At 42.7% G+C, this 121896-nt stretch overlaps 2 protein-coding genes across 2 annotated transcripts; both read right to left on the minus strand.

The window, feature by feature from the left end:
• Window positions 1–12706: 12706 nt before the first annotated feature.
• On the minus strand, window positions 12707–26352 carry LOC120054672 (mitotic spindle positioning). Its single transcript, XM_039002199.1, has 5 exons — window positions 26148–26352; window positions 20141–22583; window positions 13857–14113; window positions 13585–13623; window positions 12707–13478 (listed from the first exon to the last, which is right to left on the minus strand). The coding sequence occupies exons 2-5, from the start codon at window positions 22440–22442 to the stop codon at window positions 13389–13391; spliced, it is 2688 nt and encodes an 895-aa protein (XP_038858127.1). The 5' UTR covers window positions 22443–22583; window positions 26148–26352; the 3' UTR covers window positions 12707–13388.
• A 5036-nt stretch (window positions 26353–31388) lies between these two features.
• On the minus strand, window positions 31389–100119 carry palm1a (paralemmin 1a). The gene is made up of 7 exons (XM_039001838.1): window positions 100038–100119; window positions 62800–62845; window positions 59810–59890; window positions 48690–48811; window positions 44623–44731; window positions 42933–42954; window positions 31389–34333 (listed from the first exon to the last, which is right to left on the minus strand). Exons 1-7 carry the CDS (start codon window positions 100040–100042, stop codon window positions 33729–33731), a joined length of 990 nt encoding a protein of 329 aa, XP_038857766.1. The 5' UTR covers window positions 100043–100119; the 3' UTR covers window positions 31389–33728.
• Window positions 100120–121896: the final 21777 nt, after the last annotated feature.

A 121896-nucleotide genomic window follows, 5' to 3' on the forward strand; every position in this document is an offset into this window, starting at 1 on the left:
TATCATGTGAAAAGGGTGTGTTCAGCCAGCCACATGTTGGCAGATCATATAATTCTAATTATTTCATACAGAAAAATGTAATGTCATCTGTTTTTCTTTTATCAAATCATTAGCAATTCTATTTTTGTTTTCCTAAATTGAGTTTTCTGTATATCAATAATGTGGTGTGGCTACTTTATCACTTACTATCATTTGATTAGCAACAGGCTACTCGCATGATATCATTAGCCAATGGCCGGACAAAGTAAGTGGAACCGAGCTCACATTGTCATATGGAAGAGTGTGAAACGGCAGCATGTTTTTTGGTACTAGCTATAAGTCTGAGCAAAAATGATTGAAAGTGGATTGCATGACACTGATCACTTATTTGGAGAGCTATTTCACACTAGTGGAGTTAAGTAATATCTCATACTAATCTTAACTTTTGACAATCCATCATGTCTGTATTTGTGTGCACCATATATCACAACATTCGATATATCAGATTCTGGACTCAATGCATTGGTTTGGATATTGTGTGTCTCTTACACCCGCTGCTGTTCCTAACATGACTTGGCTTTGTTCTCAAAGCTGTGTCCCAGAATGTCTACTACCACCTATTGATTCTCCCTCGTCTCAATATTTTGAAAGCCATGTTCAGTGGTGTATTTGGCTCATTGGAATCAATAGAAATGATGCGCTTGAAGAAAGAAAATCTAAAGAATGGTCCTGTGTTTCTCTGTTTCCATCCCTGCCCCATTATAATAAAACTAGGTGAATGAGAAACCTCTTGTCGAAATCTGAGGTGCTCCTGCGCTTCAGTCACAATTTAAAAGTGACCGTAGCACTTTGCATGGACATAAGTGTTCATATCTGTAAATCACGCCGCAATATAACTAAACCCATTGAGATTAATATGTTCTATTAGTCTTTGGCAACCAAATTGAACAGCACATTTTGGGAGATGGTATATCGTTTCTTTAAAGCCTTTATATTTCAGTTTTTGGTGCTATATTTTTAATACTTATACACCCCTCTTTTCCCTTGCACCTATACATGTATGTTTGTCTATTTCCATAATATGTTGGTGGTTCACACATCACTTGCAAGTGTCTGGAATTCACCCAGGAAATGCTTTGAGTGTCTGTAAAAATGTCATTAGACTGTTTCAGCGGTGTCAAGTGAGTGTGGTGGTTAGATGAATAATGACAGGGTGGATTGATTCACTATTGAAACACAAATGTTTGTTTTTTCTCTTTTTCAATACATGTACCCCTTTTATAAATGTGTGTGCTTAATTGACGTTGTTTCCCTGACTTTCAACTTTCAAGATTAGAACCTGTGAACTTGGGGTGGCAGGTAGCCTAGTGGTTAGAGCAAGCTGACAAGGTAAAAATCTGTCGTTCTGCCCCTGAACAAGGCAGTTAGCCCACGCCGTCATTGAAAATAAGAATTTTGTTCTTAACTGACTTGCCTAGTTAAATAAAGGTCATATAAAAAAAACTGTGACCCTGTGACCTTCTGATCCCTTTCCCAGTGCCTAGTCCACTGCGTCAGTAGGGGTAGGGCACCAGTCCTTTTTTCAGCAGATTAGAAATGTGATTAGTTGTCGGAAAACAACCTGTATTGGGATTCGAACTGGCGACCTAGTTTGTCATAACCTGTATTTAATGCCCTCCATCCACCACCAACCTGCCTTTTTCTTCTCTTTTTTTTTTACTCTCACCTGTGAACTCCACCCACTGACCTGTCGCTCTGCCCACTGAGCTTTCATCCAACCAATCACGTTCGTTCTGCCAGTGCCCTGGAGGCGGAGCTGCCATCAGAACACGGAGGACAGTATAAGGACTGACTGTTTCTACAGTTGGAGCTCTAATCCATCTAGCCACATTTAGTTGTCATGTCGGGACAACAAATGTTGATAACTAGTGTTTTAGCTAACCCTTTTCCTAACCTTAACTTAATTCTACTAACCTGCTGCGTTAGTTCTAACATGCTACGTAAAGTCACGTCTGTCCATAGCTGAACTCCATCTATCTAGCCACAACTGTAGAAACCATCAGTCCCAACAAACCATCAGTATCACCACACCGGGATTCAATCCGATCGTGGGATATAGGCTTTGTGGCTTTTAAATGATATGTTCCCGCATTCGCGAGATCACTGTAAACACTGCATTTGTCGCCTCAATCTGAATTTACCTTTTTAAAGGGTCAGTCAGCAGTTGAAACAATAGCAAAGCAGGCGCCCCGCCACTGTTTTGGTAAAAAGCTGAGGGATAGGGTTGGAGAATATCATTACTTTCAACTGCATAGACAGAGCTATGGATGCGAGAACTTACTGTCCACGATCACCAACAATGATGAGACAGCCTATAGGGAGGAGGTCAGAGACCTGGCAGTGTGGTGCCAGGACAACAACCTCTCCCTCAGTGTGAGCAAGACAAAGGAGCTAATCGTGGACTACAGGAGGAGGGCCAAACAGGCCCTCGTTAACATTGACAGGGCTGTAGTGGAGCGGGTCGAGAGTTTCAAGTTCCTTGGTGTCCACATCACCAACAAACTATCATGGTCCAAACACACCAAAGGCAGTTGACTGAAAAGATTTGGCATGGGTCCCTGGATCCTCAAAAAGTTAAACAGCTGCACCATCAAGGGCATCCTGACCGGTTGCATCGCCGCCTGGTATGGCAACTGCTCGGCATCATACCGTAAGGTGTAACAGTATAACTTTAGTACATCCCCTCGCCCCGACACGGGCGCGAACCAGGGACCCTCTGCACACATCAACAACTGACACCCACGAAGCGTCGTTACCCATCGCTCCACAAAAGCCGCGGCCCTTGCAGAGCAAGGGGAAACACTACTTCTAGATTTCAGAGCAAGTGACGTAACTGATTGAAACGCTATTAGCACGTACCCGCTAACTAGCTAGCCATTTCTTATCTGTTACAAAGGCACTACAGAGAGTAGTGCGTACGGCCCCGTACATCACTGGGGACAAGCTTCCTGCCGTCCAAGACCTATATACTAGGCGTGTCAGAAGAATGCCTCAAAAATTGTCAGACTCCAGTCACCCAAATCATAGACTGTTCTCTCTGCTACCACATGGCAAGTGGTACCGGAGTGCCAAGTCTAGGACCAAAAGGTTCCTCACCAGCTTCTACTCCCAAGCCATAAGAATGCTGAACAATTGATCAAATGGCAACCTGGACTATTTACATTGACCCCCCCCCCCCCCCCCCCCTTTATTTTTTAAACTGCCGCTACTCTCTGTTTATTATCTATGCATAGTCACGTTACCCCTACCTACATGTACAAATTACCTCGACTAACCTGTACCCCCGCACATTGACTTGGTACCTCCTCCAGGAGAGCTACTGGGTGTGCAGGCTTTTGTTCCAGCCCCTGTCTTAACAAGTTCTAAAAAAATCAGCTGCTCAACAGGACATTTATAAGCAGACTCGGGTGTGTTTAAGGGCTGAATCAAAAGTCTGCACCCTCCAGTATCCAACTAGTGTTTTATACAGTAGCCTAACAGTGCAGTATAACCCCCCCCCCCCCCCCCCCACGAAGTAGAATAAGTGCCTTGTGCAGGAGATGGTGCATGAAATCAGAGCGCATTGTCCCTGTGTTAATAATTTTTCACGTATACACCAATTATCGGTCATGGAAATTGAGTTAAAAGTAATTGAGAAGTCATGAAATTCCGTCTGTCAAAAATGTGTATGAACCCTGATCTATATACGGTCTTTACTCATTCCAGAGAAAGTAATGCATCTGCATCCAGAGGTGGAGGTGAAGACCTTGAGGGAGGCTAGCTACCAGAGAAAAACCATCAAATTAAAGAACTGCTTGGCAGGGGAAAAACACATGAATAATAATACTGTTAAGGCCTTTATTCAATCAGATCTGCTTCAAGCCGTGTAAAAGCCCATTTATGCTTGCTCTGGCAATGTGGTCCGGAGGCGCCGTATGGATGTTGTTACGAAATTGTGGAGGCTCTGGAGACTGGCGCAGGCGAAATAAAGCTCTACCGCATCGCTGTGCGCCTCCCAAATTTGATAACAATGCGAAGGGCTCCACATTGCCATAATTGGTTGAACGGTAGGTGGGGCAGTACGTCCTGTATAAACACAAACTCACTTTCTTGACAACTTCTTTCACAACAGCTCTGCGAAGTGCAAGATGTATGAATGCCCTGACTTCTGCAGAGGCCTGCATCACAGTAAATGCTATTTGGCCAATACAGACGCCAGAATGACCGTAAATCATAAACCGTAAATTCATAGAAAATAAAGTGACTTGACTTGAAATTATCTGGCCAGTTTTTGTAACGTTTTGTAACGTTCGGGTCTCCAGTGGATTACTCTCCATGAAGCCAGAGACGGTATCGCACTTGCAAAAAAAATTATAAAACGGTATAGTGAAACACACTCGGCCCTCTGATTTGGACCAGCAAACTGAAACAACACAGGTCAAGTGAGCTAGCAGTGAGAACGTTTTGGGAGGTTGCAAGTGTGAATCCGAATGGGGGAAACAAGTCATACATATTTTAATTGGCTACATATAGCCTATTTTTTTTTTTTAAATGTTTATACCTTTGCTTAATCGTTCTGGTCACTAGATGTTGTTTTTTTTATCTGTGCTTCAGAACCAAAAAGTTGTAAGTCTTGACTGTTGACCAATGTCCAGTCATCAGCATTGGAACTCAAAAGTGGGCGCACATACCCAGATTAGTGACCAGGTAGCGCTTGTTTAATTTTCTCTGGTTTTGCCTGGCAAAAACATAGTTGCCTACCTACTTTAATAATATTCATATAAAATACCATGCAAACTGCTACGGACGCATCTTCGCCTCTGGGTAAAAGCATCTGCTAAATGACTGTACATGACAGTAAGCTACCTGGTGATTTCATTAATAATGTTCACATTTCAGATAGGCATAGTTTGGGTGGGTTATACACCTCAGTGGTAGTACTGCTTATGTCTAAAGAGAGCTGTAACATCGCACTACCTTCAATACATGGGATGAAGATGTAACATATTCTCGTGAATTGATTACGATATTTGTGAGGAAGAAAAAGACTAAAGACAGATCGTGCTTTCCATCTGATCCTGCAACCGCTGCTGCATAGGCCTAAAGGTAGGCCGTATGATCCTATGAGCGTGTCGTATTATGTACGTTAAGCCGACACTCCATCTAGTATGATATGTTACATTTGGTATGGTTATATAAGACTTGGTTACTTAAGGCAAAAATGAAAGTAGGGTGGGTGGTTGCGAGTTCCAATCTCATCACAGACAACTTTAGTATTTTAGCTAATTAGCAACTTTTCAACTTAGCATGTTAGCTAACCCTTCCCATTAACCCTAACCTTAACCCTTTTAGCCAACCCTTCCCATTAACCCTAACCTTAATCCTTTTAGCTAACCCTTTCGCTCACCCTAACCCTAACCTTAACCCCTAGCCTAGCTAACGTTAGCCAGCTAACTAATGTTAGCCACCTAGCAAGAATTTGTAACATATTCTAGGTTTTGCAAATTCGTAACATATCATACGAAATGTAATTCATAACATATGAAATGGGTGACGGACATCCACAAGTTAATACATACCATACCAAATGTAACATATCATACTATCATGTCTCAGATTTACATACAGAATACGAAATGCTCTGATACCAGGTTGGAAGGCATCATGGCAAAGTAACAAACCCCTCTTGACTTCAACCTGTTGCGCAATGGTGTATGGAAGTTGTATGTTACCGTTCATTTAGCTGATTTTTGGATCCAAAATATTGACTCATAGAGGGCTGTGTTATGCCAAATCTTCCAACAGAGTAAGATCAGCCATCTCTCATCTGTCTTTATAGTATTTCAACAATGGTTTTACTTTCAAACGTACCTCTAATTTAACAAATTACTGTACGTTACTTTATATGGATTATTATAACAAATGCAGTGGTGTTGAAATTATATAGCATGTCAAGATATGTTGTATTTCCATTGTGAATTCATGCAATGAAATCGAAACATTATTAAATTATTGCTTTCACATTTAACATACTGTATATTTTCCCCATTCAACGTTTGACAAACAGTTCCCTTATTCCACCACTTTGCACTGTGTGTACGCATGGTCAAGGCTGTGGGTACATTTTTGAACACTCTCAAGCCAACGAGTCTCACACTTTGCGTGGAAATGATCCCACGCATGGTTTACGCACAGATTTGTGCATACACATGATTGATAAATGAGGCCCCAGGTGTGCACCTTGCCAGCTGCAATCGCTGCCAAGGTGATTCCAGCATGTATTGACTTAGCTGGTTGAATACGTATCTAATCAAGATATATTTGTGTTTTATTTACCACTCTAACACTACATAGTTTTTCGTGTAGATCATTAACAAAGCATTAATTCAATCCATCAAAATCCCACTTTGTAACAACAAAATGTGGAAAAAGTCCAGGGGTGTGAATTCTTTCTGAAGGCATTGTATAATAGGCCATTGTATATATGCCATTTAGCGGACACTTTTATCCAAAGCGACTGGCGTATTAGTAAAGCATAATTTCAGGTGAAGCAAAAAAGTCCATACCAGCATTGGCCAACCTTGCTTCACTGACCCCTGATCTACTGGGTGAGCAGATTTATATTCCAGCCCAGTAATAGAACACTATCAATTGAATCAGGTGTGTTAGTGCTGGACTGGAACAGAAGCCAGCAGACCTCCAGGAGCAGGGTTGGCCTGATCCAGTTGTAATAGGGTTATACATTGTGCAATGTTTAACTTTATAAACTGGATAGTTCGAGCCCTGAATGCTGATTGGCTGAAAGCCATGGTATATCAGACCGTATACCAAGGGTATGACAAAACATGTATTTTTACTGCTGTAATTATGTTGGTAACCAGTTTATAATAGCAATAAGGCACCTCGAGGGTTTGTGATTATATTGGCCATATACCACACCCCTCGGGCCTTATTGCTCAAGTATACAACATCTGTTAATAGGTACACATAACCAGTGGTATACAATAGTCTCTTGGGACATTCATTGGGACCTCTTCATCTGCGGACAGGCTTTCACAGCTCTCCGTATCTGAAGGCATAAAACATCACAGAATTAGACAGCACTGAATATTATGTTGCTATTGTCTCTGTCCTAAAAGTTTTCCTTACTAGGGTCTGGAACTGACAGCTGGAGCTTCAGTCCTTTCACCCCCTTCCATGGCTGTTATCTACACATACATTTGGAGCTTGTGTTTTTAATTTACAATGATAAAAAAATTAAGATAGCTAATACGTTAGCTAGCTGATGATATTTGATTTACTTAGCTATACAGTAAAGTTAGCTAGCTAGTTAGCAGCTCATACATGTAGCTGGTTATGTAATGTTATAATTTGATAATCTAGCAAGGCAGGCTAGCTAACTCAGGGTTTACCAAACTCACCCGGTGCAAGTTTTGGTTTTTGCCCTAGTGCTACACAACTGATTCAAATAACCAACTCATTATTTTAATCACCTGTATAGTGCTAGGGCAAAAAAACTAAAACGCAAAACCAGGACCAATGTGGTTAGGGTTAGAATCACATTTTAAGACGAGATTGTAGAAATAAGCGGCCTTCTGACTTTGTGGATGTGGTAACTAGTAATTACCTAGAATTAGCTTGTCCCGAGTTACTGCCCCGATGACACAGACTGCTTCATCAACAACAGTAATGTGAAAAGTTGTATGAAAAAATACCCGGTTTGATAAACTAGTAGTTTAATTACCCAGCCAAGCAGATACAAACAGTAGAGTCATTTTGGTTGTGAAGTGCATTATCAAAAGTCTTTGTCCTTTATAACAAAATGCAATTTACCACTTGGCTGTCAATTGTTTTCACCCTGTCACAGGGCCTCTGTCATTACCACCTCATAAGATGAGGAAGCACATTTTTTAGGAGGATTGCCTGCTGCAGTTGTTCAAGAGTTGTCCAGTTTGCAGCTGAACATGCAACATAGAGAAGAACAGCAAGGGGATCCTCAACATCACGCAGATATGCCCTCGCTGTGATCATGATGGGTTACCAAGAGCTGACATACCCTGCCATGCCCATCAATGGGGCGCTGGCAAAGGCCTTACTTCCAGCCTCACCTTTTGCCTGCTCACCAACGGTTGGCAATGGGGAGACCAGAATTAGGTAGGTTTAGTCTGACCTGTTCAAACTTCAACATACCTGTTCCTTCAGAAAGTATTCACACCCCTTGATTTCTTTCCACATTTTGTGTTACAGAATTAATTTAAAAGTGATTAAATGGAGATTTTTTTGCCAATGGCCTGCCTACACACAATACCCCATAATGTCAAAGTGGAATTATGTTTTTAGATTTTTTTTTACAAATCACTTTAAATGAAAAGCTGAAATGCCTTGGGTCAATAAGGGTTCAACCCATTTGTTGTTGCAAGCCTAAATAAGTTCAGGAGTAAAAATGTAACAAGTCACATAAGTTGCATGGACTCACTCGGTGTGCAATAATAGTGTTTAACATGATTTTTGAATGACTACCTCATCTCTGTATTCCAAACATTTGAATTATCTATAAGGTCCCTCAGTCGAGCAGGGAATTTCAAACACAGATTCAACCACAAAGACCAGGGACGTTTTCCAATGCCTTGGAAGAAGGGCATCTATTGGTAGATGGGTGAAAAAAAAAAAAAAAAAAACAGACATTGAATATCCCTTTGAGCATGGTGAAGTTAATTACACTTTTTTGGATGGTGCATCAATACACTCAGTCATACAATACACCCAGCTAACTTAGTTACCGGAGAGAAAGGAAACCTCTCAGAGATTTGACCATGAGGCCAATGGTGACTAAAACAGTTAGAGATTAATGGATGTGATAAACTGAGGATCAACAACATTGTAGTTACTGCACAATACGGACCTAATTTAGTTGACAGAGTGAAAGGATTATGTAAATTATGGATTTCTGTATTTTATTTTCAAAAAACTAACATTTCAAAAAACATGTTTTCACTTTGTCATTATGGGTTATTGTGTGTAGATGGGTGAGAAAAAAAATATTTAATACATTTTGAATTCAGACTGCAACACAACAAAATGTGGAATAAGTCACATGAATACTTTCTGAAGGCACTGTATGCATGTCAGATATTGCCTATACTAACTGCCATTGGTAATAGAACAGTGACTGTTTATGTGTTCACAGATGCATCTATGGAGCCAGCACTTGAAGACTTGCAGACTGACAGACAGGCAGTGGTGGGAAAAGTACTCAATATTCATACTTGAGTATAAGTAAAGATAACTTAATAGAAAAGGCACCCAGTAAAATACTACTTCAGTAAAAGTCTAAAAGTATCTAGTTTTACATGTACTTAAGTAGAGTGGTGGAAAAAGTACTAAATTGTCATACTTGGATAAAAGTACAAAGTAAAAGTACATGCTATACATTAAATTCCTTATAATAAGCAAACCATAAGGCATGCTTTTCTTGTTTTTTAAATTATGGACTGATCGGCACACTCCAACACTCCGACATAATTTACAAACACAGTATTTGTGTTTAGTGAGTCTGCCAGATCAGAGGCAGCAGGGATGACAACGTGTTATATTGATAGGTGTGTGAATCAGACCATATTACCGTCCTACCTGAGAATTCATAATGTTAAGAGTACTTTTGGGTGTCAGAGAAAATGTATGGGCGTAAAAGGTCAATATTTTGTTTAGGAATGTAGTGGAGTAAAAGTAGTCAAATATAAATAGTAAAGTGCAGATACCCCCAAAAGCTACTTTAAAGTATTTTTACCTAAGTACTTTACACCACTGCAGATGGGCTTGATACTGAGGTCTCTAAATGGAGAGAGACCTGGCACTCTGGATAACATTTTCCTTGGTTAATTTTTACTTGAATTGTCTTCTATTATTGAATTGAACGGTATCAGTCAATATGGGGTTGAAGAAACCCTGTGTATTCGGCACCAGGATCAGGAAACTCATGTTGTATACAGGACACCAGAAGCATTTGTGGTCATACGCACATCCTTAAAAACATAGGTGCTGGGAATACTAGAAAAGAGCAAGAAGGGCCGCACAATGTTGAAGCTCTCAATTTACCGCTTTATTGACAACGTCAGCAATGACACATCCAAGGAACACCCACATCAAACCACACCCCCAAGCCAAATCACATTTGGCTTCTCTCATGGCCACCAGCATTTGAGGAGCAAGCCAAAAACCAATGCCAAATCAGCAGGTGCAGTTGCCCTTTAAATACACTACATGACCAAAGTATGTGGACACCTGCTCATCAAACATCTCATTCTAAAATCATGGGCATTAATATGGAGTTGGTCCCCCCTTTGCTGCTATAAAAGCATCCACTCTTCTGGGAAGGCTTTCCACTAGATGTTGGAAAATTGCTGCGGGGACTTGCCTCCTTTCAGACACGAGCATTAGTGAGGTCGGGCACTGATGTTGGGCAATTAGGCCTGGCTCGCAGTAGGCGTTCCAATTCATCCCAAAGGTGTTCAATCAGGTTGAGTTCAGGGCTCTGTGCAAGCCAGTCAAGTTCTTCCACACCGTTCTCGAAAAACCATTTCTGTATGGACCTCGCTTTGTGTACGGGGTCATTGTGCTCCCGAGAAGCGCAGCTGTCTAAGGCACTGCATCTCAGTGCTAAAGGCGTCACTACAGACACCCTGGTTCGTATCCAGGCTGTATCACAACTTGACTAGTTAAATAAGAAAATTAAAATTGTCATGCTGAAACAGGAAAGGGCCTTCTCCAAACTGTTGCCACATAGATGGAAGCAAAGAAATGTCTAGAATGTCATTGTATGACATAATGTTAAGATTTCCCTTCACTGGAACTAAGGGGCCTAGCCCGAACCATGAAAAACAGCCCCAGACCATTATTCCTCCTCCACCAAATTTTACATTTGGCACTACGCATTCCGGCAGGTAGCGTTCTCCTAGCATCCACCAAACCTAGATTAGTCCTTTAGAATGCCAGATGGTAAAGTATGATTGATTTGTCACTCCAGAAAACGTTTCCACTGCTCCATAGTCCAATTGCGGCGACCTTTACACCAATCCAGCAGATGCTTGGCATTGCTCACGATGATCTTAGGCTTGTGTGCGGTTGCTTGGCCATTGAAACCCATTTCATGAAGCTCCCGACTAACAGTTCTTGTGCTGACATTGCTTCCAGAGGCAGTTTGTAACTCGGTAGTGAGTGTTGCAACTGAGGACATACTATTTTTACTCTATGCACTCGGCGATCCCGTTCTGTGAGCTTATGTGGCCTACCACTTCACAGCTGAGCCGTTGTTGCCCCTAGACGTTTCCACTTCACAATAACAGCACTTACAGTTGACCGGGGCAGCTCTAGCAGGTCAGAAATTTTACTAACTGACTTGTCGGAGAGGTGACATCATTGACGATGCCACGTTGAAAGTCACTAAGCTCATCAGTACGGGCCATTCTACTGCCAATGTTTGTCTATGGAGATTTCATGGCTGTGTAGTCGATTGTATACACCTGTCAGCTATGTGTGGCTGAAATAGTCACTAATTTTAAGGGCTGTCCACATACTTATGGTCATACTTTTTTAGTTTCAACATTATAGTTAAACACTCAAATCCCCTACAATCAGTTCAAGTGTCTGCCCAGGAGATGGCAATGTCTTGCTCCATTTGAATCAGTTTGACATTATCTTATTCATCTAGAATGCATCTGATTTGACGTCGCAGCTCATTTAAGCAGTGTATCCCACCTCTACCACAATGTAGCAGAGTTGAATCTCTTATCGCATCTACATTCCCTGGGCTATTCTCAGCAGTAAGTCATACCATAGTCTATAGTCTATACCAGATATTGTCATGTTGCAAACAGTCCGGTTTAGAGTATGATTAAACTTGTCATTTAACTTAAATTGTAATGTAACAGACCCTCTTATCCAGAGCAATTAAGGTTGCTCAAGGGCACGTCACCAGATTCTTTCACCTAGTCTGCTTGAAGATTCAAACCAGTGACCTTTCGGTTACTGGCCCAAGGCTCTTCACTGCTAGGCTACATTCATATAACCAGTGGTGGGTACTTTTTCCAATTGTCATACTTGAGTAAAGGTAAGGATACCTTAATAGAAAATGACAAGTAAAAGTCATCCAGTAAAATCCTACTTGAGTAAAAGTATTTGGTTTTAAATATACTTAAGTATCAAAAGTAAAAGTATAAATCATTTCAAATTCCTTATATTAAGCAAACATCACCATTTTCTTGTTTTTTAATTTACGGACAGTTAGGACACGCTCCAACACTCAGACATCATTTACAAACGAAGCATGTGTTTGGTGAGTCAGCCAGATCAGAGGCAGTAGGGAGGACCAGGAGATGTTCTCTTGCCAAGTGTATGAATTCTACCATTTTCCTGTCCTGCTAAGAAAAATGTAACAAGTACTTTTGTGTTTCAGGGAAAATGTATGGAGTAAAAAGTACATTTTCTTCAGGAATGTAGTAAAAGTTGCCAAAATTATAAATAGTAAACTACAATTTCCCCAAAAAACTACTTTACTAGTACTTACATATTTTTATAACACATTACCTAAGAAAGGCAATAATTACATAAGAACCTGGCGGGTTCAAGTCTTACACAAATTTCTGCTCTCACAGCACATACAAGTCAAATTAAGAACACAAACATACTGGTATCAGCTGTAGCTAACTCTTTATTAGATATTATTTCATATTAAATTAGACAAAAGTCAACATGTCTTGAAGACTGTACTGCAAGTGCTTCATTGGACTGGATATTGGTTTGGAAATGTTTACTTTATTAAATACATAATGGATATCCGATGGTTTCTTGCTTGTTTTTGCTTTGCAAAGCACAACTGACAAGACGATAATAGCTCCCTCACTCATTTTCTATGCAGCGTTTTGAGGGCAGATGGGCCTGATCAAAGCTACCTAGCAGTGACTGCCAGACTTAAAAATAACTCATACACCGTATTCATCCCAAAACAAGGCAATGCATTCTAAGCAGGCGCAGAACTCCTCTTAAATTCCATTTCCATTCCACTTCCATTCCATTTCCATTCCATTTTCTGCCTCAGCTAAAACCTGTCTTGTCTTTATTACATATATTTTTCAGTTCACCTTCCTCTTATAAATCGTGGAAGGGTACCTGCTCTAGTCGGGGCAATGCTCAGGTGGCAGATGATGGACGGGGGGTTATCACAAAGTGGACCAATCATTAGTTCAGCCAGTTATTGTGTAGACGGAGTATATTCATATGTGCTGAGATGGGACAACTTCCCTAAAATGCCTGTTGTTCATCTCCTCTTCTCCTTTCCACCCTCTCTCACCCTCCAGTGGAGAAGGCTGGTGGACTCATTGGCTGTCCTCCTTGGTGTAGTCGCCAGCCTCCCAGCGCAGTGCCCGCTTGTTTTTGTGCCTGGTGACGCGGGTTGCCTCCAAGACCTGCAATGGAAGAAATAGCATCAACATCATATTGGACCTGTGATAAAGGCCTTCTCTGAGACAAATGATTCAATGGATATCAGCAGAGAGAAGAGCAACCACTTACTTCATTGTTCACATCGTCAGTAGGCTGAATTCCTGCATACTAGAGGTAACAGAAAAGTCAAATTTAACAACTAGCACACTATCATTGTAGGATATAAAACCTATGAATTGAGAAGTCTCACAAGATGTACATGGTTTCGCCAACACTATCAATACTCTTTTGCAGGCATATTGCATTGCTGTATTTCTTTCCAAACTATGCCTAAATGTCTTATGTCTATAATGAATTTACAATGTATGTAGACAGCATCAATAACTAGAGTCTTTCCTCACAGCATTCTCTTCCAACTTCAGTTTGATTCTCCTCTCCTCAAAGTCCTCTAGCAGGGTTTCGGTCAGGCCCTTTTGCGTGGGGGTCCCAGGGGAGCCACCCATCTCTACCCACGGGCTAGCAGGCAACAGGGGAGTAACCCTGCTCACCACAGGGGAGGTGGGCCGTGGGTAGCCCCATGGCTGGGCAGTGACTATGGAAAAGGAGGGAAGACGGGCAGTGGGACGAATGGAGGTGGAAAAGCGAGATGCGCTGTCCGCTTTATCGGGGGGAAGAAATAGAGAAACATTGAGTTAACACAATTACTAGCATGTATGTGTTAAGAGTACATTCGAAATGTAAGTTGAATGCAACATGAACTACAGTGCCTTCAGAAAGTACACCCCTTGACTTTTTCCACGTTGTGTTACAGCCTGAATTTAAAAAGGATTAAATTGAGATTGTTTTACTGGCCTACACACACAACCTCGTAATGTCGAAGTGGAATTGTTATTTTTAATACGGTGCAAATTCATCTCACACACTACCAGTCAAAAGTTTGTACACACCTACTCATTCAAGAGTTTCTTTATTTTTACTATTTTCTACATTGAAGAATAGTTAAGACATAACTATGAAATAACACATATGGAATCATGTAATAACCCCAAAAAATGTATCTAAATATATTGGAGATTCTTCAAAGTAGCCACACTTTGCCTTGATGACAGCTTTGCCCACTCTTGGCATTCTCAACCAGCTTCATGAGGTAGTCACCTGGAATGCATTTCAATTAACAGGTGTGTCATGTTAAAAGTTACATTTGTGGAATTTCTTTCCTTCTTAATGCGTTTGAGCCAATCAGTTGTGTTGTGACAAGGTAGGGGTGGTATACAGAAGAAACCCCTATTTGGTAAAAGACCAAGTTCATATTATGGCAAGAACAGCTCAAATAAGCAAAGAGAAAAGACACTCCATCATTACTTTAAGACATGGTCATCTCAGATTGACTGACCATCTGAAGGGGAGAGTTTTGGCCAGAGTTCCAGTTAAATACATTTATGAGGATCTCGGATTTGTCCCAGTTAATCTTATATCCTGATATACTCTCAAGGTCCTAAATGATATCCTAACCGCCATCGATAAGAAACAATATTGTGCAGCCGTATTCATTGACCTGGCCAAGGCTTTCGACTCTGTCAATCACCACATCCTCATCGGCAGACTCGATAGCCTTGGTTTCTCAAATGATTGCCTCGCCTGGTTCACCAACTACTTCTCTGATAGAGTTCAGTGTGTCAAATCGGAGGGCCTGTTGTCCGGGCCTCTGGCAGTCTCTATGGGGGTGCCACAGGGTTCAATTCTTGGACCTACTCTCTGTATACATCAATGATGTCGCTCTTGCTGCTGGTGAGTCTCTGATCCACCTCTACGCAGACAACACCATTCTGTATACTTCTGGCCCTTCTTTGGACACTGTTAACAACCCTCCAGACGAGCTTCAATGCCATACAACTCTCCTTCCGTGGCCTCCAATTGCTCTTAAATACAAGTAAAACTAAATGCATGCTCTTCAACCGATTGCTGCCTGCACCTGCCCGCCCGTCCAACATCACTAATCTGGACGGTTCTGACTTAGAATGTGGACAACTACAAATACCTAGGTGTCTGGTTAGACTATAAACCTCTCCTTCCAGACTCACATCAAACATCTCCAATCCAAAGTTAAATCTAGAATTGGCTTCCTATTTCGCAACAAAGCATCCGTCACTCATGCTGCCAAACATACCCTTGTAAAACTGACCATCCTACCGATCCTCGACGATGTCATTTACAAAATAGCCTCCAATACCCTACTCAATAAATTGGATGCAGTCGATCACAGTGCCATCCGTTTTGTCACCAAAGCCCCATATACTACCCACCACTGCGACCTGTACGCTCTCATTGGCTGGCCCTCGCTTCATACTCGTCGCCAAACCCACTGGCTCCAGGTCATCTACAAGACCCTGCTAGGTAAAGTCCCCCCTTATCTCAGCTCGCTGGTCACCATAGCAGCACCCACCTGTAGCAGGCATATCTCTGGTCACCCCCAAAACCAATTCTTCCTTTGGCCGCCTCTCCTTCCAGTTCTCTGCTGCCAATGACTGGAATGAACTACAAAAATCTCGGAAACACTTCTCCCTCACTAGTTTTAAGCACCAGCTGTCAGAGCAGCTCACAGATTACTGCACCTGTACATAGCCCATCTAGAATTTAGCCCAAACAACTACCTCTCCCCCTACTGTATTTATTTATTTAGCTCCTTTCCACCCCATTATTTCTCTCTACTTTGCACATTCTTCCACTGCAAATCTACCATTCCAGTGTTTTACTTGCTATATTGTATTTACTTCGCCACCATGGCCTTTCTTTTGCCTTTACATCCCTTCTCACCTCATTTGCTCACATTGTATATAGACTTATTTTTCTACTGTATGTTTGTTTTACTCCATGTGTAACTCTGTGTTGTTGTATGTGTCGAACTGCTTTGCTTTATCTTGGCCAGGTCGCAATTGTAAATGAGAACTTGTTCTCAACTTGCCTACCTGGTTAAATAAAAGGTGAAATAAAAAATAAAAATAAATATAATGCTGAATGTTGATTGTCGAGAACACGTGTTCTAATGATTGATTGTGTTCTTGTACGAACATCAGAATATCAGTGTAAAGACTTATTTTGCGAATCGGATGCCTACAACTGAACTGAATTATCAAGGCTTGTGGTGAGCTAGAGAAAAGTTTAAACCATTTGCATATAGATGTACTAAAACCGAATTCCTCGAGTGCAGAGTTCAGGAAGGTCATATTGACTCTGTTCGTGAAGCGAGATGCATGATGTCAAAGAGGCGCCTGTTGACTGGAGTGTCAGACTTTCATAAAACCCGTTTGATCAGAATGTATTCTTTTGGGAAGAATAGTTTCTAATCTGTTGGCTTTGCAAATTATTTTTAAACCCATTTATTTTTTGACTAGCTGAAATGTCTTGTGTCAATAAGTATTCAATCCCTTTGTTATGGCAAGCCCAACCAAGTCCAGGAGTAAAAATGTGATTAGCAAGTTGCATGGACTCACTGCGTTACATCATTGTTTTTATGACTACCTCATCTCTGTAACCCACACAAACAATGATCTGTAATGTCCCTCAGTCGAGCATTGAATTTCAAACAGATTCAACTACAAAGACCAGGGAGGGGTTTCAATGACTCGCAAAAAGGGCACCTATTGGTAGATGGTAAAAAAAAATGAAAGAAGCAGGGATTTCACCAAGAGGCTAATGGGGACTTTAAAACAGACTAATGTCTGTGATAGGAGAAAACAGAGGATGGATCAAGGAAGCCTGTACAGAATACAAATATTCCAAAACATGCATCCTGTTTGCAACAAGTCAGAAAGCAATTAACTTTTTATCCTGAATACAAAGTGTTAATGTATGTTTTTTGGGGCAAATCCAATGCAACACATTACTGAGCACAACTCTCCATATTTTCATGCATAGTGGTGGCTGCATCATGTTATGGGTATGCTTGTAATTGTTAAGGACAAAAAAGAAACTGAATGGAACTAAGCACAGGCAAAATCCGAAAGAAACCTGGTTCTGTCTGCATTCCACTAGACACTGGGAGATGAATTCACCTTTCAGCTGGACAACACCATAAAACACAAGCCCAAATCTACACTGGAGTTGCTTACCAAGAAGACAGTGAATTTTCCTCAGTGGCCGAGTTACAGTTTTGACTTAAATCTACTTGAAAATCTATGGCAAGACCTGAAAATGGTTGTCTAGCAACCAATTTGACAGAGCTTGAAGAATTTTGAAAATAATAAAAAAATGTTGCACAATCCAGGTGTGGAAGCTCTTAGAGACTTACCCAGAAAGACTCGCAGCTGTAAATCGGTGCAAAATTGCTTCTACAAAGTATTGACTAAGGGGGTGAATACTTATGTAAATTAGATATTTCTGTATTTCATTTTTTTGCAAAAATATCTAAAAACATGTTTTCATTTTGGCATGTAGAGGAGTGTGCAAATACAGCCTGAATTCCAAGTAGATTAAATGTAACAAAATGTGGAATAAGTCAAGAGGTATGAACACTTTCTGAAGGCACTGTACATAATGATAGCCAAATTGTAGTCATACCATTTTACAAACTTGACCATATGAAAATGGACACTGGTAGACATCTTGCCGTAACACTAGTTTTAAAAATGCTCGGTGCAGTCAAAACAGTTTTTCCTGTGTTTTGTACAACAGCTGATGAAACTACACTACATGACCAAAAGTATGTGGACCCCTGCTCGTCAAACATCTCATTCCAAAATCATGGGCAATAATATGTAGTTGGCCTCTACTCTTCTGAGAAGGCTTTCCACTACAATTTGGAACATTGCTGCGGGGGCTTGCTTCCATTCAGCCACAAGAGCATTAGTGAGGTCCGGCACTAATGTTGGATGATTAGGCCTGGCTCGCAGTCACCGCTCCAATTCATCCCAAAGGTGTTTGATGGGGTTAAGGTCAGGGTTCTGTGCAGGCCAGTCAAGTTCTTCCACAACGATCTTGAGAAACAATTTCTGTACGGACCTCACTTTGCGCAAGGGGTCACTGTCATTCTGAAACAGGGCCTTCCCCAAACAGTTGCAAGCACAGAATCGTCTAGAACGGGTGGGCAATTCCAGTCCGAGGGCCTGAATGGTGTCACAGTTTTGCCCCAGCTAACACACCTGACTCCAATAATCATCTAATCATGAGCTTAAGTTTAGAATGCAATTTGATTAAATCAGTTGTTTTTGCTAGGGATGGAGAAGTGTAACACCAATCAGGCCCTCGGGGACAGGAGTTTCCCATCCCTGGTCTAGAATGTAATTGTATGCTGTAGCGTTAAGATTTGCCGTCACTGGAACTAAAGGGCCTAGCCCAAACCATGAAAAACAGCCCCAGACCATTATTCCTCTTCTACCAAACTTTACAGTTGGCAGTATGCATTCAGGTAGGTAGTGTTCTCCTCTTATCCGTCATACCTAGATTAGTCTGTCGGCCTGCCAGATGGTGAGCGTGACTCATCACTTCAGAGAACACATTTCCACTGCTCAATAGCAGCGAGCTTTACACCACTCCAGCCGACGCTTGGCATTGTGCATGGTGATCTTAGACTTGCGTGCGGCTGCTTGGCCATGTAAACCCATTTCATGAAGCTCTCGACGAACAGTTCTTGTGCTGACGTTGCTTCCAGAGGCAGTTTGGAACTCGGTCGTGAGTGTTGCATGCAGTCCTAGCTAAATTGTTGCTTGAGACAGTTTTGCTAAAATGCTATTTTTGACATTTTTTATGGAAAACTATTACAGTAAGGTGCTGTTTGATATTGAGATAAAAACAGCTGCATTGGCCCTTTAATGTGACTGGATGTAGAACAATCTTAAGGTCCAGTGCAGCCATTTTTTATCTCAAAATCAAATAAATTCTGGGTAATAATTTAGTACCTTACTGTGATTATTTTCAATTAAAATTGTCAAAAAGAAACAGAAATTGCTTCTTCGCTAAGAACAATCTCAGGCAATTTTGCTAGGACTGTCTGGGAGTGGTCTGAGTGGGGAGGGGAAAGATGAAACTAGCTCTTACTGGCAGAGAGGTTTGGAACTCTTTCTTATTGGTCTATTAACTAATTTTCCGTCTAGTGATGTCACCAGGCAGGTCAATACTCCATCCCACTAAAACAGGCAGGAATTTCAGGCGGTCTTTTCAAACATCTCTTACACTAAAAGAGCATTATCATAATTTTTACAATATTATTCTAACCTCAATGTGGAAATATGTATAAAACACAGGTCAAGCATGTTTTTAACGCACTGGGCCTTGAACCACAATTTCAGTGCATCAGGAAAAGCAGCAATAGAGGAAGAAATTATTCAATTATTCACTGTTCTGTTTTTCTGACTTATTTTAGCCTTTTTGATGCAAAGTAATAGCCTTTGTGTCAATGATTAATCATGGCTGGTAACACAACATTGGTTCCTCTGCCCATATATGACCAAAGTTCAGATTCTAATTAAGTTTGTCATGTCTTCTAGTCTAAGAAAGCCAGCAGTAAACAAGAAAAACAAATTCCACTTAAAGCTAGAATTGTGAGGACATTTGACAATTGGTGCATGTAGACATTTGCTTAAATCAAGCCAAAAACAAGTATAAGATATTGCCATCATGAATAATTCCTCTTATGTAGTCTTGTAATTGTATAGATGTGTGTATGGATAAATGGACTGAACCATCCTACCTAGCATTGATACTGGAGTGATAGATGAGTAGGACCATCTGGCCAAGCCCGTCTGCTCTACTGGAAGTGAAGGGCTCTCAGAGAAGACAGACTCTTCCTGTTCCACAATGACTCTTCGCAGGCTTTGCGATTGACATGTGTCTTTAGCGTCTCGTTCTATACAGTCCAATTTTCCTTCCATAGAGGCAGACAGGCTACTGGATTCCCGCAGTTCCCGGAGCTCCTGCTCACGTTTCAGATCCTGCTCAATCTCCTTCTGGATAATATCTGGAGCGTTTGGTCTTCGATGTCGCAGGCCGCCAGAATCCAGGTGCGCCCTCCAGGTTGGAATAGGCTTATCACTCGGTTCAGACATCTGCACTGCAAAAGCAGTGGGTGTAGGTGAGGATGACGAAGAGAAGGCTTCTTTAGTCAAGGAGCCTCTGGCTGGAACTGGCTTCTTTCTTTCCACTAACCACGATGGGTAATTTACTATTTCACTAGTACTTGTCTTCACCACCACTGTGACTTGAGCGCTTTCTGCCTCACTGGTCTCATTGCCTTTCAACATGATCCTCTCCTCTGGGAAGCTGCTTGGCGGTACTCTATTGAGGTCTTGGGACTCTGAACTCCAGCCTTTGCTGGTGGCATTGACGCTTGGAGTGGCGCTCATGCTGCCGATGTACAACTCGGTCTCTTCTGAGTGCCGGTGAGGGCAGCAAGGGGAAGGGTAGCCTTCCGTATCTGAGCTGCTACTCCTCACAATGACCCTGGGTGATGACCAAGCCCTTTTCATTGTCTCGACCTCGGCTCCAGATTGGTCTCTAAGCTCAAAGATTTTTCTCCGATCCTCCAGTTCCTGAGGAGTTCCCCAGTCATACAGACCCGGGACTCTCCCCTGGTGCAGCAGGTCTTCCTCCCTCTGGCTGTCCTTTTTGATCTCGCGCTGGATGAAGAAGCTCACCCGGTTCTTCTTATTTGCCTTAACAGGTATCAGTGGCGGTGTAGGCTGGGAGAGCAGAGACTTGACCTCCACCATCTCTTGGACGTCGGTGTGCTTGATGCCACGCAATCGCCGAAGACTCTCTTCTCTCTCCTGAGCGATACGAATCTCCCTCTCTATGGGCGTCTCTCTGTAACCACTTGCCGATTGGGTGCCCTTGCTTTCTGGCTGAGGGTTGTCATTGGACGTGCTTCCGTCACTTGTGTAGCCAACACTTGTGTCACCCGATAGATCCTCCAGTCCAGAGTCAAGGTCGTCAAACAGCCTACTCTGCCTCTTGGTTACCCTCTCCTCTGTGCGGTACACCTTTCTGCCAGCGACATTTTCCCCTTTGTCCTGACGTCTCACTGGGGTCAGACTTTGGTTAAACCATTCCGCAGAGTGGTAGTCTTTTTTCTCGCTCCTTGGTGATAGCAAGCTGTCTTCTGACTGCCACAGTCTTCTTTGTGGTTTTAGAGAGCTGGGACTCTGCAGGAATGGGTTGATCCTCGACTGTTCCATCTTTAGGAACTGCTCCCGTGCTGCGCTGAAGTTGATCTGTTCGTTGTCGATGGTGCATGGCTCAGCTGCTGGTGTGGACTCAGATTTGATGCTGCTGCTTGGCCCATAGCACAAGCTGAACCCTTCGAGCAACTTGTTGGGTGATTTGCTGAGATCCAGGGTTTCGAGTGCACTCCACTGCTCCCTGAATGTGGCAATCTTTTTGGGGGCTTGACTTTGGATGATCTCCTGCCTAAGCTGCTTCTCCTCCTCCTCCTCCGCCTTCAATTGGGCACCGTTGGTGTTCACCTGGTAGCGGGAGTCCTCGTCCTCCTCGAACAGAGTCCCTGGCTTCTTCCCACCGGCATATGTCTGCAGTTTGAAGCTGCTTTCCTCTTTCAGGGTCGCCAACTTGGCTTGTCTCTCTGGGGACACCATCCAGGCTTCGTTCATCTCCGCCTCGGGGCTCACCGGATCATCCACAAAGGAGTAGAAGCCACGTTGGGAGCCCGTGCTCCCTGCACTGCTAGGGCTACTGGGTTGCCAGTCTTCGCTGGTGTTGCCGCAATCTTCCTCTGACACCGCCACCTGCCTGGCCTGCACCACCACATCCCGGGACACCTTCTGCTGGGTGGATACGATAACTGTGGACTGGGTGCGGGTCACGGAGATGCTGTCAAAACTGAAAGCCGAAGAGTTGCCATTCCGGTTGTAGAGCCAGCTCCCGTCCAGGCTAAAGGGCTCATCGGTGGTGGGGCTGAGCATGGTGCGAAGGTCTACTGCCAGCTCCAGTTTGGGTGACATGGGCTGAAGCACCCACTTTCTGGGTGTGCTTTCCATGGTTCCTTGGAATGTGGTGTCTTCCTGTGTAGACGGTGAGATTTCTGCGGCAGGAAGCTGGTGAGATTTCAACACTATCTGGTCTCCCTCCTCCTGGGTCAACACATCCTGGGAATCATCAGGTGCAGCAACTGAGAGTCTCTGCAACCAATAAAAAATAAATAAAAAAATAGGCCAACACTTAAGCAATATAATAATTAAGAAAGATTAAATGGTCAAGTGGCAACTGGAACATTATAACCAATCAAACAAGCCCTCCACTGTCCAAATACTTCTAACAAATTACAATTCAATATTTTATTGAAGACACTGAGTTGCTACATCTTTGCATACAGTGACCACGTCACAGATATTACAGAATACGGCTTGTGCCACCAAAATGAAATTAGTTGCATAACACTTCAGGGGTTTATGGTTTACAGGAATCTGTTTTACAAGGGAAATAATAAAAAAAAGTTGTGCAAGACAGGATGCTGAGATTTGCTTTGGAATGCCAATATAAAAGTTGCCAATAACATTTATAGCTTAAATGTAATACCTACTTCCGCATGAGAACGAGAGACCATGTTTGCAGTAAACCTAGCTGATCAGGAAAGACACGAGAACTCAAACTGGGAAAATGTAGAGCAAACCAATGTGTGAGATGGTCTAAAAAGATGAAGATAGTTGCCTTCTAGACCGACGCAAACAAGGAATGTTAAACTGGCATGCAAGTGAATTACACACAAGGTTCAATCATCAGTCAGACCTCTATTTATTGCAAACTTTGAAGTTTCTGTATGGAGGATTATCAGATCCATTGCTGTGAGACTGTATGAAGATCCATAAATACTGTCTGTTCCCGTCTTAGCCAAGACATTCCGATTCATAATATTGTACATGGATTGGTATTTATCGGCACAACTCATACAGTCACTGAACAAAAATATAAATGCAACGTGAAACAATGAACGATTTTACTGGGTTACAGTTCATATGAGGATATTAGTCAATTGTAGAATATTCATTAGGCCCTAATCAATGATTTCACATGAGAATACAGATGCAGGTCACAGACCTTTAAATGTTTTATTTTTATTTTTTATAAGTCTCACAATCTGCCTCAGGATTTAGTCACGGTATTTCTGTGCATTTAAATTGCAATCAGTAAAATGGTGTTCGTTGTCTGAAGCTTATTACTGAGTTACAGTTAATATAAGGAAATCAGTAAATTGAAATAAATTCATTAGGCCCTAATCTATGGATTTCGTGACTGGGAATACAGATATGCATCTGTTGGTCACAGATGCTTTAAAAAAAAGGTAGCAGTGTGGATTAGAAAACCAGTCAGTATCTGGTGACCACAATTTGCCTCATGCGGCGCGACACATCTCCTTCGCATAGAGTTGATCAGGCTGTTGATTGTGGCCTGAGGAATGTTGTCCCACTTCTCTTCAATGGCTGTGTGAAGTTGGTGGATATTGGCGGGAACTGGAACACGCTGTCGTACACGTGTTGGACATAATGCCAAATTCTCTAAAACAATGTAAGGAGGCAGCTTATGGTAGAGAAAGTAACATTAAATTATCTGGCAACAGCTCTGGTGGACATTCCTGCAGTCAGCATGCCAATTTCACGCTCCTTTAAAATATTTTTGCGTTGTGTGACAAAACTGCACATTTTAGAATGGCCTTTTATTGTCCCGAGCACAACATGCACCGATGTAATGGTCATGCCATTTGATCTGCCAAACTTCTCAGGTAGATGGATTATCTTGGCAAAGGGAAATGCTCACTAACAGGGATGTAAACACATTTTGTGTGTGTATGGAACATTTCTGGGATCTTTTATTTCAGCTCATGAAACATGGTTCCAACCCTTTACATGTTGCGTTTATATTTTTGTTCAGTGTAGTTATTATCAACCGTTATCAATTTATTCAAGCAATGGATTAATCTTAACCATGCAGCCATGTACCTAGAGCAGGGCTCTCCAACCCTGCTGCTGGAGAACTACCATCCTGTAGGTTTAGCATCGGATTCTAATAATTAGCTGGTTGACAAAATGAATCTGGTTTGTTACAACTGGGGTTGGAGGGAAAATCTACAGGAGGGGTAGCTCTCCAGGAACAGGTTTGGAGAACCCTGACCAGGAGTGTGCAGCTACAATTCCTTTTCAAAGTGCCTAGTTATCAGAAGATATATGAAGAACCATAATGAGGGAGAGAGAGGAATGTGTTCACTCCTTTCTCACACAACTCATCTGGAGGCGGGAGTACTGACACTAGAGCAGGATATTAGATACTCTTGGCCAATGAAAACAGATAAGTTCCTCTTCACTCAACTGATGTGGAACTAACTACACTGGAGGCTGGGTGCAATGGCGGGTTGACTTGTCAATCATTTTAATATGCCACACAAAGTATTTAAAGGAAAATATTGCATGGCAACTAGCAGTATCACTTAGAATCTCTATAGCATAACATGCTCACTGCTATTCGAGCATGTTGGCTAATGAGTAAAACCTATAGCCCCTGGAAGCTTCCACTCCATTCAACATTGTAATTTAAATTGACATCGACAAAACAATCCTGCATTTCACGATTGTCATTGTAACCCTGCTGACACAGAATTATTAAACTAATCATGACAGATGCACAACACTGGACAAATGGACCGGAGTGAACCCAGTCCTAACCTTCCCTGAGATGCCAAGACTTTTGGCTGACCTCAGAATAAGCTCTTCAGCAAATATACATACATTTTGGGTTAAAAAGTAACGCACTATCCCAAGAGTTCTAAGGCAGCCTGCAGTGTGTGTATGTGCGCATGTGACCACTTGTGTGACAGTGGACTGTGTACCCCTGATAAGCTCTTTTCAGCGCCACTTTCTGGAATTGGCTCCTCTGCCCTTTGCTCATTGGCTGAGAGAGAAGAGGAGTGATCGGTGGGGGACAGGAGATACACAAGTCTCCTCACCCCCACTAATTTATTACCTCACACTGGTGTGTGTACGAAACACTCACTAGTTCCTGTCAGTAAAGTGCCTATTGTGGCATGGATCAACTAAGGCCAAGTTGCATGTAGCAACTAGTTTGATGGGTCGTCCCCATCAAACTTCAGACTTATTCAAGGCTAATATATATACTCATTGACTGTCTGAAATAAATGCCCAAATACATGTTGTCATACCCTACAGCTTATGTCTGTCGACCATACAGATTTCAAACCAGTTTTCATGTCTTGAAAGGACAACCATGCCAACTGCTCATTAAAGCTCTAATTTAAAAAAAAGGACATTTTGCAAATAAACAATGTGATGGTGTTCCCGTGGGTACAGGATGTGTAGCTACAGAGACCAGGGTGTACAATGTCCTCCTCAAATAGGGTAGGCTGTAGCATTTGGAGAAACATGGAGAACAGCCACTACTTGATAAACACAAAAAAAGTGTATAGGGAAATAGACTTACATTAGGCTTACTTCCCCCAGTCAATGCACATGGGTTTAATTTGACAAACTTTTGAAAAGAAGTAGAGGTCATTACTCAGTAATGTAGACAGTGTGACGAGATGGCACATCCAACCATAGTGTCTTCTAAGCTAATGCACCTGCTCACCCAACTGAAGTGCTTACAATTCATAGATAATGTAAGTATCGATAATGCCATTGAAATGCATTTGGATCAAAAGTACAGTTAATTTGGGAAAATGAAGTAATTAACCCTACCTTAATTAGTATACCGCAAACAAGACACAAGTTTGTTGTCTTGCGTCTCCTGCTCTCTCTGTCTTTTGAGCACCCTACAGCACAGGCAAAGTTCAGCCGATATCATGTCAGTTATTGAAGCCACACCCTCTTACCGAACAGGGAAAAGTGCACGAGACTGACAAACCGCTATAACAAGGTAGGGAGAGAAGAGAAACCCATTCACATCGCCAAGGCAAATCAAACAAGATGACCCAGATTAAAAATGACCTGTGGTCCAAACTGAAGTCCGTAATTAGTTGATTATTTGTAACCGGTCAGTGAGTGCTGGGCTGAAACAAAAACCTGCTCACCCAGTAACCCTCCAGGACTGGAGTCGGAGAGCCCTGAACTAAGGGAATGAGTTGGCTAATTTCCTGGTGATCATTTTGTGTCCCAGTACAGAAGCTTGCTTCCTTCTCCTTTCCTTCATGACCACTGACATGACTTGATAAACTGTTATGGGAACATATCCATTCCCTTTACCCATCATTGGTCTCATAAGGAAACAAAAACAGAAAAGAACACGGTTTAAAAGTGCTGAGGCATCATCGGTATGTTGCCTGTGAACTGTTAAAGAAGAATCTTCCTTTGGGGTTGAAGTTCACCTGAGAGGATGTCACTGCTACAGCTAGTCCAGTGGAAGAGCTTGAGTCATCATGGCCAAAATGTTCATTACTTAGAAATGCAGAAACATGTTTTTATATATATATATATTTTTACATCAAATTAAGCATAATGATTATGGCTCTAGATTGCAAGAAAAAGCTGTTTCAGGTGTTTTTCAACCCCCCAGCCATCCTCACATACTGTGTCCTCAGATTTTTGGGGTGCATGACACTCCTGATAGAGGGCATTCCATTTAAGAGGGCATTCGCTTTGAGAAATGGGAAGGTTCACACTGAACATAGCTTTACTGCGCTCTAGTGACTACCTTGTACATGTACACCAGACTATTTCAAATCAACTTTGTCACTCTGAATAAAGACTTGAAGGGGTCATGACAAACATAATATGGATCTCAGTTTAGCTTACTAATGCAAAGGAATGTTTGTGATTGTACATCTACTTCACACCACTATGGTCTTACATCTAGGAAATCAAATGCATGACAGATGAAACATCAGACATTAAAATGGGTACTATTGAGATGTATTTGTCCAAAATTACATTTAAATCAATGAACGCCATAGTTATTTTATTTTTCTCCCAATAACATGGAAACCATGGGAAGAATCTAGGCTGCAATGGCTGTGGTACAAACCTTAACAATGCAGATCCAACTGTGTGGAATGTTGATTGTTGGTAAATGTGGAGGGAGGGAGGGAGGGGGGGTGTAGAATGTCAAAGCAAAACAAATTGTTAGCCTGCAATCAGGATCCCTTTAACATTGTTGTAACTACCCCTGTCATTATGTGTTTTTGCAGTAAGGATTGTCTTACCTTGGTCTCATGCTCCATGCTGTTACACAGCACCTGCCAAGGAGGAGTGTACTTGAACATCCTGCAGTGTGAGTGTATGTCTGTCTGTGTAAGAGAGCACTTGTGTGTGTTACAGCGTGTTGGTGAATGTGTTCAGGCAGCTCTCTGTGTGACAGGATTCAAGGCTAGGTGCAGGGGGGGCAATCAAGATCAACTCAGGCCAGGTGTGCTCATTCTGAGACGAGAGAGGGAGGGAGGTAGAAGAGTCAACAATGGGAAAGACAGTACATTGAATTTGAATTCAAAGTTTTGGGGTAAGACAGAACATGACTTATCAATAAAACATTGATTAAACTAACATTTTGGTGAACCTTCCAGTTGTTTTTTTGATTGATTAGTCCTCATGTTTTTTTTCATCTGGCAATTAAAAATGACTGTACACGTTCCACAAATATCCATATTTGAGTACACAAGGAATATTTCTGGTGCCGAACCATAATATTTGTCTTAGATTTTTGGTCAGTAGCTTAATCAAAGACCCCCCTCGCCCCATTCCTTAACTCACCTCTCGGTTCTAGACTTGCCCTCCTAGATGTCTGGGTTCTCCAGCAGGTGTTCTGCCGTCTGGATCTACACCCCCTCGTATCCCCTACTGTGTTAAGCCTAACAGCTGGGTCTCCGGACTCCGCTGGTGTTTTGGTCTGGGGTTTGGCCCTGACCAGACCCCTCCCTGTTACCCCCCCACCCCTCCCCCCAACTGTATCTGTCACTCGCCCCTCTCCATCCTCCCCCCAACACCCTGTCCATCAAAGCTGCTAGTCCAGAGATATTGACCGGTTGTGGTGGGGGAGAGGGTGAAAAGGGAGTGAGAGGGTAAGGGGGGTGTCCAGAACACAAAGCGTTGGGTAGCGTGACTGCTCCCATGTCTGTTGCTGAGGGCAGGGGAATTGCAATGGAATGCTGCTGACCATCACAAAGTGCCGGACAAAAGAGGAGCCATCTGTGCACACGCGCACACAGTCCCGCCTCTACCAACAGTGACTGTGTAGCCAGGTGACTGTGTCGATGACAATGGCCGTGACAATGGTGCAGCAGGTCTTAGATTAGCAGTGTAAAAACATTGCATTGTGGTGCATAAGTGGGCAGGACCTTTGTTCATAGGAAAGGACTGTGAGGATTTCACAATGCCGGCCTTTGAGATCGATGCAAACCTCAAGGGGGATTTCAACTTAGTCTAAGAACCAAAGCTAAAGACACACACACACAGTCACGTACACCCGCACACACTTTCACGAATTTGTACTGACTGAATGAAAACATTTTTCAAGATGGAGGGAGGGAACACAAAAACAAAACGGAGACCGGGAGAGACCTTTGAAGCACATCACATTTTTATTTGTCTTTTCAAACACTTTCCTCTACAGCACTTTCCAATTTGTAAGAAAGCAGACCTTCACAACTAACAAAGCAATACGAAAGCAGCAGTTTGTGGGCACTCACTCTATTACCTGGGCCCTCCACTGACTGACTGCCATGAGCGCAGAGTCACTGGGGAAGGGACAGGGATCTATGAGTCTACACTAGAGGATGAGAGAGCGACAGACATTTTGTTTTGCACAAAGACATTTATATGTAGATATTTATATATGCATTTACCAAAAATATGCCTGGCCGGGGGCCAGACTACAAGGCATTGGGGGTGTGTAGAGAGAGAGAAAGTCAGAACTGGAATGTAAATATTGATAAGAACCAACAGGGGGTGCTGCTGCAGAGTCATCAATCAATCAAATGTATTTATAAAGCCCTTTTTACATCAGCCGATGTCACAAAGTGCTATACAGAAACCCAGCCTGAAACCCCAAACAGCAAGCAATGCACCATGGTGCAGGCAGTGCAGAGTGGGAGGAGCTGGGGTTGCCAGGGGAGACAAGCCTCACTGCCGCTGCACCAAGCTCACCAAGAGGGAGGGGCCAAAGAAGGAAGGGTATTCAACAGGAGCTCGAGGTAAAAGTTACCCTTCACCACAGATCTAGGATCGGATTACCCTTTACCCCTATCCTAACATTAGACATTAGGGATAGAAAAATATTTGACCCTGCATTTGACTCCCGCTACTGCTCAGTGAGGGCACTTCGAGTGGAGGTGTCCATGCGTTACCCCTGATAAGAATGGCATTGGCATTCATTACCCTTCATAAGAATGACATTGACATTTGTTTACCTTGAAGGTCAAAGTTGATGAAGCAAAATGTTCAGCGCCAATAGAGCAAATACGTTTAACAGTGTCATCTTGTTTCCCGAAAGTAATTATTTCCTCTATCGTCATATTAGTGTCACCATATTTCATTGTAAAGTGGATGGACAGATTTGATTTCGTTAAGGTCACCAATGTTCTCTCTGACTCTAATAGTATGGGCGAATAGTTAGACCAGGGACGCCATGGGTTTCAGTTCGATCAACCTAAGTGCATTTGTACGGTTCATGTTTTTCCATTTTGAGATGAATGTTGCAAATGTTTTCCGAAAAGAAAAACATTTAAAACAACACAGTTTCTGCTTCAAATATTCTTGGAATGTAACCAATGAATCACTTCCTCGTTGAGGTGTCTAGCAAATGACTCGTTGCTACTGTTTCCTATTGCAAATAGAAATATCTGTGATTTTCTTAAAGCACAAGTTGCAGAAAATAATATCGAACATAATATCTCAACTTCAGCAGTCAGATATGACAGTATCAATGATTTAGCACCACAGAAACACACCACCCACATTTAGCCATTCCAACATGTCATGTGCAACCAAGTTGGCAGTGCCAACATATGAAATCATTTTCCCCACCTTTAATATTGAAATGAACCAACCTAACCTATGCCAACCAACAGCCACTGAGCCACATGTACTGTATATGTAGTGAGGTGTTAGCTAGAAAGTATTTCAGAAGTAAAAAGGCATTATCATATAAACACATACAAAGGAAGGGATGGGCCATGGTTCAATGCTTGGCCCTTTAGATAATTGTTTTGTGTAATATACTGATGAACTAAAAGCCTCTTATCTGCTGCAGTAGCTAGTCCTATATGCTATACCTAGATGGTGATTCGTTAGCATGGGAGTTCTTGCATAGGTTTAGATCCAGCGGTGTGGGAATATGACTTGACGAGGACTGGTCTTCAGTGATGCCTGAGCGGATCGGAGGCAGTGTTTGTCGGGACACCTTCCAGACCAACACCCCATACTGACAGTCCTATAGAGTAACGCACATTTCTGTACCCTCGTCATGACCAGCGCCCACTCACAGAGACAAAGAGCAGTCTACAGAGTCAGGCCATGTCACGTGGCCTAACTGTACACTGAGTCAGCGTTTTCTGCTCCTTCCTCCTTGCTGGATGCTGAGCAGCATATTGGAGAACGTGTCGGCATATCAATGATTGCCCTGCCCATTTGAACGTGCAGGAGGGGGTGGGATTGAAGGGGATTGGCAAAATACATTATTTCATGATATATTTTACATTATGAAATTAATAGATATTCCATTTTTTCTACAATGCACTGGATTCACCAGCATTATTCTGACAAGGCTTATCAGACCTTGTTATCAGATTTATTTTGATCTATGTTCATCCTGTTTTGAACCCTCACAAAGACTTTTATTTATCCTTTCTTTAACTAGGCAAGTCAGTTAAGAACAAATTCTCATTTACAATGACGGACTACCCCGGGGACATTGTGCACCACCCTATGGGACTCCAAATCACGGCCAGGATGTGATACAGCCTGGATTCGAACCAGGGACTGTAGTGATGCCCTCTTGCACAGAGATGCAGTGCCTTTAACCGCTGCGCCACTCGGGAGCCCAATGACATGCACCGTTAAAATAACCTATAGAGCTCTATAAATATCAATGGATAGGTACAAATGCACATGGAACAATATTAAACGAGGATTAGGCAAACATTACGCAAGGTCGGTCAACCTCTTGCTGGAGAGTGCTCACATCTTTGACTCACTTCAAGATAACGCAGACCATCCACTATTTAGCCATCTTTGAAAACAAAATGTTTGTTTTATTCCGCATGCGAATAGTACATGGACCACGTTTACATATGATCGTGTCAGTGCGTCGGTTGAAAAGATCTGGCTCCTAGCTTGACCAATTCAACTCACCACTGGAAAAATACACTGGACAATCATAACATGACCCTCAGCTCAGCTGGAAATTTGGCTCCAAGATGGCAAAAATAAGTAAGAAGTATGATATTCTATAGCTACAGGCACTCATAACGCAGCAAAAATGCACACAAAAGTAAAATACAGCTGTTCAATTTTAGCTACACCGCAAAAAAAATGATCTGTGAGGAAAATAAAACAATTATTGCAACATTGAATTTGGAGCGAAATTTGCCGCTCCCTGTGGAAAAGGATTCTGTCAACTTCTCGGACTGTAAAAATGTTGAAATTCCATGCTTTTTGCCTCAGGTCTAGCATGTTGATAGATAGATAAACTGAATGAAAAGTAGGCCTACTTCAACTTTTGTTTGGTTTTGTTTCCCGTAAATGACAACAAAACCAGGGCCTAACAGTAGAGTTATAACAGGAAACCAAATACTCTTAAAGTGAAGCTCTTCCCACACCAACTCTTGAGGGCGACATACAATATGACCCCCAACCCCCTCCAAATGGCACTCATCCTAAAAGTCTGAATGGAGCAACTTCTTACAGTATTTGCAACACAGTTTAGTATATGCACTGCTGTGCCAAGGTTGAAAACAACAGACTATGCTCTATGCACCAATTCCACAGTAGTTGATATCCAGCTGAAAATCTTTGGGACGTTGGAAGGGCCTGTCCAGGCCGACCATCATATCAAAACACAGTTGTTGGTAGGTCATCACATCAGGAGCCAGAGCTTGGATTATGTCATTGAGTTAAATGAAAAATAGTTAATACTGTTATCACCAAAGGCAGCAGTAAGCAACATGATTTATTTTAAAGGGGTAGTTGTATTCTGGGTAATGTAGTTAAGTGTGGGTGAACCACACAAACGTCAAGGCTTACACAGGGGCATTCATTTCATCAGTCTCAAGCTTCGGTATGAAAGACCTTCACGCATGTTATTCAATTCATTACTAGTGTTGTCGAACTAGTGTAGTTGATTTGGGCGCAGGAAAATGACAAAAAAATAAGCTAGTATTGTTTTTTCTTCCAGAAAGAAAAGAGGTGATGGGGATTGTGGGTAGTGTAGTGTAGGATGATATAAGGACCAATGAGGCCATTGTAATCCAACACACACACATTCAAACACACATCCATGCATGCTCATACACACACGCGCGGATATCCATACACACAGTACAATGATGTCATCAATATCACGTCTCATTGCATGTCACTTCCAAATAGCAGTGTGGTTTGTGTCTGTCTCAGAAATTCCAAAGTCACTTTTCTTTTTTTTTCTTTCTGGAAAAAAAAATCCAAGAGAATTCTCTAACAGCTTTATCAGTCATAAATATTTCCCCATGTTTTTATCTAAAATGCACTAGCAGAGGACAGAAAGCACAATGTATAACATGCTTCTTCTGTCAGGGCTTTTTCAAAAAATAAAAAAGTCAAATAAATATATCTTTAAAATAAAGAATTTATATATATATAGATATATAGAGAGATATATATGTCCTTCATACAGAAAGTTAAGATTACAAAACTCATGACGGTGTATTAGAGATGTCATAAAAAAAAGCTTGTGGGTGTGTGAACGTGTGAACGAACCAGTTCCTCTGTCTTTCTCTCCCTCTATCTTTCCTTTTCTATCTCCTCTCTCCCTCAGAAACCTCAAAGTGTGAAAACGCAGGGATGGCTCGCCTTTGGCACCATCCATTTTAGTCAAAACCCAAAATAATACAAAAGTTAAAAGAATGAAAGGAGAAAAATGAAATGAAATATATAAAACAGAGATGAAAATGAAGTTGGGAAACAACAGCCGGCTATCAAAAGATACAGAACATTTATGCCTTTTTTTGTCGGGAGGGGGGCTAACGGGAAAGGGGTGAGTTTTTGTTGGTTTTCTTCACGTTATGGTTGTTGTTGGTTTGTCATTTCTCCTTGAAAAGTCAAGTCCCGGGGGGAATGCAGCCACACAACTGTGGCTCACATGATGGTGCAGCACTTGCAGGGCTGCTTTTCCTTATTGTTGAGCTCAGTGGCGCCCCCCTCTGGCTCGCCCCCCTTCTCCCCCACGGGGGCCTTCTCCTGGGGGGTCTTAACGGGGTCGGCGGCGTTGCCGTTGGGCGGGGGCGACTGCTCTTCCTTGGTGCCTCCCTCGGTGACGGTAACAGTGGCGGGGTTGGGCCCCACCGTCACATTCTTGCCCTCGCCATCCTCGATGACCACCAGCTGGGCCTTGACGGTGCCCTCCAGGCCCAGCACCTTGTTGGTTTCCGCCTCATCCTCCACGCTTTGGTAGCCCATGAACACCATGGTGACGGGGTTCTCAGCACTGGCCTCCACCTCGCCTCCACCTGGCTGGGGACTGGCGCCGCCCGCCTTGGCCTCCATGCCAGTGATCTCCTTCTGTGGTGTCATCTGCTGCTCCGCGGCTAACTCAGCATCGGTGGGGACGACGGGGGCAGTGGAGGTGGCGCCAGCGGTGGTGGCGTCGCTCATCATGGACTCGTCGGCTTTGTGGATGAGCTCGTCCACCTCATTGGCGCTGAGCTGGTGGACCCCGTTCTCCCCGTTCACCTCGTGTACCACTACGAGAGAGAAAGAGACAGAGAGAGAGCGAGAGAGACAGATGTGTCATTGACAGAAGAGAACCAGAGCATTCCTCATGAGAGCATGAAGAACTAGGCCCTGTTCAAATTCTTAAAAAATGCATCCTTCCTTGAAGCAATCATGAATGATCTGATACAACTGGACTGACCAAAGCAATGTCATGGACCTATGGCTTCCACCTGGCTCCTATACAATTGTTTTAGATCCTCGAGAAACAAGGAGAGGGAGGCTATTTAACGCGATACCTTTTTCCCACAAACCTCCACTCATAGAACAATGACGTGCTCTGAAGCTGACCAGTGATGGCAGTCACAGTCAAGTCACAGGGAAGGAAGCAGGGGAGCGAGAAAAGCAGACAAGGAGTGCAAGGAGAGGAGAGCAGCTGAAAGAGAGCAGGGGGAAACAAAGCGAATGCCACAGCTGCTGCATCACGAGCCCAGTGCTTGTTGTCTGTGTCAGGGAGCAAAACAGGTGCTACAGGGAGACCAAAAGGACAATTTCAAATGAATTCTGAATGTACTGACTGTGTTTTGCGCCAATACATAATAGCCCAAGTTCACGTTCACAAATTGAACTATTGAAGTAGAATTATTGGTTTAAAACCAGGTCTATAAATAGGGTTGGATTTTTTGGTTACCCTGCAACACTGTGTCATGCTATACTTAACTATTAATTTTACTTCACGAGAAGTGGTAATATCAAGGTAATAATATCTAGCGTCAATAAGTGGATTCAAGGCAATCATATGAGACAGAGTATAATCTTATATATGCCAGTGAAAATGCATTATCAAGTTTACTGAGCCACACTATGTTTGTCTTTCAATGGCTATGATCAGACAAGCAATGGCTGTAATAACGATCATTTCAGGTAGACTTATCTCAGATCATATATTACAACATACTTTTTTTCCTTCTGATATTACTATTATACAGTGCCTTCCGAAAGTATTCATGCCCCTTAACTTATTCCACACTTTGTTGTGTTACAGCCTGAATTCAAAATGGATTACAGTTCCTCTCTCACCCATTTACACACAATACCCCATAATGACTAAGTGAAAACATGTTTTTAGAAAGGTTTGCAAATGTATTTAAAAAAATGAAATACAAAAATATCTAATTTACATAAGTATTAACACCAATACTTTGTAGAAGCACCTTTGGCTGCAATTACAGCTGTGAGTATTTCTGGGTAAGTCACTAAGAGCTTTCCAAACCTGGGTTGTGCAACATTTACCCATTATTATTTTTTAAATTCTTCAAGCTCTGTCAAATTGGTTATTGATCATTGCTAGACAACCATTTTCAGGTTTTGCCATAGATTTTCAAATATAATTAATCTCCCGTGTCTGTTGGAATGCAGACTGAACCAGGTTTATCTCTAGGATTTTGCCTGTACTTAGCTCCATTCCGTTTCTTTTTATCCTGAAAAACTCCCCAGTCCTTAACGATTACAAGCATGCCTATAACATGATGCAGCCACCATTATGCTTGAAAATATGGAGAGTGGTACTCAGTAATGTGTTGTATTGGATTTGCCCCAAACATAACATTTTGTATTCCGGACAAACCTCTACGGGATCGGTGTCCCTAAACCGGGACAGTTGTTGCTCAATATGCGATAATGTGATTAGAATGACGTTGTAAACAACATAGACATGTCTTATACGGGCAGAAAGCTTAAATTCTTGTTCATCTAACTGCAGTGTCCAATTTACAGTAGCGATTACAGCAAAAAAATACCATGCTATTGTTTGAGGATAGTGCACAACAACAAAACACTTTTATCACGGCAACTGGTTTGATACATTCACCTCTGAAGGTAAATAATGTACGTACATTCAGTCATCTTGATCTGATTTGTCATCCTGAGGGATCCCAGAGATAAAATGTAGCATAGTTTTGTTTGATAAAATACATTTTTATATTCAAATGTAGGAACTGGGTTCTACAGTTTGACCCCTCTGCTGTCTTTGGCTCCACACCCACCCCCCTGGCCATCTAGATGTGTGAAGGTTAGTGTATTTTCTGTAGGGAAGCTAATGATCCATCATGTATAACATTCCTGGGAGTCATTGTAAATAAGACTTTGTTCTTAACTGACTTGCCTAGTTAAATAAAGGTTCATTAAAAAAATAAAATGTACTTGAAAATGTATCAATTGACCAATTCGGCACATTTGGGCAAACTCCTGGCAAATAAAATATTGTGTAGTGATGTAATGCTTCACTGGATCAGTATTAAACTGTCCACACACACTGCTGCCATCTTGTGGACAACATCTAAATTACACCTAGAATCCTATCTCAATGTATGGCTATTCTCTTGCATTTCAAAGAAAAAACACATATTTTACCAGAATGTGTTATATTAGCATATATTAATTTCACATTTCCACAAACTTCAAAGTGTTTCCTTTCAAATGGTATCAAGAATATGAATATCCTTGCTTCAGGTCCCGAGCTACAGGCAGTTAGATTTGGGTATGTAATTTTAGGTTAAAAAAGGGTCCGATCCTTTGTCACATTTTTTGCAGTAATACTTTTTTAGTGCCTTGTTGCAAACATGATGCATGTATTCTGTACAGACTTCCTTCTTTTCACTCTGTTAGTTAGGTTAGTATTGTGGAGTAACTACAATTTTGTTGATCCATCCTCATATTTATCCTATCACAGCAATTAAACTCTGTATTGTGTTTTAAAGTCACTATTGGCCTCATGGTGAAATCCCTGAGAGGTTTCCTTCCTCTCTGGCAACTGAGTTAGGAAGGACGCCTGTATCTTGTATTGACTGGGTGTATTGATACACCATCTAAAGTGAAATTAATAACTTCACCATTCTCAAAATTCACTGCTCTACTGACGGACCTCTACTGACGGACCAGATAATTGTATGTGTGGGGTACAGAGATGAGGTTGTCATTCAGAAATCATGGTAAACACTATTATTGCACACAGAGTCCATGCAACTTATTATGTGATTTGTTAAGCACATTTTTACTCTTGAACATATTTAGGCTTTCCATAACAAAAGGGTTGAATACTTATTGACTCAAGACATTTCAGCTTTCCAATTTGATTAATTTGTAAACATTTCAAAAAACATGACATTCTGGGGTATTGTTTGTAGGCCAGTGACAATTTAATCCATTTTAAATTCAGGCTGTAACACAACAAAATGTGGGAAAAGTCAATGGGTGTGAATAGTTTCTGAAGGCACTGTACATGTATTCATGTTAATAAAACCATAACACATATCTTAGCTCTCATCATAATTGTTAACACTTCTCATAACGCATGTTTTAGCTAAGTGTTTCGTTTTGCTGTTGAAATCACGTCGGGAAATCACCTTTCTGGTAATCCTCATACACCTTGACCCCTTGCCCAGAGAGGTTAATGGGCAGTAGGGTGTTGGTGGACAACACCTTAGTCTCGCCCGTGACATTGTCCCTCTCAACGGTGATTTCTACTGAGTACATTGCTGGGTGCATGGGGTGTCAACAAGAGGAGATGTTAGGGGCCTGCAGAGGTGTTCTCTCTCTCTCTCTCTCTCTCTCTCTCTCTCTCTCTCTCTCTCTCTCTCTCTCTCTCTCTCTCTCTCTCTCTCTCTCTCTCTCTCTCTCTCTCTCTCTCTCTCTCTCTCTCTCTCTCTCTCTCTCTCTCTCTCTCTCTCTCTCTCTCTCTCTCTCTCTCTCTCTCTCTCTCTCATACCACACATCCATGGAACACAGGAATTCTCTCACTTTCTCTCTTTCGCACCACAACGCCCTTTCGCACGCCATATTATCTCTCCCTCAACAAGACTAGAGACATACCAGTTCCACTCAACCATATTTCACAATTATAAATAACCATGTAGTCTCTCCGCAATACACATGTATAATAATACCAGCCAAAACCAGACAACCACTCGAAACAACCATATTCCACCAACAAATACACCACTTAGTTACAGCGACTATACGCAAACTCAATCTTATGAAGAAGACGGTCAACTTTGATTCAGGACATTCCTTTGACTGCATATCTGGGCAAGTGAAATGACTGTGTGGCTGTTAAGGAAGCATGTCTTTGGAGAACGGTCCATAACTTGGCTACATACACTATAACTAAGGTAAACTCGAACATTTGTCATCGGCAGGCCTACACTATGCGAGTCTAACGCTACCGTGTTGACGGATAGAGAAATGGTACTTTTTAGCGGAGCTGTGTTGCCTTGGCAACGTCGCATCGTCTGATGAAGACTATATATAGTGTATCCCCACACAACAGATGTACTGTGAGAACAGGATACTCAGTATATCATCCTGGCTAACTCTATACAAACATACCACTCTTCTTGTTTTAACACCTTTAGCCACAAACCACAGTGAATATCCACAAGAGTGAAAGTCCACAAGAACAGACCAATACGCAGACAGACAGACAGACTCACATCGACTCATACAAACACATTCCCATACAGGCAAACACACGGAGACAGACAGTTGATAGCTGTGAAGATTAGGACAGAAGACAAATGTTAGGGGGAAAAACACAGTACAGAAACACGACACAATGTTAGTGACGACAAATAGAGGACATGAAATATACCACAGCACTTCAGAGAGTGCGACATGTTCAATGGCATTTGCATTGCTTTTGTGTTCTCCTAAAGGTGTCACGAAAGCATAGTACATAGCAATGATGAAATACCCGAGTGGTCCGTCATTAAAATAGTTCCTCCCACATGACTCAACATTGTTTCACCTTCCCTCCCACACATTCATATAGTGCGTCAAAGTACACTCACACCAGTAAAACAGGAACTGCACTACATCCTATTACACAGCATGGAACTGGTAGATGTATACCCCGCATAAAAGTCAGCTTCTATTCATCCCCCATAACAGTCCTATCAACTTATCTAGCTTCTAGATATCTATAGTACATCTATAACTTGTTTATGCACAGGGTATAGTAACCATACTGTGTTACTTTCTTAGTTTCTAGTTACTTAGCTCCTATCCGATGGTGATATTACACCAAAAATGTTACCAAAAACGATCATATCCAGGAAAGCGTTGGCAATGAGAATTTTTGGTCTTGATGAAACCAAACATGAAGTATTCGCTCTGCTCAGCAAGGGTCCTCTAGATAAGATGTATGAGGACCGGAGCTCAAGAGGTAAAACTAATTAGTCACTCGCCCCATCTCCTTCTCCCCTCTCGCTATCTCAATCACTGTGGAGAATAGCCCTTCAGTGGAGTCCCTCACTCTCCTTCCAGAGCTGTGAGGCTGATGAAAGCACATGTTTGATTAAAAGGGACAGAGGCCCACGTGTGAGGAGGAGGAAGGTGGAGACCCCGTGATACTGCTGAAAAGACCCCTTGCTGAGGAGATGAAGTCGTCCCAAGATGTTTCTAACTGCTTGTGTTTACAATACGCTGAGCTACACTGAGGTATTGTATATGACAGTGGGGTAAATGACCAACTATTTAGGTATCCTTTAGCTGTCATTCAATGAAAGCTCCATTCAAAGGAAGATTCGATAATGTGTTAGATTAGACATTGTGACATGGCTGACAACACGCTTGAGGAGCTACTGCCGGGCCAATCAAATTGGTTGTGTTTACATAATGAGATCCACTGAGGAGTTACATATTGAATTTATAGATTTTACATTTATTATATGTCTAATCCAGTTACCCAGGATGCTAATGCCAGTAGCTGATGCCAGAGTGGGTGAACAGGATACAACAAAAATTACGATTTTTGTTAGGGGTTAATATTAGATTTTCTTATACTGTAATACCTATTAATACCTATTGAATATTTGTTCATGACTGAGTAATGAATAACCAAGTGTTATATATTTGAAAAATGATAAAAGTAAGTAAATTATATCAAATAAACTAACATCAAATATAGTACTCAGCCGTCTATGTAAAGAGGCAAGCGGAGACAGAGTTTATGATTGAAAAAAGAAGAAAAAAAAAAGAGGCAAAGAGTAGAATTTGTCTCTCTACAGTGTGTCTCAGTCTGTGAGCTACAGGGTTCCCGAGACTCACCTGCTCTCGTCATATCTGAGGCACCTCCGGACATGTCCAGACGAGGGCTGTTGGGCACTTTGAGCACTTCCTTGACCTCTACAAGCAGTCAAGGAAGTGGGGTGAGAATGACAGAGAGAGAGAGAGAAAGAGACAAACACAGAGGAGCTGGCCAGGTTTCGGCAAAGACAGATAGCGATAGAAGACTCCAATAGAATCTTATTGAGACTTCTTCCATTTTGGACAAACTTGGACTCTATTGCATGTCTTTTTTATATATAGACTCAGCAAAAAAAGAAACGTCCTCTCACTGTCAACTGCGTTTATTTTCAGCAAACTCAACGTGTAAATATTTGTATGAAAATAACAAGATTCAACAACTGAGACAAAATCAAAAGTCACAGTCAGTATCTGGTGTGACCACCAGCTGCATTAGGTACTGCAGTGCATCTCCTCCTCATGGACTGCACCAGATTTGCCAGTTCTTGCTGTGAGATGTTACCCCACTCTTCCACCAAGGCACCGGCATGTTCCTGGACATTTCTGGGGGGAATGGCCCTCACCCGCCGATCCAACGGGTCCCAGATGTGCTCAATGGGATTGAGATCCGGGCTCTTCGCTGGCCATGGCAGAACATTGACATTCCTGTCTTGCAGGAAATCACGCACAGAACGAGCAGTATGGCTGGTGGCATTCTCATGCTGGAGGGTCATGTCAGGAAGCCTGCAGGAAGGGTACCACATGAGGGAGGAGGATGTCTTCCCTGTAACACAGCGTTGAGATTGCCTGCAATGACAACAAGCTCAGTCCGATGATGCTGTGACACACCGCCCCAGACCATGACGGACCCTCCACCTCCAAATCGATCCCGCTCCAGAGTACGGGCCTCGGTGTAACGCTCATTCCTTCGACGATAAATGCGAACCCGACCATCACCCCTGGTGAGACAAAACCGCGACTCGTCAGTGAAGAGCACTTTTTGTCCTGTCTGGTCCAGCGACGGTGGGTTTGTGCCCATAGGCGACGTTGTTGCCAGTGATGTCTGGTGAGGACCTGCCTTACAACAGGCCTACAAGCCCTCAGTCCAGCCTCTCTCAGCCTATTGCGGACAGTCTGAGCACTGATGGAGGGATTGTGCGTTTCTGGTGTAACTCGGGCAGTTGTTGTTGCCATCCTGTACCTGTCCTGCAGGTGTGATGTTCGGATGTACCGATCCTGTGCAGGTGTTGTTACACGTGGTCTGCCACTGCGAGGATGATCAGCTGTCCGTCCTGTCTCCCTGTAGCGCTGTCTTAGGCGTCTCACAGTACGGACATTGCAATTTATTGCCCTGGCCACATCTGCAGTCCTCCTTGCAGGACGTTCACCCAGATGAGGTGTTGGTGTTTTTCAGAGTCAGTAGAAAGGACCCTTTAGTGTCCTACGTTTTCATAACTGTGACCTTAATTGCCTACCTGTAAGCTGTTAGTGTCTTAACGACCGTTCCACAGGTGCATGTTCATTAATTGTTTATGGTTCTTTGAACAAGCATGGGAAACAGTATTTAAACCCTTTAAAATGAAGATCTGTGAAGTTATTTGGATTTTTACGAATTATCTTTGAAAGACAGGGTCCTGAAAAAGGGACGTTTCTTTTTTTGCTGAGTTCATATTAAAAAAATGTTTTACTTTAACCTTTTTTTCGTGATATCCAATTGGTAGTTACAGTCTTGTCCCATCGCTGCAACTCCCCTACAGATTCGGGAGAAGCGAAGGTCGAGAGCCATGCGTCCTCCAAAACACGACCCTGCCAAGCCGCACTGCTTCTTCACACACTGCTTGCTTAACCCGGAAGCCAGCCGCACCAATGTGTCGGCGGAAACACCGTCCAGCTGGCGACCGAAGTCTGCTTGCAGGCTTCCCAGCCCGCCACAAGGGGTCGCTAGAGCGCCGATGGGACAAGGAAATCCCAACCGGCCAAACTCTCCCCTAACCCGGACAATTATACACTGCCTCATGTGACACAGCCTGGGATCGAACCCGGGTCTGTAGTGACGCCTTAGACTGCTGCGCAACTCGGGAGACTCTATTGCATGTCTAATTGTACAGATGCAACTTACATGATTCATTATAATCAGTCAATAATGTATCAATTGCCTATCAATCAATTACTATATTCCTGAATGAAACAGGAGTGGGTACATTGAATATCTACGTTTGTTTTACAATGAGAGGAATAACATCACTTTAATATGCTTAGCATGACAAACTCTAAAGAGTGGAAAAAATGGAGGCAAAACATTTGTCTAAGATGTCTCTCTACAGGGTACCGAGACTCACCTGCTCTCATCCTATCTGAGGCACCTCCAAACATTTCCAGATGAGGGCTGGTGTGCACTTTGACTACTTCCTTGACCTCTGTAACTTCCTTGACCTCTATAAGCGGTCAAGGAAGTGGGGTGAAAAAGAGAGAGGGAGGGAGAGAGAAAGAGCGACAAACACAGAACACATGTAAAAGAGGAGAAAGAAGAGAGGGATGAGGAAGAATATCTGACTGAAGATGTATTACCTTGCACAGTGCCTGCCGGAACCTGTGAGAGAGGGAGAGAGAGAAAGAGAGAAAACAGTATTTTAACCCAGTGGTGGAAAAAGTACCTAACTGTCATACTTGAGTAAAATTAAAGATACCTTCATAGAAAATTACTCAAGAAAAAGTTAAAGTCACCGAGTAAAATTGTACTTTAGTAAAAGTCTAAAAGTATTTGGTTTAAAATGTACTTAAGTACCAAAAGTATAATACAATTTAATTATATTAAGCAAACCAGATGGCACAATTTTCTTGTGTTTTTTTTAATTTATGGATAGCAAGGGACACTACAACACTCAGACATCATTTACAAACAAAGCATGTGTGTTTAGTGAGTCTGCCAGATCAGAGGCAGTAGGGATGACCAGGGATGTTCGGTTGATACGTGTGTGAATTTGACTATTTTCTTGTCCCGCTAAGCATTCAAAATGTAACAAGTACTTTTGGGTGTTTTGGGTATGGAGTAAAAAGTACAATATTTTCTTAAGGAATGTAGTGAAGTAAAAGTAGTCAAAAACATAAATAGTTAAGTACAGATACCTCCAAAAAACGACTTAAGTAGTACTTTAAAGTATTTTTACTTAAGTACTTTACACCACTGTTTTAACCCATGTATCATACAGCATTAAACTCAGGAAATTCAGTGTCAAACCCATCAAATACATTACCACCACACACGTATAGTGGGGAGGGTCTATTTCTGCGATATGAATCATCGGGATTATTGTATCAATGCAGCTGCACAATCGAAAGGCATCCATTTCTAAAAATACTATAACAGATTGAGTGAAACGGTTCTACTGACAACCCACAGATATGAGGCAATAGATTTGTTTCCTGAAGAGACACTCTTATTCAAAAGCATGGCTACATAACGAATGAGCATTATGTCACATACAGTATTTAACATATTTCATTGAAAACCTAGTTTGAGGGAAGGAACATACAATATTTATTTTTATGCCACAAAAAACATGGATGACAAGGAAGCAAGACAAATTATTGAGGTAGAAACAGACGCCACATTAAATAAGCACTTTCCCTTTGAATAAAGCGGTGCCAGGCTGGATAGGTTGAGGAAGTGGATATTAACTTGTGGAGGAAAGAGCAAAAAGGGACAACGAGTTTAAGAGGGAAAAACGAAGAGACAGAGCATCTTTTCTAGACGTTGCTATGAAACCCGTATGTTAAAAGCTGCCCAGTGTGTGCTGTCAATATGAACTTCCCCTTTGGCCTGTCAACAACTGTTCCCCATACACTGCTTGTCAGACCCAGTGTGACTCTCCGGGCCCATCCGGACCGTCACTAATGATATCACTGATGGCATAATATTGAGATGTCATTTGCTCAAGTGGAGATGCCACTGTCAGTTTATCACAAGGGCAGTTACTGTACACAGGGCTTTTTCGCTTTCCGATGTGCCCCAAGGCTTGCTTCGGCCTCCTAAACCTCTCCCCTCCCTTCTGATTCCTCCATCTCCTATTCCCCCTACTTCAAACGTTCCCCCCCCAACACACACACACACACACACACACATGCACGCACGCACGCACACACACTCCCCACTCCTGTCTCTAACAGTGTGTGTGTGTGTGTGTGTGTGTGTGTGTGTGTCCGGTGGACCTGCTGTGTCCAGCTGCCCTCGGAGGGGTAGGAGGCGAGGGAGACTCACTTTGTTGTCTGCTGTCTTGGCTTCCTCCTTCGTTGCTGCGTCTGTCAGGCTCTCTTTGGTAGAGGTCGCCGACACGCCCGTCTCCAGCACCTCCAGTTCCTGCTCCATTCTGCAGAACAGAGAGAGATGTTATCAGTCACACACACAGACATGGTCAATGACACACAAACAGTGTGAGAATGCTTGGCAAGTCGTGCACATCATGCATTCATGAGCCGCAGTGTTCCAAAGCAGTTTTGGATTTCTGTCTTGTCTATTTAAAATGTTTGTTATTTTTGGCAACAGTGCTCATCCATTGGGAAGGTAATTTTACAGATTTTACAGATGCACTTATTTTTTTGTCTAAAATAAATGAGCTGAGTGCATAAGGAGTTGTTCAAAATCAAAGAAAAACATTAGCAACTCCCCCCCCCCCCCCCCTTAAACTATTTCTTTAAGTGTCCTGGTATTGTTCAATACCAATACAAATCTCACTATGGCCTATCTAACAGAATTAAGCGCCTATTTGGGAAATGGACAAAAGCTTCTCCTTAGCTTTCTTCAATTCCGCATTTTCCCTAGCTCCGGCAATTGTTCACTTGCGTTGCTCATTGGGTGCTGTGCCAGTTTAGTGCCAATGTTGCCCCAGTCTGAGCCCCAACAGCCAGGAGGAATTTAATTAGCGAATTGGATTGCCAGGGGAAGAAGATTGATGACCCTGTTTTGCTATGAGTGAGAAAGAAAATGGTTGGAGCGAGAAGGGAGGGGTGGTGGTGGAAGGCTGGTCTGTTCTTGGCTACTGGGTCTCCTTTCTGTACCCGAGCCGACAAGGTGAAAAATCTGTCGATGTGCTCCAGGGTTGCTGTTGAATGATACACCCTCGCTGTGACCACGCTCTCTGAGGGTGTCTCAGGGAGAAGGGATATGCAAAAAACACATTCCCAGTATTACTACACACATGTGTGAAATAGGAAAAATAAACAGGAAAAGCAGGAAATGTGAATATTATGTGGATTATAATTAATGGACATTTTTTTGTATGGGGTTGATACATTTAAAATTCGAATACACTACAAGTTTGCATTTCCTGCTATGCAGGAAAATTGTCATCAACAACATAGTGATCAAATTAAGATCCTACATCTGTACTCCTTTCGAGCTAAGAGTTAAACTTATTAAACATTTTCTAAGAAGCATTGCAAACGATCTCACTGATAGCAAATATGCTGGGCCACATTGCCAGTGAGCTGGCATGCCAAAATTATATTGAGAGAATAGAATATCAAGATTTTATCTGTTTTTATAAATTAAGAGCAGATTTTACCTAGTTAAAGACTGGTTAAATAAAGACATATAATGAATCCAGAAACATATATAGGTAGTAGGTACCAGTGGAGGCTCCTCAGAGGAGGAAGGGGAGGACCCTCCTACTCAGTAAATAGATATTTTTTTATATAGTGAAACATTTGAAAAAGTATTATCTTTAAATAAATTATACTAAATATATTAATTTACGTCACCATATAATTGATTAAAACTCACTGTTTTGCAATGGTCTACAGTAGCCTCAGCAGCACTCTGTAGGGTAGCACCATGGTGCAGCCGGAGGACAGCTAGCTTCCGTCCTCCTCTGGGTACATTGACTTCAATACAAAACCTAGGAGGCTCATGGTTCTCACCCCCTTCCATAGACATACTCAGTAATTATGACAACTTACGGAGGACGTCCTCCAACCTATCAGAGCTCTTGCAGCATGTACTGACATGTTGTTCACCCAATCAAAGGATTAGAGAATTAATCTACTACTGAAAGCATAAGCTACAGCTAGCTAGCTAGCACTGCAGTGTATAAAATGTTGTGAGTAGTTGACTCAAAGACAAAGAAAGACAATAGTTGAACAGAGAGAGATAGTTATATTTGTTAGTTTTTTTTATTTTTACTTTTACTTTCTCTTAGCTACCGAATGCAGCTAGCTAGTTAGCCTACTTAAACACCCGGCTCAAACAGAGAGGGATGCTATGTTAGCTAGCTGGCTATGGCTATCCAACACTGGATTCCCTTCCAAGTCGTGGTTTTATTAATTTATTGCCACCGGGGCCCACTGGTGTAACTGCTAAACTGCATTCTGACTAAACACTGAACTGCATGTTTGTAGCGGGTTTCCTAACATGTTAGTTCTATTAGCTATGTTGACTATGACTACGGAATGAAATGGGGATAAACATACCTGAATTTGTCCAATAGAAACTCTCATTTGCAACTGTTGGACTAATGATTACAGCCTAGATCACCTAGATGCAGACAAGAGTGTGCAAGGCGGAATTGAATGTGTCACTGTCTGTCCCCTTGATTACTCAACATTTCTCGACCTGTGCACTTACACTACCGGTCAAAAGTTTTAGAACACCTACTGATTCAAGGGTTTTTCTTTATTTGTACTATTTTCTACATTGTAGAAAAATAGTGAAGACATCAAAACTATGAAATAACACATATGGAATCATGTCGTAACCAAAAAAGTGTTAAACAAATCAAAATAAATGTTATATTTGAGATTCTTCAAATAGCCAACCTTTGCCTTGATAACAGCTTTGTACACTCTTGGCATTCTCTCAACCAGCTTCACCTGGAATGCTTTTCAAACAGTATTGAAGGCGTTCCCACATATGCTAAGCACTTGTTGGCAGCTTTTCCTTCATTCTTCGGTCCGACTCATTCCAAACCATCTCAATTTGGTTGAGGTCGGGGATTGTGGAGGCCAGGTCATCTGATGCATCATTTCCATCACTCTCCATCTTGGTAAAATAGCCCTTACACAGCCTGGTGGTGTGTTGGGTCATTGTCCTGTTGAAAAACAAATGATTGTCCCACTAAGCTAGATGGGATGGCGTATCGCTGCAGAATGCTGTGGTAGCCATGCTGGTGCCTTGAATTCGATAAATAAATCACAGACAGAGTCACCAGCAAAGCACCTCCACACCATAACACCTCCTCCTCCATGGTTTACGGTGGGAAATACACATGCGGAGATCATCCGTTCACCCACAGCGCATCTCACAAAGACACAGCGGTTGGAACCAAAAAATCAAAAAATTGGACTCCAGACCAAAGGACAAATTTCACCAGTCTGATGTCCATCGTTCGTGTTTCTTTTCCCAAGCAAGTCTCCTCTTCTTATTGGTGTCCTTTAGTAGTGGTTTCTTTGCAGCAATTCAACCATGAAGGCCTGATTCATGCAGTCTCCTCTGAACAGTTGATGTTGAGATGTGTCTGTTATCTGAACTCTGTTAAGCATTTATTTGGGCTGCAATTTCTGAGACTGGTAACTAAAATGAACTTATCCTCTGCAGCAGAGGTAATTCTGGATCTTCCTTTACTATGGCGGTCCTCATGAGAGCCAGTTTCATCATAGCGCTTGATGGTTTTTGCGACTGCACTTGAAGAAACTTTCAAAGTTCTTGAAATATTGTATTGACTGACCTTCATGTTGTAAAGTAATGATGGAATGTCGTTTTTCTTTGATTGAGCTGTTCTTGCCATAATATGGACTTGGTATTTTACCAAATAGGGCTATCTTCTGTATACCACCCCTACCTTGTCACAACACAACTGATTGGCTCAAACGCATTAAGAAAGAAAGAAATTCCAAATGAACTTTTAACACCTGTGAATTTAAATGCATTCCAGGGGACTTCCTCATGAAGCTGGTTGAGAGAATGCCAAGAGTGTGCAAAGCTGTCATCAAGGCAAAGGGTGGCTATTTGAAGAATCTCAAATATAAAACACTTTTTTGGTTATTACATGATTCCATATGTGTTATTTCATAGTTTGATATCTTCACTATTATTCTACAATGTAGGTTGTAGCAACCTCATGATGGGTACAGGGAAAATTCGAGTAACATGTAGTAGCCTAAACCTATCAATGTTACATTGAGCTGGGTGAAGGGAATATGAATGACAGTCATCCAATATGCTATCATAGAAACAAGGCTGTGCTCATAAAAAAAAAAAATCATCCTCCCTCATCTTAATCATCACAGAGAGCAACTGGTAGGTACACCAGTGTTCCAGGGTTGTAGACGTACCTAATGATGTTCTCCTCCATCCCCTTGAGCTTGGCCTCGTCCTCCGCAAGCTGTTTCTTGGCCTCGTCCTGCTCCGAGCCAGCAGCTCCATCCAGCAGCCATCTTTCCCTCAGGGACTTTTGCTGGACAGGACAGAAGAACATAGGAACATCAATTACTGATTATTCACCCCCCTTTGATTTCATCACATTTTGTTGCTTGACAAAGTGGGATTGAAATGGATTTAGTTGTGATTTTTTTATTGATCTACACTAAATACTACATAATGTCAAAGTGAAAAGAAAATTCTACAAATGTTAACACATTTATCAAAATTAAATAACTCAAATAGTTGTTGCAAAAGTATTCACACCTTTTGTTTAGTCAAGACTAAATTAGTTCAGGGGTAACATTTGGCTTGACAAATCACATAATAAGTTACATGGACTTAGTGTGAAATAATAGGGGTTGACATGATTTTTGAATTACCCCTTCCTCTGTCCCCCATACATACAACTTTTGTATGGTCACTCAGTCAAGCTGCATCATGGTATGGGTGTGCTTGACAAAGACAGAGCTTGAAGAATTTTGAAAAGAATAATGGGCAAATATTGCACAATCCAGGTGTGCAAAGCTCTTAAGACTTACCCAAGAAGACCCACAGCTGTAATCACTCACAAATGTGTTTCTAACATGTATTGACTCAGGTGGGTGATTACTTATCTAATCAAAGTATATACGTTTTTTTTCCATAATTTTTGTTATAGAATTTTTTCCCACTTTGACATTACAGAGTAATTACAGAGTAAAGAAAATCACAATTATATTTATTTCAATCCCACTTTGTAATGCAGATGTAAAATAATGAAACAAAAAGTTTATCATTTTTAGATAAAACTATACTAAATATATTCACGTCACCAAATACCTGATAAAAACATTGTTTTGCAATGAAGGTCTACAGTAATCTCAACAGTGCCCTCTAGGGTAGCGCCATGGTGTAGCCGGAGGACAGGTATTTTCTGTCCACCTCAGGCTACATTAACTTCAATACAAAACCTTGGAGGCGAGTGATCCTCACCCCTTCCATAGACCGACATGGTGTCACGAATCCCGCTTCCTGAGTCTGTTTTTGCCTGTGTTCTGTCCTGGAGTGTTTTTTCCGGTGTCCTGGAACGCACCCTGTCTGGTTGCCGGGCGACGTAGCTAGTTGGAGGATCTCTGAATACCCGCACCTGTATCCCATCAGCTATCTGCACACCTGGTCCTGATCATCACCCCTCCACTTCATAAGCGCTGACCTGACATCCATTCCCTGCCGGATCGTTAGCCATGAACATCATTCACCCGGAACACTCATCCCATCCCTACCTGGTCGTCGGTGACTTCAGTTACTTCCTTGGATCTGCCTATTCAATCCCATCAACTCACCTCCGCTGCCCGCTCCGCCACTTGGATTTTTCTATCACTACATTTAAACTTGTAAATAAATACTCACCTTCGTCTTACTCTCCTTGTCCTGGTCTGCTTCTGGGTTCTACTTTAGAAAACCGTGACAGAACGATCCGGCCAGGAATGAACCCAGCGGACCTGGACTCCGTTCGCCATGCCATTACCCATCAGGGGAAGATATTGGGACAACACAGCACGGCGCTACAGGAGATAGCGATTTCAGTCCAGAACTTCTCTGCTAGCTTGACGAGTATCCAGGATCAGCTCAGTTTGCCGGCGGATTCTCCACCACCTGTTTCACCCCTCTCACCTGCCGCTTCTGGAGCGGTTTCCTTCCGTGAGCCCAAGGTACCGACGCCTGATAAATACGAAGGGGATTTGGGAAGATGCCGTTCATTTCTTATGCAGTGTGGTTTAGTGTTTGATCTGCAGCCCCACTCTTACGCCACAGACAAGGCTAGGATAGCTTTTGTTATTGAACTGCTGCGTGGTAGAGCTTTGGAATGGGCTTCAGCTGTTTGGGAACAACAGGACACCTGCATGGCGTCATACCAGGAGTTCACGGCAGAGATGAGAAAGCTTTTTGACCATCCAGTCCGAGGTAAGGACGCAGCTAAGCGGTTGTTCTCTCTTCGCCAAGGAGCTCGTCACGTGGCAGACTTTATGATTGAGTTCCGGACATTGGCTGTGGAGAGTGGGTGGAATGAGGAGGCACTACAAGCGGCTTTTTACCAGGGGTTGTCGGAGCAACTCAAGGATGAGCTGATCTCCTATCCGGAGCCTTGTGACCTGGACAGTTTGGTCGCATTATCTATTAGGGTGGATAACAGAGTTCGAGAGAGAAGGAGGGAGAAGCAGTGGGTCCGGTCCAATCAATCAGCTACTCGGTTACCATTCGGGTCAGGAGGTGGACCCGAAGGTGTTAATCATGTTTCCTCACACGGGATTAGTGGAGGAGTCCTGCCGCCAGATCCTGAACCTATGCAAGTGGGGCGGCACGGGTTAACTAAGGACGAGCGCCAACGTAGACGTGAGACCAACAGCTGCCTCTACTGTGGTAGCTCGGGACATTACATCTCCGGTTGTCCTCAGCGCCCGTTAAACTGCTCGGCTCGTTAAGTTTGGGAGGTTTGTTAGCGAGCCAGTTTCAACCTCTCCGGAGCCCTGTCAGACCTCGTTTTCCTGCTACCCTCATAAATAAGAATCAGAGTTTAGCGATTAACGCTTTCATCGATTCAGGTGCCGATGACAGCTTCATTGATGCCGACTTAGTGGAACAGCTGGGGCTTTCCAAGGAGCAATTACCGGAAGCCATTGAAGCAACCACTCTGAACGGCAGTAGTCTGGCACGGATCACTATGAGGACTGAACCGGTTAAGATGTTGTTGTCGGGGAATCATTCAGAGTTTATTTCTTTTTTCATTTTGCCTTACCCCCATGTTCCTCTGGTTCTTGGATACCCCTGGCTAAGAGAACACAATCCCTCGTTCGATTGGGTGACTGGAAAGGTAACTAGTTGGAGCATTGAGTGCCATGCTAACTGCCTCAGGACTGCCTGTTCTCATGCTGTCCCCAGTCGGGTCAGTGAGTCTGCTCCTCCTGATTTGTCCCTGGTTCCTGAAACATATCACGAGTTGGGTGAGGTGTTCAGTAAGCAGAAGGCTCAGTCACTTCCTCCCCACCGACCTTATGATTGTGCGATTAATCTGTTCCCTGGAGCTGCTTTTCCCAAGGGACGGTTATACAGTATCTCTCGACCTGAGCGGGAAGCCCTGGAGACCTACATAAAGGAGTCTCTTGCTGCAGGTCTCATTTCGTCCCTCGTCATCACCCCTGGGAGCTGGATTTTTTTTTGTGAGTAAGAAGGATGGCTCTCTTCGACCGTGTATTGATTATCGGGGGTTGAATGATATTACGGTCAAGAACAAGTACCCCCTGCCCTTGATGAGCTCCGCTTTCGACTCTTTACAGGGTGCTACTGTGTTTACGAAGCTTGATCTACGCAATGCGTATCATCTGGTTCGGATCAAAGAGGGGGACGAGTGGTTGACTGGGTTCAATACACCTATGGGACATTTCGAGTACCAGGTGATGCCGTTTGGACTTTCCAACGCTCCAGCAGTGTTCCAAAGTTTGGTGAATGACGTGCTGAGGGATATGATCGGTCTGTTTGTGTTCGTTTACCTGGATGACATCCTTATTTTCTCCAAGGAGCTTTCCAGCCACATCCAGCATGTTAAGCAGGTCCTGCAGCGGTTATTGGAGAACCGTCTGTTTCTTTATTACAGATAGAAATACAGACAGGAAGCACCCCATCCCCTCCGCATTTGACCTTGTGGGGACTAACAAAATTTCCCCACAAGTATAGTTAAATACGTCCACACTGTCACGCCCTGACCTTAGAGAGCCTTTTTTATTCTCTATTTGGTTAGGTCAGGGTGTGACTTGGGTGGGCAAATCTATGTTTCTATTTCTTTGTTGGCCTAGTATGGTTCCCAATCAGAGGCAGCTGTTTATCGTTGTCTCTGATTGGGGATCATACTTAGGCAGCCCTTTTTCCCACCTTAGATTGTGGGATCTTGTCTATGTCTAGTTGCCTGCGAGCACTACATAGCTTCACGTTTCGTTGCACTTTGTTATTTTTTGTTTGTGAGTTTCATCGGAATAAAACACGTGGAACTCTATGCACGCTGCGGCTTGGTCTACTCTAACGACGGATGTGACACACACACACACGCGCGCACGCACACACGCACACACACACACTTATTCAAACTGTAGACGGGATTCATATCATCCATTAATACTCTGTATGTTAATTTCCAACTTATTTCAAATGTAACGTGAATGTAAATTCATTGCCATGAATAGCATCCACTTAAGAATGGGCTGAAATCAGCTCTATGCAGCATGATGGATTTGCATAATTTCTGCCCTTGGCAGGGGACTGGTCTGGAACCCAATCTCTTTCAAAAGCAGGAAAATGTGGGTAAAGGCTATTTTTGCAGCAATGAAAGAGTCTCATGCCACGCTAGTGTATCCAGCATAGAATAATATCACTATTCATGAATTCAACCCCAGGCAGGAAAAATCCATCTAACCCAACTATCTCATGACCCGACCATCTTACTCTTATCAATAAGCTGGTTTGTCTCTCTCTCTCTCTCTCTCCCTCCCTTTCTCTGAGAAAAAACATGATGTATTTACAGTACCAGTCAAAAGTTTGGACACACCTACTCATTCCAGGGTTTTTCATTTATTTTTACTATTTTCTACATTGTAGAATAATAGTGAAGACATCAAAACTATGAAATAACACATATAGAATCATGTAGTAGCCAAAGAAGTGTTAAACAAATCAAAATATATTTTATATTTGAGATTCTTCAAAGTAGCCACCCTTTGCCTTGATGACAGCTTTGCACACTCTTGGCATTCACTCAACCAGCTTCATGAGGTAGTCACCTGGAATGCATTTCATTTAACAGGTGTGCCTTGTTAAAAGTACATTTGTGGAATTTCTTTCCTTCTTAATGCGTTTGAGCCAATCAGTTGTGTTGTGACAAGCTACGAGTGATATACAGAAGATAGCCCTATTCGGTAAAAGACCAAGTCCATATTATGGGAAGAACAGCTCAAATAAGCAAAGAGAAACAACAGTCCATCATTACTTTAAGACATGAAGGTCAATCAATACGGAACATTTCAAGAACTTTGAAAGTTTCTTTAAGTGCAGTCGCAAAAACCATCAAGCGCTATGATCAAACTGGCTCTCATGAGGACCGCCACAGGAAAGGAAGACCCAGAGTTACCTCTGCTGCAGAGGACAAGTTCGTTAGAGTTACCAGCCTCAGAAATTGCAGCCCAAATAAATGCTTCACAGAGTTCAAGTAACAGACACATCTCAACATCAATTGTTCAGAGGAGACTGTGTGAATCAGGCCTTCATGGTCAAATTGCTTCAAAGAAACCACTACTAAAGGACAACAATAAGAAGAATAGACTTGCTTGGGCCAAGAAACACGAGCAATGGACATTAAGCCGGTGAAAATCTGTCCTTTGGTCTGATGAGTCCAAATTTGAGATTTTCGGTTCCAACTGTCTTGTCTTTGTGAGACGCAGAGTAGGTGAACGGACGATCTCCGCATGTGTGGTTCCCTCCGGGAAGCATGGAGGAGGAGGTGTGATGGTGTGAGGGTGCTTTGCTAGTGACACTGTCAGTGATTTATTTAGAATTCCAGGCACACTGAACCAGCATGGCTACCACAGCATTCTGTAGCGATACGCCATCCCATCTGGTTTGCGCTTAGTGGGACTATCATTTGTTTTTCACCAGGACAATGACTCAACACACCTCCAGGCTGTGTAAGGGCTATTTGACAAAGAATGAGAGTGATGGAGTGCTGCATCAGATGACCTGGCCTCCACAATCACCCGACCTCAACCCAATTGGGATGGTTTGGGATGAGTCAGACCACAGAGTGAAGGAAAAGCAGACAACAAGTGCTCAGCATATGTGCAAACCCCTTCAAGAATGTTGGAAAAGCATACCAGGTGAAGCTGGTTGAGATAATTGTAAAGCTGTCATCAAGGCAAAGGGTGGCTACTTTGAAGAATCTAAAATCTAAAATATATTTTGATTTGTTTAACACTTTTGGTTACTACATGACTACAAGGCGATCTGTTTCACAATCCTCTCTACTCTACCGCTCTCCCCCCTCTCGCCTTCCCTCCTTTCTCCTCTCCCCTGTGTATGCTCTCCCTGCCTCTCCCCTGGTGGGCTCTATGATTGGGTGACATCATCACCTGTTCACGCCCTTCCACACACACACACGCATGCATGCACACACACACCGTCGCCCCGTCGGAAGCAAGAGGACAAAGCCACAGCAGCTCCCACACATGTACCCTGTGTTTGATCCATTGTTCTGGGGGAGCACAATGCCCCATAAATAAACACACACGTATATGTGCATACGCGTATATGTGCAAACACACACACACACACACACACACACACACACACACACACACACACACACACACACACACACACACACACACACACACACACACACACACACACACACACACACAACATGCATACTTACAGGCACACACACACATACGGTACACACACTCTCACACCAACTGGGCATTTCGCTCATTTGTAAAAGATCAGGGGCACAGAACTAGCCACAGCAGTTAGCGTCACATCATTATATTTTACTGCAAAATAACATGATCAGACAAGCAATGTTATATAATAATAGCTACTCAATATCCTTTTCATATTTCTAAACGGACTCTACTGGGAAATATAATAAAGCAGGAGGAAACGACATTTGCAGAATAATTATAACAATAACAGACAAGCTGCATATTGTGGCGCTGAGTCCCAAACGGACATCCTTTACTGTTCTACTACCTCCTGTGACCATCATACACTCTTAGAAAAAAAGGGTTCCAAAATGGTTCTTCGGCTGTCGACATAGGAGAACCCTTTTTGGTTCCGGGTAAAACCCTTTTTGGTTCCAGGTAGAACCATGTTGGGTTCCATGTAGAACCCTCTGTGTATAGGGTTGTACATGGAACCAAAAAGGGTTCTACATGGAACCAACAAGGGTTCTTCAAAGGTTTCTCTTATGGGGACAGCCGAAGAACCCTTTAAGGTTCTAGGTAGCACCTTTTTTTCTAAGAGTGTAGCTGGGGCCATTTCTATTTTGATTACTCAACTCAGGAAATGTACTGAAATTCAATTAAGAAATCTAAATAACCTTTATAGACAATAACAGCACAATACCAATTCACAAGTTGGATTGCAGTACATTTCCTGGATTGATTGTGTTGTGAGGGCATTAACCTATCGCAGCCCTGTTGTCCACCCCAAGGACCAATAGCCTATAATATCTACATTCCTGCACCAATCAAAAATAAACAGAAATAAAACAACAATGTCTGCTGAGTGACAGTGAGGTGAAAAAGCTGAATGCAACTGGTCTGTATTCACCCACCATTCAGCTTCCTGCCTCTCCCTCTCCCCTCTGTTTCTATTTCTACATTTGTTTCTCTCTCTCTCATCTCTGTTTCTCTTTCTCTCTCTTTCTATCCCCTACCCATTCTCTCCCTCTCATCTCGCTCTCCCTCTTTCTCTTTTTATATCACCTACCCCCATCTCTTTCTCTCTCTCTCTCTACCTCCCGCTCTCTCTCCCTCTCTCTCCCTCTTTCTCTCTCTCTGTTCAGTGTGTCTGCTGACTGGACAGTTGAGCTCCATGGAAACTGCTAATGAGTCCAGTATTTGGATCTTATCTCCCTCTGGCTGGCCGGCTCTCTCTCTGCTTGCATTGGGCTAGCTGTATTAGCTGCCTCACCGATAACTATGGATGTGTCCCAAAAGGCACCCTATTCCCTATAAAGTGCACTACTTTTGACCAGAGCGCTACTGTATGTGCCCTGGTCAAAAGTAGTGCACTATATGTAGGGAATATGTTGTCATTTGGGGCACAACCTATGTGGAGACCTGATCACTATCTATTGATCCTCAATCCATCCATGGACCAACAGAGGAAATAGAAGAGTAACAGAATCCAATATGGAGATTGCACTTATAAACATTTTATTATATTTACTAGTGCAATTTTACTCTTGTTGTTTTCAAAAAGTGAGTCATAATTGAAGTGAAGGGTAATTGAAAATCGATTAAAGCTTGTTTTAGAGGCCACAAGTATTAGAAACTGAATAAAGGCAAAAAGCCATGCAACCAAAAACAGCAACGCCAAATTCACTTTCCACAATACAAGAATGCAGCTAGCTGAAAGTAAATCAGGGCAAGACAATGCACTGCATACTTAGCAGGGGAAGTGTGTTTTTTTCTTGCCCCAAAACAGGATGTCTTTCAAAGCCAAACTTTTTAGTTTTTTTTTCAGAGGGATTCTTCTTCTTTTGCTGTCTGAGCATAGGGCCTCCTCTGTCCAGCCATGTGCTTTCAGGACCCTTGAACACACACACACACACACACACACACACACACACACACACACACACACACACACACACACACACACACACACACACACACACACACACACACACACACACACACACACACACACACACACACACACACACACCCTTTACTGATGTCCAGCGCAGGAGTTCAATTCTACCAGCCCCAGCCAAGTCCTTCTAGATCCCTGCTGTGCTCATTCCATAGAGAGGCCCCTCTACTCCTCTAGACTTTAGGAGTTGGTGCCCAGTTCCTTGCACAACCACTGCCAAGCCTTACTGGCACGGTTAACTACCCCCCTAAAAACTGATTTGTCAATGCAGCACTCATAAATAAACTTTATATTAAAAGGAAAGGGTGTAGGAAACCATCATACTCAAGCCACCATACCACTCCTTGGAAATTGTGGGAAGGATTTTGGTTTCTCATTGGTTCTGGAAACGAAGCCATCATTTTCCTGTCCGGTAAAACTGAATGTTTTTAAACGTTCTGGGAACGGAAGTGAACATTTTGCCTGTTCTGGGAACTTTTTAGGTTGCAGGGAGGTTCTGAGAATGTTTTACTATGGTTCCCTGAAAGTTTTCCTGGGAGGTTTTATTAACGTTATGAGAACTGACATTTTACGTTATTTGAAGGTAATTAAAATGGCAAAATAGCGCTCTGAAAACATTCTCTAAATGCTGTAAATGTTTTGAATGAAATGTAAAGGTTATTTGGAGTTTTTTTTATAACTTCCTTAAAACTTTTACTGAATGTTTTAATAACACTGCTAGCTTAGTTTAACTGTTAACACCAAGCACAGATAGGACACATGGAAATTCATTTACTTAGACATTAATCATGCAAACACATGTCTTTTTTTTTTATTGTGGCACAGCGTCAGTGGTCTTCTGTTCTCTATCCATGGAAGTTGTCCACTGGGCCACCAGGATGGGGTTTGCATGCTATGATTTTTAACTCATACAAAGCTGTTTATTTTAGACTGTTTCGCGTTGTTGGTTGTAGGTGCGCTTGACTCAGCAGCCCTAGCAAAGTGTTCCAATGTTGAACCATTTAATGTGTCTGAAGGTAGTACTCTGCCTACCCGGCAGGCCCAGAGTGCAAATCAAGTGCACCTACAGTATATGCCTACCGCTGGCGAATCAGATAGCTCAGATCACCGTGTCTACACAGTTTCCCCGAGCCATAGACTGTAGAAATAATCCTCGAACGCACATCAAAGTTGATACTGTGAGATTTCAAAACTTTTAAAACCATGACTAGAGAAACACGGTCAACGAATACAGCAAAGAGCTGCTGTTTTTATAAGTGAGTTCATGTTTAAGTTGTTATTCAGCACTGTCAACACTTTTATAAGCCATAAAATGCCCGTTCTCCCTACGTCCACTCACACTACAATCAGCACTGCAGCTGCAATGAATGAGTAGAGCAAAGTGGGCTGATAAGTTTGAGTTGTTATTATTAGTGGCTTGTGTCTTTTTCAATATCGTGGAATATTTCCCTTTCGCTGGTCATAGGAGTAACAGCATGAATTGGTGCATGGGGCAGAAATAATGCAGTGCGACTTCAGTTTCGCCATCAGCTGGAAGACTGTGTCCCCTTTTCTCAGCGGAGGGAGGGAGAGAAGAGGGACGGTGAGTCGGGTGAGAGGCAGCCTCACCGCTGCTCCCTCCCCTCAGACTGACCATCAGATGCATGCCATCAGTTCCCTCCACCAAATTATCTATTACCAGCGTAATCATATACCTATTTTTATATATATACTTTCTAAATGGTCTGAGAATAACAACACTGGCAGGGCAATTCAAGCATAGCCAATATGCAGTGATAATGTATTGGGCCTATAGCCTACTGCACAAGCCTCATTGCTACATAACTGTTTTTAATTGGTTAATGTTGCATAGGGTTATGTTTTTTAAGTTGCGGTAGATCTCGGCTTGCATTTTGACTCGGAAAGTAATCTTGACTCAGAAAAAGTCGGTGACCACTGAGATAGAGGATAGAGAGAGTTTTTTTGAGAATGAGAATGGAATTGTTTTTAAATAACATTCTTAGAACTTTCTTTGAATGTCACTATTGTTTTCTTGTGTTTTTTTTGGAAAGCTTTCTTAATAATCTGAGAACATGACTTTAAATAGAACCATGAGGAAACCTGTAGGAAACGTTATGCTGAAGTACTGAAACGTCCAAAGAAGAACGCTGTTTCTTAATATTTCTCTGAACTATTTGAGAACATTCCCAGTGTCAAACCAGTTGAAGAACGTTCATAGAACATTACCAAAAATGGAATTAAATGTAACCATGTTTGAACTTTTTTTTGTCAAGTTCCTTAAATATGCTGAGAATGTTCCAAAACTATCCTGCACCATTCCCAGATAGTTGTGGGAAGGTTGTATGCAAAACAACCATAGGACAACCACACACAAATGTCTGAGATGAAAGTGATATAAGAGATAGCGATTCGGACGGCTAAGACATTTTCCAAATTCTCTGAGGGGTTGCCGTGACAACGTTGGCACTACTGCACTCTTCAAAGTGAAAAATACTTGTACTTTCCAACACTCCTGCACCCAATCCTGTTGTACTGTGAAACCAAAATAACTGTACCCAACAGCTGGATGCTCAGTGTCCCATCCACCCCTCAGTGTTCCCCCAGTGTCCCATCCTGTCCCCCTTCTTACCTTGAGGTGAGAGAGCTGTCTCCTGTCATCTTCCAGCTGCCTCTTCTTATTCTCAATCTCTGTCTGTCTCTTCCTCTTCTCCTGTTGAAGCATAGGAAAAACACAGTCAGTATGTGGGGAGAAGAGATGAAATGCAAACCAACAGTAAATGTTGGTTTGAAGGTTCCTAAGTTGTAGCAAAGTGCTAGCAACAACATGATGGTGAGTTTGATTCCTGCATGGGCCAAATATACAGAGATAAGCTTCACCAGGCCATTTCCCCCTACTAAGTACAGAGGAAACCATATACACTCTCCTCTTAAAGAGCTCTTAACTGCAACAATTACAGACTTTGGCATGTGCTATGTCATTGACTATTAAGCTTGGGGCCCTGGGTCTGAACCCCGCCCTGTGCAACTGCGTCCTGGACTTCCTGAAGGGCCATCCCCTGGTGGTGAAGGTAGGAAACAACATCTCCACTTCGCTGATCCTCAACACAGGGGCCCCACAAGGGTGCGTGCTCAGCCCCCTCCTGTACTACCTGTTCACTCATGACTGTATGGCCACGCACGCCTCCAACTCAATCATCAAGTTTGCTGACGACACAACAGTAGTAGGCCTGATTACCAACAATGACGAGAGAGCCTACAGGGAGGAGGTGAGGGCCCTGGCGGAGTGGTGCCAGGAAAAGAACCTCTCCCTCAACAAAACAAAGAAGCTGATCGTGGACTTTAGGAAACAGCAGAGGGAGCACGCCCCTATCCACATCGACGGGACCGCAGCGGAGAAAGTTCCCTCAGTGTACACATCACTGACAGTGATGAGCCCCTCCTTCAAGGGGGCTTGTCATTTGGATATTTACTAGGCTGAACTTCGTATTACGCTAATAAGATGTCTAATCTAAATCAACATGTGCTCTATGTTGAGAATAGAGAAGGTTTTATAGAAATGGTTGATTTGAGGTTATAGGAACACATGGCGTGACTTTAACTTTAACCTCTCTTATGCCCTAACACGACTTGTACTTCATATTCAACCTCGCAAAAATCGATGCACGCACATGAACACATGCATGCAAACACACACACAGACACACAGGGATGCACGCGCACACAGACACAATGGGCCGTGCATTTCTCATTGTGACAGGGTATTATTTTTTAAAGGTCTGGTCATACTGGGCATGACTTCCTCCCTGCCCTGCCTCTCAGAGACGCCAGCTCCACAGAAATACAATACACAACCCTGCCAACTAGAGTCCAATCCGAGAGAATCCACTCGCCCCTAAACTCAGGCCTTTGTCGGGGCATAGTGGTAGGGGCTAGGGGTTGATTTGGGATTGTTCTCTTTCTATGCTGTAAATAGCAATCACCCCAGTCGGCTGAGGGCATGCCACGTCCCTCTGTTTATCAAGGAAAAAGGTTCACCTCACTATCTGTGGCCCTATGAGAAGACCTGCAGATCACACACACACACACACACACACACACACACACACACACACACACACACACACACACACACACACACACACACACACACACACACACACACACACACACACACACACACACTGTCGCCTGGCTCCAACATGGTACATGGGAGAGAGAGTATATCTGCCACATCAGCACAAGCTTCATCTGAAAGCAGTGGACCGTGGTGAAGAGGAGAGAATGATATGACCTGTCCCAACAATAGAAGGGGAAACCAAGGGCACAAGGAAGATGGCTGGCCCGGTGGCGCAGTTGGTTAAAGCACATAGCTCACAACACTACAGCTGTGGGTTTGATTCCCACGTGGGAAGAATAACTGTATTAAGTTGCCTTAGACTTTATCATTATTATGGAAGGGAGTGGTGTGAAATGTATTGGAAGTGAGTGTTATTAGCGTTGACACTCGTGTTATTTACAGTGCCCATTTAAACTGTGCAGTCTGCAACACTGGCCTCGGCTAAGTCTTTCTGTACGTTTTGCTCATGCAGCATTATTGAAAAGGGACAGAATGAAATTGAAAGACTGAGAGGAGACTGAGAGGAGAGACAAATTGAGAGGGAGATGGAGAAATAGAGAGGTACGGCAGAGAAAAGAAATGAGACAAAATCTTTAAAGATCGATTGATGTGTGTGTGTGTGTGTGTGTGTGTGTGTGTGTGTGTGTGTGTGTGTGTGTGTGTGTGTGTGTGTGTGTGTGTGTGTGTGTGTGTGTGCGTGCTGATCGATTGGTGCATTAGAGGCTGCATTACCCCTCTCTGTGGCTTACTAAAACCAAAAGACCAAAGAACAAAATGGAGGGAAGTTTGAGTGTATGTGTGATAGGGTTGTGTGTGATAGGGTGTGTGTGTGTGTGTGTGTGTGTGTGTGTGTGTGTGTGTGTGTGTGTGTGTGTGTGTGTGTGTGTGTGTGTGTGTGTGTGTGTGTGTGTGTGTGTGTGTGTGTGTGTGCGTGCGTGCAATAAAGATATAGAAAGAGAGGAAGGAGAGAGAGAGTAGAGAGGGGAGAGAGTAGAGAGAGGGGAGAGAGAGGGAGTCAAGAGAGGGGAGAGAGTAGAGAGAGGGAAGAGAGAGAGAGTCGAGAGGGGAGAGAGAGAGAGTCAAGAGAGGGGAGAGAGTAGAGAGAGGGGAGAGGGAGAGAGTCGAGAGAGGGGAGAGAGAGAGAGTAGAGAGAGAGAGTTGGGGGTGTCTTCGGAGGAAGACGCTAAAAGCCATGGGCTTATGGATCAAAAGGTTTTATTTCTCCTTCCCAGTCGGTTGGCATTAATGATTAAAGCCACTAAAGAGGATACGCTGGTGGAACGCTTCGAGACGGAAATTAAAGTGGAGCAGGAAATCTCCCGTCAAATCCATCAAACCAAAACCAGTCCATCTACTACTGTATATAAACATATTAATTGCAATCGTTTCGCTGCTCGGTAATGTCGGAGTGCGCTGTGTACATTATACTGTATAGTAAGTGTTTTGGCCATGAGAGTGTAACGGTTGTGAACCACATATGGCAGGAGGATCTCATCACTTACCGCTATAGCCTGGAGTCTCTCCTGCTGTGACAGCCCCTCAGACATCCTGCCAGAGAGAAAGAGAAAGAGAGAGGGGGGGTAAGAGAGGTAGGGAGCGGGGAAGAAAGGGAGGGAGGGAGGGGCAGAGAGAGAGAGAGCTAGTTAACTTGTTCAACAAGAAACCCACAAAACAATTGGCCGTGAAGACATCATTCTAAGAAATAGCCAGCCTTACAGGTTTGTGGTCTTGGATACCATGGGTCTCTTCGCATTTAAAACATAATGAGATGTATGGGAAAGGCCAGGTTGCATTCCTTCCACCGCTGGTTACCTTAATTACAAACTATTAACTTAATTTCACAAACAGGCATGAACAAACATCGCCCACCCACTCCTTCTCTCGCCGTCGAATTCAGACACACACGAGGTAACCCAATGTTGCAAAAGCATTCGTTCAGCTGAATACCAGACAGTAATACCTAATACATCGAAAGAAGAAGGAAATCATGATACACACACTGCAGAAAGGATAGGGAGGAGGTATTTGGGATATATTCTTTTTTTCACTGCACGTGACGAATAAAATGTGAAACTTGAAACGCGCGCACACACACATACACAGAGAGAGCGAGTGAGAAAGAGAGAGAGAGAGAAATCTGGATTTCATCCTCCCGTCCCATTGACAGTTGTAATATCTAATTCCTGCCTGTCAAGCATTTTACTAAAGAGGAAACATATGTATGCTTTCATACCTGAGGAATTCAGAGCATGTGCAGATCAGCTTTCCTACACACATTCTTTCCTGGATAAACTCCTAGTCATACTGTATATGCAATAGTGTATGTGTATGGTTAATTGCTGGACTATAGCTGAATTAGGTCCGTTCAATTAGTTCACATCATTACAAATACTGTAGCAAAGAAAGTATCACCTCGTGCAGAGGACTCAATAGGTGGAATGAAGCCCAAAAAATGACGACCACACAAATCGCTGATTCATTGGCAACAGCACGACTTATCACAACCCACACAAGTTCTTTGACTTAAGAAAAACAGAAAATATATGACCAACACCTTAAAGAAAGTATTGACTTATAAAATAGATACCAGGGATAATTCTGTAGAACGTCCACCTCACACTTTCTCATTTTGATATCTTTGTGGGGAAATAAGGGTGCACGTGAACAGTCACCAATCACCACACGAGGTAATTCCATTTATCTTATGAAACAGGAAGATAGAAATTGTAACAAGGGTCATTGAACAAAGAAAATATTGATGTCGGGCGATAATATGCTGCAGGCCTATTGTTGACAATGTTTCTCAAGCGCATGCCTGGCTAATTGATTCCAGATATTCAGGCCACAAAAATGTGCGGCCACATATTCACACAGTCAAACACAATAAAACACATTAACACACAGTGAATGTCATATGGTCCCACTTTACATGAAGTGCCCAAAAAACCTACGTACAGTATTTACCTGGTACTGTAGCTACATATGTAGATAGGTATAGTGTAATTACAGTGTAAGTAGGCTACAACTGTTGTCAGGTTTGCAGTTTGTGTTATTAGACACATTTGAATCCTTATACGCATTATATTTGTAACTAAACTCAAATTAATGGTGGCCAAGTCTACCCTTACATCAGAACAATTGTTAAAGATTGCCAAACCATACAGTGTTTATATCACACCAGGGCCATTTCATCAGAGCTAGTCAGGATTGGTCCTCTCTCTGGCCAGTTTGAGTTTGGCCCTGGATTCATTTGGCTCCTCCAGGTTCCAGAGGATTGATCTGCCATGCCTACTGTGCAGCAGCCCTTGTCTCTACGCTCCAGTTCTCATCTCTGATAGGTCTGTGTAAGAATGCCAGAAGGACAGCCTCTCCTTGACCTTTCAACCCCAGAGAATGTATAACAAAAGGACAATCTAGCCTCAAGCAGCAATGGCCAGTAGCTTAGTGGTAGTTTAGTAGAATAGGCAAGGACCAAGTTGAGTGAGTGCACTACTCAAGAACCCTCGTCTAAAAGAACAATCGACAACAGTAGCAATGCATTGTCACTCTGGGTTTCGTGTGCTAGCCAAGATGTCCGACACCGTAATGACATAATTAGATAAATAACAGTAAGACAAGTTGAGCGTGAAATAGGGCAAGAGACAAACTGAGGCTCAAGCTGGCTCAATATCAGATTTTTTCACGCTAGTTTTTTTTTTAGGGGGAGGGTGAAAATGTATGAATTCTTTCCTGGAGGAGCCTGCAGGGGAACAGTGTCAAGAGAGAGAGAGCATCCAGCGAGAACGCAGGATGCAAGGCTGCCAATGTTTCCCCTCGCTTTCTCCACAGGCAGGTTGCAAAATCCCCCCGAAAAACGGATAGACTTCCAATACCAAAATATGGCATCAAGCTGCACACAGTGTCTCTCTCTCTCTACAACAGGGACAGTGACTCTCTCTCTCTCTACAACAGGGACAGTGTCTCTCTCTCTCTCTACAACAGGGACAGTGTCTCTCTCTCTCTCTACAACAGGGACAGTGACTCTTCATGTGCACTTACAATGCCTCACACGGCGTAATGACTGACCGCACGTCTCCTGGAAGGTCACAAGACAGACAGCCCGTCTGAAAAGCCTCAGAGCTCTGTATCAGAGCATGCTCCGATGGGAGAAGAGAGGGAGAGGAGAGGTATGCATCCCACCCAGACACCACCACCACTACCAGCACCCCTTGTACCATTCCATCCCAGACTGGGAGTGTGCTGGTCGGGAACGGCCCCCCTCTGATAGCCCCGTTTGAAAGATGAGACACACGGCATGCCATGAGGGAACACAGGAATGCCTGGCCTGCGCTACAGCCCTACCCCGCCGGCCCCAACAACCCCTGCCACCCCAACATGTGTTTCCCATCCCCCAGGACCCCCCCCCCCTATATAACACACACCACCTGTAAAAATATCATGCGTTTTTTCGGGGCTCCTAAGTGAAATATATTTGGCTGCTTGGCTTACAGTGGAGAATGGTGTGAGAAGCTGAGGGGGTAAGCAGAGAAAGTGGAGACCGGTGGTTATAATTCACAACTAGGGCCTCAAGGTGAAACAGCAGAACTCAGCCTAGGACCATGTCTACCAGACATTTTCATTCGCGTAGACACTATGTCTCGCACGCAGAATGCTATTAACGTGGCTCATCTTCAATGCTATGCTAGGCTAATGCTAATGCTATGTGTGGCTGTGACTGCTGGGTCCGAGTATGCAGAATTCAGCAGAGCTGCATCATGTATGGGCTATTGTCTGGGGGAAATGCCTGCTTGCTGCTGTGTGCCCAGTCAGCAGCTTTTGGCTGACAGGTCGGAGAGAGAGGGACAGGGCAGGACAAAGCCATGTGCTGGCCACCATCGCTGCTGACTAATCTGAATGCTACCTATAGCACCCTCTAGGACACTGCATAGACGATGCTAGCATACACAGCGACACATGCTTTATGCCTCAGCCCCAGCCACAGCTAGGCCAAATCCAAATCTGTATAAGTAAAGGCTATCTACCAATAAGTAAAGGCTATCCACCAATAAGTAAATGCTATCTAAATGGCGCCGGAGCAGAAGGCAGACATTTTATGTGCCCCCAACCGATTGTGTTTTTTTGTTCGTAACTTATTTTTTTACAAATTTTGTACATGATGTTGCCGCTACCGTTTCTTATGACCGAAAATAACTTCTAGACATCAGGACTGCAATTACTCACCAAGGACTAGCAGAATCCTTTTTCTTCTTTCACGACTCTGACGAGCCCGAGGCAGAGGATATACGGCTCCCTCGGGAACAGGCTCCGAGCCCCGTGATCTGCGTGAAGAGGAGGCCGAGAAAGAGAGGCCGGAGAGCGGGCTGCCTGCTGAGAATTCGAAGGCGATCTAATAAACCCCCACTTCCCTCAATTCTGCTAGCAAATGTGCAATCTTTGGACAATAAAATCGACGAGTTACGAAAAGATTAAACTACCAATGGGACATTAAAAACTGTAACATCTTCTGCTTATGGCTGAACGACGACAACATCAACATAAAGCTGGCTGGTTATATGATGTACCGGCAGGATAGAACAGCGGGACAGGACAGGACAGGACATTTTTGTATTTTTGTAAACAACAGCTGGTGCACGATATCTAAGGAAGTCTCAAGCTATTGCTCACCTGAGGTAGAGTTTCTCATGATAAGCTGTAGACCACACTATCTACCTAGAGAGTTTTCATCTGTATTCTTTGTAGCTGTTTACATAACACCACAGTCAGAGGCTGGCACTAAGCAGTGAATGAGCATTGAATGAGCTGTATTCCGCCATAAGCAAACAAGAAAACACTCACCCAGAGGCGGCACTCCTAATAGCCGGGAACTTTAAAATCAGTTTTATTACATTTCTATCAGCATGTTAAATGTGCAACCAGAGGGAAAATAACTCTGGACCACCTACACTCCATACACAGAGACTCATACAAAGCTCTCCCTCGCCCTCCATTTGGCAAATCTGACCATAATTCCATCCTCCTGATTACTGCTTACAAGCAAAAATTAAAGCAGGAAACACCAGTTACTAGATCAATAAAAAAGTGGTCAGATGAAGCAGATGCTAAGCTACAGGACTGCTTTGCTAGCACAGACTGGAATATGTTCCAGGATTCCTCCAATGGCACTGAGGAGTACACCACATCTGTCATTGGCTTCATCAATAAGTGCATCAATGATGTCATCCCCACAGTGACCGTACATACATACCCCAACCAGAAGCCATGGATTACAGGCAGCATCCGTTTTCAAGGAGTGGGACTCTAACCCGGAAGCTTATAAGAAATCCCGCTATGCCCGCCGACGAACCATCAAACAGGCAAAGCATCAATACAGGACTAAGATTGAGTCGTACTACACCGCTCCGACGCTCGTCGGATGTGGCAGGGCTTGCAAACCATTACAGACCCCAAAGGGAAGCACAGCCGAGAGCTGCCCAGTGACACCAGCCTACCAGACGAGCTAAACTACTTCTATGCTCGCTTTGAGGCAAATAACACTGAAACACGCATGAGAGCACCAGCTGTACCGGAAGACTGTGTGATCACACTCTCCACAGCCAATGTGAGAAAGACCTTTAGACAGGTCAACATTCACAAGGCTGCAGGGCCAGGCGGATTACCAGGACATGTACTGCGAGCATGCGCTGACCAACTGGCAAGTGTCTTCACTGACATTTTCAACGTCTCCCTGTCCGAGTCTGTTATACCAACATGTTTTAAGCAGACCACCATAGTGCCTGTGCCCAATAACACTAAGGTAACCTGCCTAAATGGCTATCGACCCGTAGCACTCATGTCTGTAGCCATGAAGTGTTTTGAAAGGCTGGTCATGGCTCATATCAACACCATCATCCCAGAAACCCTAGATCCACTCCAATTTGCACACCGCCCAAACAGATCCACAGATGATGCAGTCTCTATTGCACTCCACACTGCCCTTTCCCACCTGGACAAAAGGAACACCTATGTGAAAATGCTATTCATTGACTACAGCGCACCGTTGAACATCATAGTGCCCCTCAAGGCTCATCACTAAGCTAAGGACCCTGGGACTAAACACCTCCCTCTGCAACTGGATCCTGGACTTCCTGACTAGCCACCCCAGGTGGTAAGGGAAGGTAACAACATATCCGCCACGCTGATCCTCAACACAGGGGCCCCTCAGGGGTGCGTGCTCAGTCCCCTCCTGTACTCCCTGTTCACTCATGGCTGCATGGCCAGGCACGACTCCATCACCATCATTAAATTTGCCGATGACATAACAGTGGTAGGCCTGATCACCGACAACAATGAGACAGCATATAGAGAGGAGGTCAGAGACCTGGCCGTGTGGTGCCAGGACAACAACCTCTCCCTCAACGTGATCAAGACAAAGGAGATGATTGTGGACTGCAGGAAAAGGAGGACCGAGCACGCCCCCATTCTCATCGACGGGGCTGCAGTGGAGCAGGTTGAGAGCTTCAAGTTCCTTGGTGTCCACATCACCAACAAACTAACATGATCCAAGCACAAAAAGACAGTCGTGAAGCGGGCACGACAAAACCTGTTCCCCCTCAGGAGACTGAAAATATTTGGCATGGGTCCTCAGATCCTCAAAAGGTTCTACAGCTGCACCATCGAGAGCATCCTGACTGGTTGCATCACTGTCTGATATGGCAACTGCTCAGACTCTGACCGCAAGGCACTACAGAGGGTAGTGCGAACGGCCCAGTACATCACTGGGGCCAAGCTTCCTGCCATCCAGGACCTCTATACCAGGCGGTGTCAGAGGAAGGCCATAAAAATTGTCAAAGACTCCAGCCACCCTAGTCATAGACTGTTCTCTCTGCTACTGCACAGCAAGCGGTACCGGAGCGCCAAGTCTAGGTCCAAGAGGCTTCTAAACAGCTTCTACCCCCGAGCCATAAGACTCCTGAACATCTAGTCAAATGGCTACCCCCAGACTATTTGCATTGCCCCCCCCCCCCCCCCCCCCCCCCCTCAACTCTACCTACATGTATATACTACCTCAAATAACCGGTGCCCCTGTACATTGACTCTGTACCGGCACCCCCCTGTATATATTATTTTTTACTGTTGCTCTTTAACTACTTGTTATTTTTTCTATTATTCTTATCCGTATTTTTTTTAAACTGCACTGTTGGTTAGGGGCTCGTAAGTAAGCATTTCACTCTAAGGTCTACACCTGTTGTATTCGGCGCATGTGACTAATGAAATTTGATTTGATATCCACCAATAAGTAATGGCTATTCACCAATAAGTAAAGGCTATCTACCAATAAGTAAAGGCTATCCACCAATAAGTAAAGGTTATCTACCAATAAGTAAAGGCTATTCACCAATAAGCAAAGGCTATCTACCAATAAGTAAAGGCTATCTACCAATAAGTAAAGGCTATCCACCAATAAGTAAAGGCTATTTACCAATAAGTAAAGGCTATCTACCAATAAGTAAAGGCTATCTACCAATAAGTAAAGGCTATTCACCAATAAGCAAAGGTTATCTACCAATAAGTAAAGGCTATCTACCAATAAGTAAAGGCTATCCACCAAAAAGTAAAGGCTATCTACCAATAAGTAAAGGCTATCTACCAATAAGTAAAGGCTATCTACCAATAAGTAAAGGCTATCTACCAATAAGTAAAGGCTATTCACCAATAAGTATAAGCTATCCACCAATCTGTACAGGCTATCTACCAATAAGTAAAGGCTATCCACCAATAAGCAAAGGCTATCTACCAATAAGTAAAGGCTATCTACCAATAAGTAAAGGCTATCTACCAATAAGTAAAGGCTATCTACCAATAAGTAAAGGCTATTCACCAATAAGTAAAGGCTATTCACCAATAAGTAAAGGCTATCTACCAATAAGTAAAGGCTATCTACCAATAAGTAAAGGCTATCTACCAATAAGTAAAGGCTATCTACCAATAAGTAAAGGCTATCTACCAATAAGCAAAGGCTATTCACCAATAAGCAAAGGCTATCTACCAATAAGTAAAGGCTATTCACCAATAGGTAAAGGCTATCTACCAATAAGTAAAGGCTATCTACCAATAAGTAAAGGCTATCTACCAATACGTATAAGCTATCCACCAATCTGTACAGGCTATGCTCAGAGGTTTGATGGAAGCTGTTTGAGTGGCAAAATCAGGAGATGAACTAATCAATCTGTGCAGAAACATTCAGAGGGTTACTAGTGGGTCAAAGAGCAGTAGTGAATCTATTCTGCAAATTAACAATCTAGCCAGGATTTTGTTTAGTTTTTTCAGCTGCAGTACTGAGTCAGTGCATGCTTTGAATGTTCGGGATTGTCCAAAATGAAGATCATACGTCCCGGAGCATTCCCAAGCTAATTCTCTCACTGTCACGTGTGCATTTTAATGAAGCACAAACAACGGCAGGAGGGTTTGGTCAGGCCTCAAAGAAGAGATTGTTCCCCTTCCACAGAAACTGCGTCGTAATCATGAAAAATGGCCCCTTATAAATATTTCATAAATGCGTAAATTGTTACGCTGCACAATATTAGCCCTTGAAGCTTTTTGTCATTAGAGATAGGATAATAAATGTATCAATATGGGGCCAGACAAAATAGCCGTGGTAAATCTCGGTGCGAATGTTAAGACTTCCAGCATCAACACATTGGGCTCTAATGCCTGGGAGTATTGCAGAGTACTGGCCCACTTCACTCATGAATACTAACCATAAACTGGCACACCATGCCCTTTTTATTACACATTTTTATTTCATTTAAATATTTATATTTTTTTGTTGAACATTTCATTGGAAGTGAATCTGAGGTGTGCTGTGACCTGGTGGTCAGAGAGGACTCTGAGGGTTTGAACAGTGAGCTGGGTGATCAAATGGGTCTAGCCCAACACACAGCTCTGGTATAAGATAGGAGGTGGTGTGTGTTTCTGTGTGTCTGTGTCTGTGTCTGTGTCTGTGTGTGTGTGCTTGTGTGTGTGTGTGTGTGTGTGTGTGTGTGTGTGTGTGTGTGTGTGTGTGTGTGTGTGTGTGTGTGTGTGTGTGTGTGTGTGTGTGTGAGTAATGTACATGTTTTACACACAGATCTCATATTACTGTGTTGATTCATTTTTGTAATATATTTTTAAATATTGATGTCACAAATGTATCATTTGTACAGTGCTTTATAATATATATATATATTTGTTACACTTGACTATGTCAAACCTAGCAGTACTACTTCGTCAGGGCAGGGACTCTACAAGTTGTCAAAAGCGTTTCACAGGGATGTTGGCCCATGTTGACTCCAATGCCTCCCACAGTTGTGTCAAGTTGTCTGCATGACCTTTGGGTGGTGGACCATTGATATACACAAGAAACTGTTGAGGGTGAAAAACCCAGCAGCGTTGCAGTTCTTGACACACTCGCCTTACACCTACTACCATACCCCGTTTAAAGGCACTTAAATATTTTGTCTTTCCCATTCACCCTCTGAATGGCACACATACACAATCCATGTCTCATTTGTCTCAGGGCTTAAAAATCCTTCTTTATTAAATCTGTCTCCTCCACTTCATCTAAACTGACTGAAGTAGATTTAACAGGTAACATCAATAAGGGATCATAGCTTTCACCTGGATTCACCTGGTCAGTCAATGTCATAGAAAGAGCAAGTGCGGTAGTGTTGCCTGTGTGTTGTTGTATTATTATTGTTTATGCTTAGGCCAATGCTATCATCCTCCATGCCATCTCCTCTCTTGCCCCTGGAAGTTTGGCATTCCAGGATGCATTGCACATCCCGGAATTCTACTCCTTGGGAAAACTGCAGGCTTTTCAAGGATTCCAATTTCTCTCGGAATCAGTGATGCCACACTAAGTAGGATGTACTCGAGTCTAGTCTTGGTGAGGGCAAGGACAATGACACAGTTCTGAGTGCGGGAAACTAAAAAAAGTATGTGAAATATGTCAGCTCAGCTTGATTAGATTAGGCAGGTAAAAGTTTCAAAGGAAATGGGGAAATTAGTGTGGTCAGGGGATTTGGAGTGAGCTTGGTGCTTATTCTGACTGCGTCATAATAACAATTCGGAAACCAACGCATAAACCAAACAGTTCCCTCAACAAAATATGACAGAAAGATGAAGTAACTGTTAGAGTAAATGTAGAATTAGTTCAGAGGAACCCAGGCTCACTAGCAATGTAATAATACACAGTGATCTAGCCATGAAGCCTGCTACTATTTTCCACTTTTATCTGAATTCAGAGATGGAATAACTATAATTATTTTTCCTTTTGACATTTCCTTTGTCGCTTTTGAATTGAGCCCATTTCACACTGATCACCATTCCTCTGACACAATATATCTTTACTTATAAAAAAAATAGCTCATTGAGAATATGGAATCTGAGACATCTATTCTGTATTCCCCAAAAAATGACATCAGACACACAAATGAACTGCAGCAGATGTTTTTCCTCTCAGGCGGAGAGAATGTCTAGATGGGCCAGCTTATTTTACTCTCCTCCTGTTACCACTGTTACAGATGTAGGATCTTAATTTGACGCTGTTTGCTACAGCAGAAAAACAATCCTGCAGCAACAGGTCATTTTTATTATTATGTGGATTATAATTAATGGACATTTTTGTAGGGATTGAAAGAAAAAAAATGTAAGGGAAAATCAAGCCTTTTAAAACCTCAAATACACTACATGTTTTACATTTCCTGCATAAGATCCTACATCTGTAGGTCATTTCATGCTCTTCACTTCTAGGCCATACACTCTTAAAAAAAGGGTTCCAAAAGGCTTCTTTGCGGAGGGATAGGGTTCTACCAAGAACCATTTTCATCTAAGAACCCTTTTTGGATAACAAGGGTTCTTTGTAAGACAAATCGTTCAACCTAGAACCTTAAATGTCCAAATAACCTTTTTTGGAAGAAAGGGTTATTTGACGATTCTTTGGAAGGTAAGAAGGATTCTTTGGAACCCTTTTGAATCTGAATAAGCTTTTTATTGTACTTTTTAAAATATTTTTTTTGAGTGACTAAGCATTAGTGTTTACCTCATTGTTCAAACTTTAACATCAGGAGTTCGGGTAATCAGATAAGTTTTAAAAGATAGGTGTGAGAATGTTTTAAACTGTAGCTACATGTACAGTTTAAGTCAGAAATTTACATACACCTTAGCCAAATACATTTAAACTCAGTTTTTCACAAATCCTGACATTTAATCCTAGTAAAAATTCCCTGTCTTAAGTCAGTTAGGATCACCACTTTATTTTAAGAATGTGAAATGTCAGAATAATAGAGATTTATTTCAGCTTTTATTTCTTTCATCACATTCCCAGTGGGTCAGAAGTTTACAGACACTTAATTAGTATTTGGTAGCATTGCCTTTAAATTGTTTAAATTGGGTCAAACGTTTTGTGACGCCTTCCTCAAGCTTCCCACAATAAGTTGGGTGAATTTTGGCCCATTCCTCCTGACAGAGCTGGTGTAACTGAGTCAGGTTTGTAGGCCTCCATGCTCGCACACACTTAAAGTACTGCCAAAAAATGTTCTATAGGATTGAGGTCAGGGCTTTGTGATGGCCACTCAAATACCTTGACTTTGTTGTCCTTAAGACATTTTGCCACAACTTTGGAAGTATGCTTGGGGTCATTGTCCATTTGGAAGACCCATTTGCAACCAAGCTTTATCTTCCTGACTGATGTCTTGAGATGTTGCTTCAATATATCCACATAATGTCCCTCCTGCAGCAAAGCACCCCCACAACATGATACTGCCACCCCCGTGCTTCACGGTTGGGATGGTGTTCAAATCAAATCAAATCAAGTTAATTTTATATAGCCCTTCGTACATCAGCTACTATCTCGAAGTGCTGTACAGAAACCCAGCCTAAAACCCCAAACAGCAAGCAATGCAGGTGTAGAAGCACGGTGGCTAGGAAAAACTCCCTAGAAAGGCCAAAACCTAGGAAGAAACCTAGAGAGGAACCAGGCTATGAGGGGTGGCCAGTCCTCTTCTGGCTGTGCCGGGTGGAGATTATAACAGAACATGGCCAAGATGTTCAAAATGTTCATAAGTGACAAGCATGGTCAAATAATAATCAGGAATAAATGTCAGTTGGCTTTTCATAGCCGATCATTAAGAGTTGAAAACAGCAGGTCTGGGACAGGTAGGGGTTCCATAACCGCAGGCAGAACAGATAGTAGTGTTCTTCGGCTTGCAAGCCTCCCCCTTTATCCTCCAAACATAACGATGGTCATTATGGCAAAAAGTTCTATTTTTGTTTGATCAGACCAGAGGACATTTCTCCAAAAAGTACGATCTTTGTCCCCATGTGGAATTGCAAACCGTAGTCTGGCTTTTTTATGGCGGTTTTGGAGCAGTGGCTTCTTTCTTGCTGAGTGGCCTTTCAGGTTATGTCGACATAGGACTCGTTTTACTGTGGATATAGATACTTTTGTATCTGTTTCCTCCAGCATCTTCACAAGGTCCTTTGCTGTTGTTCTGGGATTGATTTGCACTTTTCGCACCAAAGTACGTTCATCTCTAGGAGACAGAAGGCGTCTCCTTCCTGAGCGGTATGACGGCTGCGTGGTCCCATGGTGATTATACTTGCATACTATTGTTTGTACAGGTGAATGTGGTACCTTCAGGCGTTTGGAAATTGCTCCCAAGGTCTATAATTGTTTTTCTGAGGTCTTAGCCGATTTATTTAGATTTTTCCATGATGTCAAGCAAAGAGGCACTGAGTTTGAAGGTATGCCTTGAAATACATCCACAGGTACACCTCCAAATGACTCAAATGATGTCAATTAGAATATCAGAAGCTTTTAAAGCCATGACATAATTTTCTGGAATTTTACAAGCTGTTTAAAGTCACAGTCAACTTAGTGTATGTAAACTTCTGATCCACTGGAATTGTGATACAGTGAAATAATCTGTCTGTAAACAATTGCTGGAAAAATTACTTGTGTCATGCACGAAGTAGATGTCCTCACCGACTTGCCAAAACTAAAACAAGAATTTTGTTGAGTGGTTGAAAAACGAGTTTTAATGACTCCAACCTAAGTGTATGTAAACTTCCGACTTCAACTGTATATGGGAATATTTGGTATCTGCTATTCCTTTAATAATTGTACTTATACAGCACTGACATAGTTGATATCTTTGTCATGATTTCCATCTTTCAAATGAGTATTTTCTGTGATTTTATTGAGCAGAGGGTAGGAGAAGAGAAGGGAGTATGAGTGAACCAGCTGTGTATTGTATGGTACACAGCAAATTAGCCAGTTTTACCGAGCGTTGATTTTCAGTGCAACATTTCTAATGTTGATTCAGATGTAAAATTAACACTAAGTGGTGTAAAATAACCCCAGTGTTGGTGTTAATAACCAGAGTTGAGTGTGATTGTGACATTTTTACTCTGTAAGGAGAAAAACACTACAAACCACGCCCAGGAGTGTGCCGGGTATTCAAACAAAACGAGTATCGTAACGCATATGGTCAATTGTCGTAATACGATTATGATCCCAGTATTTTCTGTTATTATCCCTGATCTGAAAAATTTACATTTTCTGGTGCCAGTGTGCATCTTTCAATCAAGTGCGAGGTGCTACATGGTCTAAATAACTCAACTGGCTAGTTTGCCTGTCTGTATAGAGAAGGGCGGGCTGTACGTTGATCCTGCTGCTCTGATTGGATAGAGCGAAGCTGTATCCACACGCTTAGCTTCATAATTTCACCTGAACACTTCTCCTCGCATGGTTCAGTCGAATCATTTAGATTGCTGCTGTCGCTTGTTAGCCTGCTACTAAGACCACACAGCACCTTGCACTTGATATAAAGATGCCCCCCAAAAATGTTTACACTACAAGACCATAGTGCTTGCCTACGAAACAGCAAAGGGAACTGAATTTTAGGAGCAACAACGGCTCAGCCGCGAAGTGGTAGGCCAAACAAGCTCACAGAACGGGACCGCTGAGTGCTGAAGCGCGTAGCGTGTAAAAATCCTCTGTCCTCGGTTGCAACACTCACTACCGAGTTCCAAATGCCTCTGGAAGCAACCTCAGCATAATAACTATTATTCGGGAGCTTCATGAAGTGGGTTTCCATGGCCGAGCAGCCGCACATAAGCCTAAGTTCACCATGTGCAATGCCAAGCGTCGGCTGGAGTGGCGTAAAGCTCACCACCATTGGACTCTGGAGCACTGGAAACGAGTTGTCTGGAGTGATGAATCACACTTCACTATCTGGCAGTCTGATGGACGAATCTGGGTTTGGTGGGTGCCAGGAGAACCATTCATAGAAGGTTCTAGGAAACCCCTTAAAAAATATAAAAGTGTTGTCGGTAGAGCCGTTCATAGAGGGTTCTAGGAAGAACCTTCAGAGCAGCGAACTGTTGGGTCGCAGGTGTCTGAGTAAAACAATTACAAAGAAATACTCCAGTCTGAACTTAAATGACTTAAACCAGGTAGAAAGTGTGTAGAAATGATAATGAACTTAAATATTTTTATAATTTAATCTCAGAGAAAAATATAGAGCTATTAGCACACCTATTTTGGTTGATTTTGTCATCTCAAAACAGTGAGGTATTAACATTCTTCGTCAAGAATATGGGCAAAATGTTCTTATTGACAATGAAAGTGGTGTGAATATTGTTCCCTTGTTATATAATTGCTACATTTAATATGAATACAGCATTAAAAATAGTTTTCAAGATTGTATTTCGCCGATTATTTTTCAGGATGCGAATATTCGGTCGCGACTGAGACAACCTGGTTCAATTTGGGTCCCGAGCCAAAACCAGTTGAGAAGCACTGCTTTAGAGGACAAAAGGGTTCTTGGTAGAACCCTTCAGAGGGTTTTAGGCAGAACCCGTCATAGAGGCTTCTAGGTAGAACAAACCGAAGAAGTCTATATGGTTGTACTTAGCACATTTTTTCTGAGTGTACACTTCATTGGCCAGACGTTCTGTTGTCAAAGCAGGGCTGATTATGTCTTACCGATGATGTCAAGCCCAAAAAGCAAAACAAAACATGTAGATAACAAAGAACAGCTTTGAGGCTTCATGTTCGACACCACTGTCCCTCGCAATGACAGGAATGATTCTGCAGAGTCGGCAAAGGGCAGCTCTAAAGAGCCTGATTCGTCCAGAGTGCTAGTCTGCAGTGTAATGCGATCGAGGCCAACGGGCATCCTGTCCCTCATCACATGGAGTGTGGGACACAGACACAGTGACAGACTGGGTGGGGTCACATCATGCAGACCGACAACGAACCAATAAAAAAGAAGAGCTTGGGGTTTTTTCTATCCCCAAACACAACACTGGGGATAGAAATCCTCCAACACCCTCTACAAGCAGCAAAAGAAGGGAGGGGCATGGAGTCAGACCACCACTAGTCTCAAGACATTTCCTGCCCTGCTGAGAATAGGGTGGAGTACTTGCACTGAATACTCATAAATCTACTCTTTATTTGGGTTGGTAATTTAGCACATTTTAGTGTCCTTTTGACTTATTACAGCTTATCTGGTCCTACACAATCATAGTTCAGCTATTGGAAATATGGTAAGCCATTATGGTGCCCTTGCTGATTTCAAAACCTAACAACAACAACGATGAAAGAAGAGAAACCGAGACAGACGGTGATGTAACAACATTTACTAGACTCATGGGGAAGGTGTGTCACGGTGTTGTGGCTGCCACTGTCTGTGCACTCTGTACCCTACACTTAGAAAAAAGGTGCTGTCTAGAACCTAAAAGGGTTCTTCCGCTGTTCCCATAGGAGAACCCTTTTGGGTTCCATGTAGGAGCCTTTCCACAGAGGGTTCTATATGGAACCAAAAAGGGTTCTCTCTGGAACCAAAAAGGGGACAGACAAAAAACCCGATTGGAATCTTTTTTTCTAAGAGTGTAGGCTAGGTGTCACGACTCCCACCGAAGGTGGCTCCCCTGCCTGTTCGGGCGGCGGGCGGCGTCGCCGGTCTACTAGCTGCCACCGATCCCCTTTTCCTTTTCTGTTTGTTATGTCTTATTGGTTGCACCAGTTTCGTGTTTGAGTTTTGGTTCAGGACTATTTAAGCCTGTTAGGCCCGCCTGCTTTTGTGCGGGCTTGTTTTCTGTTAGTCGAGGTTTGTTGCGTGTTGTGTTCCCTGTCTGTTTGTGCCCAGTTTTGGGTTGGACACTTTTGATTATCGGCTGTTGTTTTGGGCGTTTATTTTAGATACCGCAATAAAGTTCGGTTTCCCCCATTATCCTCTGCTCTCTGCGCTTGACTCCGCACCCACCACTCCTGGCTGTGTGACACTAGGCTTGCAAAATTCTTGAAACTTCCAAGGTTTTTCATAAGATCCCAGTTTGAGGATTCCCGAAAATCAAGAGTGAATGAACTGGAAAATAATACTTCAACTGGGAATCATTCAGCTTGGATTTCTGAAAAAAACAGGGAACTTTGGGAAAGTATCCAGAATTTTGCAACCCTGCTGGCCTGCCTTCCTCCCCTAGCCCGACCACTGTCTCCCCTGGACAATGGAGGCTCCAACTCTGACTCAAACCCTCACCAGGCTAATGGGGCGTGCCCTGATAAGGTCCACACAGATAAATAATCCCAGTGCAATAAAACCATGAGGAAATGTCACTGCTGACAAGTTCAGGGCTCAGAGATGATTATCTTAACCTTTTAGCATAAAGACCAAGGAGGGGAAAATACAGATACAATATCTCAAAACTTTTGCTGATGGATGAATCTGCAGCCTGGCTATGAGCAGATTACACGGTGCCTTTTGTAAAACAGAAAGGGATGCTTTGAAATTCCTACACTCCCAAATCAGTCCCGGTTGTCACAATATTTGATGTTTTACTATTGTGTATTTCTAAATCATATTCTTACCATTCCAAAATGCTCTTGAATGCTTTAGTCTAGAAATAGTTACAATTGTTTGTTTAGGAAGAGTTTCTCTTCTGCTTGTTGTTTAATCTCAAAGTTTGGCGATCGATGTTTCCTTACTTACGGTGTGGGTTTCCTTGGTCTCATCCTGTTTGGACAACAGGATGGGGTGAGACACTGTGAGCCATTAGAGAGTAGGCACTAAAAGTCCATTTGCAGCCACATACATTAGTGAGAAACACACAGGAAACAGCCATCTGAGTGTGACAATACATTGAAATGTCATGTGAATTAATGAATATAACAAAAATAGAATACTCCAACGTGTACCGTATGATAAAATAGATGAACATTTGACAGATATAGCAACAAGAAGGGCACAAATCCACACTACATACTAAACACATGCATATCAACCATCATCATATGGTCACATAAATAGCACATAGACATCCTCAGATTAATTATGCATATTGTTGTAATCGTAATCTGACAAAGCAATGAAAATACCACCACATGACATTCATATAATTTGGGAATTGACACAAAATGTGTCTATATGTAAACATATTCAGTAGGCTATGAAGTATTAATAGACAATGACTTCACAGTAAGACACTAATACAGTAGACATACAAAATTGACCGAATCTAAACTTAAAATGTGTACAAAAAAATGCAATAATGTATTTCCTCAAGACTTGGATTAAACTAACCAAGGCTATTGTTCATCATTACACTTTGCCTAACTAGGCTGCTTTGTACATTTCCATGGCCATGGAAGTAATGTCCAACGTCTTAAGACAAACATCTCTTTTCATGAATATTGCTCAGGCTTTGCGCCCCAGAGGAACAGCTCATATGACACTTTTCACTGCTTTTTGTCCCTCAGATAATGTCTTATTTAGCAGGAATGCAAGATGACTGAATCCAGTCCCCATGATCTTTCACGGAGCAACGAGGGCTGAAAGTGAATAGACCTTTAATCACTTCCACCATTCTATTTGTATCATTGTTGTCATCTTACACTAAACGTACCGAGGAGGCTGTCCCAACATTTCTTTAGGGTTGAATGAAATGGTGCTTAAAACGACATGACAAAGGCCATTCCATGTCCGTATTCAGTCTGCTCAGTTGACCGTGCGACGAGCAAACAATGAGAAACGATATATCTACCACTAATCTCATGGGCTTTGGTATTTAAGTCTAGCGCTGAGGCCTTACATGGGGCACGGCCCACTATGTCCCTTAGTCATGATTTAGAAGAGCATTCAGGGGGGGGGTGAGCCGCAAAGAAGCAATGTGACCTTGCCTGCAGGAGTTCCAATGGGAGTCTGTGGCTCCTGCCGTGCCATTACGTTACCCTGGCGCAAAGCAGCCCTGACTAGGAGTGGAAGTAAGAATGGGAGTATAACAGATTTAATAAGATAAATTGTGTTTGGTTAACAGCGAACGCCTGATTGGGAGACCAAAGGGGCCCTAAGAAAATCATGCCCTTCACAAAGCACCGTACACTCAAAGTGACATGAATTACCAGAAAGCAGGAGTGACAAAGATGCTTCCTCAAAACAGGCCAATGATCATGTCAGACTGTCACAATAGGCAAACTGTTTTTAGCGACCAGACAAAAAACACTCAACTCACCCTCACTCACAAATCGCCCTTGCAAGTGTTCAATGAGAGAGATACTGTTCTCAAATAATTTATAGAACGCTTACTTCTATCTGAAGTCTCATGAGAGAAATGGAGTCTCAAAGATCTCCAAGTCAAACTGACATAAGTGATATTCCAGTCAGACAAATTCTTGAACTTGGGTATTATTGTTGCTTCTGCACCAAATGTGTAAGTAAATCTCATTAGCATCATATTGTATAATGTTCAAGTAAAGATGGCTCAGGTTTTTTCCAATCATGATAAAAGCTGAACCATCCCTTCAAAAGTTGGATAATGACATTTATGGTGGAGACAAACAAGAAACAACCAATAGCTGCACTTTAATTGAATAATTGAATGTAGATATAAATGTATCAATGCCTTGTTAGTTGACACAGTCTATCTCTGTTTTCAGAGGCCATACCTTCCTCCTGAGGTGTCGGCCACATAAAGCACTAGCTGAGATCAATATCTCTTTGTTGTGTGTTTCTGTAAAGCTGTAATTCAAAGGACTCTAAACAAAACTGTCCAGCCGACTGAAAGAATGCATCGTTTCTATGGAGACCTCCCCTGCGAAAAAAAATGATCTGGGGGGAACTAGTTGCTGTGCTGGGAAAACACAAACAGCAACACAAAATCAACCGAACCCTTGGAGTTGTTACCAGTGAAAACCAGTTGAAGCAAAAGTACAAAGTATGTTGCACAGTATGTTGAAACATGTTTACCACTATTTGTTAAAAAACATAATTAAAAGGCTAGTGAGGCCTGTTTAGTAGCTTTGTACGGCTACTACACATGTATTACAGCTATGTATCTATTATCTATCTATGTACCAGATATGCAGCTATGTGTCTATTATCTATCTATGTACCAGATATGCAGCTATGTATCTATGATCTATCTATGTACCAGATATGCAGCTATGTATCTATGATCTATCTATGTACCAGATATGCAGCTATGTATCTATGATCTATCTATGTACCAGATATGCAGCTATGTGTCTATTATCTATCTATGTACCAGATATTCAGCTATGTGTCTATGATCTATCTATGTACCAGATATGCAGCTATGTATCTATTATCTATCTATGTACCAGATATGCAGCTATGTATCTATTATCTATCTATGTACCAGATATGCAGCTATGTATCTATGATCTATCTATGTACCAGATATGTAGCTATGTATCTATGATCTATCTATGTACCAGATATGCAGCTATGTATCTATTATCTATCTATGTACCAGATATGCAGCTATGTATCTATGATCTATCTATGTACCGGATATGCAGCTATGTATCTATTATCTATCTATGTACCAGATATTCAGCTATGTATCTATTATCTATCTATGTACCAGATATGCAGCTATGTATCTATTATCTATCTATGTACCAGATATGCAGCTATGTATCTATTATCTATCTATGTACCAGATATGCAGCTATGTATCTATTATCTATCTATGTACCAGATATGCAGCTATGTATCTATTATCTATCTATGTACCAGATATGCAGCTATGTATCTATTATCTATCTATGTACCATCCCTTCAAAAGTTGGATAATGACATGGATAACTGCATCCAGTTTGCTGAGTAGAGTATTGGAAGCTATTTTGTAGATCTATTATTATTATTATCTATCTATTATCTATCTATGTACCAGATATGCAGCTATGTATCTATTATCTATCTATGTACCAGATATGCAGCTATGTATCTATTATCTATATATGTACCGGATATGCAGCTATGTATCTATTATCTATCTATGTACCGGATATGCAGCTATGTATCTATTATCTATCTATGTACCAGATATGCAGCTATGTATCTATTATCTATCTATGTACCAGATATGCAGCTATGTATCTATTATCTATCTATGTACCAGATATGCAGCTATGTATCTATTATCTATATATGTACCGGATATGCAGCTATGTATCTATTATCTATCTATGTACCGGATATGCAGCTATGTATCTATTATCTATCTATGTACCAGATATGCAGCTATGTATCTATGATCTATCTATGTTTTTTTTTTTTTTTCACCTTTATTTAACCAGGTAGGCTAGTTGAGAACAAGTTCTCATTTGCAACTGCGACATGGCCAAGATAAAGCATAGCAGTGTGAACAGACAACAACACAGAGTTACACATGGAGTAAACAATAAACAAGTCAATAACATGGTAGAAAAAAAGAGAATCTATATACAATGTGTGCAAAAGGCATGAGGAGGTAGGCAATAAATCGAATAATTACAATTTAGCAGATTAACACTGGAGTGATAAATCATCAGATGATCATGTGCAAGTAGAGATACTGGTGTGCAAAAGAGCAGAAAAGTAAATAAATAAAAACAGTATGGGGGTGAGGTAGGTAAATTGGGTGGGCTATATACCGATGGACTATGTACAGCTGCAGCGATCGGTTAGCTGCTCAGATAGCAGATGTTTAAAGTTGTTGAGGGAGATAAAAGTCTCCAACTTCAGAGATTTTTGCAATTCGTTCCAGTCGCAGGCAGCAGAGAACTGGAAGGAAAGGCGGCCAAATTAGGTTTTGGCTTTAGGGATGATCAGTGAGATACACCTGCTGGAGCGCGTGCTACGGGTGGGTGTAGCCATCGTGACCAGTGAACTGAGGTAAGGCGGCACTTTACCTAGCATAGCCTTGTAGATGACCTGGAGCCAGTGGGTCTGACGACGAACATGTAGCGAGGGCCAGCCGACTAGGGCATACAGGTCGCAGTGGTGGGTCGTATAAGGTGCTTTAGTAACAAAACGGATGGCACTGTGATAAACTGCATCCAGTTTGCTGAGTAGAGTATTGGAAGCTATTTTGTAGATGACATCGCCGAAGTCGAGGATCGGTAGGATAGTCAGTTTTACTAGGGTAAGTTTGGCGGCGTGAGTGAAGGAGGCTTTGTTGCGAAATAGAAAGCCAACTCTAGATTTGATTTTGGATTGGAGATGTTTGATATGAGTCTGGAAGGAGAGTTTGCAGTCTAGCCAGACACCTAGGTACTTATAGATGTCCACATATTCTAGGTCGGAACCGTCCAGGGTGGTGATGCTAGTCGGGCGTGCGGGTGCAGGCAGCGAACGGTTGAAAAGCATGCATTTGGTTTTACTAGCGTTTAAGAGCAGTTGGAGGCCACGAAAGGAGTGTTGTATGGCATTGAAGCTCATTTGGAGGTTAGATAGCACAGTGTCCAAGGAAGGGCCAGAAGTATACAGAATGGTGTCGTCTGCGTAGAGGTGGATCAGGGAATCGCCCGCAGCAAGAGCAACATCATTGATATATACAGAGAAAAGAGTCGGCCCGAGAATTGAACCCTGTGGTACCCCCATAGAGACTGCCAGAGGACCGGACAACATGCCCTCCGATTTGACACACTGAACTCTGTCTGTAAAGTAGTTGGTGAACCAGGCAAGGCAGTCATTAGAAAAACCGAGGCTACTGAGTCTGCCGATAAGAATATGGTGATTGACAGAGTCGAAAGCCTTGGCCAGGTCGATGAAGACGGCTGCACAGTACTGTCTTTTATCGATGGCGGTTATGATATCGTTTAGTACCTTGAGCGTGGCTGAGGTGCACCCGTGACCGGCTCGGAAACCGGATTGCACAGCGGAGAAGGTACGGTGGGATTCGAGATGGTCAGTGATCTGTTTGTTGACTTGGCTTTCGAAGACCTTAGATAGGCAGGGCAGGATGGATATAGGTCTGTAACAGTTTGGGTCCAGGGTGTCTCCCCCTTTGAAGAGGGGGATGACCGCGGCAGCTTTCCAATCCTTGGGGATCTCAGATGATACGAAGGAGAGGTTGAACAGGCTGGTAATAGGGGGTGCGACAATGGCGGCGGACAGTTTCAGAAATAGGGGGTCCAGATGGTCAAGCCCAGCTGATTTGTATGGGTCCAGGTTTTGCAGCTCTTTCAGAACATCTGCTATCTGGATTTGGGTAAAGGAGAAGCTGGGGAGGCTTGGGCGAGTAGCAGCGGGGGGGGGGCGGAGCTGTTGGCCAAGGTTGGAGTCGCCAGGAGGAAGGCATGGCCAGCCGTTGAGAAATGCTTGTTGAAGTTTTCGATTATCCCGGATTTATCGGTGGTGACCGTGTTACCTAGCCTCAGTGCAGTGGGCAGCTGGGAGGAGGTGCTCTTGTTCTCCATGGACTTTACAGTATCCCAGAACTTTTTGGAGTTAGAGCTACAGGATGCAAATTTCTGCTTGAAAAAGCTGGCCTTTGCTTTCCTGACTGACTGCGTGTATTGGTTCCTGACTTCCCTGAACAGTTGCATATCGCGGGGACTCTTCGATGCTATTGCAGTTCGCCACAGGATGTTTTTGTGCTGGTCGAGGGCAGTCAGGTCTGGAGTGAACCAAGGGCTATATCTGTTCTTAGTTCTGCATTTTTTGAACGGAGCATGCTTGTCTAAGATGGTGAGGAAGTAACTTTTAAAGAATGACCAGGCATCCTCAACTGACGGGATGAGGTCAATATCCTTCCAGGGTACCCGGGCCAGGTCGATTAGAAAGGCCTGCTCGCAGAAGTGTTTTAGGGAGCGTTTGACAGTGATGAGGGGTGGTTGTTTGACCGCGGATCCGTAGCGGATACAGGCAATGAGGCAGTGATCGCTGAGATCTTGATTGAAGACAGCAGAGGTGTATTTGGAGGGCAAGTTGGTCAGGATAATGTCTATTAGGGTGCCCATGTTTACGGATTTAGGGTTGTACCTGGTGGGTTCCTTGATGATTTGTGTGAGATTGAGGGCATCTAGCTTAGATTGTAGGACTGCCGGGGTGTTAAGCATATCCCAGTTTAGGTCACCTAACAGAACAAACTCTGAAGCTAGATGGGGGGCGATCAATTCACAGATGGTGTCCAGGGCACAGCTGGGAGCTGAGGGGGGTCGGTAGCAGGCGGCAACTGTGAGAGACTTATTTCTGGAGAGATTAATTTTTAAAATTAGAAGTTCGAACTGTTTGGGCATAGACCTGGAAAGTATGACAGAACTTTGCAGGCTATCTCTGCAGTAGATTGCAACTCCTCCCCCTTTGGCAGTTCTATCTTGACGGAAAGTGTTATAGTTGGGTATGGAAATCTCAGAATTTTTGGTGGCCTTCCTAAGCCAGGATTCAGACACGGCAAGGACATCAGGGTTGGCAGAGTGTGCTAAAGCGGTGAGTAAGACAAACTTAGGGAGGAGGCTTCTGATGTTGACATGCATGAGACCAAGGCTTTTTCTATCACAGAAGTCAACAAATGAGGGTGCCTGGGGACATGCAGGGCCTGGGTTTACCTCCACATCACCCGAAGAACAGAGGAGTAGTAGGATGAGGGTGCGGCTAAAGGCTATCAAAACTGGTTGCCTAGAGCGTTGGGGACAAGGAATAAAAGGAGCAGATTTATGGGCGTGGTAGAATAGATTTACATTTACATTTAACAGACGCTCTTATCCAGAGCGACTTACAAGTACATACATTCATACTTTTTTGTACTGGCCCCCCGTGGGAAACGAACCCACAACCCTGGCGTTGCAAGCGCCATGCTCTACCAACTGAGCCACACGGGTCTCCAGATTCTGGGCATAATGTGCAGACAGGGGTATGGTGGGGCACGGGTACAGCGGAGGCAAGCCCAGGCACTGGGTGATGATAAGACAGGTTGTATCTCTGGACATGCTGGTCACAATGGGTGAGGTCACCGCATGTGTGGGAGGTGGGACAAAGGAGGTATCAGAGGTACGGGGAGTGGAACTACGGGTTCCATTGCAAACCAAAACAATGATAACTAGCCTGAACAACAGTATACAAGGCATATTGATATTTGAGAGAGACATACAGTAAGGCATAAAGTAATTGCAGGTCTTGATTGGGAGAGCTAGCTAAAACAACAGGTGAGATAACAGCAGCTAGTCAGCTAACACAGCAACAGCAGGTAAAATGGCGATGACTAGGCAGAGAGGGTCGGATTAACTACACACAGAGCCTGAGTTAAAACACAGAGCCGACAGATAAAACACAAATAAACAGAATGGAGTACCGTGAATTAATGGACAGTCCAGCAGGCATCAGCTATGTAGCCAAGTGATCATAGTGTCCAGGGGGCAGCCGTAGATGGAGCAGGGAAGCCGCCACTACGCTAGCACGCGGCGTTTAAAGTTAGTAGCCCGGGGGTGGTCTGCTCAGACGGAGGAGGTCTGCTCAGACGGAGGCCGGTTGAGGGCACAGCGGATGGGGTATTTGTCGGCAGACCAGACGTGGTGGTGCGGCGGGGCGCCGTGTCGACAGAGAATCCAAGCCAGATGGCGAAAGAGGTATTGTAGAATTTTGTTTGCTAACTGGTGCTAGCTTCGTGGCAGTGGCGCTAGCTGCAAGCTAGCTGTGAGGATCAGAAGTAGTAGCTCAGGGATTACGGCAGGAATCCTGCGTTGTTGTGGAGAGACAGTCCGATGCTGGTAAATTGGTGAGTAATATCCAGGCTAATAACAGGGCTGGTGTCTGTGCAGAAGGTAAAAGCTGCTAGCAGTGGCTAAAAATGACTAAATAGCTTGTGGCTGATTAGCTGGTTAGCTACTGGAGGTTCTTGAATGGGGTATACGTACCAGAATGTGTTCCAAAGTTTAAAAAAATAATAGCGATTCCGTATCACATTGGGTGAGGTAGGTTACCGGAAGGTATAATCGAATTAAAAATCGAAAAGAGATAGAAAAATTTTTAAAATATATACGAAAAATACAAAAGTACACGAGAGGACGAAAACAAAACACGCCTACACTGCTACGCCATCTTGGATTCTAGCTGTACCGGATATGCAGCTATGTATCTATGATCTATCTATGTACCAGATATGCAGCTATGTATCTATTATCTATCTATGTACCAGATATGCAGCTATGTATCTATTATCTATCTATGTACCAGATATGCAGCTATGTATCTATTATCTATCTATGTACCAGATATGCAGCTATGTATCTATTATCTATGTACCAGATATGCAGCTATGTATCTATTATCTATCTATGTACCAGATATGCAGCTATGTATCTATGATCTATCTATGTACCAGATATGCAGCTATGTATCTATGATCTATCTATGTACCAGATATTCAGCTATGTGTCTATGATCTATCTATGTACCAGATATGCAGCTATGTATCTATTATCTATCTATGTACCAGATATGCAGCTATGTATCTATGATCTATCTATGTACCAGATATGCAGCTATGTATCTATGATCTATCTATGTACCAGATATGCAGCTATGTATCTATGATCTATCTATGTACCAGATATGCAGCTATGTATCTATGATCTATCTATGTACCAGATATGCAGCTATGTATCTATTATCTATCTATGTACCAGATATGCAGCTATGTATCTATTATCTATGTACCAGATATGCAGCTATGTATCTATGGCTAAACAGCACTCTTTGAAGTGAGTTCAAACAGCCCTGAAGTGTCATGGCCATCACCAGTGACACATATGGCACGCATCAGCACATGACAGGGAGGGCGGGAACCAGACCATACGACTCTAGTCTAGGACCTCCTATAGAGGCCCACCACTGGCCCATTACCCATTATCTGCTAGGCTAGCTGCCCAGGGCTGTGTAAGCTAGCCTGCTCATTAGCCTCAAATGTGTCTGTGCGCTAACCCTCGACGACATGACCCACACCACACTACCACACTCCCCTCTGCTGCACGAGGTCTGCCCCCAAGGCTACGTTTGAATGTGTGTCACTGTGACTGAAAAAGGACTGAGGGGGACTGGGACACCACTGGCTGGCATGACTGGCTTGATGATTACCCTTGTGGGCTGACTGGGATGAGACAACTTCTATTGTCCTTCTTTTAAGAGTGTCGGAATATTGTTAAATACTGTAAGTGTTATACTATATATACTGTATCTAATCATATGTTTATACGATTGGAATAGGTCAAATGGATGTTGAGAAGAAGAAAAGGAGGACCCATGCAGAGAAGAGAGGATAGGGAGGATGACAAGGAGTGGAGAGATGGCAGGGAGCGGATCAGTCTTCATGACTGGAATGTGAGAGAGGTAGAGGCTGAGGCAGAGAGAGGCTGAATAAAATAAGAGCACTATGTCAGCCTATCTGCTCTCCCAAGAGCTGCTCCATGGAATCTCAATACTTGGAAGGTCCGGCCCATATTGAATGGCACATGGTTGGCCATTAGCAGTGGGAAGAACACTCTGTGTATCTGTCAGCTTACGACTTAGAAGGGAAATGAAGAAGGATTTGTGTTGGTTAGTTTTGTACGTTTATCAATGGTCTGGTAAAGAAAATATTCGACCAGATGTCGAATAATTGCAAACAAAGAATTAAAAAACAAAATTAGGGATGTGCATGTTATTCGAATATTGAAGTATTCAAATATCCGAACGGTGTGAGTAGTCATTTTTGCAAGAACATTTTTTCATTTTAAAGACCTATTTTAACACTGAAAAGGCTTTTTCTAAATTAAATTAAAATATCCATGTGACATTAATACATACAAGGATATACCATGACATACCACAAACTTTCAATGTGGTTTTTATGACGTGCACAGTGCGCTCCCCATAAAAAGGCGGTAGCCTCCAAGTGTTTATGTTGGCCAATCAAAGCGGCAAAGAGGCTCAATGTGTAGCAAGTGGAGTGAGAGTTCACTAATGCAATGCAAGATGGAATAAAATTACAGAATTAAAAGTTAGCTAAATGAGGAGTAGGAGTAGGCTACAACGAGCAACCAACAGTTAGGTTGTTGTTTTATCTGAATGGGGTTGGGGAGAATGCACAGCATGTGGCCTCAATTAGCCTAGCTAACTATAGTACTAGCTTCTCTAGGCTGCACCAGTCAAGACAGACACTGTTATATGGGATGATAAAAAACATTGTGGCTGCTACAAGTTAGCTAGCCTTGGCTGTAGCCGAGTTGCCATGGCGCTCTCTCTCCCTCCGTCTGCTTGCTCCCATCTCAAACACACCAACGCGAGTGATTCATGCCAGAATTAAGCCCAGTGAAGCTACTGATGCCTCTCAGCATGTCACCTAACGTCTTCCTCGCGCCATAAAACACCACCATGAATTAACATGGACAGTCAATGGAGACAAAAAATGATAGGCGTCAACCTGCCTACACGTTCCCGTCACGTTCATGTCACGTGACACGCTCAAGTCATGTAGACAGTGTTCTCATCGTGTACACATTACACTTACATGGCACGTGTCAGTTTACATGTACGTTTTTATTAAAGATCTCACCATGAACGCCTTACAAACGTCTTCATGATGTCTGCATGTACATGCTTTTAAAATTATGTTTAATTGTCAGTGTAATCTAATCAATTTAATTTGAAGCTAAAATAGGCCCATCACCTCTATACAAAAATATATTAGGCTAGTTGATTTGCAGCCAGCCACCATTACTGTGCAGAAAGCCTATAGGTGATACAGGCCTATTTCTCAAATAAATATGGACAGGATGGCTTCGTCTGAGCCCTATTCAGAAATAGGAGGTAGGTTTACCTGTTTGACAGATGCAATCACTGTCACCATGCATTCCTTAGGCTGTATGCTATCAATTTCTGTGGAGGGTTTTATGTGTTATGGTTAAAAGTAGGGCTTGAATTGAGGGGGTATGTGAGGACAGGCAAAAACAAGGCTACCCCTTGTTGGTTTATAAATTGTGAGAAAAAACAACATTCCAGATTATATAAAAAGTGATCTAGGTTATAACAACAATTAACTCCACGATGCTTTCTGCATAGTCTACGAGCCTATCGAAGGCCATGCTCAGCCTCAACATGGGTTCATGGTGGGCCTATAGGCCTATCAAAATATTTAATTTGAAATATAAAGCAAGTATCATTATCCCACAAAAAAACTGTGGTTGTTTTATATGCTCTGGAATTTAGAATATTAGTGGTAGGCTATGCTTACAGCAAACAACCCAAAAAATTGAAGCGGTATGGGTCTATCCATAGACCAAACAGCTTAAAAGATACACCCCCAAAAAATTCAGGAGAGGGGAATCTCATTGAATCAGGCTATTTGTTTCAGTGCAGTTGCGTTCTTACACATAACCTATAACCTGAACGGAACTCGAAAACCTCCCCGCCTATTTTGATCACAGATCATGACAAAGCCTGAACATTTCAGCTATATTTATCCTTGATTTAGCCCACTATCACCTATACAGTTGAGGTCGGAAGTTTACATACACCTTTACGTACACCTTTACATTTAAACTCAGTTTCACAATTCCTGAAATGTAATCCTAGTAAAAAATTCCCTGTCTTAGGTCAGTTAGGATCACCACTTTATTTTAAGAATGTGAAATGTCAGAATAATATTAGAGAGACTGATTTATTTCAGCTTTTATTACTTTCATCACATTCCCAGTGGGTCAGAAGTTTACATACACTCAATTAGTATTTGGTAGCATTGCCGTTAAATTGTTTGAATTGGGTCAAACTTTTTGGGTAGCCCTCCACAAGCTTCCCACAATAAGTTGGGTGAATTTTGGCCCATTCCTCCTGACAGAGCTGGTGTAACTGAGTCAGGTTAGTAGGCTTCCTTGCTCGCAAACGCTTTTTCAGTTCTGCCCACAAATTTTCTATAGGATTGAGGTCAGGGCTTTGTGATGGCCACTCCAATACCTTGACTTTGTTGTCCTTAAGCCATTTTGCTACAACTTTGTATGTATGCTTGTGGTCATTGTCCATTTGGAAGACCCATTTGTGACCAAGCTTTAACTTCCTGACTGATGTCTTGAGATGTTGCTTCAATATATCCACATAATTTTCCTTCCTCATGATAACATCTATTTTGTGAAGTGCACCCGTCCCTTCTGCAGCAAATCACCCCCACAACATGATGCTGCCACGCCCGTGCTTCACGGTTGGGATGGTGTTCTTCGGCTTGCAAGCCTCCCCCTTTGTCCTACAAACATAAAGATGGTCATTATGGCCAAACAGTTCTATTTTTGTTTCATAAGACCAGAGGACATTTCTCCAAAAAGTACAATCTTTGTCCCCATGTGGAGTTGCAAACCGTAGTCTGGCTTTTTTTATGGTGGTTTTGGAGCAGTGGCTTCTTCCTTGCTGAGCAGCCTTTCAGGTTTTGTTAATATAGGACTTGTTTTACTGTGGATATAGATACTTTTTTACCTGTTTCCTCCAGCATCTTCACAGGGTCCTTGTTGTTCTGGGATTGATTTGCACTTTTCGCACCAAAGTACATTCGTCTCTAGGAGACAGAACGCATCTCCTTCCTGAGCGGTATGACGGCTGCGTGGTTCCATGGTGTCTATACTTGCATACTATTGTTTGTACAAATGAATGTGGTACCTTCAGGCGTTTGGAAATTGCTCCCAAAATTTGTGAAGGTATATCATTTTTTTTCTGAGGTCTTCTTTTGATTTTCCCATGATGTCAAGCAGAGGCACTGAGTTTGAAGGTAGGCCTTGAAATACATCCACAGGTACACCTCCAAATGACTCAAATGATGTCAATTAGCCTATCAGAAGCTTCTAAAGCCATGACATCATTTTCTGGAATTTTCCAAGCTGTTTAAAGGCACAGTCAACTTAGTGTATGTAAACTTCTGACCCACTGGAATTGTGATAAAGTGAATTATAAGTGAAATAATCTGTCTGTAAACAATTGTTGGAAAAATTATTTGTGTCATGCACAAAGTAGATGTCCTAACCGACTTGCCAAAACTATAGTTTGTTAATAAGAAATGTGTGGAGTGGTTGATAAATGAGTTTTAATGACTCCAACCTAAGTGTATGTAAACTTCCGACTTCAACTGTATTTAATCTGGATTTGACAAACAATAGCCTGACTTCTAGGATCCTTTGACCTCTCCCCACACCTCCAAATAGGCTAAATGTAGTCCTATGAATAAGGTCTGAATGTTTTCCTATTAATTTGCATAGGCTAACCATTGTGATTAATGATATTTACTATCTTCTGCTTATGCTTCATTGGTTTTCAATAAATGACTACTACTTAGCACCTCACCACGTTTTTGAGAGTAGGCCTATTCCTTGTAAAGATTATGTGTAGGCTATTGAGTATAAAGGCTATTGAGTATAATGATATACTCAATAGCCTTTAAAATTATATAATTTTCTTTATTTTGACTATTTTCTACATTGTAAAAGTGAAGTGAAGACATCAAAACTATGAAATAACACATATAGAATCATGTAGTAACCAACAAGTGTTAAATAACCACGGGCACTCTGTTCACAATGTTGACATCAGCAAACTGCTCGCCCCACACTACGCCAACGTCTGCCATCTGCCCGGGACCGTTTATAACCAGGATTCATCCGTGAAGAGCACACTTCTCCAGCGTGCCAGTGGCCATCAAAGGTGAGCATTTGCACACTGAAGTCAAGACCCTGGTGAAGACGACGAACATGCAGATGAGCTTCCCTGAGAGTTTGTGCAGAAATTCTTCCGTTGTGGCCTCCCGAGTGGTGCCGCGTTCTAAGGCACTGCATAGCAGTGCTTGAGGTATCACTACAGACTGGGTTCGATCCCGGGCTGTGTCGCACCCGGCCGCGACCGGGAGACCCATGAGGCGGCTTACAATTGGCCCAGCGTCGTCCAGGTTAGGGGAGGGTTTGGCCGGCCGGGATGTCCTTGTCCCATCGGGCTCTAGCGATGCCTGTGGCGGCCCGGGGCCTGCAAGCTGACTTCCATCTCCAGTTGTACGGTGTTTCCTCCGACACATTGGTGTGGCTCGCATCCGGGTTAAGCGAGCAGTGTGTAAAGAAGCAGTGCGGCTTTGCAGGCTGGTGTTTCGGAGGTGTTTCGACCTTCGTCTCTCTCGAGGCCGTACTGGAGTTGGAGCAATGGGACAAGACTGTAACTACCAATTGGAGAGAAAAAGTGGTAAGAAGTTAAAAAAACGAAGAAAAAAAAAATATTCAGTTGTGCAAACCCACAATTACATCAGCTGTCCAGGTGGCTGGTCTCAGACGATCCCGTAGGTGAAGAAGCCGGATTTGGAGGTCCTGGGTTGGCGTGGTTACACGTGGTCTGCGGTTGTGAAGTCGATTGGACACAAATTCTCTAAAATTATGTTGGAGGCGGCATATGGTAGAGAAATGAACATAAAATATTTTATTTCAGCTCATGAAACATGGCATCAACACTTTACATGTTGCTTTTATATTTTAGTTCATTGTATATCGATGTTCATTGTCTATTTAAGAGCTAGAGAGAGGAGGAAGAGATAGGCGAGTTGCCAGCAGATTTGAGTGAATTCCAAGAAGGGAACAGTGAAATGTCAACCTCAGTTTAGGCTATCCTTGTCAATAAGTGGTTTCACAGATTTAGATAAAGCACTCAAATTAAAACGTAGGCCTAGTGTCAACATTACCACCCATTGCTTCACTAAAATTAATCAACGGCTGATAGGCTATGGATGTTTCTATTTTCTAATGGTTGTCAATTTCATCTTCATATAGCCTATATCATAGCTGTCTCTATATCTTCCCCTTTATTGATATGATATGCTACATTGATTTAGCATTATCCTATAATGTAGACTCATTTTTGATATCCGACAGAAAGGATTTGAAGCTAAGACTAGGTGTTTTGGGGGGGAAAGGAGAAATGTGATTTGCTTATGTCTGAGAGAGATGGCTGCAGACGGATTTGATTGATGGTCCTTTTAGGTGGGTGGGTGTGCGTGTGAGAGTTTGCTAATTCTCTCTATGTCCATTCAGAAAGTTTCCTAAAATAGGCCTAACCTGTCTGGACTTAAATCTCTTTAATCAAAACTCCGACCTTGTGGGGGTCCAGGGAAACTGCCAGTGATGCTTATCATTAAATAAACAACGTTCTAGTATGCCTAATAGCCCGGCTATAACCACTTGATCAAGGCTATAACCACTTGATCAAGGCTATAACCACTTGATCAAGGCTATAACCACTTGATCAAAAGTTGGAATTTCAGTAATATAATAATGAAGATGTTGATTTGAGGAGGGGAAAAGATGGCAACTATATATAGGCTAGATGTATTATAGATAGGGCTACAGTGGATTGATGCATAATTACTACTGGAGTGCATAGTTGCCATGGTGTTTACATCAAATACAACATGTCCCCCCCAAAAAAAACGGAATAGGCAGTTGCCAGCAGTAGGCCTACCATGTAAAAGGAAGACAGCTTTGTTCGAACCTAAAATATATAAAAAGTAGAATTGAAATTCTGAGTAGACCCTCCCGCGGTTGAGAGGCTTACGGAATTATAATAGCCTGCCGATGAACAATATAGCTCAATACTATTTTTAACCTAAGATAGACCAGAGCAAGGTGGGCAGAGCCAAGCACGAGCTAGCGAGATCCTATTGGCACATTCTAGCATTTATTTGCATATTTCCGTAAGGGAACGCCTAATCTGGGAAGTGAGTGTGGGCAATAACTAAATTCGCCCTTGCACTCCTTCTAAACTATGCCATTTTTTTTATTTGGCAAAGGGTAAAGTCTGCAAAACATATTCTACTCTGTTACAGATTTTAGCTTTGGAAACAGAAAACTGCATTGAGATCAAATGTTTAATCAAGGAGAAAATTTGCTGAATGTCGGCCAAAATCAATCTTGCCCCATCTTCCCCCACTGCCGGCTACTGGGATTCCTTTCATCACCATATTTAGTAGTGAGTGGAAACGCCAACCGGATGCTTCACATTTATACAACCGGTGAAATATTTGTCTCATTGTGTGGGTGTAGTGTTTGTAAGGCAAGATGGAGGAGAGGCTGACTCTTGTCAGAGATCGCATTTATTTTGGGAGATTGTAAAATATTACCTTTTCATTCAAGACAGGATAAATATATTGTTTCAGGTGATAATAAAACATGTTTTGTTAAGTTACTTCTTCCTCAACTTGTTTTTCCAACTTTATAGCAAGTCAAGCTAGCTTGCACAGCAGAGCAGCTAGCTAGCTAGCTAAAAAGCTAGGTTAGCTTGAAGATACCACTAGTAGCTAGCGACCTCCACCTAATAAAAAATATATATATATTTTTTTTAACATTACTATTAAAATAGTACTCACTTATAGGAATCGGTAATTGTTTGCAAGGTGCTAGCTATCACATAAAGTCATCGCCAAAAACCAAATGTTTCTCTTCTTCTGTGGTTTGCTAACTTCCTGTTCTTCTACGGACTCTGGCTGGACTGAAGACGACGCAATGTTTGGAAAATGTCAAAGTATCCGTCTGGCAACGAAGTCTTCAACCACAAGGGGGCATTGCAATTCCACTGCGTTGTGGACATCCCTATTCAAATAGATGACATCCGGTGCAACGTGACTGAGTGCTTATGAGTAATGTGATACCTCATGTCAACCAGATGCATCAAGCTCTTTGCGTTACGGCGGAAGTCATTCATTGTCAATGCAGCAGTCCGCAATGCTACGTTGGGGATGCTACACTAGGCTGCTGCGCTGTGTTCTGTGTACCTGCATGCATTCAATCTTTTTAACTGTGCGTTGCTTTACCGTGCGGTGGTACAAACGGAAGTACACACACATACCCCAACTAGCTAGCTTTTAGCTAGTCGAAAAGCGAAGCACACGTGCATCAAGTACGAAAAATGAGGGCTAGACATCCAGCAAAACAAAACGCATATGCATCTGGTGGACATCGGGCGTGAACGAGGCTTCCGATGCTCAATGGTAGGCAACAGCATAAGACACAGGGGTCACGCAGACGTTAGCCAGGCGGTGGTATCACGACAAGTCAGTCAGACATTCAATGGTAGGCGACGGTAGCTCATTCGGCTATTTTCACCCACAATACTCACCGCCCCCTCTGCAGCTGCAGCAATAGAATGCCAGCCTCTCTCCCTCGCTCAGCTGTGCTTAAAAAAAACACATGTATTTCGAATATCCGGACATCCAAACAAAAATGTAAGATACTATTCGAATAGTGAAACTCCCATCCCTAGACAAAATCAACTCAAATTGGATTTAAACGGAGATGTTTCTCAAGTCCATGGCGCCATGATGGATATCAAACATGCACTCTGTATGGTACGTGTATGTTGCACTATATTCTCTTATAACGCAGTTTTACTCACTTCCTCTTTCATAGGAGCCTACTGCGTAATTCAACTTCAATTCATACACTTGTGCTCTACTTTACTAGTGGCACCTTCAAAACGTGGAACAATACACACAAATCTTAATATCAATCAATAAAATAGGTCTACTGTGTTAAACATGACATATTTAGTGTTCAAAATTGGTATGTATTATAAACAATAGCATTCTTGAGGATGTTGAAGTATGTCAGGTGAAACGAAGGTGATGGGTAGTCAGATGGAAGCAATGTGGGCTATGAAAAAGAAGAAGAATCATTGTAACAATGCTGCAACATCACTGTAACATTGTAATATTAGTGGGCTCTTAGGCCTGCAACAATGGAAGATGGTCATGGTCCCCTATTGCCCATTGTATTTTCATGTATACTTTTTATATTTTGTTAACCTCACTGTAAGTCAGTCATGGATACTTAAGGATAGATGGAAATGTACAGAATGGTTACATGGAGGAAAGTGTGGGAGATCGTGCTTTTTCAATTTCAGGCGAGGGGAGGGTTTAGTATTTTTTTTTAAATCTAGTCCAGGGGAGAGTCATGTAATTTGTAATTGATGAAATTTCAATATTTCTCAGTGTTTTAGAATTAGTTGCTTATTAAGCTAAATATCAATGTGTGCCAGATGCCGCCCCTCATCTCTGATTCTCCGCTGGGCACGCAATATCAAGTGCGCCTATAGGCTACTTAGTGTGGTCTCAATCAAATGATCCTTAGCCTATAGGCTATGAAGTGCATGCTCAGAGACACAAAGAGCAAAGTTAGATTTCTAAAATAGCTGCTGGTATGGTGTACATACAACTAGGCTGCATTACACACTGCAATGGATATTCCAACCCTGAGCCCATGCCTGCTCTGCTCTTGCTGATCAAAAACTGCCTAACCAATGTCTGTGCTGTGTAGGGCTACGGTGGCAGTTCAGGAAGTGAGTCAAAGGCTTCTTCCGAAAATAATAATTTATTAGGCCTAGTCCAAAAAATGCACTTGCTCGTGGACTAGCCTATAACCTACATGTATGTTATGTTCAGTTTGAGGAGAGCGCAGAGATGAGAAGGAGAACCTGAGGTCAACTTTGATGGCTTGCTACTACTATAATTAATTTGTATTAAAAACAACATGTGTCTTGCCCATGATGGTTGAAATGAATTATGCCTACTCGAATGAATTTGCCTACTTTCAGCACCATGAGCTGTCCATTTCCAATTGATTGTGCCACAGCTGCTGCTTCAAGTTTCTTGAATCTGGTTTATTGTGAGGTCATCAACTCTGATAAACACATCTTCATTTTAATTAGACTTCACAAACAACGAGAGGGCTTTCTGTTGGAGCCTATTTCTTCCTATTTCAGAAATAAGTAGTAGGCCTACTTGTTTGACAGACGAATTTAGGCTATAGGCTTCTATATCCAGGTAGGCCACATTTTTTGAAGTATCATGCTCAGATTCCTAATGACTTCTCAGATTGAATTACTTGCAAACAGGGTCAGCTTCGTTGCAAACAAGTCACACTTACTTGGCATTGGCGAAATATGATAAGATGAACACAGGCCTATCTTTCTGTCCATTCTTAGCCTGTTAAAAAAGATTCAGCTAATACGTAAAATGACGTAGCATCGCATGTAATGTTTATTAAAGGCAATTTTTTCTCGAACCTGCAAATAAAATCATAGATTCATGCAATGCTTTTACTATAAAGGAGATCTTTCCATCCGTATTATTGTCCACGGTGGTCTGCGAACCCACAGCCTTCTGTTCCGCAGTCTTGTGTGCTAGCAAAATTCCTGCACTGCCATGTAATGCTTACAGGATGAAGAACAGTTTCTAAAACTGCATTTCTAAGGCTCTGGTCTGTCCAAGAATTGAGGGTAACGGTAGATATGTTCTCTACTATCCACTTACTTTGTATAGAGGGGGTCACTTGTTTTTTTTTTCAAGCGTTCGGGGACGGTTTAGATTATATACATTTTGCTGAAGGGAGTGCCATCCATTTTCATTTCAGAGAGGTCCGATTTTCTCCATGTAACCCTTATTGTAAATAACGTTCACTCCCGTAGTCAGCCATAATGACAAAGTAATGACATGTTTCCTATAACACCTTTCTGTGTCTATGTAGGCTACACTAACGCAACCGCATCACCTCACTCTGCCATGCTGGAACACCCCATTTCTGTCAACACGGGAGAAAATGAAAACCCGGCTCCTACACATGCACGCCCCGGCTCCTACACATGCATGCGCACCCACCACTCATACAATTAAGAGCAGGCACCGCTGGCTGGTACCGTTGTCTCGCGCTCCCTCCTATTTCCAAATAGCACGACATGCACACCACTGGACTATGACATTCAGGATCCCCCATATGCGGCGCGCTATTCAGGAACATGCGCAGCATGCATCACACGTTCCCCATATTGATCCCCCAAAAGACAAACTGAGCCTAAATCGATAGGTCATTTACAAATAGTCGTTATGGTTGACCATTAAAATCCACGGTAGGTTAATTACACGTGCAAATATAGTCGGGAGTAGTTATTCTGGACACATGTTTAATTTCACATAAATCCCCAGCTGTTGTTAGAGGATATTCCTTACATGGACTGCCGATTGACCATGCGGCTTTGCCCTGTCTAGATATAGGTCCAGTATTTTACAGCATAGGCGCACATTTTTAAAAAGCCTTGATGTCATGCCCAACACTGAGCACTGAAGAGAGGACAAATAAATGCGATGCAAGTTGAAGTCAATAACATGACATTATCTTTTGTCTGCGTATTGGCGATGTTTTAATGTTGACTATAATCTAAATATTAACTTCGCCTATTAAACATCCTTTCTTCACTGTTTCCAAAAAATCAATCCCTCATTTCACCCCCCAAAAAGACCAACAGTGCAATTAGCTCGCCTACATATTCTTTCCCTTTTGCAGGTGTGGCAACCGGGGCGAAATCGTTCAAATTGAGCCAGAACATTCATTGTCAGTGCATAAAATACCCTAGTCTATACAATAATAATAGGCTACATGCAGGTAAATCAAAAGTCTACTTACTCCATGTTTCACCACCGTCCCGTTTCACCAACTCTGCTGTGTTCGACTGAAATGTGTATTTTGCCTTTAATGTCAAGAAGAGTAGTCTTCCTCCGTAGCCCACTACCATCAATTTCGGTCTACGGACCCCCTCCCCTTCATTCAGAGCTGCAAAGTCGAGAAATCGGCAGTCCCTCCCCTGTAGCTGGCTTTCGTGGGGAGCAACGCGCTTACAGCAAATTTGCCAAAAGACTACCCTTTAAATCAGGGCCCAAATAATGATTTGCCTTTGCTAATGGGTTCAAAATAACTTCTATACTTTCCACATCCGTGCTCCCACCATTCCCTGTTTTAGGATGATTTCTTTTGTTCAATTTCTGAGCTCATACCGCGCAATGCTGTATCATCTGTTCGCAGCGCGAGGGAGTTTAGTGAGGCGTTACGCCCCCACATGGATAGAAAATAAGAAAATAGTGTAGGCATAGAATCGATATAGCTCTGCTAGAATTCTCACACTGGACAGGACACGTCAAGAAATGTATTATTTAGGAGACTCATGTTATTTAATGCGACTAATAGGGTCTCAACTTCTATAAGCAATATGTTCATGCTCACTGCAGATACCTAAGTCTGGGTATCAGTCTTTTTAGCTATTCCACTCCTTGAATGTAATAGTTGAACTGAGATGGCAACCAGGCTAGCAGATACCTTTTCCATAGCCTAATATTGGCTCCATGACAACTGTTAAACATACATTATGCAACCAACTGTACGATGTGTATCCTAGGCTGCATACCTGTTAGCCTAAAGCATTTAAAGTAGGCCCCAACAGCAAACTAAGGAATTGTACCATCATTGAGTGAGCTATTAAGAGCTTTTCTCCCTTAGTGTAAAATGCACTCAAAATAACATTTGATTTGAGTCGATAGTGCATTATAGAGAGTTATGTGTGCTGCCTTAAGCCACAACTACAGTACCAGTCAAAAGTTTGGACACATCTAATCATTCAAAAGTATTTTATTTTTTTATTTTATTTTTCTACATTGTAGAATAATAGTGAAGACATCAAAACTATGAAATAACACATATGGAATCATGTATAAACCAAAAAGTGTTAAACAAATCAACATACAGTGGCAAGAAAAGGTATGTGAACCCTTTGGAATGACCTGGACTTCTGCATAAATTGGTCATAAAATGTGATTTGATCTTCATCTAAGTCACACCAATAGACAAACACAGTCTGCTTAAACTAATAACACACAAACACTTATACATTTTCATGTCTTTATTGAACACACTGTGTAAACATTCACAGAGAAGGGTGGAAAAGTATGTGAACCCTTGGATTTAATTGGTTTAAACTGGTTGACCCTCCTTTGGCAGCAATAACCTCAACCAAACGTTTTCTGTATTTGCGGATTAGACCTGCACAACGGTCAGGAGAAAATTTGTACCATTCCTCTTAACAAAACTGTTTCAGTCCAGCAATATTATTGGGATGTCTGGTGTGAACCGCTTTCTTTAGGTCATGTCACAGCATCTCAATCGGGTTGAGGTCAGGACTCTGACTGGGCCACTCCAGAATGTGTATTTTCTTCTGTTGAAGCCATTCTGTTGTTAGTTTACTTCTGTGTTTTGGGTTGTTGTCCTATTGCATCACCCAACTTCTGTTGAGCTTCAATTGGTGGTCAGATAGCCTTACTTTCTCCTGCAAAATGTCTGGATAAACTTGGAAATTCATTTTTCCATCGATGATAGCGTCGATGATTCCGTCGATGATAGTCCATTGAGAATAAGAGCACCTCCTCCCAGCTGCCCACTGCACTGAGGCTAGGAAACACTGTCACCACCGATAAATCCAAGATAATCGAGAATTTCAATAAGCATTTCTCTACAGCTGGCCTTGCATTCCACCTGGCTACCCCTAACCCGGTCAACAGCCCTGCACCCCCCACAGCAACTTGCACAAGCCTCCCCCATTTCTTCTTCACCCAAATCCAGATAGCTGATGTTCTGAAAGAGCTGCAAAATCTGGACCCCTACAAATCAGCTGGGCTAAACAATCTGGACCCTCTCTTTCTAAATTGATCTGCCGCAATTGTTGCAACCCCTATTACTAGCCTGTTCAACCTCTCTTTCGTATCGTATGAGATCCCCAAAGATTGGAAAGCTGCCACGGTCATACCCCTCTTCAAAGGAGGAGACACTCTAGACCCAAACTGTTACAGTCCTGTATCTATCCTACCCTGCCTTTCTAAGGTCTTCGAAAGCCAAGTTAACAAACAGATCACCGACCGTTTCGAATCCCACCGTACCTTTTCCGCTATGCAATCTGGTTTCCGAGTTGGTCATGGGTGCACCTCAGCAACGCTCAAGGTCCTAAACGATATCATAATCACCATCGATAAAAGACAATACTGTGCAGCCGTATTCATCGACCTGGCCAAGGCTTTTGACTCTGTCAATCACCACATTCTTATCGGCAGACTCAACAGCCTTGGTTTCTCAAATGACTGCCTCGCCTGGTTCACCAACTACTTCGCAGATAGAGTTCAGTGTGTCAAATCGGAGGGCCTGTTGTCCGGACCTCTGGCAGTCTCTATGGGGCTGCCACAGGGTTCAATTCTCGGGCTGACTCTTTTCTCTGCATACATCAATGATGTCGCTCTTACGGCTGGTGATTCTCTGATCCATCTCTACACAGATGACACCATTCTGTATACTTCTGGCCCTTCTTTGGACACTGTGTTAACTAACCTCCAGACGAGCTTCAATGCCATACAACTCTCCTTCCGTGGCCTCCAACTGCTCATAAATGCAGGTAAAACTAAATGCATGCTCTTCAACCGATCGCTGCCCGCACCTGCCCGCCCGCCTAGCATCACTACTCTGGATGGTTTTGACTTAGAATATGTGGACAACTACAAAAACCTAGGTGTCTGGTTAGACTGTAAACTCTCCTTCCAGACTCATATTAGGCATCTCCAATCCAAATTTAAATCTAGAATCGGCTTCCTATTTCGCAACAATGCATCCTTCACTCATGCTGCCAAACATACCCTTGTAAAACGGACTATCCTACCGATCCTCGACTTCGGCGATGTCATTTACAAAATAGCCTTCAATACTCTACTCAGCAAATTGGATGCAGTCTTTCACAGTGCCATCCATTTCGTCACCAAAGCCCCATATACTACCCACCACTGCGACCTGTATGCTCTTGTTGGCTGGCCCTCGCTTCATATTCGTTGCCAAACCCACTGGCTCCAGGTCATCTATAAGTCCTTGCTAGGTAAAGCCCCGCCTTATCTCAGCGCACTGGTCACCATAGAAGCACCCACCCATAGCACGCGCTCCAGCAGGTATATTTCACTGGTCACCCCCAAAGCCAATTCCCCCTTTGGCCGCCTTTCCTTCCAGTTTTCTGCTGCCAATGACTGGAACGAATTGCAAAAATCACTGAAGCTGGAGACTCATATCTCCCTCACTAACTTTAAGCATCAGCTATCAGAGCAGCTCACAGATCATTGCACCTGTACATAGCCCATCTGTACATAGCCCATCCAACTACCTCATCCCCATATTGTTATTTATTTTATTTATATTTTACTGGCCAAGATAAAGCAAAGCAGTGCGACACAAACAACAACACAGAGTTACACATGGAATAAACAAACATACAGTCAATAACACAAAAGAAAAAAGTCTATATACAGTGTGTGCAAATGAGGTAAGATAAGGGAGGTAAGGCAATAAATAGGCCATAGTGGCGAAATAATTACAATTTAGCAATTAAACACTAGAGTGATAGATGTGCAGAAGATGAGTGTGCAAGTAGAGATACTGGGGTGCAGATGAGAAAGAAAAAAAACACGGCTTCTTCCGTGGTGTCCTCCCATGAACACCATTCTTGTTTAGTGTTTTACGTATCATAGACTCGTCAACAGAGATGTAGGCATGTTCCAGAGATGTCTGTAAGTCTTTAGCTGACACTCTAGGATTCTTCTTAACCTCATTGAGCATTCTGCGCTGTGCTCTTGCAGTCATCTTTGCAAGACGGCCACTCCTACGGAGAGTAGCAACAGTGCTGAACTTTCTCAATTTATAGACAATTTGTCTTACTGTGGACTGATGAACATCAAGGCTTTTAGAGATACATTTGTAACCCCTTCCAGCTTTATGCAAGTCAACAATTCTTGATCTTGAGATCTCTTTTTTGTTCGAGGCATGGTTCACATCAGGCAATGCTTCTTGTGAATAGCAAACTCAAATTTTGTGAGTGTTTTTTATAGGGCAGTGCAGCTCTAACCAACATCTCCAATCTCGTCTCAAAGATTGTACTCCAGGTTAGCTGACTCCTGACTCCAATTAGCTTTTGGAGAAGTCATTAGCCTAGGGGTTCACATACTTTTTCCAACCTACACTGTGAACGTTTAAATTATGTATTCAATATAGAAAAGAAAAATACAATAATTTGTGTGTTATTAGTTTAAGCACACTGTGTTTGTCTGTTGTTGTGACTTAGATGAAGATAAGATCTAATTGTATGACCAATTTATGCAGAAATCCAGATAATTCTGAAGGGTTCACAACCTTTTTCTTGCCACTGTATATGTTCTATTTGAGATTCTTCAAAGTAGCCACCCTTTGCCTTCATGATAAATAAGAATGTTTTCTTAACTGACTTGCCTGGTTAAATATAGGTTAAATAAAAAAATAAAAAGCTTTGCAAACTCTTGGTATTCTCTCAACCAGCTTCATGAGGAATGCTTTTCCAACAGTCTTGAAGGAGTTCCCACATATGCTGAGCACTTGTTGGCTGCTTTTCCTCCACTCTGCGATCCAACTCATCCCAAATCATCTCAATTGGGTTGAGGTCGGGTGATTGTTGTCATCTGATGCAGCACTCCATCACTCTCCTTGGTCAAATAGCCCTTACACAGCCTGGAGGTGTGTTTTGGGTCATTGTCCTGGTGAAAAACAAATGACAGTCCCACTAAGTGCAAACCAGATGGGATGGCGTATCGCTGCAGAATGCTGTGGTAGCCATGCTGGTTAAGTGTGCCTGGAATTCTAAATAAATCACAGACCAGCAATCACCAGCAAAGCACCCCCACACCATCACACCTCCTCCTCCATGCTTCACGGTGGGAACCACATATGCGGATATCATCCGATCACCTACTCTGCGTCTCACAAAGACACAGTGGTTGGAACCAAAAATCTAAAATTTGGACTCATCAGACCAAAGGACAGATTTCCACCGGTCTATTGTCTATTGCTAATTTTTCTTGGTCCAAGCAAGTCTCTTCTTCTTATTGGTGTCCTTAAGTAGTAGTTTCTTTGCATCAATTCAACCATGAAGGCCTGATACACATAGTCTCCTCTGAACAGTTGATGTTGAGATGTGTCTGTTACTTGAACTCTGTGAAGCATTTATTTGGGCTGCAATTTCTGAGGCTGGTAACTCTAATGAACTTATCCTCTGCAGCAGAGGTAACTATGGGTCTTCCTTTCCTGTGGCGGTCCTCATGAGAGCCAGTTTCATCGTAGTGCTTAAACGTTTTTGCGACTGCACTTGAAGAAACTTTAAAAGTTCCTGAAATGTTCCTGATTGACTGACCTTCATGTCTTAAAGTAATGATGGACTGTCATTTCTCTTTGCTTATTTGATCTGTTCTTGCCACAATATGGACTTGGTCTTTTAGGAAATAGGGCTATCTTCTGAATACCACCCATACCTTGTCATAACACAACTGATGGTCTCAAACACATTAAGAAGGAAAGAAATTCCACAAATTAACTTTTAACAAGGCACACCTGTTAATTGAAATGCATTCCAGGTGACTGAAGCTGGTTGAGAGAATGCCAAGAGTGTGCAAAGCTGTCATCAAGGCAAAGGGTGGCCACTTTGAAGAATCTCAAATATAAATATATTTAGATTTGTTTAACACTTTTTTGGTTACTGCATGATTCTACATGTTTTATTTCATAGTTTTGATGTCTACTATTATTCTACAATGTAGAAAATAGTAAAAATAAAGAAAAACCATTGAATGAGTAGGTGTGTCTGTCACGCCCTGACCTTAGAGAGCCTTTTTATGTCTCTATTTGGTTTGGTCAGGGTGTGATTTGGGGTGGGCATTCTATGTTTTGTTTTCTATGATTTTGTGTTTCTATGTTTTGGCCGGGTATGGTTCTCAATCAGGGACAGCTGTCTATCGTTGTCTCTGATTGGGAACCATACTTAGGTAGCCCTTTTTCCCTCCTTTCGTTGTGGGTAGTTGTCTTTGTTTGTGGCACTATAGCCCTTAAGCTTCACGGTCGTTTTTGTATTGTTTATTGTTTTGTTGGCGCCATTCCAAAATAAAAGTAATGTACGCTCACCACGCTGCACCTTGGTCCGCTTCTTCCAGCATCGGCCGTGACAGTGTCCAAACTTTTGACTTGTACTGTACATTAAAATGTGGCCTTGGTCTACATGCACTGCTAAAAGATGATCGTATCCATAACCGCAAATGAGTTGCCACAATGAGGACATTCAAGTTTTTGTTCTCTAATCTAATAATCATGGGGAACCACCATGAATACAGTCAAATTGTTGCTGTGGTAAAACAGATACATTGCAAACTTTCTGAAGGACTTTGGACATAGACATTATTAGCTCCAGACAAGAGGTTTCCAAACATTGTTCCATCAACTTCCACAGACCAATGGTGATCTGCCAGATACAGGGGTCTAAGTCTGTGTAACCGCTTTCAATTACTTTCATTGCAATTAAATTAGCTAGAGTCCGTGTCTATCATTGAAACTAAAGTCTCTAAATATGACCATTGCTGTTTTATGACAGTGCCCACATTTGGCCAACCATTGCTATTGTTTATGGTGCAACATTTTGTGACACTGATTTCAGCGATTGAAGAATCGATAACTGGACTCCAGCATACTATGTGTGTCCAGTAGCAGAAATAGGTCACTTTTTTCGTACCCTGCCAATGGTCACACATGTGGAATGATTGCTCGGCTAAATCAATGTGGGGTGGAATTGGTTTGAAGCCATTAAGGAGGTCAGTGCTGTTTTAGGTCATTATTTACAATAGCACCCACTATTAAAGGGATAGTTCCCTCAAACTGTATTTTAGTACTTTGTTCATTGGCCCACTGTTATTAGATAGTTTAGTAGTTTTTGAGTAAACTATCCCTTTAATAGAGGTTTCTCTCAAATTATCAATAAAGAGATATTTGGAGGGGCAGAATTAAGAATCACAAATTCTTATTATCTGGTGTAATATGGTTTATTAATGTTGAAGCGTGATGTTAAATGTAGGCCTATTAGTAATTCAATATTTACTAGTAAATTATCTGAAAAGTCAGCTAGTGAGAAATGGTTGTCTTTTTTACGTATAGATGCATAATCACAAACAAACAAAGATATCTCTTGAAACAATGAAATCAATTAAATATATTTACTCCAGTTAAATTATGACTGCATCATCCACTACATTTCATTGGAAATACTTGTGAAATAAGGAAAATAAACACAAAGTCTGATTTCACTCAGTTTCATTCAATTTCCCAAATTCCATTTCCAGACATGATGTGCATCATGTCACACATTGAGGTTACACTGGTTCTTCCAGGCTCTCACAGGATGAGACATCATCCTCTCTTCTCTACTGCAATACTGTACTGACTGTACTGCATTGACCATCAATCAACCAAGACATTCCATTTAGTGGAGGAATCTGCCACCTACTGTAGACTTGTAGCACCATCTACATTTCTGTCTCCTGTAGAGTTATATACACTGAGGAGAAAAAAGATTAGGAACACCTTCCTCATATGGAGCTGCACACGCTTTCCCCCTCAGAGCAGCCTCAATTTGTAAGGGCATGGACTCTACAAGATGTCGAAAGCGTTCCACAGGGATGCTGGCGCCCATGTTGACTCCAATGCTTCCAACAGTTGTGTCAATTTGTCTGGATGTCCTTTGGGTGGTGGACCATTCTTGATACACACGGGAAACTGTTGAGCAAGAAAAACCCAGCAGCGTTGCAGTTCTTGACACAAACCGGTGCGCCTGGCACCTACTACCATACCCCGTTCAAAGGCACTTAAATCTTTTGTCTTGCCCATTCACCCTCTGAATGGCACACATACACAATCCATGTATTAATTGTCTCAAGGCTTACAAATCCTTATTTAACCTGTCTCCTCCCCTTCATCTACACTGATTGAAGTGGATTTAACAAGTGAAATCAATAAAGGATCATAGCTTTCACCTGGTCAGTCTGTCACAGATAGAGCAGGTGTTCTTAATGTTTTAGACACTCAGCGTACAGTATAGGGTGTGCACATTTTTGTACCACCCCAACTCTAACACACCCAGTTCTATTAATTAGCTGCTCCTAAGGACCTTGATTAGCTGAATTAGGTGTGTTAGTGCAGGGCTGGAACAAACGCCTTTTCAGGAGTAGGGTTGGCCTAATAATATTTTGATATTCAGTTAGTATATTGACTTCACCTACTGTGCCTCCAGGTGGCGTAAGAGCCCAACTCCTGCTATGTGGAAACATCTTACTGTAATACAGACTTGCACACAGACACTGTCTTAAAATTATTGTTACCCAAGCATGAACCACAAACAGGAGCATGCTCTCGCTTTAGAGGTAGAAATTATCCTTATACTTCAAATTGAAGGAGTATGTCAGATAGTTAGTGGTAAAATCCTTCAAAGAAAAGACATACCTTATCTATAGAATCTGTGAGCGGATCCTTTTCAGCCAGCACTGTTGTAAAGCACTAATAGCCATGTTACTAATAAATCAGCAGTGCTCGTTTTGTTTAGTCTCCCAAATATATACACCAATATACACACTGGTATGGTACCCATTCGTCCAGCAGCCTCATCTGTTGTTGTAATGCAGCTCTGTGCTGTGAGGATAGCCCTGTCTTTAATAGTCTACTGCAGTGGTTCTCAATCCTGGTCCTGGGGGAGCACATTTTTGTTTTTGCACTAGCACTACACACCTGATTCAAATCATCAAATCCTGATGATGAGTTGATGATTTGAATCAGGTGTATAGTGCTAGGGCAAAACCAAAAATGTGCACCCCTTTGGGTCCCCTAGACCAGAATAGAGAATCACTGGTCTACTGCAGTGGTAAGCTACTGCCTGCTACATGCTGCATCCACCAAACACCGCAACACCAATGATCCCATCAAAGGATGGGGCAGAAAGCGGCTTTACATGCTGTGGTGACTGTCTGGCTGGTCACTGGGGCCAGCACATACAGAGGATCAGACACAGGGCTGGCCCCAGACGTAAGAGACATAGGAGATCGCTTAGGGACAATTTTTTTCTCAACTTCCTGTTGAGAGTTAAATAGTAGAATACACAAGGCGCAATTTCGAAATGAACAACCAGGAGTTTTTCTCTTGTTATGTTAGTCACTGACGGTCACTCAATTAACCCATGTCATCTGAAAATGTTTACACTGAACAAAAATATAAATCTAACATCCATATTCCAGAATGGGGTCATAATATAGCGAACTAAAATATAAACGCAACATGTAATATGTTCGTGCCATTTTTCACGAGCTGAAATAAAATATCCCAGAGATGTTCCATACGCACAAAACACTTATTTCTGTGCACAAATTTGCTTACATCCCTGTTAGTGAGCATTTCTCCTTTGCCAAGATAATCTATCCACCTGACAGGTGTGTCATATCAAGGAGCTGATTAAACAGCATGATCATTACACAGGTGCACCTTGTGCTGTGGACAATAAAAGGACACTGTCAAATTTGCAGTTCTCACACAACACAATGCTACAAACGTCTCAAGTTTTGAGGGAGTGTGCAATTGGCATGCTGACTGCAGGAATGTCCACCAGAGCTGTTGCCAGATAATTGAATGTCAATTTCTCTGCCATACTGTATGCCGCCTCCAACGTGGTTTTTAGAGAATTTGGCTGTACTGTACGTCCATCCGGCCTCACAACCGCAGACCACGTTTATGGCGTTGTGTGGGTGAGCGGTTTGCTGATGTCAACATTGTGAACAGAGTGCCCTGTGGTGGCAATGGGGTTATGGTATGGACAGTCATAAGCTATGGACAACAAACACAATTGCATTTTATCGATGGCAATTTGAATGCACAGAGATTCTGTAACGAGATCCTCAGGCCCATTGTCGTGCCATTCATCTGCCACCATCACCTCATGTTTCAACATGATAATGCACTGCCGCATGTTGCAAGGATCTGTACACAATTCTTGGAAGCTGAAAGTGTCCCAGTTCATCCATGGCCTGCATACTCACCAGACATGTCACCAATTGAGGATGTTTGGGATGCTCTGGATCAATGTGTATGACAGCGTGTTCCAGTTCCCGCCAATATCCAGCAACGTCACACAGTCATTGAAGAGAAGTGGGACAACATTCCACAGGCCACAATCAACAACCTGATCAACTCTATGCGAAGGAGATGTGTTGAGCTGCATGAGGCAAATGGTTGTCACACCAGATACTGAATGGTTTTCTGATGGTAAAATTGCAGGAAACTAGCTTCAAAACCCCCAAAACTTCTCTCTACCCTATGGCAAAACATGTAGAATTGGAGGAAATTACCTGTAAAATTGCACATTTCTCTCTCCGCCCCATGGCAAAATGAGTAGAATTGCATGAAATTAGTCATACAATTGCAAAATATTTTTCTCCACCCCATGGCAAAATGTGTAGAATTTCAGCAAGCTTGTTTAGAAACAGCAACATTTCCTCTATGCCCCATGGCAAAATGTGTAGAATTGCAGGAAATTAACTCTAAAACATATTATTGGATTTTCTCGCAGCCATCAAGAGCGGTCTCTCTCTCTCTCGCTCTCTCTTCATTGGCCCCTGCCCGATTCTCCAACAGCTTGCGCGCACCCCCTGAGTCGGCATGGTAGTTACCGTGGTAACTCGACAAGTCTCCATTTGCTCTGATCAATGGGACGGTTTTCGCACAAGCCCCTGGAAGCCCCTCAGCTCCAAGGGAATGGAGAAGGAGCGGTGTGTGTGTGTGTGTGTGTGTGTGTGTGTGTGTGTGTGTGTGTGTGTGTGTGCGTGTGTGTGTGTGTGTGTGTGTGTGTGTGTGTGTGTGTGTGTGTGTGTGTGTGTGTGTGTGTGTGCGCGCCTGCCTGCGTCCATGCGTATAAGCATGTGTGTATTTGTTTGTGCGTGTGTGTGTGCGTGTGGTTTTGTGCTAAACTGAGAAGATTCCAAAAGGCCAAAAGGAGGAGGGTGTGTGTGTGTTGGGGGGGGGGGGGGGGGGGGTCGCTCCACGGCCCAGGGGATGCACGAAGGGTTCGGCCCTCTCTCCTGCTCAATTTTGACACTTCAATTCTCTTTGCAAGGCAGGGATTTCATTGTTGCGCATAGGAATCAATGAGGGATTTCATTCTTGCCCAGTGCAATCAATGACTATCGGTAGTTGCTATTTAATGGGTTCACATTGAGCGTGAAGAGGCACCACAAGCACACTGCAAGATGCAATATGAGGCAATTCTCAACAGGAAAGGTAGGGCATGCAGGATTCCAAACACAAAGTATAAAATAAAATGTAAATGTAATTCTATTGTATAGGATTTTTCCTTTATATGTTGAGACGAAATGGCCTACATAAACGTAAATAAACAACACAGAGGGAGAGGGAAATTCTGCAGTGTCAAACTGGCGTCTACCACATGAGGTTTCAGACAGACAGCGTGTGTCCTCTTATCTGACTGAAAGAGTAGGAAGAAAGTAAGTGGGAGGAAGAGGTTTAAGGGAGAGGGGGAGAATTCATCAGGGAAGAATCGTCAAATAGACATTGGAGACCCGAGAGGCAAAGTGTGGGAAGTAATTGACGTCAACTGTAAATAGAAGATACTGCAGAGTAGCAGTAATGAAAGACGACTCCTAGCAGGTCCAGTGAGAGGCAGGGAGAGGAAGAGAGAGGAAGAGAGAGGAAGAGAGAGGGAGAGAGAGGGAGAGAGAGGAAGATTGGAAACCAACCAAGCAAAGACTATCCCAGGAAAGAAAAAAACTGTAGAGAAGGAGAAAGCTTTGGCAGAACAAGCAAAAGGCAGGGAAACTTCAAAGGGAATCGTGAAATAACACAATATTAACGAAGGTAGGAAAAACATAACAAGATTTAAGATACAGAAATGAACAGAAATTATGGTAACACTTTACTTGATACCCAGCGTCATAACACATTGTCATAACAGCTGACATAACTTGTCATAACCTGTCATATTACGGTCATAACAGTGTCATGACACATATATTTAGACCTGTTGTAACATATATTGCATTATCTTATTCCTGGTTATGACACCTACATGAGTGTCAAAACCCACATTTATTAAATGTTTCCTTTTATTTGAAAGTTAGGTTCTTAAGTTCTACATCTTTTTTTATCTGAATTTCTGTGAGTTTTGACACTTTTATGTAGGTGTCATAACCAGCCATAACATAACACAGTATATGTCACTACAACAGGTCTAAATATATGTGTCAGTGTTATGAACATATTATGACAGGTTATGACAAGTTATGTCAGCTGTTATGACATGGCTATGTCCGTGTCATTACGTGTAATGATGCTGGGGTGTCAAGTAAAGTGTTACCGAAATGGTCCTATGACAAGTCAATATTTTACGCACATAGAATTTGGCACAGGAGCTGTGTCTATGGTTCATAGTTGTTTACTTAGCACACAGCCAGCAACTCATTGAGTCATTTGGGTGAACTATCCCTTTAAGCCACACAATTTGAATCCTCTTTTTGTCTGTGTTGCCGGTGGTGAAGATTATAATGATCTATCAAAGGGTGTACTGCAAGCCAGATTAAGCCATGCTGCTGCAAATTTAGAGCCCTGGCCATTTTGCTGAGTGGGTATTTTTGTAAGCAGGGCAAGATAAATGTTTCCTCACAATTTTTTTCCCTTGTCACCCAGAAGCCATTAAATCCTTACGATAATACCCACAGCCATTGAATCCATAAGATAATACCCACAGCCATTGAATCCTTACGATAATACCCAGCAGCCATTAAATCCTTACGATAATACCCACAGCCATTGAATCCTTACGATAATACCCACAGCCAATGAATCCTTATGATAATACCCACAGCCATTGAATCCTTATGATAATACCAACAGCAATTACTGTAAATCCTTATGATAATACCCACAGCCATTGAATCTTTACGATAATACCCAGCAGCCATTGAATCCTTACGATAATACCCAGCAGCCATTGAATCCTTACGAAAATTCCCACAGCTATTGAATCCTTACGATAATACCCACAGCCATTGAATCCTTGTGATAATACCCACAGCCACTGAATCCTTATGATAATACCCACTGCAATTACTGTACATCTGAACGATAATACCCAGCAGCCACTGAATCTTTACCATAATACCCAGCAGCCACTGAATCTTTACCATAATACCCACAGCCATTGAATCCTTACAATAATACCCACAGCCACTGAATCCTTATGATAATACCCAGCAGCCATTGAATCCTTACGATAATACCCACAGCCATTGAATCTTTACGATAATACCCAGCAGCCATTGAATCCTTACGATAATACCCACAGCCACTGAATCCTTACGATAATACCCAGCAGCCATTGAATCCTTACGATAATACCCAGCAGCCATTGAATCTTTACGATAATACCCAGCAGCCATTGAATCCTTATGATAATACCCAGCAGCCATTGAATCTTTACGATAATACCCAGCAGCCATTGAATCTTTACGATATTACCCAGCAGCCATTGAATCGTTACGATAATAACCACAGCAATTACTGTAAATCCTTACGATAATACCCAGCAGCCATTGAATCGTTACGATAACATCCACAGCCATTGAATCCTTACGATAATACCCACAGCCATTGAATCCTTACGATAATACCCACAGCCATTGAATCCTTACGATAATACCCAGCAGCCATTGAATCTTTACGACAATACCCACAGCCACTGAATCCTTACGATAATACCCAGCAGCCATTGAATCTTTACGATAATCCCCACAGCTATTGAATCTTTACGATAATCCCCACAGCCATTGAATCCTTACGATAATACCCACAGCCACTGAATCCTTACGATAATAACCACAGCCACTGAATCCTTACGATAATACCCAGCAGCCATTGAATCTTTACGATAATCCCCACAGCCATTGAATCCTTACGATAATAACCACAGCCACTGAATCCTTACGATAATACCCACAGCCATTGAATCCTTACGATAATACCCACAGCCATTGAATCCTTACGATAATACCCACAGCAATTACTGTAAATCCTTACAATTATAACCACAGCCATTGAATCCTTACAATAATACCCAGCAGCCATTGAATCCTTACAATAAGGTTACGTACAGCACTCGTTGTAGTTAATATTAGCAAGATTTGTAAGTGGCTTTTAAGATTCAAGTAAATTCTCACGCATTCATATTGCATTCCACTATTCACATTATATACAGATTTTGAAAACAAGTACCCTTAGGTGCCATTTTGTATTTAATTCTGCCCAGAGTGGCACAAGATCAGAGGAATGGTCATGAATGGTCATGAATGGTCATCCCACTGTAGTACACCATAGGGAGCAGAAACACATATAGACCACTGACATGCGAGCACACAGCTGCTGCATGTAGGCTGCACTGACACACAGACACAGGCAGACATGCAAGCACTCCCAAGGGCCCTCTCTTTCCCTCTCGCTCGCTCCCTCGCACAAACGCACGCACGCACGGGCACACTCAGAGTGAGCGCTGTTATCTCGTCTGGTGCAGAGACAGAGATGGGGATTGGTGGGGGAAATGAAAGGAAAGGACCAGAGGGAGAAAAGCCTATTGCAGCACAAATGACCAGGAAACTGAGGAGCATTACAGTAGGGGAGAACATTGAGAATATGATATGTGTGGGGTTTGGAAATGGTTGACCTGGCTTATAAAATGGAGTCAGTGTTTAGAGTCAAAAATCTAGTTGAAAGGGGTACATTCAGCCACCAACTTGGTACTATAAGATTTGTGTAATAACCTGGTATAGGCCAAGGTGAAACTTGTATAACCAGCTAAATCTTCTACCAGTTCAGTTGTTGGCTTAGCTTAGTTGCCTGTTTTGAAATGGCAAGACATGGCAACAACTGTACTTTGAATTGGTGTTTCATAATCCCTTTTACAAAGTGTTGGTGTTTGGAGGGACATGTTGGTCATCCTCAATACGAGGAGCTTTGAACATATCCGCTTGCCGTGGGTGGCAGAAAAGGCTTGACACAGCCAGTGAGGCTTTCGCACCTGCGGATCAAACACCCCCAATTAAAGCTCCTGAAATGTTAATCGTGGTGAATGAACTGCCACTGAGTGGGAGAAAAAAAGAGAGAAGGTGCAGAAAACGAGGTAACCTAATGATCGCATCGTGCCAACGAGAGGCAATTTGCTCTCGCTGCGATTTGCGGCACCCCGCATCACAATTACAAGGTTCATTTAGGCCACACAAACAACTGTGAAGGGTGGCACTAAGTTTGCTAATTGCTGATATTGTCCCAACCTAGTTATGGCTGTCTATTTGACAGCCATTCCGGAGGGAATGTCAGCTGAAGTGCAGTGGTTATAGCCTTGTCAGTAGGCATACAAACATTGCGTTAACAGTTTCCACGGGGTGCCGTTCTGAGGGCAAACGTGTCATTGCTCTAGCTATCTTTGCAGCGCATAGCAGCACCACCATAACACCATACTGACAGACACAGTTCAGGGACAGAGTGACAGAAGACAGCTAAGATACTGATTGAACTGGGTATGTGTTTGCCATTTCTAATCATGACTGAATGAAGGGTTGTGACAGGAAACATAAGCCCTGTCCAGAAACAAGCCCTAACCACTACCTCCTAGGGCAGTTGGAGCTGGAAGGGAGGATATTAACAAGATGGCAAAAATTCAACCAAGTGTATTAGAGTGTAAGTGGAGATACTGTCATAATTCTTTCTAATCTACCCAAGTGTCTAGGCTTAGGTGGGTTGGAGGTTGTTTCTGGACAGGGCCATAGTTTTAACCAATCGGGATAGAGGGCTACAGGAAAAGGCTTTCAGGAGGTTCACACTCAGTAAACACAAGAAACATTTGGGAGACACAGATCATGAACAGCATTTACAAGGGGAAACTAGTTGGGGTGAGTGGGCTAAAGTGTGGTACCTGACAGTACTGCCCTCTGTCCCCCGATAGGTCTTTTGTTGCATATGATTGAAGCTGACATCCACACTTCAACTACCTTCACCACTGAGTCAGAGAGCTGTAGAGGAGTCGTGATCTTGTAGAATAACTCATGCCAACAAGCAGACAGGCACACCAAAGCTCTTTCAGGCTAAAGTCATGATATCTGAGTAGGAGGTAAAAAGGGAAAGTGGATAGTTGAAACCAAAAAGAAGACAGAGGATCAATGCAAAAAATGTACTCACTAAGCCCTGGTAAAGCAAAATGAATGGAAGGATTTTAGGTTGAAAATCTGTAATCGCTTTCTCCGTTGATAGGTGGGTCACGAACCAGTGAGGATAGCGATAATTGCATGTCAAAGTCATCCATCATGGATGTGGGTTGGAGACAGAGAAAAGGCCAGCCAGGGAGAAAAAATACAGCGTTTAATGTTTTACTGTTTGATTAAAAGTCGTGACAGGTTTCCCCATTTTAAAAACATTTAAATACTGTATGTACAAATCTTTTCATAGCATCTACATACAGGTAATTGCCAAAATGATGGAAACACCAACATACAGTGTCTTAGTAGGGCGTTGTGCCACCACGAGCTGCCAGAACAGCTTCAATGCACCTTGGCATAGATTCCACAAGTGTCTGGAACTCTATTGGAGGTATGTAACTTCATTCTTCCACAAGAAATTCCATCATTTTGTGTTTTGTTGATGCTGGTGGAAAACACTTTCTTAGGCGCCTTTCCAGAATCTCCCATAAGTGTTCAGTTGGGTTGAGATCTGGTGACTGACACACACACATAAACACCCCCCCTTTAACCCCCTCTATGCTCCTTTGAGACCCCTCTATCAAATTCACTGAGATCTCTTCTTCGAAACGGTAGCAAAATGGTAGCAAAAATAATGGGCAATTGGGCATTTTTATACGTGATCTAAGCATGATGGGATGTTAATTGCTTAATTAACTCAGGAACCACACCTGTGTGGAAGCAGCAGCGTTCAATATCCGTTGAATCCCTCATTTCCTCAAGTGTTTATTTGATAATTTACCAATATCTTACGCTACAGCTGAATAGCCATACTCCTGTGGGTATTGAGATATTCCCACACAAGAAAACAATGGGAGGTAATGACGGAAATAAATAAACCAAAATAGAAAAAACTACCACACAATTTAAAAAACAATGCCATATTATAATTTCCTCTGTGGTATATCTGTTCAATGATTAATAGTTTGCTCATAGTGTTTTTTAATTAGATATTCACATTCCATTAATTCACACATTCTTCACATTGAATAGCAAATGGAAAGAACAGTAATCTGGAAGGAGAAAGTTCTTTCCATTGGGTATACTGTACCTCCTCTCATGCACACAGCAGTTAATTGCCTTGTGATCAGGGGGATATTGAAAAGATCAAAACAGAGTTTCAGTGGTAAAGAATTTACATTCCAGTTGTACAAACTTTGCCTCTAGAGTCTAGACCTACCCAGCCTCCAGTATGAAGCGATTTCAGTGTCAACAGAAATTGCATTTGAATTCCATAATATTGAATTTGAATTGGGATATTGAATTTGTAAAGCACAATTTGAATCCATAAATTGAACTTGTATTTCATGATTTGAAACTGAAATGAGTGAATATTGCATTCAGTTAAAAAATCAAATTGAATATTCAAATGGAATATATTTATATTTTTGGTTTCAAAATGGTAGATATTGCATTCATTGTTTGTGTATCAAGCTTACAAACGGTAATTTCAAGTTGATCAAGGTTTCATATAATCTACTTCTCAGATGCATTCAGATTCAGCTTCCAAATTCAAAACCAGAGAAAACATCCTGGTACTTTGCCAGCCAGGAAAAGTAGATGAGAAAAAGATAGAATAAAACAATCACCGTGGTAAATAGATGTTTCTGGCGCTTTCTGAAGCCAATGTGGCATGTTAAATTAATTTTCCTCCTATGAATTTGGCTCTAGTGTTCTAACCTTTTCGGCTATAAACTTTACTGAACAAAAATATGAATGCAACATGCAACAATTACAGTTCATAGAAGAAAATAAATTCATTAGGCCCTAAATCTATGGATTTCATATGACTGGGCAGGGGCGCAGCCTAGGAGGCCCACCCACTTGGGAGCTAAGTCCACCCACTGGGGAGCCAGGTCCAGCCAATCAGAATTAGTTTTTCCCCACAAAATAGCTTTTTTACAAACAGAAATACTCCTCAGCTTCCTTTGTGCAAGGGCAACTCATTATCCCCAATACTGTACACTTCAGGTGTGGTGAGTGTGGCTTAGGTCCCTAATTAACACATTAATTTACACAATGAGACAAGCATTCAAAAGAGGTTAACAAATTGAAAGGAAAGGAAGTCACTCAAATAAGTAAATAAGAAGTAAACCAAAACACAGCACACACTAGGAATAAATACAAATTAAAGCACTTCTAAGTAAATCTATTAAAAATAAAGCACGAGGTAAACGGAAAAATGACTTAATAGAACCATAGGCACATGGAACATTAGTTTGAGTGATGGGGTTCTAACCCAGGTGCCAGACAATGCAACTTTTCAGGTCTCAGACAAGTCACTCATCACATGAGCATTGTCACCGAGCCACCTGTGTTATATTTCACCCCCCTTTGAGCTCCTTCTTGAAGAGACCCATCCAAGTCACAAGACCAATGCCTTGGCTTTAGCTCAACCCAGTCAGTCACATGTTAACCTTATCATGACTACCCTTGCCGGAACTTGAAACTAACACGCCTAACACAAACCATTTACAATTTCAACTTCAATGGGGTAGGGACATCCCAAGGATCACGGATAGCATGAACCCTTCTGTTGACCACAGTGATTGTTTGATTCTATCAGTTCTCATCTACCTTTCCTGGCTGGCAAAGTACCAGGATGTTGTCTCTGGTTTCAAATCAAATCAAATTGTATTAGTCACATGCGCCGAATACTTACGAGCCCCGAACCAACAATGCAGTTATAAAAAAATATGAATAAGAATAACAAATAAAAGTAACAAGTAATTAAAGAGCAGCAGTAAAATAACAATAGCGAGACTATATACAGGGGGATACCGGTACAGAGTCAATGTGAGGGGGCACCAGTTAATCAAGGTAATTGAGGTAATATGTACATGTAGGTAGAGTTATTAAAGTGACTCTGCATAGATGATAACAACAGAGAGTAGCAGCGGTGTAAAAGAGGGGGGAGCAATGCAAATAATCTGCGTAGCCATTTGATTAGATGTTCAGGAGTCTTATGGCTTGTGGGTAGAAGTTGTTTAGAAGCCTCTTGGACCTAGACTTGGTGCTCCGGTATCGCTTGCCGTGTGGTAGCAGAGAGAACAGTCTATGACTAGGGTGGCTGGAGTCTTTGACAATTTTTAGGGCCTTTCTCTGACACCGCCTGGTATAGAGATCCTGGATGGCAGGAAGCTTGACCCCAGTGATGTACTGGGCCATACGCGCTACCCTCTGTAGTGCCTTGCGGTCGGAGGCCGAGCAGTTGCCATACATTGCAGTGATGCTACCAGTCAGGATGCTCTCAATGGTGCAGCTGTAGAACCTTTTGAGGACCTGAGGATCCATGCCAAATATTTTCAGTCTCCTGATGGGGAATAGGTTTTGTCATGCCCACTTCACGACTGTCTTGATGTGCTTGGACCATTTTAGTTTGTTGGTGATGTGGACACCAAGGAACTTGAAGCTCTCAACCTTCTCCACTGCAGCCCCCGTCGATGAGAATGGGGGCGTGCTCGGTCCTCCTTTTCCTGTAGTCCACAATCATCTCATTTGTCTTGATCACATTGAGGGAGAGGTTGTTGTCCTGGCACCACATGGCCAGGTCTCTGACCTCCTCTCTATAGGCTGCCTCGTCGTTGATCAGGCCTACCACTGTTGTGTCATCGGCAAACTTAATGATGGTGATGGAGTCGTGCCTGGCCGTGCAGTCATGAGTGAACAGGGAGTACAGGAGGGGACTGAGCTCGCACCCCTGAGGGGCCCCTGTGTTGAGGATCAGCGTGGCGGATGTGTTGTTGTTTTTTCTCCCCAATTTCGTGGTATCCAATTGGTAGTAGTTAGTCTTGTCTCATCGCTGCAACTCCCGTACGGACTCGGGAGAGGCGAACGTCGAGAGCCATGCGTCCTCCGAAACACAACCCAACCTAGCCGCACTGCTTCTTGACACAATGCACATCCAACCCAGAAGCCAGCCGCACCAATGTGTTGGAGGAAACACTGTACACCTGGCGACCTGGTCAGCATGCACTGCGCCCGCCAGCCACAGGAGTCGCTAGTGCGCGATGAGACAAGGATATCCCTGCCGGCCAAACCCTCCCTAACCCGGACGACGCTGGGCCAATTGTGCGTCGCCCCATGGACCTGGGCTCGAACCTAGAATCTCTGGTGGTACAACTAGCACTGCGATGAGGATGTGTTTTTACCTACCCTTACCACCTGGGGGTGGCCCGTCAGGAAGTCCAGGATCCAGTTGCAGAGGGAGGTGTTTAGTCCCAAGGTCCTTAGCTTATTGATTAGCTTTGAGGGCACTATGGTGTTGAACGCTGTGCTGTGGTCAATGAATAGCATTCTCACATAGGTGTTCCTTTTGTCCAGGTGGGAAAGGGTAGTATGGAGTGCAATAGAGATTCCATCATCTGTGGATCTGTTGGGGCGGTATGCAAATTGGATTGGGTCTAGGGTTTCTGGTATAATGGTGTTGATGTGAGCCATGACCAGCCTTTCAAACCACTTCATGGCTACAGACGTGAGTACTATGGGTCGGTAGTCATTTAGTCATTTGGGTTACCTTAGTTTTCTTGGGCACAGGGACTATTGTGGTCTGCTTAAAACATGTTGGTATTACAGAGTTTTTTCCCCCTCTAGTTGCACATTTAACATGCTGATAGTGCTGTTAGTGCCAGCATTGGTCTGTGGTGGTATGTAGACAGCTATGAAAATACAGATGAAAACTCTCTAGGTACATAGTGTGGTCTACAGCTTTTCATGAGATACTCCACCTCAGGAAGGTAAAACCTTGAGACTTCCTTAGATATCATGCACCAGCTGTTATTTACAAAAATACATTGTCCGCCGCCCCTAGTCTTACCAGACACCGCTGTTCTATCCTGTCGAAACAGCATATAACCAGCCAGCTGTATGTTGATAATGTCGTCATTCAGCCACGACTCCGTGAAGCATAAGATATTACAGTTTTTAATGTCCCGTTGGTAGTTTAATCTTCCGTGTAGGTCATCGATTTTATTTTCCAAAAATTGTACGTTTGCTAGCAGAACGGAAGGCAGTGGGGATTTATTCGATTGCCTAAGAATTCTCAGAAGACAGCTCGACCTCCGGACCCTTTTTCTCCGCCTTCTCTTCACGTAAATGACGGGGATCTGGGCCTGTTCCCGGAAAAGCAGTATGTCATTCAGGTCGCGCTCGTCGGACTCATTAAAGGAAAAAAAGGATTCTGCAGTTCGTGGTGAGTAATCGCTGTTCTGATGTCCAGAAGTTATTTTCAGTCATAAGAGACGGTAACAGCAACATTATGTACAAAATAAGTTTAAACATTTGTTACAAACAAT

This window comes from Salvelinus namaycush, chromosome 10 (assembly GCF_016432855.1).
Source record: "Salvelinus namaycush isolate Seneca chromosome 10, SaNama_1.0, whole genome shotgun sequence".
Classification (NCBI taxonomy): Eukaryota; Metazoa; Chordata; class Actinopteri; order Salmoniformes; family Salmonidae; genus Salvelinus; species Salvelinus namaycush.

Coding starts and splice junctions, on each gene's coding strand:
- LOC120054672 (XM_039002199.1), bottom strand. CDS start 22,442: ATGGAAAGCACACCCAGAAAGTGGGTGCTTCAGCCCATGTCACCCAAA. Junction 14,114..20,140: donor CACTCCAGTATCAATGCTAG/GTAGGATGGTTC, acceptor CCCCCGATAAAG/CGGACAGCGCATCTCGCTTT. Junction 13,624..13,856: donor TGAAGTTGGAAGAGAATGCT/GTGAGGAAAGAC, acceptor TGTTACCTCTAG/TATGCAGGAATTCAGCCTAC.
- palm1a (XM_039001838.1), bottom strand. Junction 42,955..44,622: donor CCAAGACAGCAGACAACAAA/GTGAGTCTCCCT, acceptor CCTCTCTCACAG/GTTCCGGCAGGCACTGTGCA. Junction 34,334..42,932: donor TCCGGCAGGCACTGTGCAAG/GTAATACATCTT, acceptor TCTCTCTCGTAG/TGGTACACGAGGTGAACGGG.